Source organism: Cibotium barometz, chromosome 1, assembly GCF_041138505.1.
Source record: "Cibotium barometz isolate CiBa-2024 chromosome 1, ASM4113850v1, whole genome shotgun sequence".
NCBI lineage: Eukaryota > Viridiplantae > Streptophyta > Polypodiopsida > Cyatheales > Cibotiaceae > Cibotium > Cibotium barometz.
This window is the reverse complement of record NC_141046.1, coordinates 57,197,690-57,341,868: the sequence shown is the minus strand read 5'-3', so window position 1 is coordinate 57,341,868 and position 144,179 is coordinate 57,197,690. Positions and strand designations below refer to the sequence as shown.

Sequence of the window (144,179 nt, the reverse complement as noted above, 5' to 3'; positions counted from 1 at the left end):
CAAAAAAATGGAGAGGGTTACTATCACTCTAATGAACAGGGCCTTAGACACATCAATTACAAAAGATGATGCAAGATATTTCAGTGTTCAATCGCAGAATAACATATTGTCACTTGGATCTTTTGAGGTATCTTCTTTATCATTGAATATGACTGTGTATTACGTTGAAATAATTTAAACACGAAACTTGTATTAAACATGAGCTTCTTCCTAATGGCACAGGTGGATAAAGAAGACTTTGAAATTTTGCATTGGGTGTTTTATCAAACTACAATTCCATCACTGATTAGTGAGCTTTTTATGCTTTTATGCTAATAAAATTATGGTAGATTTATGATTTAATTCCATAAATTGGATTTAAGTCTAAGGATAGTATTCTATCATAATTGTATTACAAAGTCTTATTCTTTCTAGAAATATTCAAAATTATCAGCAATAGCAGAGCGAAGCTATGGCAAACTTTTTAGAAATTAATACATAACTCATTTTTATGCATAATGTGAAAAGAGGACTTCCTACCATATTCTAGGATTGGACATCCTATGCTAAAAGAATGATTTTCATCAAATTCATGGGAAACTAATGCTCAAAATTACACTTTTTCAATTCTACCATTATTTTGAGCATTATTGGAAAATATGGGTAGAATTGATTTTTGTAAATCCCATGAATCTTTTACTCAAAAGAAGAATATCGAATATATTTCCCTTGAGAAATTTGAGAAAGAATATGAAAATATCCATCGAGAAAAAGTGCCTTTAACTAGGCCAAGCAATTGGCATAAATTTAGAAAAAGTCCCATCGGTATCGAAAGTAGAAAATGTTACTAAATGTGGATAGATGTAGATAGATGTGAATACGATGTGAATAAGATGAGAATACGATTGATAAGATGAGAATACGATTGATAAGATGTGAGTGGATGCGACAAGATGTGAATGCGATTGATAAGATGTGAGTGGATGCGATAAGATGTGAGTGGATGTGATAAGATGTGAATGGATGTGATAAGATGTGAATGCAATGTGATAGGATGTGAGTGGATGTGATAAGATGTGAGTGGATGCGATAAGATGTGAATGTGATGTAAATGGATGTGGATGTGATGTGATGTAAATGGATGTGGATGTGGATGTGATGAGATGTGGATGAGATGTGATGTGATGTAAATGGATGTGGATGTGATGAGATGTGAGAAATGAAAGGGCCCTTCATATGCCTGGGTTCGGTGACTATAAAGTGGAATGGCACATGGTAGATGATTTGAAGACTCTAAAATGCATGTATAACATAAGCAAAGGTACAAATGCAAAGAGTCCATGTCCATATTGCATGTCGAGTGCCAAGACTTTAGATCGTGCACTATGGAACAAAGCTCTTGATAGGCATTTAAAAGATAAAGATTTCAAAGTAGTGCTTGATATTTCTCTATCCAGAGTGCACATATGCACATTGCATACACTATGTAGAATTATAGAGAAGCTGATGTATTTGTACATATGCTTTGCATGCACTATGTAGAATTATAGAGAAGCTGATGTATTTGTACATATGCTTTGCATGCACGCTAAAGCCTAATAAAGAATCTCTAAAAGCAATAAAAGCAAAATAAAAAGTGCTATCAGACATTGGCTTGCATTGGGGGCATGTTAAAATTGAGGAGGACGACAAGCGGTCACAAGGGGGTAGCAAAGTGCTGAAAGATCCCTGTCCCCACCGCACAATGAACTCAGGGGTGCTACCAGCAGCAGCGGAAGTAGCACTTCTTGCGCAGGGTAGGGTCCCTCACTCGGGGCCTCACCCACGTATATCCGGACAAGAGACTAATCCCTCGATTCTTCCAAAACCGAACCCGGAAAAAACTTCCCTCGCCCAAAAAGCACGTGCGATTCCACCGGGATATTTTTACTCTAACATAGTCAAGAGCCTTAACTAATTGAACTGATCTAACCGAACCCATAAGTCCCATAGTCAGATCAAGGAAAAGACTTGCACTTGGATCATAGAGACCAACGCTTTTTTCCTCATTGTTGAGAGGCACAACCGTTGATTCTTTTCCATAGAATAATTTCTATCCGGGATTTACTTCATCTATCATACCATAACAAAATTGAGTCTCATTTAGGGATCCATCAGTTCAGCCTAACCCCATCCAGTCCTGTGGGTTAGCCAACCACCCAACCACTATGGTGATTAGATCCATTTAAGAGTTTGGTTAGGTTCCGTACCAGGGAAAAGAGTTCCCAGGCCCCCTAGTCGGATATTCATGCAAACTTAAAACTAGTCACACCACTTATACACCCAATATGAAATTGCCTTTTTCACAGATTCAGCTGTGAAATTGCCTTTTTCACAGATTCAGCTGTGAAATTACCTTTTTCACAGATTCAGCTGTCTTTAAAAAAATCTTTTAATGAAACTTATAGTAACACTGATCATAATCCTCCAAAATATTCGGTTGAATCCTAATTTTCAAAATATCCGGTTGAATCCTAATTTCTAATTTTTCCTTCATCGGTGTACCTATGGCATCATTAGCAACCAGAACGCTCACCACACCTGTCCACTTAGGGGCCTTTTTGATAGTTCCTAGCTCATAATACCCGGCAATATATTCACTTAAAAAAATCAAAATGGAATCTGCGTTGAAGATCGGCAAGATCAACCAACATATCCATATAAAAAAGCCATGGACTCATCCGTTGAGGACCAGCAAGGTCGATCAACCAGATCCATGCCCGAATTCAGAAAACAACTCTTACTCCTTGATCCAAATATCTTCCCCGATGCACGTGTGGGTATCTTTGGCAACCCAAAGCCCGAGCACCGTATGGTCAGCACCCTTTAGGATCCTTCGCAGGTCACCTAGCGCTTCACTCATAGGCCGCTTCCTTGGTCCCTCATCCACCGTACCGAAAGCTCACCATTTAAATCGAACCGAGGCTGGTCAAGACCTCAACTGACCTTACTACGCGAGACGTCCTCCATTGACTCTCCGTCAGCTGTGTTGGAATTAGGGTTGCAGGAAAGCACACAAAGCTTGGAGAAGAAGAAGCAAGAATGCACACAACACAAAGTGTATTAGATTGTGTCAATGTACAAAAGATAAGTTAGCCCTAGAAGGATGGGCGTATATACAAACCGGGGGAAAAAACCTCCTAAAGAGGGAAAAAGTGCCCTTGCGGTCCTAAGTGTGTTCACACACATCACTGCCTATATATATATGACAACAAATCCCCCCTGGGAGTGATGGTATGAACGAGAGCTAGCACTCATGTATAGGGAAGTGCCATGCCCGAAGTAGATCAGTCCACACAGGGGAGCAAGCCCAAAGCTTTGCGGAAAGCTTCAAACTTCTCACGAGGAAGCGCCTTTGTGAAAAGATCGACGAGGTTGTCCTGTGTTGGCACATAGGTTAAGCTGATCTCTCCTGCTGAGAGTCTCTCCCTGACATAGTGATAATGCACCTCAATGTGCTTTGTGTGAGCATGAAAAACTGGGTTTCTCGCAACTGCCAATGCACTCTGACTGTCAGTGAAGATAGAGGTGGCAGACTCCTGTCCAACACCCAAGTCAGCCATAAGCCGTTTGAGCCACACACACTCAACCGTAGCTATGAAAGCTGCCCTGTACTTAGCTTCACAACTAGACGTGGCCACAGTAGGTTGCTTCTTGCTTAATCAAGATATGCATGAGCTACCGAGCATGAAACAAAAACCACTTGTGGACACTCTTGTGTCATAGCAACCAGCCCAATCTGAGTCCGAAAAAGCATGTAAATCTGGCGGCAACGATCCCCCCTTGGGATAAAACAACCCAAGATGTATGGTGCCACTCAAGTAGCGAAAGATGCGTTTAACTGCCTTCCAATGATGAGACCCTGGGCTATGCATAAACCTGCTCACTTGTTAGACTGCAAACTGAATGTCCGGCCTCGTAATGCATACATAAATGAGGCAACCAACAACTGTCTGATAGAGTGTGACATCAAAGTGATCTCGAGCATCATGAAGACTCAACTTCAAACCTGTCTCCATTGGGGTAGCAATAGGCTTGCAGTCTTCAAGGCCAAATCTCCGCAACAATGTCTCAATATACTTTGTCTGACACAAAGCAATACCTCCATCACACTGCTTAAATTGTATCCCCAAATAATGATGCAAATGCCCCAAATCTGACATCTCAAAAGAGGCATTCAAATCAGCCTTAAAATCAGCAATATGACTCTCATTTGGTCCTGTGAGCAGCATGTCATCGACATAGAGAGCAATAATTAGATGTACATCATCCACGCGTTTAACATACAAAGTGCTTTCTGTTGGACTATTCTGAAAACCATGTGCAGTCAAATATGCATGTATCTTTTCATACCAAGCTCGTGGAGCTTGCTTTAAACCATATAAAGCCTTTTTCAACCAGCACACTTTGTTTTCCTGCCCTCTTTGAACAAAACCATGAGGCTGCGATACATACACCTCCTCATGCAAATCTCCATTCAAGAATGCAGTCTTTATGTCCAACTGATGTACATTCCAACCATTATGAGCTGCCAATGCACAAATGCTACGAATGGTAGTCATACGACAAGTGGGAGCAAAGGTCTCATCAAAATCAATGCCCTTTTCTTGAGCATAACCCTTTGCAACAAGTCTAGCCTTATAGCGATCAACACTACCATCTAGCTTTCGTTTCAACTTAAAAACCCACTTACATCCAATGGCCTTTTTACCAATAGGCAAATCACACAAAGACCATGTACCATTCTTCATTATAGCATCATATTCACTTTGCATTGTAGCCAACCAATTTTCTGAATTTTGTGCCTCATCAAATGAAAGAGGTTCTTCCTCTTCACACATACTAGATACAGCCAAAGCATAACAATCTGATGCATAAGAGGCATGCTGAAAACCTGAACGAGTACGACTAGTCATAGGTGCATCAATCTTACTATCACACAAGGTTTGCACCAGCCATTTAGGCATACCTCTAGCCTGCTCATTTTCAGCCCTATCCTCAGAAATTATATCCTGTAAATCTGCATCAGAAATAGGCTGATCTATGATGTCGTTTGACATCTGCATAGGCTGAATATTTGCCTCATTAGGACTTACATTTGAATTCCCACCTGTAAACAGAGGCAACAATGTATCAAATACATCCCGTGAGCTCACACCTGTCTCTTTGATACATGATAACAAAGGCTGCACAGCATCTTCCACAAAAACAACATCTCGACTAATCAAGATACGCTTTGACTGCGGATGATACAATCTGTAACCCTTGCTCTCAGCACTGTAGCCAACAAAAATGCATTTGACAGCCTTATCATCCAATTTCCTGCATTGTTGCACAGGCACTAAAGCATAGGTGAAGCAACCAAAGACACGTAAGTGACCAATAGAAGGTTTCCTGCCATGCCAAGCTTCGTATGGAGTAATAGACTACAAGGCCCTTAGTGGGACACCTGTTGAGTACATATGCAGCACACATGACAGCCTCAAGCCAAAACGCATGTGGCAAAGCTTGGCTCTTGACCATACATCGTGCCATCTCCATAAGTGACCTATTTTTCCTCTCAGCAACACCATTTTGCTGAGGGGTATATGGCACTGTACATTGGTGTTTTATCCCACGACTAGCCAGAAATGCATCAAACTCTTTAGACATGTACTCCCCCCCTCGATCAGAACGGAGGGTGCCCACACTACAATTGGATACATTTTCAACCATAAGAAAAAACTGTTTGAAGCACAAAAACACTTCGGACTTTGCCTTCAGTGGATATACCAATGCATGCCTTGAGTAATCATCAATGAAAGTCACGAAGTACAAGTGTTTCCCAAATGACGGAGTTTGCATAGGCCCACATACATCACTATGTACAAGTTGCAATTTGCGAGTGGCCCGCACAGAACCATCCTTTGGAAACGCAGAACACTACATTTTGCCCAAAATACAGCCTTCACAAACATGTTTCAATGGTGCCTCAAGAGGGGGCAATGAAGCAACCATATCAAATTTTTGCAAACGCAGCAAACTAGCAAAGTTCAGATGACCAAAACGAGCATGCCATAGTTTTGCATCTGAAACTGCCTTTTCATCAAAAACTGCATTTGCTGAATCTTCCACACACTTGTCATAAGAATTGAGCCTATACAGCCCACGAAACAAGGTGCCAGATACAATAATCGTATCACCAGAAGTCAAATCATGAACAGTACATATGTCATCTACAAATTTGACTACAAATCCAAGTCTAGCAAGCGCAGAGACAGACAATAGATTCTTCTTTATCCCTGGCACATACAAAGCATCTGAAAGTGTGAAAGCGCTGCCATTTGCAGCAATAAGCATAATTTTACCAATGCCCTTCACTGGGTAAGAAGCATTATTGGCACATGTGACAGTATTCCCATTAGGGACAGCCTCAAGAGAAGTGAACATATCACGATGCGAGGTAATGTGCTTTGTAGCACCACTGTCAAAATACCAAACATGAGAGTCAACAGAAACTACCAAACATGCATCATGTACAGATGGGTCATACTGGCAATACACGCTAAACGCCCATTCTGTATCCTGCACAACATTTGCAAAATCTGCATTTGTAGAAGCATCCGCTATTGTGGCTGCATTTGACTCTTTCTTCTTTGCCTCTTTAGCCTTTAGCTTAGGGAAATTCTTAATGACATGATCATTTGCCTTACAATAGTTGCACCTGGTCTTTTTCTTGCCTTTATCAAGAGCCTTCTCAGACTTGTTGTTGCTACCTGTGGAAGGAGAAGAAGTTGCAGACCTACTAATAGGAGAAGAAACAGTGGAAGGGGCTACCTTACCACTTCTTCTCTGCTCTGCTGGGTAGCAATAAATGCTTGATCAACTGCACGCTGCCTAGCCCTGTTTTGCCTGGACTGCGCTTCTTGCAAGAGTTTGTTGACTAAAGTATCATACTTGACAGCATCAGGTCTGTCCTCATTAAGAAGTCTCCATGTGGAAGCAAAAGTCTGATATGTCTCAAGTAAAGCATCAAGAACAGTCTGCACAAGAGAATGATCAGGAATAATCTCACCTGCAGAAATCAACTGTTCTTTGAGATCTTTAATCTCAGCAAGAAAAACATTCATGTCATCATCTTCTTGCATATTCTTCAATTCTAGCTCTTTACGCAGGTAAGCGATTTTTGCCTCGTTACGACCTGCATACAAACCAGCTAGAATATCCCAAGCCTGTTTTGCTGTTTTAGCTGAACGAATATGTGGGGTGATGTTACGTTTGACAGAAAGTGCAATCAAGGCATGAGCCTGCACATCTTTACCATCCCAACGAGCTTGTTCAGCAGTGGGTAAAACAGCAGCAACAGTAGAGCTGCTATATCCTGCAACATCTTCAATAGATCCTACATCCACAGAACCTGGACGTACATCCATACCCTGCACAATGTTCCACACTCCTTTTGCAACCAAAACATGCTGCATCATGTATGCCCAAAGTGGGTAGTTCCTGTCTCCATCTAGTTTGTCTTGAGCAGACAACATGCGAAATACATCATTGCTGTTATCAGCCATGGCCACTGACTGAAACTGATGCAAAAGCTACCTGTAATGAAGCAAAGACTGAACAGAAAACAACTCGTGCTATGTAGCACGGTCCACAATAGAGTACGTATGCCTGTTTTGCAAAAAACTGCACTGTCGAAATTTCTACAGAAAATGACGAAAACACCTGTGCAGAACTTGAAATGCAAAAACGGAGCCCGAAACGACCTCAGATGCGATTTCTGAGAACGCAAAGTCCTACAGGTTTATTTGTAGAGTATAGGGACCTGGAAGCGCTCATGAAAGCTCACCTCAATCGGAGAACGTGAGTCGGAGGGTGCTGGCGACGTAACCCTGGGAGCCGATGCCTGCTCTGATACCAATTGTTAGAATTAGGGTTGCAGGAAAGCACACAAAGCTTGGAGAAGAAGAAGCAAGAATGCACACAACACAAAGTGTATTAGATTGTGTCAATGTACAAAAGATAAGTTAGTCCTAGAAGGATGGGTGTATATATAAGCCAGGGGAAAAAACCTCCTAAAGAGGGAAAAAGTGCCCCGGCGGTTCTAAGTGTGTTCACACACATCACTGCCTATATATATATGGCAACAAGCTGTTGCAACTTTAACAGTTAGGTCTCCACGACCTCATTCACAAGACGGTCAAAATGCTTCCCTCGTATTCTTGACATAAAACAGTCATTTAAAAACAGGTCATAAATACAGTTTCTATAATGAACTCTCGTCTTTCCACATTGTTCCACATCAATCCACATTATTTAATCCACATCTATTTCATATGTTTTCCCATTCTCATCCAATCACATCATTTTCATCTCATCACAACTTTCCTTATTTATCCTCATCAGATCTCATCCACTCGCATCTACCCATATCCACATCTCATCACATCACATTCATTCACATCTCATCCATTCATATCTACCCCGATCCACATCACATCACATCCATTTCACCTCACATCACATTTATTCACATCTATCCCGATTCACATCACATCCATTTCACATCACATCTCATTTATTCACATCCCGATTCACATCACATCATATCTCATTCATTCACATCCCGTATTATTCATTCACATCCCGATTCACATGACATCACATCTCATTCATTCACATCCCGATTTACATCACATCTCATTCACTCACATCTATCCATTTCACATCACATCACCTCCATCCATTCACATCCATCACATCACATTCATTCCTATCACCATCCTATCACATACATTCTATCCACATAACATCACATCACATCTATCTACATCATATCTCATTCATACACATCTCATATCATTCATCCACATCCATTCTTTCACATTCATACACATCTCATCTCATTCATCCACATCCATTCTTTCACATACATCACATCTCATCTCATTCATCCACATCCATTCTTTCACATACATATCCACATCCATTCTTCACATACACATCCACATCCATTCTTTCACATACATCCATATCCACATCCATTCTTTACATACACATCCACATCCATTCTTCACATACATCCATATCCACATCCATTCTTCACATACACATCCACATCCATTCTTCACATACACATCCATATCCATTCTTTCACATACATCCACATCCATTCTTTCACATACATATCCACATCCATTCTTCTCACATACACATCCACATCCATTCTCACATACATATCCACATCCATTCTTCACATACACATCCACATCCATTATTTTACATACATATCCACATCCATTCTTCACATACACATCCACATCCATTCTTTCACATACATCCACATCCATTCTTTCACATACATATCCACACCCATTCTTCACATACACATCCACATCCATTCTTTCACATACATCCACATCCATTCTTTCACATACATATCCACATCCATTCTTCACATACATATCCACATCCATTCTTTCACATACATCCACATCCATTCTTTCACATACATATCCACATCCATTCTTCACATACGCATCCATATCCATTCTTTCACATACATCCACATCCATTCTTTCACATACATCCATACCCATTCTTTTCTCGAAAGTGACGAAAGAGTTTGGTCTTGGTCATAGTTTGATTCAAGGTTCGAGTCGGATAAGATTTTTCCTGAGCTATCTTTCTCGAAAAGGTTTGATAATTCAGTTACTATTTTATTGAATTTCTTTCTTTGAATATTCACTTAACTGATTTCTAAATTAGTTACGAATTCCAATGAGGAATAAATTAATCATTTATCTGAATATTTCGATCTCGATAGATTTCTTGAATTTTCTTTTTACAATCCGTGGGAATATAAAATGATAGAAATTTCTCTCTTAGAGTATTTAATTACTCATTTATTAAATACTCATAGAATTTATACATAGGATTTAAGAGAATTCTAATTTTGATATAAAAATTCTTTATGCATCTATTTATGCATAAAAATCAACTTCAATGGGAATAACACTTTTATTTAAAAAATCCTTTTATGCATCTATTTATAGATAAAATCAAATTTAATAGGAATAACACTTTAAAATCAAAGGAATTTCTTTATGCATCTATTTATGCATAAAAATTAATTTTTATAAGAATAACACTTTTGTAATAAAAAATTTTCCTTTATGCATCTTTCTATGCATAAAAATCAAATTTAATAAGAATAACACTTTTGTAATTAAGAAAATTCCTTTATGCATCTTTCTATGCATAAAAATCAAATTTAATAAGAATAACACTTTTTTATTAAAAAAAATATCCTTTATGCATCTTTCTATGCATTAAAAATTAAATTTAATAAGAATAACACTTTTGTAATAAAAAAAATTTCCATTATGCATCTTTCTATGCATAGAATCAAATTTAATAACTAATATCAGTGATATCCATGCATATTCATAGGTGAATAAGTACATGGAGTAAGAATATTTCTTTTAGATGCAAAAATGGTGGGAATTACTCTTTTGGAATAACTTAAAAACAGACTTTCTTTTTCTCAAAATTCTAGAAAATTTTGCCATAGCCTCCTTTGTATGGCTGACCATTTTCCATTTTTATCTTTCTTCTCTTAACTTAATTAACCCAATTTAGAATTATAGAACTCTAATCTACATAATTTTCTAAATTCAAGAGAGTAAATAGTAAGAAGAGTTTAATTAATCACTTAATCTTTCTAAGATTAAGAAAGGTTGAAATGTAAAGAAGAGAAGGGGGTGGGTTTTCATCAAAGGCATAGCATTTGAATTTAATTCAATCATCTGCAAAAAGCATAAAAATCAAGAAAACCATAGATTTTTCATTAAAACAAAGTAAGAAAATTAGCTTACATGGAACTTGTAAGCTCTCCTTTGGCTTGAGGGATTGAGGGTTCTACTCTTGTTTGAAGCAAGAGTGGCCACCAATTCACTTTGGAGAGGATTAGGCCAAAAACAATTGAATTATTAAAAAATTCAATGTAGATGGCTCAGGACAGGAGTAGAGTAACAGTGCATAAACACCATTAAGATTTTACAAAGGGGGAGGCTTCTATTTATAGGAAAAATTGATCCTCTAACTAAGCAAACTGATTCTAGAATTTTCCAGATCAGTTTGGTCAATTTTTTACCATTTTTGGGTCAGTTCAGCTTACTTTTTGGATCTAGTTTTGAAACAGGAGAGAGAGGAGAGATGAAAATATCTCATTTTATTGATTAAAAATTAGGGGTTATGATGAGAAAAAAGGTGCCTACTTCATGAGGGGAGATCCCCACACTGAGGTGTCAAAAATGCATCATTTCCTCTAAATATCTCTTAATTTTTAACTAATAAACCTTGTACTCAGTCAACTCTTCATCTTATGTGAGCATTTACTCATTTTTGGGTATTTTCTTTTATTCTTTGGATTTATCTCATCCCAACACTTGGATTAATCCTATTGGCCCATAGGAACCTTAATTGGACCATAATCCAAAATTTTTTGAAAGTTTGGATCCTTAGGCTAAGGTCCTTTATACCTATTTTCAATTAATTCCAATTGCACATTGGAAAGTTCTTTTTGAATTTCTGTTTCAGGGGAAACCATTTTAGACACTAGGAGGATTTTTATATCCAAAAATATCTCAGTTTTAATTACCTCCCTCTAGACATTTTCTCTCTCCAGGCCAAAACAAGGTAAAACAAGGTCTTTCTTTTATTTCAGAGGGGAATAATTATAAGATCAGAAGGGAAGGTTCTTACACCTGTACACCTCAAAAGCTCGAGGGAGGAATCTTACATCCTACCCCACTTAAAAAACACGAGATGTCCTCATCTCGTAGCTGGAGGACAACTCTCGCAGCTGGAGGACAACTCTTTCCCTTAAGATCCAACTGATTCTGGGGTTCCTTATAGTCTGGTGAACCCAACAGAATCCTGGGATAAAGATTCCTTATATAGAACTCATCATCAAATAACAATTCTTTCAGATCATATCATTCATATCCTTAACACAATAATGGTCCGTTAGACCAAAATTTTCATCTGAACATTCCTCCATGGGAATTTCAATTATACAGGTTTTTAATTTGTCATCCCTTAACTTGATCCACTAGGTCAAGTGTTAATAGTAGCAATCTGTCAGCACAATCCACTAATCTCATAGTGATTTGCTGAAGTCATTATCGTCATTCCAGTTATATGAACATCATCACAGGGACTCGTCCCATTCATCCTCATTGTGTTTTTGCTCAGCTTATCGCTTTTCAACTAACCAAAATTTAAAAATCATCATTTTTTAATCAGAATCCAAATCAACTCATCAGTTCTTAACTAGAGTTTTAAATCATATCAACCATATTCGAATTCATCATCTGATAGCATTTTTGTTTATAATTTCAAGGTCTTAGATTTACTCGTATATACTGCCAATAAAGAGCTGCAGTTATACCCTCGGTATATACAGGTAGTCACGGTCCTTGGAATTATAAGGTAAATACCATCATGTCTAAGCCTCAAGCAAGTCAAGGGGATACCATACAATTGCGGTACTTCCATTTGAAGACCCAATTACCTATTTATGAATCTTCATTCTGAATATCAATTTGTATGAATTTCATCACACAATTACAACCTTTTACTGTTACTTCATAAATTTTTGACATTTTTGGTTTCTCGGTTGATCCACTTTAGTCAATTCGCTCTGATACTAGCTGAAAGATCCCTGTCCCCACCGCGCAATGAATTCAGGGGTGCTACTAGTAGCGAAAGTAGCACTTCTTATACGGGGCAGGGTCCTTCACTCGGGGCCTTGCCCACGTATATCTAGACAAGAGACTAATCCCTCGGTTCTTCCAAAACCGAACCCGGAAAAAACTTCCCTCGCCCAGAAAGCACGGGCGATTCCACCGGGATATTTTTACTCTGATGTAGTCAAGAGTCTTAACTAACTGAACTGGTCTGACGGAACCCGTTAGTCCCATAGTCAGATCAAGGAAAAGACTTGCACTTGGATCATAGAGACCAACGCTTTTTTCCTCATTAAGAGGCACAGCCGTTGATTCTTTTCCATAGAACAATTTTTATCTAGGATTTACTTCATCTATCGTACCGTAACAGAATTGAGTCTCATTTAGGGTTCCATCAGTCCAGCCTCAGTTGCGTGGGTTAGCCAACCAGGTGTGTAGATGTAAGTACCTCCCCTTCTGATCTTATAATTATTCCCCTCTCTCAAATAAAAGAAAGATCCTATTTTACCCAGTTTTAGCCTGGAAAGAGAAAATGTCTAGAGGGAGGTAATTCAAAATTGAGATATTTTTGGATATAAAAATCCTCCTAGTGTCTAAAATGATTCCCTTGAAATAGAAATTGAAAAAGAACATTCTAATGTGTAATTGGAATTAATTAAAAATAGGTATAAAGGATCTTAGCCTAAGGGTCTAGATTTTCATGAATTATGCTCCAATTAAGGTTCCTATGGACCTATAAAATTAATCTAAATATAGGGAGGAGATAAATTGAAGAATTAAAAAAAACCCCAAAAATGAGTAAATGCTCACATAAGATGAAGAGTTGACTAAGGACAAGGTTTATTAGTTAAAAAAGAAGAGATATTTAGAAGAAATGATACATTTTTGACACCTCAGCGTGGGGATCTCCCCTCATGAAGGAGGTGCCTATTTCACATGTGTGGAGGAGCTTTAACTTCAAAAATAATGAGATAGTTTCATCTCTCCTCTCTCCTGTTTCAACTAGATCCAAAAAGTAAGCTAAACTGACCCAAAAATGGTCAAAAATTGACCAAACTGATCTGAAAAATTCTAGAATCAGTTTGCTTGGTTAGAGGCTCACTTTTTCCTATAAATAAAAGCCTCCCCCTTTTTGTAAAAGGTTAATGGTGTTTATGCACTGTTACTCTACTCCTACCCAAAGCCAATTACATTGAATTTTCTTGATAATTCAATTATTTTTGGCTTAATTCTCTCCAAAGTAATTGGTGGCCACTCTTGTTTCAAACAAGTGTAGAACCCTCAATCCCTCAAGCCAAAGGAAAGCTTACAACTCTATGTAAGCTAAATTTTTCTTACTTTTTAATTTTAAATCTATGGTTTTCTTGATTTTCTTGTTTTATAGTTGATTAAAACAAATTCTAATGCTATGCCTTGATGAAAAGGCCTCCCCCTTCTCTTCTTTACAATTCAACCTTTCTTTATCCTAGAATGTTTAACAAAAAGATTAATTAAACTTTTCTTATTGTTTACTCTCTTGAAAATTAAAAATTATGTAGATTAGAGTCCTTTACATCTAATTAGGATTAATTTAAATTGAAAATAGAATGTTAAAAATGAGAAATGGTCAGCCGTACAAAGAAGGTTATGGAAAAATTTTCTAGAATTTTGTGGAAAAGAAAGTTCATTTTTATATTAATCCAAAAGAGTAATTTCCACCATTTGTGCATTCTAAAAGAAATATTCTAATTTACTCCATGTACATATTCACCTATGAATATGCATGGATATCATTGATATTAATTATTAAAATTAAATTCTATGCATAGAAAGATGCATAATGAAAATTTTTATTATAAAAGTGTTGTTTTCATTGAATTTAATTTCTATGCATAGAAAGATGCATAATGGAAATTTTTATTATAAAAGCGTTATTTTCATTGAATTTAATTTCTATGCATAGAAAGATGCATAATGGAAATTTTTATTATAAAAGTGTTGTTTTCATTGAAATTAATTTCTATGCATAGAAAGATGCATAATGTAATTTTTTTATTATAAAAGTGTTATTTTTATTAAAATTGATTGTATGCATAGAAAGGTGCATAAAGGATTTATTTTTATTTCAAAAGTGTTATTGATTTTATGCATAGAAAGATGCATAAAGGAATTATTTTTATTTCAAAAGTGTTATTCTCATTAAAATTGATTTTATGCATAGAAAGATGCATAAAGGATTTATTTTTATTTCAAAAGTGTTATTCTCATTAAAATTGATTTTATGCATAGAACGATGCATAAAGGATTTATTTTTATTTCAAAAGTGTTATTCTCATTAAAATTGATTTTATGCATAGAAAGATGCATAAAGGATGTATTTTATTTTCAAAAGTGTTATTCTCATTAAATTTGATTTTATGCATAGAAAGATGCATAAAGGATGTATTTTTATTTCAAAAGTGTTATTCTCATTAAAATTGATTTTATGCATAGAAAGATGCATAAAGAAATTATTTTTATTTCAAAAGTGTTATTCTCATTAAAGTTGATTTTTATGCATAATTAGATGCATAAAGAATTTTTATATCAAAATTAGAATTCTCTTAAAATCTATGTTTAAATTCTATGAATAGATGGGAATGAATGGATGGATGGGATGTGATGTGAATAGATGTGATGAGAATGTGATGTGAATAGATGTGATGAGATATGATGTGAATCAGATAGATGTGAATGAATGGATGGATGGATGTGATGTAAATAGAGGTGATGAGAATGTGAGGTGAATAGATGTGATGAGATGTGATGTGAATTAGATAGATGTTAATGAATGGATGGATGGATGTGATGTGAATATAGGTGATGAGAATGTGAGGTGAATAGATGTGATGAGATGTGATGTGATGTGAATCAGATAAATGTGAGGTGAATAGATGTGATGTGAATCAGATAAATGTGAATGAATGGATGAGATGTGATGTCATGTGAATCAAGATGTAAATGAATGATATGGGATGTGAGTGACTATATGTGATGATAATGGATATGGATGTGTATGTGAAGAATGGATGTGGATGTGTATGTGAAGAATGGATGTGAATGTGTATGTGAAGAATGGATATGGATGTGTATGTGAAGAATGGATGTGAATGTGTATATGAAGAATGGATATGAATGAGTATGTGAGAGAATGGATGTGGATGTATGTGAGAGAATGGATGTGGATGTATGTGAAAGAATGGATATAGATGTGTATGTGAAAGAATGTGATGTGATGTAAAGAGATGTGATGTGACATGAATATATGTGGATGTGAAGTGATAGATATGAATGTATGGATAGATGTGAGTAGTCATACATGTGAACGATTGGATGGATGTGGATGAATGAGATGAGATGTGTATGAATGAGATATGATGTGGATAGAAGTGATGTGATATAATGGTGATGAGAATGAATGTGATGGATATGAATGAATGTGAATGTGATGGATATGAATGAATGTGATGTGATGGGATGTGAATCGGGATAGATATGAAGAATGAATGATATGTGATGTGAGTGAATGTGATGTGGTCTGAATGGATGAGATGCGAATGAATGTGATGTGATGAGATGTAGATATGGTGGGTAGATGCGAGTGGATAAGATCTAATGAGGTTAAATTGAGGAAAGATGCGATGAGATGAAAATGATGTGATTGGATGAGAATAGGAATACTTAGAAAATGGTTGTGGAATTAAATAATGTGGATTGATGATGGAACAATGTGGAAAGGTGAGATTTCGTTATAGAAACTGTATGTATGACCTGTTTTTAAATGACTGTTTTATGTCAAGAATGCTGGGGAAGCATTTTGACCGTCTTGTGAATGAGATCGTGGAGACCTAACTCTTAAAGTTGCAACAGCTGATGCAGAGTCAATGGAGGACGTCTCGCGTAGCAAGGTCTCAGCCGAGGTCTCAATGGAGGACGTCTCGCGTAGCAAGGTCTCAGCCGAGGTCTTAAGACCTTGATTAAAATGGTGAGCTTCCGGTGTACGGTGGATAAGGGACCAAGGAAGCGGCCTATGAGTGAAGTGCTAGGTCACCTGTGAAGGATCCTAGAGGGTGCTGACCATACAGTGCTCGGGCTCTGGGTCGCCAATGATACCCACATGTGCGTCAAGGAAGATATTGGAACAAGGGGTAAGAGTTGTTTTCTGAATTCGGGCATGAATTTGGTTGATTGACCTTGCTGGTCCTCAACGGATGAGTCTATAGCTCTTTTATATGGATCTGTTGGTTGATCTTGCTGATCTTTAATGGAGATTCCATTTTGATAAGTGAATATATTGCCGAGTACTATGAGCTAGGAACCATCGAAAAAGCCCCTGAGTGGACAGGTGGTGAGAGTTCTGGTTGCCAATGATGCCATAGGTACACCGATGAAGGAATGATTGGAAATTAGGATTCAACCGGAGATTTTGAGGATTATGATCAATGACACTATGGCTTCATTAAATGATTGTTTTAAAGACAGTTGATTCTATGAAAAAGGCAATTTCATATTAGGTGTGTAAGTGGTGTGACTAGTTTTAAGTTTGCATGAATATCCGGTGAGGGGGCCTGGGAACTCTTTTCCCTGGTACCCAAGACAAAACCTAACCAAATTCTTAATTGGATCCCATCACTACAGTGGTTGGGTGGTTGGCTAACCCACGGGACTGGATGGGGTTAGGTTGGACTGATGGATCCCTAAATTGAGACTCAATTCTGTTATGGAACGATAGATGAAGTAAATCCCGGATAAAAATTGTTCTATGGAAAAGAATCAACGGCTGTGCCTCTCAATGAGGAAAAAAGCGTTGGTCTCTATGATCCAAGTGCAAGTCTTTTCCTTGATCTGACTATTCAGATACTTACGGGTTCGGTCAGATCAATTCAGTTAGTTAAGGCTCTTGACTACGTTAGAGTAAAATTATCCTGGAGGAATCGCCCGTGCTTTCCAGGCGAGGGAAGTTTTCTCAGGTTCGATTTTGGAAGAACCGAGGGATTAGTCTCTTGTCCATATATCTGTGGGCGAGGCCCCGAGTGAGGGACCCTACCCCGTGAAAGAAGTGCTACTTCTGCTGCTAGCACCCCTAAATTTATTGCACGGTGGGGACGGGGATCTCTCATATATATTGAGCGAGAGCAACATCCTTTCGATGACCTATTGACTTTGAAGTGGAAGCTCCGGATGATCTTGAGCCTCCTGCTCTCTTCTTAGGAAATCATCATCATATACAAAAACCTAGTACCAATGTTATATGTTTAATTCACACAATCGACGAAGTCCACGTAAATCAAATTCTTATAGTTTGAAAAATCTTCGGCTCTATTACCTATTGATTTTCATCACCCTCAAGCATGGATCTTGTCCACAAAGGGATCGTGGACTTATTGTCTTCATGCACACTCGGTGCCAAAAATTTGCCCATATTTGCCAAACCAAGACGGTCGGCAATTGCTGCAGCCTCCTCCTCGGAAGGCAATTGGGTTTCATATGTCCTAGCTTCATCGAACATCTTCTCAAGCAGGTACTCGGAGTCCTGGAGGACTGCAGAATCAGCTACTAGATAATTGTCAACTCCTTCCTCTATCCAGCCCATGTCTGCTTTATTAAAATTTGCTAAGGCAGCCAAGCAATAGTCTTCATGAATATTGAAATGTTGCATAATGTCTGTTAATAATACATAATCATCTTGGGTTGCCATAGTAAAATTGGGCAAGGAAGGTAGTGACAACTCCCCGTGTTCATTCTCATCAGAAGGTGCTACATCGAAGGGGATAAGGGGTGCCTCCCTCTTCATGACTTTGTCTATTGTGCAAAATCAGATGGATGAACATATCGTTCACCATCGGACATAACGATATTGGCAAAAACAGTGTCTTCATACTCCTGCTCCTCACGGTCACCGAGAACAACCCTACAAGATTTAATGACATTCTCAAGAGAAAGTTCCTTGTTGAACATTGAAGACAACTCCGGGATACATTCGTGGGCTTGTGTATTGTACAAGAACATAAACAGCTTTTATGCACAAGACTCTTCTGCCTCATCATCCGATTCGTAGGAGACAATGTCCAACTCTCTCGAAGACATGCCTAAAAAAACATTTCAGTCAATTAGAACATGCATGCTTATTATACATGGTGTCAGTACCTAGCGATAAGGAGATTTGGATATAGGTATACAAGCCCCCTACTGCTTGGTACTAGCACCAAAAAAGAGGGGTTGGTACCAAGCGGTAGAGGGCTCATGCGGAATTCACGAGCCCATCACCGCTTGGTGTACTGACCCCTAAATTTAAAGAAACTTAAAGGTCAATAAGTTTTATTGTTTTTTTAAAAAGATGAAGCCTTTATATATATTAAATAAAAAACATACAAGCAGCATATTTTGCATTTTAGTTATATTTTGTAAGCTGAAATAGTCTATCTTCCAGGCTTAAAAATTTAAGGCCTGCCCTAAGCTTCGACTTGAAGGCCTATAAACTTACTTAGCCTTCATGTTTACACATTTGCAAACCCACTACTACTCTAGAACATTTGATTTCAATTGAAACCTTAGGGAGGGAGAGAGGGAGGGAGAGATGGGCATACCTACAAAAAATATTGAAAGCTTTGGTGATGGCATTGGCGATGCAGAGGGATGGCGATGGCGATGGGCGAGCGATGGATGGCAATGTAGGTAACTCAACGCAAATGGGTGTCTCAGCTTATCACAGAGGCGGTTAGCTTTGAGGATTTCTTATAAGACTTAAACCTAGAAGGATTTTAGCATCATGCAAAGAAACTTTATGAAATAGATTTTTTCACCCTCAATTCTACATGATGCTAGAAAACATGTTGTATTAGTACCTCTGTCACATGCTTGCTAGATTCACATACCTTGAACTCTTTAACTTGTCCCTTGAATGGATCCACAAATTCATTAGCATTTCTCCTCTTCCTCTTTCTTCTCTGTAAAAGTACCCAGCTCTCGATTATAATTGTAGATGGTATCCATGTCCCATCATCCGTATTACAACCACTGAATACAGTAATAGCTGAAATGCTAGTACGAGGCTTTCTACAGGTTGCCATTTTGTGTAGCAAAAGACACACGGAAGAAGAAGATGAGAGCTTAATTTGGAGAAGACTTAGAAAAAGAAAGAACAACTATGTTGGAGACGAAGAAGATCAGAGCTAGTTTTGGGGGGAAACTTAGATTTTCTCTGTCATTAACTACCATTCTCTATCATTAACTACCACTATCTTTTAGCATACGTGCAAAAATTCGGTAGTATTATTTTAAGTTGAGTAAATGTTATTTTAAGATGAATTTTGAGCATAATTTTTCTCTATTTACTTGAATTCTTGCTTTAAAATGCCAAATTTCTCCGTTACAGAAGCCTCCTCCTCATTGGTTGAGTGCCACTCTCTCTCTAGAACTAAAAGGCCCAAAATTGAGTCCACATTTCTCCTAATGTCTCCTTCTTCTGGTGGAAGCATTAATTTTTCGATGAGTAGTGGAAATGAGTCAGGGAACCATAGATATATGGATTTTATAGAGGCACATGTCTTAACAGAAGATGCAAAGAAGTTTGAGGATGGAGGACCAGAGCTAGAGTTTGAAGATCAGGCTAAAAGCCAGAGATTGTTCGGTAGTGAATATAGAGAGAAAGAGGTTGGTCGGATGCTTGAGGTTACCTTGCTTCTTGATGCACCTCAGGAAGAGAACCATGAGGTGGCTTTTGAATTTCAAGTTGCACAAGCTAATAAGATTTTGTAGCCATATGTGATGGCAAATCATGTTGGGGCTACCAAGGTTCCAATAGAGGAAGTGGTAGATGCCCGAGTGGTAACATGGCAGCTTTGGCACAAGTGGAATCCTTTCATAACAAGGTTGCGATTTTCTTTTTTATTGGACGAATTTTATTCTTCAATAGGATTACAGATTGGTTACATGATTTATAAGATGGTAATTTTGTGGAGAAGATCTTTGACAATCCTAGAGGATTCTATGAGGTCCTATTCTCATCCAAAGAAGTTAGAGATTTGGTTATGCAGAAAGTCCCATTATTTCTAGATGGACAGTTGGTGCATGTTATACCCTAGTGCCCTATGGCAAAGTATAGAGATATGTTGTACCAGGCATGCCTTATTTGGGTGGAGGTTGTAGACTTTCCATGAACTATGTGGGAACTGTTACCATTGGCCATGCGTACTATTGGGGAGGTGTTGGTGGAGCCCAAAATATCGTCCAAGTATAAAAACAGGGTTGCATGTTGTGGGATATTGGGAAGCCCCGACCTCAACAATTGAGGTTATGTGTGGATGGATTTGACCCTTGGTATTTTGAATTAAAGTGCGGACCGTTTGCAAGCCATTGCTTCTGTTGGGGAGATGGGTCACTTCATTTCATTGTCTATCGAGGAGGTGAATGCTCAACCACAACCAAATGTGTCCCAAGGTCCAACTCATAAGGATAAATTAGCTCTTGTTTTGCCATCTGGTTTAAATATAGAGAAGGGCAATCAAGTAACAAAACAAAGTGAGCAAGTGGTAGATAAAGGTAAAGAAATTTTGGCAAATAAAGGTAAACAAGTTTTGGCAGATACACAAGATAGACCTTGGATTGTGGTGGCGAAGAGAGGCGCTCGCTAGTGGTAATCAAAATCTGGGTACTGGTCATGGTGCCTCTTCATCATTTTGTCCTAATGCTGCAAGATGAACTTGAGAGAAAGATAACCAAGGCAAGGTATCACACTCTTGGTATAATCTGAGACCTAGAGTACGAAAGAAAATCAATTAAATTTTCCTCTTCTATTTAATAAAAAAGGGGCTGTGAACCCCCCCCCCGAGCAGTACATGTTAACTCGGTCTCTATGGGTGCACTAATGTCTTTCTCAAGGTTCACAGTCACTAGTCGTAAGTAGCTACACTACTATGGGGCACGATTCAACAAGGCCTAAGGTGTCCCATTGACTATTGATGGGGTGGTGACCCATTCCTCCCTCTTCTAGGTGTCACCTAGAAGAGGGAGGAATGGGTCACACTTTGCATACATTGGAAATCCCCGCCTTTATCTTAATAGCAATTCACATTATTTATGGCCATGGGCCCGTTGAAGTAATAAATGCCTAGCCATAAGGCTTGTATGTATTAGTAGAGGTAGGCTATGGGAACCCACTTTATTTGGGTGGCCAAGAAAAGCCCCTTATATAACTTTTAATAATGTGAATGGGCTTTCTTCTTCTCTTGAGCTCTTACCCTCTTACACAAGATTAACTCTCTTTAGTGATATAAATTAGATGTACCTATGACAATTTTGTGATACCTTTCCTCTCTCACACACTTTCCACATGGTATCAGAGCAACCATCCTAGAGCTTGTGTCTTAAAATTCTTGTGTAAAAATCCCTAGTGCTTTATAGCAACCTGTCTCTTCTTCTTCAAATTCATGATGGCCCCCAATTGAGTAGCCTAAACTCAGAGGAAGCTAAAAATCTCAATAGCACTAGTTATGCTACGTGGAAGGTGAGATGAAATCACTCTTGTTCTTCCAAGATTGTTGGGAGATGATTTCACAAGATAGACCACAAACTCATGATACAGAAGCCTTGGCCAAATGGGATAAAAAGGCCATGTTTGTTGTTCACATGATGAAGCTGAATGTGAAGGATGACATCCTCAGCCACTTTGGAGATGTGGCTACTCCCAAGGTAGCTTGGGATAATTTGAAGAATATTTATAAGTCCAAGAGCACCTCAAGGTAGATTGCTTTGAGATCAGAGATTAATAATACATCAAGAAAGCTTAATGAGAATGCTACAAACTTCATCAAAGGGTGAAAGATCTACATCAACAATTGGTTGCTATGGGAAATAAGATGAATGATAATGAGCTTTCTATAGTCATTATCCAAGTCTTGAAGGAAGGATATGAAGGTCTTGTTCAAGGCCTCATTAGCCTTAGGAACAAGCCTTCACTTGAAGTCATGGAGAAAATCCTTAGAGATGAGGATCAAACACAAGTAGTAATGAAAAATCTTCACGAAGGTGGTGGCACTCCTACAACCAATGACAAATCTCTTCTTATAACAAGAGGAAGAGGAAGATTAAACTATCAATAAGGGAGAGGAAGATTCAACAAAAATCAACCCAATTTCAAGAATGATCTCAACAATCAAATGACGGTACACAATCCTCTTATGGAAGAGATTGCCATTCCTCTAGAGGTAGAGGTAGAGATAGAGGTAAAGGCAGAACGTCTCATAACTCAATTCAATGTAAAGTCTTCAAATTGAATGGTTCAAGTAGAAACACTTGCAACCATGCAAGGTGAAACATCAGCCCCTTTATCACCCTCAATTCAATGTAAAGTCTTCAAATTGAATGGTTCAAGTAGAAACACTTGCAACCATGCAAGGTGAAACATTAGCCCCTTTATCACCCTCAAAACTATGGCATAAGAGGTATGGATATTTAAACTTCAACAGTATGTGCATGTTGAGAACAAAAGGCATGCTGAATGGCACGCCCTCTTTACAAAGATGTGGAAAAGTTTTTGAAGCATGTTGCATTGGAAAGCAATCCCAAAGCAAGTTTTCCAAGAGAACTACTAAATCTATAGGTCTCCTTGACATCATTAACATTGATGTATGTGAATCAGCCCAAAATAGGTGGAGCTACTTACTATGTTTGAGAACAAATTATAGTTTGCTTATATAGCAAACTATCATAGGTATAGCCAATGTATCTCACTAAAGAGAGTTAATGTGGATCCCTTTGATATGTAATTGCTCCTCGGTGTGAGGAACATTTCTTTTTTAATCACCAACTTGTAGAAATGGTTGTATCTCCTTGTATCTACTTCCCAATGTAGGTAGGTGCAATCCAGGAACTCTACAGTTGATAACCTGCCATCTTGGCGGGTTAAATATCTTTAGCTACAAAATAGATCTAGAAAATACCAACGATTAAGTTGTTTTCCATATTAAGATAAACATTTCATCTTTTTACAACTCCAAAAGTTAATGGTTAGATTGAGAGAGATTAGATCTATAAAACTGCCTCATGTGAAGGCAACATCCTGAATTTTCTCCTTTGATGTAGTAGGTACACTTTTCCACCAAACATGCACGTGTCATGTGCTATCCAAACATGTATAGATGATCAAATATATGATCATTGGCATGTTCTAACATGCCATAGCACTACCATAGTGATCAACTCCTAGACCTTAGTCTAATGTGCCTTCTAGGTAAGGCATTTTTCACATGAGAGAAGAGATGGTGTGTACTTGCATATTTTAACTCCTTCCCTCAAGATTAACAACATCTCTAAGTAGATTTGCAAAATGAAAATAAAGTGAAAAATCCAAATGATGTTTTATTATGGGAGACTATGAAGCCTTCCCTTGCTCCTAATGTGGAGCCTCCCTTACACCTTCCCTTAAGGGAAGCTCCATCATGCTAAGACCCACTCTCTATTTGAAAAATAGCTCTTTTTCTAATGCTTTAGTGAAGATATTTGCAACATTTTCTTTGGTGTTAGAATGCTATAACATAATTCCTCCATCATGTACTTTTCTCGTGAGATAAAATGTTCTTCGACTTTAATGTGCTTTGTCCTTTAATGAGTGCTTCAGTTGAGGTGTTGTCACAAAGCATGGGAGTTGGATCAAAGTCACCATAGACTCCTAACTCCTACCACATAGCTAGCTAGTAGGGAGTCTAGCCTAGTATATATCGATTGTATGTCATGTTATATCAAAGTTGATCGAGCTCCACATCACTTAGATCTAGGTTTGGGGATTATCCCATCATTGGAGTTAGGATTTATTCATTCCTACTCGTACTGTACATAGTAACCAAAATAATGCAATACTACTTCATCCAAGCCTCTTCGGCCAATCCATAATAGAGTGAGGTGTAGAAGCATGCTCCAGCAAATCACATATATTAAAATCGCCCAACACAAAGCCAGGCTTAGTGTTGCACAAACACAATAAATCATCCCATAATTGACGACGTTGTGCAACACCATTAGGCACATACAGCCCCACAAGCCATAATGTTTCATCCATAAACTTGACTTCCACAACAATGAACTACCCTCGAACATCTTGCATAACCAATGATGGCTTAAATTGATATTTCACTGCAATCATGACCCTTGATTGTGTAGTGGGGTGCCCACTATAAAACACACGAAATTCCTTGTAATCGTACACTTGTCCAACCATGGAATATTGTTTATGCTCCACAGTACAAAACCATTAACCTTGAAACACAGTACACCACCTGCGGATAATTCTTGGACAATGAACACACACCTTTTACATTCCAAAGAGAAATCTTCATAATCCATCAAAATAGAAAGCCAATCAATGAGAGGTACCACCATCAGCCTCTCATTCCTTAAAATATTGCATAGGATCCCCAATGCCTTCTCTCTCCATCTGTTCCCATACTCTTCGCCGCAAAATGTCTCACCTAAAGTATGAGCATCATTAGGTGATGTATCCTGTCTCCACTTGACATCCGAATACTTCTTGTCCTAGGCTGAGACCATAGCCCCTTTTTTATCAAATAGAAGAGGAAAATTCACCTAATTTTCTTTCATAACTCAAGGTCCTAGATTATACTGAGAGTGTGCTACCCTGGCTTGGTTATCTCAAGTCCATCTTGTGACACCATGACGAAATGATAAAGAGGCACCATGACAAGCACCCACATTTTGATTACCACTAGAAGTAGCTATCTAGCAAGCATCTCTCTTTGCCACCACAAGCCAAGGTTTATCTTCCGTATCTACCAAAACTTGTTTACCTGTATCATCTACCAAAACTTGTTTACCTTTATCCACCACTTTCTCACTTTGTTTTGCTACTTGTTTGCCCTTCTCTATATTCAAACCAGATGCCAAACAGGAGCTAATGTATCCTTATGAGTCGGACCCTAGGACACAATCAGTTGTGGTTAAGCATTCACATCCTCTGGACAATCTGCAATGAAGTGACCCATCTCCTCATAATGGAAGCAATGGCCTACAAATGATCCCCACTTTAATTTGAAATACAAAGGGTCAAATCCATCCACGCATAACCTCAATTGTCAAGGTCGGGGATTCCCAGTATCCCATAGTATGCAAACCTTGTTTTTATTCTTGGACGACATTCAGGGCTCCACCAACACCTCCCCAATAGTATGCATGGCCAATGGTAACAATTCCCACATAGTTGATAGAAAGTCTATAACCTCAACCCAAATAGGGCATTCTTGGTGCAACAAATCTCTTTATACTCTACCATAGGGCGCCAAGGTACAACATGCACCAACTATCCATTTAGAAATAATGGGACTTTCTGCATAACCAAATCTCGAACTTCTTTGGATGAGAATAGGACCTCAGAGAATCCTCTAAGACCGTCCACAAAATTACCATCTAATAAATCATGTAACCAATCTATAATCCTGTCGAAGAATGGAATTCATTAAGTAAAAAAGAAAATTGCAGCCTTGTTATGAAAGGATTTCAATTGTGCCACAAACTGCCATGTTTCCACTCGGGCATCTACCACTTCCTCTACCTTGGTAGCCCTAGCATGATTTACCATCACATATGGCTGCAAAATCTGATTAGCTTGTGCAACTCAAAAGTCAAAAGCCACCTCATGGTTCTCTTCCTGAGGTGCATCAAGAAGCAAGGTATCTTGAAGCATCCGACCAGCCTCCTTCCCTCCATATTCACCTCCTTCCCTCCATAATTCACCTCCAATCAATCTCTACCTCCTTCCCTCCATATTCACCTCCAATCAATCTCTACCTTTTAGCCCGATCTTCAAGCTCAAGCTATGGCTCTGGCCCCCCACTCTCAAACGTCTCTGCATCTTTTGTTGAGACATGTGCCTCTACAAAATCCATATATATGGTTCCCTAACTCATTTCCACTACTCAACACACCGAAAATTAATGCTTTCACCAAAAGAAGGAGAAGAGTTATGTTTCAGCCCTACAAACAAAGAGGAGAAGATCCACTGCTCGGATGGAAAATTTGTCTGTAGTACAAATGGCTCCAAATGGGGGGTAAAACTCTAGCACATTTTGGTAGAACCGCTTTAGGATCCCCCACGGAGAAATTAGAGCAAACACAAACACTGTGCAGGCTGTAAATCTGCGAGCGACAGTCTGCGATCGCAAATTCTCCATTGCCCGAATGGAAAATCTGTCTGCACGAATGGCTCCAAAAGGGGGATAAAACTTTAGCACAGCTACTAGAACCACTTCTCTCTCACCCACTGAGAAATTAGGGCAAACACAAACACTTTGCAGGCTGAAAATTTGTATGCGTGACCGTGATCTCTCTCTCTCTCTCTCTCTCTCATCATTATTTTGTCGATTACCCCGTTTTTACTTCTTTTTTCTTGGTCATTAGTTTATTACTTATTACCCCATTTGTTACTCATTTCTTGCTCTTTTTGGTTTTTCTCTTCCTCCGCTTTCTTTTCCTTTTTCATATCATTTCTCTCGCTATGTTTTCCTTTCCCAAATTCATTTTTCTTGGTCATTAGTTTGTTGCTTATTACCCCTTTGTTCCTCATTTCTTGCTTATTACACCTTTGTTCCTCATTTCTTACTCTTTTTGGTTTTTCTCTTCCTCCTCTTTCTTTTCCTTTTTTGGTTCATCTCCTACTATGTTTTCCTTTCCCCACTTCATTTATCTTTCTACTTCCCTTGGTCTTTTCTTGTGTTGTATGTTTGTTGTGTGTGTGTGTGTGTGTGTGTGTGTGAAGGGTGGGCTTTGGGGTGTGTTAAGGATGGGAAGAGGGTGTAGAGGTTTTTAGGGCATAGGGGGCAGTGAGGAGCAGGTATAGTGGAGTGGTGAGGTGAGTGGGTAGTGAAAGAGCTTGGAGGAGAGCAAGTGGTGAGGTGAGATGAGTGGGGAGTCATAGGTAGTGACTGGGGAGGGATTAGAGGGGAGCAAGGGGTGGTGCAAGGATGGGAATGGATACAGGGGAGACCAGGGAAAAAGGAGAGGAAGGGGTGGAGGGTTTTGACAAGGTTCTCGAGGCATGGTGTTTAGGTAGTCAAGAGGGGGCATAAGGTAGATCAGAGCAAGCAAGAGGTGTGGAGGACACATGGAAATCTATGGGTGGATGTTAGGCAGCGCGATTCACATGGAATTTACCCAAGATCAAAGCAAGGGAGAGGTGTGGAGGACATATCCACATCTGTGGGTGGATCCTAGGTGGGATTCACATGGAATTTTCCCACAGGCACATGTGGTTTTCATGATGAACACTATCTGCTGGTGATGAACAAGTGACACACGTGGCAGAGTGAGGGCACATCAATAGCATAGTGGCAAAAAAGTGATGACTCCTGTAGCAGCTCGATGACAGCGTAATGACGGTGTAAAGTAGCAAAATGGTGGTGTAGAACTAGCATAATGGTAAAAAAATGATGACTCGTGTAGCAGTTTAATGATAACACAATGATGGTGTAGAACTAGCATAATGGTAAAAAAATGATGACTCGTGTAGCAGTTTAATGATAACACAATGATGGTGTAAAGTAGTGAATTGGTGGTGTAGAACGACCCAGAATAAGACCAACAGAATGGCAATTCTATGTGCAATAGCAGATATGGGCAGTGCCATGGTAGATTTGGCCAGTTGTTGGTTATCTCTATGTATGTGTGTGTGTGTGTGTGTGTGTGTGTGTGTGTGTGTGTGTGTGTGTGTGTGTGTGAGAGAGAGAGAGAGAGAGAGAGAGAGAGAGAGAGAGAGAGAGAGAGAGAGAGAGAAGGAGTTAGAGAGTTATAAATAAATGAGGAGGAATTCAAAAGAAAATAGAGAGGGAGGGAGGAGGAGAGGTTGAGAAGAGAGGGAGAAGGAGAATTATTTGAGGGTGAAGAGGACAAGAATTGAACATAGAGTTAAGAAGGGCATATTAGGGAGGAAAGGAGGAAGAGTAAAAATGTAGAGCACCATACCACAGTCCGCCAAACAACCAATTGCCCCATACTTGTATACCGCCAAATTAGGTGATAATGCCCTCAAAATTCCAACCATGCAAGAGAAGCAAGTCTGTGTATACATGAGCCCAAGAATGCCACGCAATAACTCTTGCTTATGTCGAGCAGTACCATTTATGTCAAAATTAGAGAAAAGTAGTCATCATGCTAGGCCTACGTGGTTTAAAGGCCCAAAACATTGATATCCAATCTACTAGGGTTATTTTAAATAAGGTCTAAATAAAATGTGTATATGAATTTGTGCATCTATAGTGTGTGTGTGTGTGTGTGTGTGTGTGAGAGAGAGAGAGAGAGAGGGGGGGGGGGGGGGGGGAAAGAGTTAGAGTAATAAAGGAGGAGGAATTCAAAAGAAAATAGAGAGGGAGGGAGGCAGGAGGAGGAGAGGTTGAGAAGAGAGGGAGAAGGAGAATTATTTGAGGTGAAGAGGACAAGAAGTGAACATAGAGTTAAGAAGGGCATATTAGGGAGGAAAGGAGGAAGAGTAAAAATAGTTTATGGCCCTATCTAATCCAATGTTTTTCTTTCTCTTTCTCTTCCTAACAAGGCCTTCCACATTATACCTAATTTTCCTCTAGACAAGGTGAATTATTTGAGGGTGAAGAGGACAAGAAGTGAACATAGAGTTTAAGAAGGGCATATTAGGGAGGAAACGAGGAAGAGTAAAACGGTTTGCAGCCATTATAATCCAATGGTTTTCTTTATCTTTCTCTTCCTAACAAAGCTCTAGGCAAGGGGTTTTGAGCACCTAGAACCACAATGTTGGGGTGTTAGTAGCTGAGGCACAATTGGGTGGAGGCATGGATAGTGCTAAGGGTTGTCTCAATGGAAGAAGCATTAGGAAGTTGTCCTTGGGATTTCTTTGGCTATAGCACTCAGAAGTGTCATGGTTCCAATAGCATTGGCAGTAGGCATAATAAGATAACCTTATTTTAATTGTATACATTCCATGCAGGGCCAATTTTGGTGGCATACCACACCTTGTCTCATCTTTGGTACAGGTGGGGTTGTCCTTGTTGATTCCGAGGTGGTCTACTCTACAATCTTATCATAGTTTATTCAACAGATTGTCTACAAATGGTCTACGCTCATGTGCTTAACTAGGGAAATCTTGTTCTTGTGTTACATCCCTTTTGATGTGGATGAGTTAAATGAAGTATCTGCATATGCCTAGTTAAGGTGGGTGACTTACATCCCTTTTGATGTGGATGCATTAGATGAAGTCTCTACAAACGCTTGGTTAGGGTGGGTGACTTACATCATATCCTTATTGTTAGGGTGGGTGACTTACATATCCTTATTGTTAGGATGGGTGACTTTCATCATATCCTTATCTTATAAGTTGTCTTCTTAGTAGTATCGAATGAATAGTGTTAGGATCTATAGAGATGGCCATGGAGCCTCTTGCTCTTGAGTGACTCTTCTCTTAAACATTACATCTTTGTGGAGATACTTAGAACATTGCATCTTATGTGGAGATACTTGGTCCAAGCAATGTAGTCTCTAATAGACCCACCATCCTCTTGTTTGAGGTTGTAAATATGAGCAATCAAACTCCATCTAGCTCCACACTAGCTGTGAAGGTGGACCTTAAGATTAGCTAGTTCCAATTTCTCCCTGTGATTTATTTATTTATCGTATTTTGTTATTTATATGTAAAATAAAGATAAAAAATAAGACTTACAAAATCCGATGCATGGCTAGTGGGGGTAGTTCGCCACCGTTAGATGGATTAGGGGGGTTTTCTCATATGTTGTCCTCCATGTTCAACATGTCCTAGACCGAGCTTGACTATATTCGCCAAGCAAACCGCTCGCCAAATTGAGATGACGTTATCTCCTTCAGGCTCGTAAAAAGGGATTGAGGATGTTCCCATTGACGTAGCTCTTGATGTTTCCATGTCTGTAGATGACCACGTAGGTCCGTCCACAATGATGGAAAACATGGAGTTAGTGGAGGAGCAACCCTTGCAGGCTAACGAACACTTATAAGAATTACTCCGAGGACGATCTTCTTGATAAGGATGCCTATGGAGATGATACTCGACCCATAGTAGATGTGGAGTTGAGGCCAAGATGGATACCTTGAGGGGGCCCATAACCAAGTTGTTTGCAAGGACCAGTGCATTGGAGAGAAATCAGATCAAGATTTTGACCTTGCTTAGGAGTATTCATGCCTATTTGGACACTAGTCGTCCTACTCCTATAAGGAGTGTTGTTGCATCGAGATTTGCACAAAGGAGGAGCATTTTCCTCCTACCAAGGACATAATGCTTTGAGTAGGATCACATGCCAGAGTGCCTGTGAAAAAATTATGCTAATGTCCTCAAGGACCTCAAGCCGCTGAGCTTTGGGGAGAGGAGAAAGAACGCAACAAAGACTCAGTAAACATCTTTCGCAGAAGTGGTCAGATATCCACATCCTGAGGCGGGTGCCAGAGAATGTGAGGCTCGTAGAGGCTAGCTTGTCACGTTGAGGCAAGGTGTACAAAGTGGATGAGTTTGGCTGAGAGTGCCAGACTTCCGAGTACCTGGGCAGAGTTTGAAATGATGTTTCGGAAAGAGTTTTTACCTATGAATGAGTTGTAGAGGTCCTAGCATGATTGGAATAAATGCTCGATGCAAGGCATCTCCCTCGCATAGTACATCTCCAACTACCGTGAGATTGTGTTGAAATTAAAGGGAATCGATGAGCTCCAGACTTTACATGGATTCATGAGAGGCTTACACCCAGACTATTGAGGCTTTTATAGAGCCTAGGCAGCCCCGACATATTTCAGTGAAGCCATAAAATATGGTAGATTTATGATGGCATTTAACGTCGCTCTAAATCCAATCTTAGCAAGACAACTGAGGGTAAAGTGGGCTCCAACTTTAAGAGGAAACTTTTTTAGGGCGACAGGGGGGCAAGGGGGCCAGAGTGAGCAACAGAGAGGGTAGGTGGGCACTGGGCAAAGAAACCGCACCGTTTTTTAGAGAAAAACCAATCTAAATCCACTAAGAAGGAACAACATAAGAAAGCTAGAAAAGAAAATCTATGCTTTCACTGTTTCGAGGCTAGACATAGCAAGGTAGCATGTCCAAAGCTGGGAGCTGGAGGTAGTTCAGCAAAGTCAAGAAGGATAGTAAATCCTCTTGGCAGCTACATAATGGCCAGCAATTACCTCTTAGTTTCATAGAGTTCAAAGAGGTGACTGTAGGACACATGGATAGTACCCATGCTTGCTACGTTACCCAGGCGATGTGGCAGCAGTGGGACCACATGATTTGGTCTGCTTGTATGGCAGGTTAGGTGGCCGTAGAGTCACCATCATGATTGATGATGGAGCCACTCACAACTTCCTTAACTACGTATTAGTTAAGAAGTTGCAATTACCAATGACCAAGAGTGGCCAAGTATACTATATCATTGGCTAATGGTCACGACGATAAAACTCTTTGGGACACAATGGTCTTGGGGGTACCTTTAGCTATTCAAGGCTATGAGGCTAGTTTGGATTTCCAGGTCATGTACTTGGCGCGCTAGAGCCGATATTTTTCTATGCAGGGAATGGTTGTATAACCTCGGTCCTACCCTGAGTCATAGCTACCAAGACAATAGCCTAGAGTTTATGTATGAGGGGAGAGTGGTGAGGCTACAAGGTGAGCGGGAGGTTCTAGCTGCACCCATGATTTCATCCCTAGAGTTGTGTCATGCCATTGACGTCAACGATATATATACAGCAAGTATATATTTGTACTCTCTTACATCAATTTATTTTTGTAGATGAAATAAATGTTGATCGATAAAGTTTCCATGGTTGAAACTAATTTAAGTTGTGTGATAACTTAAATGGCCTTGGTCGAGACCAGTGTTTTTCAAAACATGTTTTGTCTTCTTGTGAACAAAACATAATACCAAGGCTAAAACTAAGATAATAAAACAAAAGTACATAGCTGCTTTGAGGGATTTATTGCAAGAGTTTACGGATGTGTTTCTCGATGAGGTTCCACCGTCTAGGAAGCTTGACCATGGCATTGATGTACTTCCAGGGTTAAAACCTATAAGCAACATGCTTACATGTTAAGCCACTCCGAAGTAAAGGAAGTGGAACGATAGCTAGCCGAGTATATGAAGAAAGCGTTTATACACTCAAGTTCTTCACCATGGACATCACCCATTATTTTGGTAAAAAAGAAAGATGGGTCTATGCAGATGTCATGCTCTTAATTAAATTATGATTAAGAACAAATACCCAATGCCATGCATTAATGAGTTGTTTGACCAACTTAATGGTGCAAAATACTTTTCTAAGATTGATCTTAGATCGGGGTATCACCAAGTTAAGATAAGTAAATAAGGTATTCCCAAGATTGCATTTAGGGCTCATTTTTGGACACTATGAGTTCCTAGTCATGCCGTTCAGCTTGAGGAATGCTCCAACGACATACACTGATGTACATGGTTTTACGTCCATATTTGGAAAAATTTGTAGTAGTTTTCCTTGATGACATACTTATATATAGTAAGTTGAAAGAAGAACACTTGCTTAGTGTTCAAACTCCTTAAGGAAAATAAGCTATTTGGGAAGGAATCCAAGTGCGAAAATTTTGCTAAGGAGATCCACTATTTAGACCATATTGTCTCAACGGGATGGTATGTGGATGGATCCTAACAAGGCGGATGCCATTATCAGATGGCATGAACCTAGAAATATGGAGGAACTACAGATTTTTCTAGGTATGTTAGGGTTATACCGATAGTATGTAAAGGACTACGTGAAGATCATAGTCCCCTTAACTGATGAGTTGAGGACAAAGGATAAAACTATTCGTTAGGGGGATCATGAAACGAAGAAGTTTTGAGAAGCTGAAGGTGGCCATCGCGAGCGACGACATTAGTATTGAGCATTGTGGACCCCAATCAGCCATTTGTTTTGGAGAGACAGACACTAGTGGGGAGGCCATTGGGGTGGTTTTATTGCAAAGGGGATGCCCTGTTGCATTTGAAAGCAAGAAGCTTAATCATGCCCAGCATAACTACTTGCCTTACAAGCGAGACAATTACTTGCTATTTTGATCAGCCATTTGTTTTGGAGACAGACACTAGTGGGGAGGCCATTGGGGTGGTTTTATTGCAAAGGGGATGCCCTGTTGCATTTGAAAGCAAGAAGCTTGATCATGCCCAACATAACTACTTGGCTTACAAGCGAGACAGTTACTTGCTATTATTTATGCTCTAAAAAAGTGGTGACATTATTTGTATGGTGCTACATTTGAGGTCCGAACAGATCATGAAAGTCTCAAATGGTTTTCAAGTCAGAGTGAGTTAAAGTGTAGAAAAGCTCAATGTGGGTGGGAACTTCTTATCTTTATCAGAGACTATATCTGTGGGAAGGCCATATAGCTTGTAGAGATGTCCAATGAACAACCTAGCTAACTCAGGAGTTTTCATCATTTTTTTAGTAGGTATATACTTGACCATCTTGGTCAATCGATCAACCACTACCCAAACCAAATCATTCCCTGGATTCGTTCTAGGTAAACTGGTGATGAAATCCATGGAAATACTTTCCCATTTCCTTTTGCAAATATCCAATGAATACAGCAAACCTCCAACCTTGAGGTGCTCGTGTTTATTAGCCTAACACTTCTTGCATTTCAGCACGAAGTCCTAGATGTCTTTAAACAAACTAGGCCAATAAAATTATCTTTTGACTAGTTCATCATTCTTGTGTATCTCGGGACGATCAGCTTTTGGACTATTGTGACTTTCCATAATAATTTGCGCCCAAAAATCATCACTAGCTTAGTACGCAAACTCTACCTTTGTAGAGTAGGTACTCATCATCAAATGGAATAGTGTCTATACTTTCTCCCCCTGATGAAGTTTATCACCCCCAAGTTCACTAGTGTGAAATGGTTGTGAAGGGTCCACCCCTAAGCTCTCTGTCTCAATACATAACCTAAGAGACTAATCTAGTCACTCCGGACTAGCACTCGCTCCTCTTCCTATAAAAAACCTCTACTAATCTCTCCGAACTAGTACTCCTTTCTGAGACGAGGGAGGTGGCAGCCTGCTGTCTATAAGTGTAGCTACATACAACACGTCATACCTCTAGAAAAGATGAATCATGCTCACATAAACCACGTAGTGACTCCAAGAGTTCACTCTTGAAGGTAGTGAAACTCAACTAATTCACCATCGATCTGCAGTTTAGTGCATTCGCTATACTACGTTAAATTCACCTCTCTGGTAACAGTGTAAGGTCAAACTCCTGTACCTTCCGCATTTGAAGCTTTCTTATAATAGTTTGAAACATTTTGCGGCTAGCCCATTCGTGTTGATGTATGGCTTCGAGCCGAGATCTCCTATAGCCATAGGGCTAGAGAAGGAGAAGTTGTAGTCTGGAGTTTCTTGAAGATATGCAAGATATGCTGTAGAGCAGGTAGTAAAAGATAGCATACGTAGTGCACACGATCGTGCGTAGACGTATGCAGACAAGGGTCATAGAGAAGTAGCTTTGAAGAAGGTGACTTCATATATTTGAAAGTCCCTGCAAAGTCAAAGACTTTAAAGATGAGAAAGTGTGAAAAACTCTTGCCTAGATACTGAGGTCCCTTTAAAATCCTTAAGAAGGTTGGTGGATTAGCATGCAAACTTGAGTTACCGGGAGAGCTCTTGAGTTCATCCTATTTTTCATATCAGTAGACTATGAAAAACCGTTGATTATAAGAAGAACATAGTCTCTTGAGTTCATCCTGTTTTTCATATCAGTAGACTATGAAAAACCGTTGACTATAAGAAGAACATAGTGTTTTGGTGGAGTTGGTAGAACCACCATCTATTCCACATGAGCCCGAGAGGATTCTTGGATTTAGAGATCGGAACACAAGGCACACTGTGTACCGAGAGACATTTGTTAAGTGGAAAGATCATGAGGATGATGTGTCCTCATGGGAGCGCTTGAGTAAGCTAACCAAGAACTTTTCGGAGTTCGTTTTCATGGATGAAAACTCTTCTTAAGGAGGGTAAAGTAATATTATGTAGTGCATAGTGGCTACAGGGAGCTTAACCAGCGTCGAGGCTGTCCACCAGAGCGTGGCGGGGGAGCAAGCCGGGGCTCAAGAGAGAGGGCGCTCAGGCGTAGTACCATGGGCGGCCAGGTATGTGTGGGCAAGCAAGCCACCATATATACCCGATAGTGGGGGACCTTATCCCCATTCTCTCTATGGTTGAGTGGTGATCTAGAGCTCTTCTCCTTTGTCGTCCATGCATTGTTACTATAGGTGCATAACACATAATGAGTAATGATTTGTGTATTTCTTAATGTCAAAATTAAGTTATACACAAGGAGCTTGTGTTCACATTTGCTTGGCCAAGACATGAAATAGCCCTTGATAACTAATATAGCTCCCAAAAAGGTGTACCCATGGAGTCACTTCTCCATATTTATCTATTAAGCACAAGGTAAGGCCACTTTATGTATATGAGTGCAATATTACAAAAGGCAAGGCAATGTGAACCAAAGTGGTAAAAACAGTCATTTTGATGCATTCACATTTATATAAAAAAGTGGGTTTGCAACACGTCACATAGTATGACCTTCTCTAAATGAAGCCCATAACTCGTAATCTTAATAAGGCATCATGTTTTTCCTTATAGTGTTACGAGCCATGGTTAACTACATTATTAGCGTATCCTCTAAGCTCTCTATGATCTTCTTGGGTCATGGACATAAATCCACAAACTTTAGGTCCATAAGATGGCACAGTCTCCAAGACGTCTCCTTGTAGTGATCCTCAATCTAAGCTTTGATTAGATATCTTTATTAGTGTCATATGTCTCCATTTGTCGAGGTTGAAGAACACCTCAAGAGAAAAAAGAAAGGAGTGTTTCGTTAGTTTTGTTGTACACACAAGTGTGCTTTGTCAAGATACACTCTCCATGCTTACAAACCTTATGGAAGTAAATTTTGAAGCTCTCTTTAGTACCAGCTTAAAGCTTGCATTTATATCATTTCTAAAGTATGAAGATGTACCATACTTTTTCTTTGCATTCTAAGAACAACCCAAATCATGTAGTTTTTCACAAAATCTTTTTACAATAATGACTTTATCATAGCCTAGAAACACACTATTCTAGAATTGTTAAGATGTTGGCTAAATTCTAGCACTAAACACATTATTGGTAGAATTGTTAAGATGTTGATGTGTAATGAAGAGATTTGAAGAGCCTTTATTTTAGTGGCCATTTCTTTAATATGCAACAAGAAGATAGTATTGTGTAACACCAAACACAAAATCATAATCAAACTCAACAAGAATATCACTATAATTTGTGAAGGAAATGCATAAGTAAAAAGCATGTGATGAATAAAATATAGAGCTTATGCAAGGTGTCAAATAAAGTGTGAATACAACTGTTCATGTTCTTTTATTACGAGTTATGTATTGGAAACAATGAAACAACCTATTCATGTCCATTGTGATGGACTTGTCTCAACTACCAAATGAATATTGATGTTGCTATTTGGATTTCATTGTAAGGTAAAACAACCTTAAGTTATATTTTTTCACCTACATTTATTTTATAGTGATTTGCACTTGCTACAATCTTTGAGATTGTCGCTTAGTTTTACATAAATCCTATGTTAAATACCAATTTTAAACTGGTGCAATAGATACTTGAATACATTAGTGGTTATTTTCTTGACAATGCATGGAGTTTGAGGATGATTGATGAATGATTTTCATAATCTAGATATCAACAACTTCTTAAATATTTATAGAAGTGGTCAAAAACTTCTATTGTTTTTCTTGCTTATATTAGACAAGTAGCTTTAGAGTGTAGTAGCTTAAAAAAAGTGGATATCTAGATATTAACTACTTCTTAAACATTTGTAGGAGTGGCCGATAACTTCCATTGTTTTTCTTGCTTATATTAGACAACTAGCTTTAGATTGTAGTAGCTTAAAAAGTGGATGTCTACGTAAATGTTAAGAAGGTAGCACTAACTTTAATGCAAGATTTTCTCATGCATATTTCAAACATGCTTACAATGGCCAATTGTAAAGGTTCTAGTCCAAGTTTGGCTCTTCCCCCTTTACGTAGGAGCCCATGTCATGCTTTTCATGTGTATGCAATTGAAGAAGCTTGAGCAACTTTAGTAAGCATCATCCCTTTTCCATGACAATTGCAAACACAAACACCACATCTCTCTCTCTCTCTCTCTCTCTCTCTCTCTCTCTCTCTCTCTCTCTCTCCTTTCCTTTCCTTTCAAGCTAGGTGTAGTGCACTTGGCATTAACTAGGAATTGCAAGATTTGTTCATGTAGTGCTACCTTGCAAGGCCTAGAGAGAGTTGGTATGGATCAAGGTGGGTGGAGTGCACATGACATTGACTAGGAATTGCAAGATTTGTGCATGTAGTGCTACTTTCAAGGCCTAGAGAGTGTTGGTATGGATCAAACTAGGTGTAGTGCACATGACATTGACTAGGAATTGCAAGGTTTGTGCATGTGGTGCTACCTTGCAAGGCCTAGAGGGAGTTGGTATGGACATGGGGAGAGAGAGAGAGAGAGAGAGCTGGTGAGGGTGATTGTGTTTGCATTTGTCAGGGTGGTGTGCAGTGAACTTGACATCGACGCAAGAGTTGTCATAGAGGGAGTTGGTATGGACATGCATGAGAGAGAGTGAATGGACCTTTTTATAGACATGAGGGGTGCACCATAAGTAAGAGAAACCATCCCACAAAAGGTTAGTTTAACTGTCAAGGTCAGGTTGGTTAAGTTGGTCAAAAATAATTACAGGGATAAATACGGCCTTGAAATTTGTAGGTGGGATGTCTTCACAAAAATCGGACGGTAGATGCGAGAGCCAGATCTAGATCGACGGCGCCAATGCAGCCGGTCAGAAAGGCAAGATGCTTTGGCGGGGTCACCGACAGGTGGCGGGGGCCATTAGCCGGTACGACGTCGCAGCCGGTGAAAAAAATCTTTGGACGTATTCTAAGCCAGAGAATACAATTGGATTGAATTGAGGGGATGGAGTCCGAAAGAGAGGAATACTCTTGCTCCTCCCGTCTCTCTCTCTCTAACCGGTAGTCTCTCTCTTTCTCATCAGGCCTGTCTTGCATACACGTCTTCTCATTCCTAAAGCTTTATTCCTTTTTGGGCCCTCTTTATTAGTCTTTGGTCCTCAAATTCACGATCAAGTCACATTTTGCACTCTTGATCGTCATTTGGGTCATCATTTGGGTCTGATTAGGGCCATTTTTATCGCAATGGGTCCTTGAATCTGCTGTGTATTTGTGATGTTGAGCTGAATTGTGGCCGTTTGGGCAAGGCGAAGAAGGTGTGCAAGGATGAGTAAAGGGGGTTTTGTGAAGGGAGGAAATGCTGAAAATGCCGGTGGCTCTGCTGCAGAGTGGGAGCTTAGGCCAGGAGGAATGCTGGTTCAGAAGAGGGACCCAGATGCAGATCCTGCACAGGCAGGGCCATTGATCAGAGTGAAGATCTCCTATGGGCGCTCATCTCACCATGTTTCAGTCACAGCACACTCTACCTTTGGTATGTTCCTCAGCTTCCATGAGGTCTCTCATGTTCCCTATATGGCAATGCCAGAAACCTGTGTTTTTTTTTTCATTCGAAGAACATGAGGTTTTACTTTGCCCTTCCAGGGACATGAGATTTGGCTGTTTTTCTCCACTCTGTTTAAGTTTTGATGTGTACAGCTTTTGCATTTTCAGTTCCTCTATAAGATGGGGCTTACACTCTGTATAATTTTTACTGTAGACTCTTGTATCATGTAGCATAGGACCGGCCTCTCAACCCATTTTTGCGTGGTAACCACCCATTGCTTTCCTATTTATTTACTTGGGCAATAGCTTTGGGATTATTTTAGTGTTGACGAGATGGTTGCTCAAGGATACATAAATCCAAGTTTAGATGTTGTGGAGTAAACCCTGTGATGGTGAATTGGGGATAGATTTTGATTTGGATTGGGATTCTTTACCAGAGAAGTGATGGGATGCCCTTCTTTTTTTAAATTCAGCTTCATAATTATGAACTAATTTCACCTCAACTGGTTGGAGCAAATGTGGAAATACAGTTTTTTTTTTGGTGATCTTCCACTCAATGCGGCAACGCAGTCATTGAGGATTTTACATTTTGTCGGCAAATTCTGGTGCTGAAGGGCTTGGATGTGTTTTGGCAGGCAAAGATAGGTTTTCCTTTCATACTGCATTCTGTACTTATGGTTCCGTTAAAGACAGATAAGGGATTACAAAGGTGTTAGAGCCTTCCTTCAGAGTTGTTAGAGTTGTTTATGTAGATTCAAGAGTAAGGGGTGGGTTGGTAAGCCCTGGCTTCAAGGTAATAGCCCAAGGCTTGTAAGGAAGGCTAGTACACATGTGCTATGTATCTAGATGGGGGGTATTTTAGAGTAGATACCAAAAGAGTGGGCTAGTCCCTTCCGTTTAGATTTGGATTGGTCCTCCTCTCCTGGGCAGCAGCAATGTCTTTTTCAAGCTAAATGTACTTGTTCAAAATTATCAGAACAGGCATTTGGACCACATTGAAATGCTTTTGTAAACAATCTACATAAAATCTCCCAACAGCACAGAGCAGTGTAAAATCTTAGGTTCAAGTTCAAGTACAAGGATATGTTCACCTTTAGATGATGGTAGACTCTCAGATGTTAAAGCTGCAGTTTTTGTTTTTTTGTTGTGTCCCCAAAAGGCATAACTAATTTTTGCTCACATGATGAGGTTAGTCTAATGCTGGGGTTTTAACAGTAACTAAATGAGTATTATTAGGGTATAGGTTAATGACACCGTGTAGAGACAATCCATAATATTAATTTAATTTATTGTCCTTGTATATATTGGTGAGGCGACATTTCTTTAATAATACAGTGTGATCATGGTTGCGCTCTACAGGCGACCTGAAGAAGGCTTTGGTTCAGGATACTGGATTGCAGCCAAAACAGCAGCGCCTCCTTTATAAAGGAAAGGAAAAGAACAATGGTGATTATCTACACGAGGCTGGTGTGAAAGATAAGTCTAAGATTGTATTGGTTGAAGACACGGCCAGCTGGGAGAAGAGGCTTATCGAGTTGAGGAAAAACGAGGCTGCTGCCAAAGCATGTAAAGCAGTTGCTGATGTGCAGCAACTAGTAGATAAACTTTCAGGGCAGGTTAGTTGTTGTGGCTTTGATCATCAAAGGTTCCTTTCTAATTTATGCAGTGATATTGAAACATGTGTGAGCACTAACAGTGCAAGAAATCAAAATCCATGCACGAGGGCACAAAGATACGTGCACATACCATTAGCACTTGTTGCATGCCACATAGTGCAAAGTGGCAAATATATACATGGCAGCTAAAGATTTGTGCACGTGGATCATGGATGTGAAATTCTATAGCATGTGCATGCCATTATAATGCTAAACTGTGTATGTATATATGGGGCAAAAAGATTTTTGCACACGTGTATCATGGATGTGAACTCCTATAACATGTGCATGCCATTATAACTGTATGTATATATGGGGCAAGAAATATGGGCACATATCGTCAACATGCACATGCCACTTCAGTGCAAAAGAGCAAGTGTGTGGGGGAAAATGAAATGTGAAACACATAAATTTTACCATGTACATATGAGCAACGTTTTTACGATTTTGTAGATTGCCACCATTGAAGCAGCAGTTGTGAGTGGAACGAAGCTGTCGGATAGTGAATTCACGGGTCCAAGTGATTTGCTAATGTGCCAGTTGCTCAAACTGGATGCAAGCAAGGTTGATGGAGATGCCAAAGTACAGAAAAGGATTCTGGTTTGTATTACATTTCCTTTGGAGTTTATGAATTTGTGTTGAAATTCCTTTGAATGTGCTGTATGTAGTATCTTTACAGAGGGTCCCTGCCCATGGGATGGGTGGGGATTCGATGGGGGAGCTCCCCCTTCCATGAGGTATGGGTAGGTGAGATTCCTTGCTTTACCATGTGTTTTGTTTTGTTTTGTTTTGTTTTTTTTTTGGGGGGAGGGGGGAGAGAGAGAGAGAGAGAGAGACTGGGCCGGAGTATTTTGTGTGCGCTATTACTTATGTGGCCTCTTGCATGGCCACTCATAAGGTTCTACCTTAGGTTTAAATGAGATTTCAATGCAAGACAAAAGAACTTTTGGTGCTGATTATGTTTGTCGAAGTATCAGGTACGTTCTACACACTTCGGTATGTTTGCTGACTGGGACCCTGTGTCATGTCCTAAGCAGCTCAGACTTGCATGGGCAACCCCTGTTGTATATGTTTGGGGGGGGGCGAGGGGGGCTTGTTGCCATTGAAACTAGTTAAAAATAAGATTCAAGTGCTGAGACCTTCAACTTGATGCCCAGATTGCAGAGCTTCTTTGAATGCCAGCAAAGGCCCACCTGTTTGTTTGGCTTCACAATGGCTGGACACCCAATGCCAGCTTTTTGGTGCAGTGTCCAGGCATGGATGTCTCTTCACAGTGCACACTGACTGACTGCCCAAGCTATGCAACAACTGGCAGCTGTTGGGGCCTTTATTTTGATGAGCAGCTACAATTGGATGGACTGGATAATCGGTGATACTTGGTTGTCCATGGAAACCTGGACGTGATTGGATCCAGGAACTCTTGCCATCACCTACTGCAAATATCATTTAAAGTCAAATTACTTCCGAAGGAGGGCTTGTAGTTACTGATTTCATCATCTATCAAGACAACTTAGGTTGGATACTCATAAATCCCTGCAGGTGGGATGGGCGGGGGATTGGATGGGCGGTCGTGACATCCCCGACACCCACCCCCCAACAACGTGTATCCAGCCTTAGTATTTTAACGTAGTAATCTAATGGAAGTTGGCTGACCTGCACATTTTATTTGTATAATGTATCATTATGCTTGTCATTAAGCTGTTAGGAAGCTATGCATTTGTGCACTTATCTCAATTCAATGTGGAATGTGTTCTGGAATTGTATCTGTGTAACTAACAGGAGGAAGTTATTTTGCAGATTAGAAGGGTGCAAAAGTATGTGGAGACCCTAGATGCATTGAAAGCACGGAATGATACCCGGAAAGCACAAAATGATGCCATTAAGGCACGGAACGATATCGCAAAAGTGCGAAGTGATGCCGTGAAAGTACAAAATGAGACACCCAATGCTGTCAGCAACACAGTAGTAACAACTACATGGGAGACTTTTGGTACCAGCTCAAGCAGCCACAATCTGAAACCGGCTGTGCCTGTAACTGAGCCTCTACTGATTGAGTGGGACTAGTTGGATCAAGTATTCAAGTGATATAGTTTACACCGTTCTCTGTTTGGTGGCTCCACAACTGTATGGAAGTTAGTTACACACTACCACCCAGTTGGGCTTCACTGTAGTGGCTGTTCTACAAAATAATGGCAGCACAAGGTCTTGGGGCTGCCGCTCATGTGTACAATTCTGCAGATTGATTTTTTGGGCAGAAGTATCTACCTACTCTACCCCTGATCTCTGTCCTTCTGAGCTTCCCTCTCTTTCAAGCATTTGTCCACCATTGAATTTAAACCATTGCAGATGCTTCCATCAGCTCAGTAGCTTTTTTTGAGAGAATAAATCTTTGGTTCAGTTGTACAAGCTGTTACCAGTGCTATCCACTTAGTGTGTGTGGGTGTGCGCGCGCGCTCGTGTGCGCACATTCATTATGTTCTATGCCAGGGCGGCCACAGCACTACACTGTCTACATGTAGTATGTATTTTGGATGCGGACAGTGCATTCAGCATGCCTCTGAAAGAACTGGGTAATTATTTGCCGCTCTGAATTGGGATCGTTTGAAAACCAGAAAGGTCTTGTTGTAAATCAAATTTGTAACTGTTAGATAAGGATGTGTATGTTTGGCTACAAGTTCCCTTTTTAACATTTTGCTTGCCATTAAGGTAGATTGGAACCCAGTATCTTCTTTTTGGAAGGCATGGGTACTACCACTGGGCTATAGCCCAGGAGGTAATGCATGCCTTCTTGTTGAAATTGCCACCAAGGAACATTCAGAATTGTCTCAGCACATTTGGTTATAGACCTTATGTAGTGAACTGAATGGGACTTTCTTGTGTAACTACCATATATTAATCCTCTGTATAGTGTCACAGTGTTCTTTATAGTGTATGCTCTTCTGGCATTCAGTAGCACATTAATGTACACATTATTTAGTGACTTTTGTATGCCATGCCTCACAAACACTTTGCACATATTCTGAGAATGTTTGTTGCACATAAAACACCAATCGTGAGCACTCGGATTTTCTTATTTCATTATGATTAAGTAATATGGGAATAGTGGCACCTCTATTGTTTTGCTCGTTCATGCATGAGCTTGTTGGTATCATTCAAATGAATGTGGAATTGAAAGATGTGTATGCTGTTTTCCCTAAAGAGAAAGTTAATGAAGTGTGATATTCTTCATAGCATGTACCCTCATATAATGTCTGCATTTCATCTATCTATATGGGCTTGGCTTGCATGCAATGTTACATGAATGTATGTCATAGAACTGCAAGTAATAGCACCGGATGTTTGCAATATAATTCTTGCAGCATTGTTACACCCCTTGCATCTCTTGTTATGGCTGAGATATGGGTGAGCACCATTTTACATATGATACTAATGGCTCCTACAGGGTAAATATGTGAAGCTGCATCACTTGTGGTAGTGGGAGATGTGGCATGCTTTACGAGAACACTTCTCAATGAGATTTTTACGAAGGTCGTCAATTATTATCAAATTGTGTTGGAAAAGAATGTGATTCCATACATAGCCATGATGAGCACATATTTCATCTCGTTCAGTTTTTCAATTTAGTAGTGGTTGGAGGTTGACCCCTTTACATGTGTGTCTAGATGCATGTAATCGGCACCTTTTTGTGGTCAGATGATGAGCAATGTTGTTATAGGTTATGGCACCTTCTCATGGTCAAAGGGTGAGTGAGGATGACTTCACCTTGTTGTTAGGGTTTTGATAAGTTCTCTTAGCAAGAAAATTGTGCCATGTATTGGTTGCCAAAGGGATTTGGAATGTTGTTATTGGCTTTGAGGCACACCTTGTCTCGTTGTTGCAGAACAATATAGTATAGGTACTGCGGATGGTAATACAAGTTTTTATGAAATCGTGACATCCATTTTTGCACCTCCCATAGCAAAACAAGGCAAGTGGGATGGCATGGTTCCATAGGCACATGCATTAGTGGCACTTTTAGTGAAAAGGAGCATTATTCTTCATATTCGCTATTGTAAAACTACGAAACATGCTTGAAATGTGCTTATTGCGTTTTTTTACCAAGTACGTAATAAGGCATGAGTAGTTTACTTATGCAAACAGTTGGTGATTGAGTGTATGAATGAGGAAGATTCAATGGATGAGTTCCTCACAAGGATTAAATATCTGAGAGAACATTTAGCATGTATTGACGAGGTCTATCTAAGAAGTTCTTTTGTATATATTGTTCTTACAGCTCTATCGGATTCATACCAGGGTTTTAAATCTACACATCGGCTCATAATAAAGGGTAATTCCAATGCCTTTACTTTTGATGAGTTGGTTATAGTACTCTTGCAACAAGAAGAGCAATCTCGACAAAAGTGAATGCATGTGGGAGATCAGGCATTTGTTGCTAGTCAAAGATAGCTTACCTACCACCTCTTGCAAGAGAACCATCGTGAAGGCTATCTCCTCTTTCCTTCCATCTAGATATAAAAGGAATCTCTACCTTTATCCCTTTAGTAAAGGAAGCATTCCAATGTGATAATGAAGTGTGAATGCGATAAACAGACTAGCACACCCACATCGGGAAGTTGCGTTTGCGACTCTAAGGTAAGAACACATTAGGAAGTCCAACATGTTTGGTGCCGAGGCTTAGCTCTGTTTTTTGTCCCTTCCGAGCTATTAGGATCACCCAATATTTCTCGGTGTTGATTACGAGGTCATAATATATGGTTTGGAGCTTTGGATGTGTTAGATTTGTTGTGTTTTATTTTGTTTTGAGGATTGTTTGCATTAAGTCATTCTAGTTTCATACCTTGAAGGACATAACCATAGTGATTTTTGCATGTTTTTGAAGTCCACAAGACTTTGATTTTCTTGCATTGAATCAAGAAATGGCTTAGCATTTATGATTAAGAGTGTAGTCCACTTGAAAAATAAGCTACAAGCTCCATTGGGTGTTTATTAGAGTGAGAAACTTGAATTTTGTTCACGTATTTTATATTTTTTCATGCATTATTGGAATCATTGAATCATTAGCTTAGAAGCTCTAAAATCAACAAAAACAATTAAAAAACACTCAATCACATGCATAAATACTATTAAGAAACCTTAATCACCTACAAGCTCCATTGGGTGTATAGAAACTTGATTTTTGTTCATGCATTTCATAAATTTTTATGCATTATTGGAATCATTAGATTAGAAGCATCTAAAATCAACAAAAACAATTTTAAAACACTCAATCACATGTACAAACACTAGTAAGAAACCTTAATTACCTCTATCAAGTGCAAAAAAAAAAAGTAAAAAAATAACTCCAAAAACCAGGCCAAACCATCTCTCCGATTGGGAGCCATGAGTCCATAGTCTCATGACAAAAAAACATGAGTCTAGCATACGCAAGTCTGGAGACATGAGTCATGAGTCTAGGTAATCTTATATTACTAGCTAATTAAAACTATTTTATATTATACCAGCTAATTAGCTACCTTAAAAGGCTTGTAGATAATTCTACCATACAATCTAGATCAATAATTAGCTACCTTAAAAGGCTTGTAGCCCATACAATCTAGATCAATAATTAGCTACCTTAAAAGGCTTGTAGCCCATACAATCTAGATCAATAAGTAAATTCCAAGGAAAAATCTTATCCTTTACAAATATTGGAGAATTAAATACCATTATTATCCAATAATTGCTTATCTTATCACATGAATCCACAACCCCATGTACTACTTGCAAATATGTTTAAGTAGGTCTATTTCAATTGTGAGCCTATTTTATTAAAAATACATGAGCCCACAAAACATGAGCCTAGAAGATGTGAGATAATAGGCATGAGCCGATTAACATGAGCTAACAAACATGAGTCTAAAAGACGTGAGCCTATCATGCAAGACTTGAGTCTAGCTTACCAAACTTGTGTGAGCCTATATCATATGAAAAAGGTGTGAGTCACTAAACATGAGCCTAACTAGGCATAAGACTATGTATAAGACTATAAAAAGTATGAGCTATGAGCCAACATACGTGATGTGAGCTTATTTTAAAAAAAAAGGTTCTAAAAAAAATCCCTCTTTTTTTCACAAAAATGTAACTTAGCCTAAATTATCTCTTTCTTTCATCTTCTTGCGTTTTGAAGGTTATCTCTTCTTTTGTCTGTGTTTGCTTCAATGGCAACCACGTCCTAGGTGCCCTATGCTCCTTTGTTAGAGCTATTACGATAGCTTTGATATGGATAATCAAAGGTGGATTTCTATCACCATCTATATTAGTAGTTGGGTTATGTTGCAGATGAGGAAGAGAAAAAATGCAACGAATGTGTTCATTGTTTGATACTTACAAAGGCAGAGTTAAAGATTTTGAGCTATCTGACACAGGTAGGAGCATTAAGGAAGTCCTTATACAGCATGCCTACATGCACTCAGAACTACATTCGCAATGTTTACCTAATGGCATCCCACTCCATAGAGCAAACTATAAGCGATTTTTTTTTGAAGGGTTTTACATTATGTTTATATAATGTGTTTCATTTTTATACTTACACTTATCTTGTATTACTCTGTATAAATATTTATCCTTCAAATGTGGTAGACTCGCAGCATGTAGACAGTATAGTGGAAATCTTTGATGCATTTCATGCTTCTATTGGTGAGCAGCTATACAAAGAAAGCTCAAGCAGGTCTTTGGCAAAGAGGGGAGTTTTCTTTTATGACAAATTTTACACGGCACATCATAGTGTTATAAGTTATGGATCTTTGAAAGTATTACCACTGCCTTCGTTTAAAAGTCCAAAATGGCCAATACCCACTACAGAAACAAGTGAGTGCTTTATATTAAAGATATACCAAGACCTACAAATATGTATGAGACCAAATGTAGCAAATTGCCAGGTGAAAACTGTTCTTTATGCCATTGCATGTTTTTGTTGAGTTTTTTTATAACGAGGAGGTAAGAAAAACATTGTCAATGTTTATTTGTAAATCAGAGAAATGCTTAAATTTTCTTAGATCAACACTAGGATGTGAAAGAATTAAATGGGGTTACTTGCGAAATCCAACAGAAGCCTATTGTCTGTAAATTTATGATTGGCTATCAGAATTTTATTTTAACCTTTTATTATATGAGATGGCATTATGTCAATGGAAATCTTGTAGCAATTGATCAGGACTTGGAGGATGATATTGAAAATCCATTGATCTTATTAGAGGTATGGTTTGAACACGAGTTCTTGATAATACTCAATATTAGGTCAAACGTCTCCTTGCGTCAAGTGAGAACAGACTTGGTAAACGAGAAACACCGACAAGTTCCTGACGATTATGTGTTCGAATACAACGACCATCAAAAAGTTCTGATTTCAACAATTACCCATATTCATTATTATTTACATACAACTATAATTTTTGGAAATAGGTACCAAGGAAAAAAGAAAGGAGTGTTTCATGTAAAGACATTACTAGGAAGCAAGTTTTCTTGGTACAGTTGACTATGTCATAAGAATCATTACAACATGGAGATACATATGTGACAAACATCTTGGAGACATTCAAAAAGAGCCTCTTGTTTTCTTGATGGCAAATAGTTACAAAGGATCAATGCATTATTTGCGTCAATCATGAAACCATTTTGTATTTCTAAGAGTAATACAAGCAAAATCAATACGTTTTTACATTGTCAAATATTTTACATTTTGACATTAGATCACAACTTTGTTCAAAAAATTAGGAGTATGCTATTTGGCTTGGGAAGTGGGATGGAAATCTTACTATCCTTGGGAAGCAAAAGCTTGCATTTGTCGGGGAGAAGAAGATTGGTTTTGTTGTGTTTCTTCCATTTGTTGTGTTTCTTCCATTTGTTGTTGTGTTTCTTCCATTTGTTGTGTTTCTTTGGTTTGCACAGTTTGCTCTTTAGATCCTTCAACATCCAAAAGATTGATTACTACCCTATTAGTCAGTGGTGGTTACCGATTCTTTGATGGCTGTGGATGTGGCCATGGTGGAGGCGAGACGAACGCAACTGGGACATGAGAAGGCCGATCCTGAATATTGTTTATAAAGTTCTCAATCGTTTGGGCCTTGAACAAGCATAAATCCAAATTCGTGTAGCATGACAATGATGGATTCTACACGAATGAAGAAGAATCAGATACGTATCATTATCTCCAAGAAGAAGAAATGAAGAAGGAAGGAAACTAAGATATCATTTCCAAAAAAGGGTGTGTGCTTACCGTTCCTGAGGACAATACAAAAATAGAGTATAATGACAACATTGCGTTGTACCACACTCTCCACCCACAATTATGGCCATCACATTGCTTAGGGAATTTGCATTTCATGAATAATGTTTCGTCTAACAGCTCGGGGTCCTAGGTGATGGCCTCAAGACTGCTTATAAACTTTCTAATTGATCTGCACATAACTTCATAGTTATAAATACTGAAAGCTTCTCTCTCTCTCTCTCTCTCTCTCTCTCTCTCTCTCTCTCTCTCTCTCTCTCTCTCTCTCTCTCTCTCTCTCATATATATATATATATAACAATTGTGTAGACTTACTGTTTAACGGTGCCATGATAGCCTTCGACTGAATTGGCCAACTAACCCTGGTTCGATTCCATATCGTAAGCGATTAAACACGAGTGCAAACTACAAAAAGTATACAAAGACATAAAATATGAGAAGTAAGGGAAGGGAAAAAGACATAAAATATACAAAGTAAATCAATATCGCTATACAAAGATTGCACATCACTTATTGTTGATGATATGGCGTAAGGAGGAGCTAAGCTACGTTAAAATTAATGTAGCTAAACCACATGCATATATCCATGAGCGAAGTCTGTTGTTGCAAAGTCAAAACATCCAAAAGGAGCGAATCAACAATATAAACTTTCTCTTGAACTTGTGATGGAAGATTTAATAAAACCAGGTTGCATAGCAAAATAACATTATATCAGTCACTTTAAGCAAGCAAAATACTTTAGAATCAAGATGATGACAAGGGTTTAGTAAACCTTAGAGAAGCCAACAAAACTTTATCGTTGACCTCCCTGTGCAGATCCGATAGAATCCGAATCTCCTCTATGTCAAAAGAAAATAATTGCGGATTGTTTCGTATTGAAAGTCTGACATAAAAGGAGGGGCCCAAGATACGTAGTGATTCAACATTATTATGATGAATCACCTGATAGACATCTTCAATAGCAACATCCCTCCTCCGCCTCTCTTCTAGCTCATGATCCTTGATTTTGTTACCTCTAGCTTATGAATTGAGTCGTGTGTCATGAGAATGAGTGACATCTGTCACATCTGTGACCTTAACTTTTCCCCTCAAAGGAGGGATTTCAAGAATGTCTTTCATCTTTGTGTCAAAAAGAAGCACAAGCTCGAGAGTCTTGTCATATCAAATTCCAACAAGCCGAAGGGAGTTAATATTCCTGGGCATCATTGTGTCTCTGTGCACATGGGCAGCGAGTACATAACTATTCTAAAAGAACTTGATAAGAAAGTCCTCCGTAGTCTCTTGCAAGCAACCTTTGGCAGAAGCCTGCCAACGCATATTGATATTGAATGTGTCACAAATGGATCTTACGAGGGGTTGAAAAAGAACATTCGGGATGGCGCTTTTCATATGTCTTTTCACCCTTCTCAGCTCACAGCGGACGGATCTATGATGCTCATACCTCCATTTCCGCATTGCCGAGAGTGCGGACATACTCTTCCTAGGACCAACCTTCTTAACTTTTGAAGCTTTTTTCCCTACTTTAGGATCATCGTTCGATGAGCACCTTGCGGTATGCGCCATCTAAAAATTAAAATGAGAATTTATATTACAAGTCCTCTTAGAAAATATCAAAAACAAGAAAGTAACACCAAATCACTATACACTGCGAATTGGGGACATCAGACACAATGTTGATCCCCTACATTCAAAAAAATTGTAAGGCCTTATCTCGCGTTATAGTGACTTGTCATGTAGCACTGATTTTTGACATGGAGATGTCAGAAATTACCACCATGCAATCCTAACCACCATTTCTCATGCAAAGGAGTTCAAAAAAATTAAGGCAAATGCAAGAAATAAAAATGTAATTGGTAATATAAGATAAAAACAATGCGAGAACTTCACACTAGTCACTTTGCGCTGTTGTGATCGGCACTTAAGGATATATTACAAATGTATTAAAAGTATCACAAATGTATCACAAGTGTATGACAAGTGTATCACAAATGTATAAAAGGAATCATAAATGTGTCGGAATGCATAAAATGAACGGACACACTATAACGTGAAAAGGAAATTCAAAAAACATTCAAAATCTTATCTCGCGTTATGGCGATTTGTGTGTGCTGAGGATGAATGCGAAGCGTAGATACAAGATTGAAGTAAGTGATAAGGATGAAGAGGTGGAGCTCGCAAAAATCATATATAGAGCATAGATGAGCAAAAAAAATTGTTGTGCTCATCACTGTTGCAAATGGGGACGCATTTACTCTTTCTAAAGTTTTATATGTACCAGAAATCAAGAAGAACTTGCTGCCGGTTTCAACCTTAGCCTTGTCAAGCTTGATGGTGGTTAAATTTATGGATGACAGATATACAGTTCAGGATAGAAGTGACGCTTGATGACAACGCAGTTAAATGCACATTTGTGGAATACATTTCAAAAAGCAAGGAATATAGACTCAACCATCTAGCCTCAAAGCGGATTTTGGTTAAGTAGAGATGTGGTTTTGTCAAAAACTCAATTTAGCCCATGCTTTCATGGAAAAAACAGCAGAATGTATACTCACAGGACATGTTTGATTCGCTCCTACCTTTGTTTAATGGAGGGCACCCATATGTAGAGCAATTGAATGCTCAACCAAGTGCTGAAAATCAGCCTTTGCAGGTGCAAATCAGCCTTTTGATGAGGCAATTATTGAGGATGTAGTGGATGAGGAGAGAGCAACCATATAAGAATCTAGGCATATGCCAAAATGGCTTGTGCAAATATTGAGGGATAGCAAGTTGGTAGCTCCTTTACGTAGCAAAACTCGCGCAGGTTCTCATCATGCGGATTATTCTCATGTGGATCATATTCTCATCTCTACTTTATGTAATGCAGAGGAACTTGTTTTCTTTAAGGAAACACATGATGATGATCATTGTTGGATGCATGCTATGCAGGATGAGTATAACTCTATACTCAAGAATGACACCTAGTATTTGACAGATCTACCTTATGGCAAGAAGGCCATTGGTACTAAGTGGGTTTACAAGTTAAAACGCAAAGAAAATGGTAGCATTGATTGCTACAAGGCTAGACTTGTTGCAAAGGGATATGCCCAGCAAAAGGGCATTGATTATGATGAGACCTTTGCACCCACATCTCGTATGATTATCATTAGGTGTCACATTGCTTTGGCAGCACATCATGGGTGGAATGTACATCAGTTGGACATTAAGACTGCATTTTTGAATGGTGATTTACATGAGGAGGTGTATGTATCCCAACCTCTTGGTTTTGTTGTGAAAGGAGAAGAGTCTAAAGTTGAAAAGGCTCTTTATGGCCTTAAGCAAGCTCCTAGAGTATGGTATAAGAAGATTCATGCATACTTGGTTGCAAATGATTTTTGCAGCAGTCCAACAGAGAGTACCCTCTATGTGAAGAGAAGTAAGGACACATTTTTGGTCATCATCCTATACGTTGATGACATGCTGCTCACGGGACTCGATATAGATCAGATTTCAGCCTTTAAGGCTAAGTTGAAGTCACCATTTGAGATGTCAGATTTGGGGCCCTTGTATTACTATTTGGGGATTTAGTTTATGCAGTGCAAGGATGGCATTGTTATGCTACAGTCTAAATATATACAGAAGCCATTGAAGAGGTTTAATCTTGACGACTGTAAACCTGTGGCTACACCTATGGAGACAGGTACTCGACTTAGTCTTCAAGATGCAGGAGAATCTTTTGATGCTAGTTTGTATCAGGCTGTTGGATCCCTTCTTTATGTGTGAAACGCGAGGCCAGATATATAGTATATGCAGTCTCATAGTTGGTACAAAGCATTGGCAGGCTGTTAAGCGGGTTTTCCACTATTTACAGGGCACTCAATAATTTGGAGTTTTTTATCCAAAGGGGGGTGAGTCACAATTGCATGCTTTTAGTGATTCAGATTGGGCTGGATGTTATGACACACGAGTGTCCACTAGTGGGTTTTGCTTTCGCCTTTTCATGTATATCATGCCTCAACAAGAAGTAGCCTACAATGGCCACTTCTAGCTGCTATGAGCTGAGTACAGGGCGGCTTTTACAGCTACAGTTGAGTGTGTGTGGCTCAGACGGCTTATGGCTGATTTAGGTGTTGGACAGTCGTCTAGCACTATAATTTTCACTGGACAGACAGAGTGCATTAGCAGTTGTGAGGAACCCAGTGTTTCATGCTCGCACTAAGCACATTGAGGTGCATTAGATTGGTATCTATACATTAGCATAAATGCATTGTAACCAATAGCCACTTAGCACTATTATAGGCAAACTCAACCATTGGGATGTACTTTGCTACATGCACTGAGCTTGATCATGATAACGCTCAACATGGCCTTCTTTATACCTTTATGTGGTGAGAAACTTTAGCATCAACTTAAGATAGTAGAGAGAGAGAGAGAGAGAAGAGGATGAGAACGTAGAAGACGACATAGTATTGGGTCCCAATACCCACTAAAGGACCCCCCCTGCACAAGCAGGGAGTATTTGCTTATATTATTCTTTGGAGAAATGATGTACAATGCTGAGTACATCATTCTTTGGAGAAATGATGTACAATGCTGAGTACAAGTGAAATGAATGCCCAACGCAAGGACAAGGAAGACCGTACGTCGGCTTAGTATCCACCTAGTCCGAGGCTCCGCTGAAGACTCTCCTTGGCCAATGATGCAAGTCCAGATAGCTGTAGGACTGCACATATGCTGGCTGAATGTGAAGAGAAGCTTCCTTCCTTAGCCTGGAGTTGACTGGATGCTACAAACTATGTACTTTGCTGAATACCTGAATGACTAACTGATGACTGAAGCGTTTGCTTATATATGCCTTAAATGCACTGGTCATCCAGAAGGAGGCTGTCAGCCTGACAAAAGCTTCTGAGCATTAAATGCGGCACATGCTTTTCCCATGATCCTGGCCGACTGTGAATGCTCCCCAACTTGCTGTTATTTACTGGCCGACTGTGGCAAAGGGTTAATTACCCCCTTGCAAGGCTAGCCCATGTTGGGCTGGCCCCCTTCCATGTGAAATGATCTGACAATGCAACTACGAGTATGGTTGACAACTACATGCTTCTGAATGATGCTTTCTCCAAGTGGGTTAGGAGGACTAACACTTGACTGACCTCTAAGGCTCAGAGACTGATTGTCCCTAGACCGAGGGCTCATAATGGGGTCACAGCATACGACAAATATTCCTAGAAAAGGTTCTACTTCTATACAAATGCTACACTAATGATCATGCCAATGTGTTAGTGTACCCCAGTGCAGGGTGCACGTGACATTCCCTCCTGCTTAACTTGGCAACAAGTTCACGACTTCCAAGTAGTCTGCCAACAACTAGGGGTACTCTTGGAAGAACTCTTCGTCCAGCCAAACTGCTTCATGGGTTCTGCGATCTTTAAACTTCGTGTAGAACTGTCGTATTCTTCGACCGGATCCATGCTTCCATCTGTGGAGGAGAATCTATTATGGCTCTATAACTTCAGCTATCTAGTTGTTGCTCTTCTGATATATGCTGCAATTTTGGACCTACATATGGCTTCAACCAAGAAACAGGAAAGACATTGTGCATAGTCTAACTTTCTCGCGCCGTTAACTTTATGGGGACATCACTTAACTTCTAAATGACTGGAAACGGGCCGAAACTTTGAAATGATAGTTTGGGACAACACTTGCCCACTTGCTTTAGCCATTGTTTCATACTGTAGAGATAAACCCAATCCCCTTCCTTAAACTTGACATCTCGACTGGATTTTTTGGCTTGCCAGGTATATGCTTCCTTGGCAATGCACTCCTTAACTGACTCCATGATTTTTTACAATATCTCGGTGGTTTTATTGGCCTCAAGAGATGGTGACACTTGTCTCATCAAAGGAGATGAGAACCGGCGGCCAGATGCTGCCTCATATGGCGTCCAACCAATACTCAATGAGTGAGTATTTTGAGGATTTCCTGAACCAAAGGAAGATATTGTTCCCATTTCAACTGTTGGTCATGGCAGTATGATTTGAGAACTTCAAAGGCCAATTGATTGTATATTTCTGTTTGGCCATCTGTTTGAGGATAGACAACTGCAACTTTGTTGGGACTCACACACTCACACACAAATCAAGGTTTCCTACAGATTAGGGTTAGCTGCAGAAATAGGAAGCTCACACAAAGAGAGAGAGGGAGAGAGCAAGACACAAAGTGTGTGGTGATCACAAATGTAAGTCAACCCTTACATGTGAGTCACATCCATATAATGTAGTGTGAACAGATCTGTAACATTATCCTGTGTGAAGAGCAGTAAGATAAACTGATCTCCCCTGCATGTAACCTCTCTCTGACATAGTAATAATGAATCTCTATGTGCTTTTGGTACGTGCATGAAATACGGGATTTCGAACCACGGCCATAGCACTCTGGCCATCAGTGCGAATGGTGGTGGATGTTTGCTGACACTCATGAAGATCAGCCAATAATCTCCTCAACCATACACAATCTACTGTAGCTGTGACTGCCCTATACTTAGCCTCGCAAGTAGATGTAGCAACGATGAGTTGCTTTTTGCTCAACCAAGATATGCATGAACTGCCAAGAAAAAAACAATTCCCACTAGTGGATTGTCTGGTATCATAATCACCAACCCAATCTGAATCATTGTATGCATAAAGCTGCAAGTTGCCCCTCCTTGGGATAGAACAAACAAAGATCCAAGGTACCCTAAAGATAATGGAAAGTGCGTTTGACTGCTTGCCAATGCTTTGTGCCTGGGCTGTGCATGAATTTGCTCAATAGAGACACCCCAAAAGATATGTCAGGCCTCGTGTTAACACAAGTAAATGAGGCATCCCACTGCCTGGTTTTTGTAAATGCTGCTAACAGCTCCATCCCTGGGGAATGATTTTTGATGCATCTTTCCCAAAAAACACCCCTCACATACATGTCTTGTTGGTGACTCAAGAGGCGGCATATTATCAACCATATGATACTTCTGCAAAAGCATCAAACTCCAAAAATTTACATGCCCAAAACGGGCATGCCAAAGCTCTGCATCATGCATAACAGGAGTGTGGGCAGCCACTATATGTGCATCATAAGTCACTTATCATAGTTGTCCAGCTTATACAAGCCTTTGTATCATGTTCCGAAAGTGACTATTTCATAACTCTTTGATGGGTCTTTCACCAAACACTTCCCATCTTCAAATTCAACCTTTAAACCTTCGTTTATGGCTGCTGAGACAGAGAGCAAATTTTTCTTTATCCTTGGAACATACAACACTTTTTTCATACATATATTGACACCATTGGCTGCAACAAGTATGACATTGCCAATTCCCTTTTACTGGATAAGTGTATGATCTGCACATGATACAGTGTGGCCATTTGAAGCATAAACCAAGTGCTGAAATACATCTTTGCATGAAGTGATGTGGATCAAAGCACCACTATCAAAATACCATGATACATCCTATCTATTAGATGACGCAATGCAAGACATATCATTGTCTGAAGCACTTTGAGTGTCACTAGCGCATGTGACCAAAAAAGTGTACTCTTCCTGAATTACATTAGCCGATTGCTTTGCTTTGTCATTAGAAGAGTCTACTACTGCATTGCCTGCATCTTTCTTTTTCTCTTTTGCAATCCGCTTTCTACATTCATTGATGTAGTGGCCAACCTTATGGCAGTAGTAGTGACATTTGCCGTTCTTTTTAGGCGCATCCCCTTTGTCACACTTTTCACCACTAGAAGAAGACTGTCCATGACCAGCCTTTCTAGACTGGTATCCCCATGCTTAAAGCTCTTTGCTTTACCCTTATCCTTGGCTATAAATGCCTTGTCTCCACCACGGTTGCTAGATAGGTTTTCTCTTGTTTACTCTTCCTGCAAGAGTAAACCCACTAGCTCTTCAAAAGTGACGGGATTAGAACCTCCTCTCATAGAGAGGTTGAGAGAGGTGTGAAAGCCCAAGTAGGAAGGTGGTAAAGAATGAAGAGTGTTGGTGACGAGCTATCTGTCTGGGATAACCTCATCAATGTTGAGCAATTGTTCCTGCAAATTTTTCACTTTGGTGAGATGATCTGGCATGGAGTCACCCTCATCCATAAAAAGAAGATCCAATTGCCTCTTCAAGTAGGCAACTCTTGCCTCATTGCGTACCTGATACATTGCTTCCAATGTGTCCCATGCAAGCTTCAATGTCTTGCAAGACCGAATGTGTGGAATAATAGACCTTTTCACTGAAAGGGCTATCAAAGGACATGGCATGTGCATCCCTGAAGTCCCATCTCTTCTGCTCAGTGTGTGGGAGCAAGTTCTACTTCAAGAGCTCTTTGAGCACCTCCCCTTTAAGGCATTGCTGGCTATATGGTAAATGGGCGTGTGTCGTCACCACGCATGATGCCCCAAAGCCCTTTGGCTACCAACAAATTGCGGATCGTGAAACTCCATAGGGATTAATTTGATCCATCCAACTTGTCCTCCTAGGTAAGCACATAAAATACATCTGTTGCATTTTGAGCCATGTAGACAAAATACACCTGCAAAGTAAACCAAGCACTAATGTACACTGCCAGGTAACCAAATGTCCTATGTAAACTTTTGCCTCTACAACTTCAAGCAAGTATAAACCTGCACCAAATTGTCCAAGTACACTCAATGTGTATACATATGTGACAAATCACAGCTGTAATCCCTTGTTACATGCTCTAAACTGAAAAGCCCAAATTTTTATGCACTGCAATTGCTTCAATGTGCAATCAATTGCCCAATTTTCACAAAAGCCCCAAATTTTTGCAACCGAAAGAGACTCAATTGATTGATTTTGGCCTCAATTTGAAAAACCCCCAAATTCCAAGCAAGGCAATATTTTCAATTTTGCATCAAATTGAGGAATCCCCCAAATTCCATAGAGCAGCTCACAGAAATCTCCAAATGCTTGCACCTGTGAGTATCTGAATTGTAAAATCAAAAGATTTAATTTAAAAAAAAAACCTGCAAGTGACCTGGAGGTGGAGCTGTACTTCTACTGGGAGCAGAGGGGAAGCTGCAAGTGGTGAGACGGACTGAAGGGCACCCAAGTACAGAAGGCAACGAGTACAGAAGGCGTCAGAGCTGTAGGGCGCCGGATGGCGAGGCTGCAGCGGCAAGATCGATGGCGGCTACTCTAGGTAAGGCGACGACGTCCAACAAGGGAACACACGGTGCAGGGTGACGGCATCCAGTAGGGGAACAGACAGCGAATGGCGTCCAGCAGGAGAACAGACGGTGATGCTGGATGGAATCTGCACAGCGATGCTAGATGGAAATATTAAAATTAGGGCAATGTGATGAGCTATGGTGGATCAAATACTAGAATCAACATCATTAACAACTGATTAGCAAATAATTAAGACGTAATTAGTGAGTAATTAATAAATAATTAAGACGTAATTAACAAATCGCTTAATGTAAGCATGGATAATTAGTGAGTAATTAGCAAATAGCTTAATGTAGGTATGGATAATTAGTGAGTAATTAGCAAATAGCTTAATGTAGGCATGGATAATCAAAAACCAACAAATTCTCATTAGGCCAATGCCTCAATTTATAGTGTTTACATCCAAGCATCAAATCCCACTGATTTCTCCTTGATTCACTCCACCTCTCTTGCTTGATTCTCTCCACCTCTTCACTTTTTCGAGAATATCTCCACACTTCCTAAATCTTCTCATGCTACCCTTTATTCTCTCCCAGTAGATTCTTCTCACCTTTTCACAGGTTCTTTCACATTTACACATTCTCTTTTACAGCCTCTAACCAAGGGCTTGTTCCCGCACACACCCTATTCACTTGTATATTTCAACACCTCCCCTCAAGTGAATACTCTCTAGCACACCTGGACCCTATACCAAGTTTCCCTCTTACTTGATAGCCCGCGAGACCAATGCCTCAAGTCCCTAAACTCATAGTCCTTGACACTCTCTCTCTCTCTCTATGTGTCCAAGGCTACTACAAGTGCCCACGACCTTGACTAAAGTGCTCACACATACATCTACCACGTGGCCTACATCATCGGTGGCTCAAAGGTGGTTTTACTTTGTTGGGGCAAGTTACATTGGGTTGTGGGGTCTCTCTCTCTCTCTCTCTCTCTCTCTCTCTCTCTCTCTCTCTCTCTCAGAAAAGATGATCCGACTCCACTTCCTTTGGAGCCTCCACATGAAGTTTGCCGATGTCGTTCCTTCTCCACTCTGGGTTTGCTGTAGCAATCTCTTGCCATGTGTCCTAGCTTTTCACAGTTGTGGCAAGTGAAGGTCCTTCCTCCTACTCTGCCTCTTCCTCGTCCTCGTCCTCGAGAGAATCCTCCTCGGGTGAAGAATGCTTTTTCTTCTCCTGCTGTTGAGTCGAGCCATTTCTTCTCTTTGCCTCTGCTCTCTTGCTCTAGTAGAGCTGTTTCTATCTCGTGTAGCTTCAATTCAGGTACATTCTTTAGTGTTGCTACAATATTTTCATATTAACCTTTGTCCACACTCTTCAGAAGCACTGTTAGTGCCTCATCATCTTCTACCTTTTTGCCAATAGCTGCCAGCTGTTGCTTAATGCTTTTATATTTGTTCAAGTGTGTGATTAAAGGTTCACTTTTCTTCATATCCAATTTGTAGAATTGCATTAACAGATTTATCTCTGCTTGCATGGAATAAGCATGCAAAACTTACTAAATCTGTGAACAGTTGTCATACACTATGTGTTTATAGATCCAGCTGAGGAGGCGGGAAGAGGGTCTACGAAGTCGATACTTATGTCATGAAAGGGTCCCTCAGGAATAGGCAAAGGTTGAAGTAACCTTGCCTATTTGGTATGAGGAACTTTCACTTTTTGACATATCTGACATGATTGGACATGTTGGTAGACATCTCGTCACATCTTAGGCCAATAGAATGACCTCTCTAACTTCTCCAAGGTACTACTGATACCCCTATGACCACCAACAACCAGAGAATCATGAATTTGTGCAGCGTAGGTGTGAGCATGGTGGACAGTGTGTAGGACATTGGCTATATGTTCACACTTGGGGACACTTATTAAAGGTTCTTTTTACTACCCCATGCGAAGGGGAATAAATGTTTTGAGAGGACAAAGGTTTTAAAACCTTTAAAACAAAAGAAAACCCTTTGAAGGGAATCATGGCCCTTTTTAGGGGAGCCCACGCTATTTTTGAAGGAGGACACCTTTTGGAGAAAATCGGGCTACAGCTGCATGTGTGGGGCTTTTTCGCTCTTGGAAAAACAGGCGACTGGATTGCACCTGCATGTGGGCTCTCTCTCTAAGCAACTTACGGGCCGGTCGGGCAGCAGCAACAAAGGAGTCGGGCAGCATACATCATAGGTGGATGAGGCTGGTCGTGGGGAGAGTGCTGACACACAGGCGACTACAAGAAAAAGGTGCTTTTTGATTGGGAAGGGCTGCTCGGCTGGGTACACAAGAGGCCGCACTGATCCCTTTCTCTCCCACATTTCTGTGAAGGGTGGAGCAGGAGACACAAAGGCATACAAGCTGCTCGACTGGTTTTCTCCATAGTGGCACAGTCGAGTTGCAGAATCAACAAAGCTTCTTCTTTTCGTAAGGTACAGGCTGCAAGTCCTTTTGTGTGCTCGCACACACAGGGCTGCAGGAGGCGAACAAAGCTGGCGCAGGACTTTCTCACGCCTTCTCTCTCTTGGAAGGAGGCACAGGGCTGAAGCCTCTCTCTCTCTCTCTCTCTCTCTCTCTCTCTCTCTCTCTATCGGTCTTGGTGAAGATGGAGATTGAGGCAAGGATGATGGCTACTCAGGTCACACGCTTGCGAGCCTAAGGAGTACATAGCTTCTCTTTCTTCCAGTTCTTCATAGGGTTGTTCGGGGGTTCTTCTCTCGGTTCCCTGTGAGAGGAGGAATTTGCAGCCCAACAGGGCAGAAAAAGGAGCAACAATTGAATGTTTCAGGAAGGGTTCATGGGCTATTTCATGGCTGAGTTTTTGGCTACATGCATGGGCAAATTGATTGTGTTTACAAGGCCTCATGGATGTACTATCTTGGCTGATTAGAGGTGAATAACAGTGTGGTGTTTTGAGGCACAGGGCTGTGTGAAACCTCTATGCCAAGAGGTCCAGAGGACTGGCATTTAGGACATACATATGGATGGCCATGATGTATTCAGTTGAACTCTTCCATTGAATTTGAATAAAGAAATACCGAAAGGGGTGCCAAGCTTTGGGGCCAACAGGTGTCGTTCTTTTTGTGTAGGAGCACTCTAGCTCCCTTTTGTCTGTCTTATTTGCTGGACTACAACTGTGTTTGTGTGACTGCTAGTCTACCACACTTTGGTTTCCACAAATCTCATGGAAGTCGGGACTTCCCTTGCATATGGGATAAATGTCTACTTGCCATATGGCATTTCTCACTCCATACCTCTTGTCTAGTGCACTTTGGCACCACAATTCTCAACACCCCCCCTTGGTGCCAAATCTTTGGGCTACTTCAAGGTGGTTGGATGCGAGTCATACAAATAAGCTTTCACTCTTCCTGTGCCAAATCTTTGGGCTACTTCAAGGTGGTTGGATGCGAGTCATACAAATAAGCTTTCACTCTTCCTGACTCCCTCTATGTGCTAGGGTTGCTTTGACCCAAGATACAAATGTGCTACTTTGGCACTAACCCTCCCCTTGATGCCGACATGGCAAATCACAGACAAGGGTGACTGGCCATTTCTCAGCATGAGTACATCATCTGTCTCAGAGGCTGTTTTACAAAATCTTAAGCACTTTTTGTAGAGAGAAGGGGTGAAGCATACATGTTTTCCTTTTTCTTTAAAAGAGTGTTTCTCAAGCATCTATGGCTTCGGTGAAGTTGGCTTGGTTCTTTTTCCCATAGCAATTTTCTTCTAGGTGGCCAATTTTATCCTCTTACCTCCCGATTTTCATGTTGCAAACCGGCGGGCTACTATCCACGTTTTTTGATTCATTCTTTCTCTCTACTCACAATTGGGCTAATTCCTCTTAGTTTAAGTTTAGCAATGTTTTGAGCTACCCACAGCCCAAATCTCATGCCATTTGGTCCATTGGGTGAGTTGGAGCAAGCCAAAAAAACCAAATGCCAACAAGGAGGCTGTAGTTGCTGCAAATTGCCTGAAATTTGGACTTTAGGAAAGTGCACCCCAGTAGCATCTGAGAGATGATTTTGGAAATCCCAATAGTGAAAGTGTAGATCATGAGGTAACAAACAACTTTCATTTTACATGAAGTCGATCCAACGGTTGGATCTTCTTAGATCTTCTCTGCAACGTAGACATGTCAAAACTGTCCAGTTTTCAAGTTTTTGCAAAGCTTGCATTAACCTTGAATTGACACCAAAAGCACTCATATTGCATCGGGGCTTCTCTCAAGAGCTCCAGAATCAAAAATCAAAAGTGGGAAGTGAAAATTTCTTATTTGTATTGCACCAACTCTTTGCATTAATCTTGCTTGTATTGCTGCACATGCCCAACTTGTAATCAAGAGATAGACACTGCTGAGTAGTACTCAGTTAGACCCCTTTAACATGGAACAAGACCCTTCAAACATGGAACAAGAGATTAATAAATTCAATGGTGATGGATTTTTATACATGGCAAATGAAGACCATGTACATGCTTATGCGAAAGGGTCTTTGGCAGCTCATTGACTGTGAAGAAGAAGGAGCCTCTACATCAACGAATCCTCAAAACAATCACAAGGCCTTGGGTATAATCGCTCAAAATCTTGGCGATGAAGTGATTCATCACATTCCAGGCATCAAAGAAGCAAAGGTGGCATGGGAGGATCTGAACAAGATCTTTGGCACCGAATCAAAGCACTCCAAAATCAACTTGCTGCTGCAATTTTACAAGCTCGACAAAGCAAACAATGAAAGCATGGCCTCACACATGAACAAATTCAAGGTGGTAAAACAACAACTCCATACAATTAAGAAGAAAATTGATGAAGACGAAGCTATTGCTGTATTGCTTAATAGTGTGGATAAAAAGCCATATGACACCATTGTTTCAACACTTCAAAATGTGGATAAAACTCTATCGAAAGTAGAGTCTTCTTTGTTTTACTTCATACTATATCAGAAGTAGAGTCTTCTTTGTTAGAAGCAAAACAAAGAAGATCTACAAAGATGCACCAGCATAAATCTAGATGTAATAAGGCTAAGAAAATAAGTTTAGCTAGGTTTTTTTTTCCCTTAAAAAAAACTATTAATAGTTCCTTCTCTCACTTCATTTTCATTTCACTTTTTTAGAGAGCTTGAGCTCAAGATCTACGTAGACACCCACGTAAGGACACCAACACATCACCACGTTAGCATAGTCGTACATGGATATGGCACGCACCAAGAACACCGCACGTGTTACCATGCCTTCACAAAACACAGTGCAAGGCACCCAACAACCACATACTGGGGCGACACCACGGAAGAGAGTGACCCCTTGGATTCTAGGACACGCCCAATGGGATCACCAGAGTCCAACCCTCCTCCCACAGCAACACCAGCGCACACACATGCAGGCGCTTCTAGTGGGAGCAAGCATGTAAAGAAGATCCCACAATGCAGCCACCCCAGAGATCAAGATAGAGAGGCCAATGATGAGCAGTTCGACTGGGTTGGTGAAAACATTCCTACATTACACAGCACCGTAGGTGGCAAGACCCTACTACCAGGACAGAGTCCACTACCTACCCGGGAGGAGGAACTTGATACAAGTACCGCAGCAATAAGAGGAGGAGGATTCAGACTATGAGAGAGACCAAGAGGAGGTTCTTGTAAGTGCGCGCAAGCGTAGAAAGGTCAAGCTCTTCAAGCCAAGGAAGTCCCAACCTTGCCAACGCACTAACACAACACAGAGAGCTCCAAAGGAGAAGGATGCGCCAATGGCATAGGGCTCTACAAGAAATCAAGTTTTATCAGAGGAACACTGAGTTGCTGATAAGAAGAGCCCCTTTCGCTCGCACAGTGAAGGAGATTCTCCAACGATATAGAACAGAGTTCCGTGTGTGCAGGGGATTGTCCTTAAAGCATTGCAAGAAGCCTCCGAGGCTTACCTTGTTGGGCTTTTGAAGACACCAACCTCCTTGCAATACATGCAAAGAGGATTACCATATCTGCCAAGGACATGCAACTAGCTCGGCGCATTCGAGAGGCGAGCGAGACATGATCTAGAGATCTTAGATGTTAACCTTTTTTTTGAAGCAACTCTTTTGTTTCAAACCCCCCTTTGTAACAAGCCTATCTGGCTTTCATTTGTAACCTTCTGATGATTAAAATGTTAAGTTTCTCTTACAATGTCTCGGTGTCATCATGTTTGTTTAACATGGAGTATCTATCATGTGCCAATTTGTCACCCAAGGCATCAGAAATGCTCCTAGAGGACTGAGGAAGCTGTGCCAGAACAGTGCGAATTTGGCCTCTACAAAACAGCGGCGATGTAGGCTCAAAATTTGCACTGTTCTAGCACTTCTCCCCTAGCCACTCAGGATCATTTCTGATGCAGTTGAGCACACTAATTGTGAGAAACAGTAATTTATAAGATAAAAACACCTTTAATCATGTGTAAAAATATAGTGTTTATCATCCAATGCATCAGAATTGCTCCTGGAGGACTGGGAAAGCTATGCCAGAACAATGCAAATTTAAGCTCTGCAGCGACGGTGCAGGCTCAAAATTCGCACTGTTCTGGCACTGCTCCCCCAACCACTCAGGATCATTTCTGATGCATTTATAATGAAGTTGAGTACAGTAATTGTGAGAAACAATAGTTTATAAGATAAAAACAGCTTTAATCATGTGTAAAATTACATTGTTTGTCATTCAATGCATCAGAATTGCTCCTAGAGGCCTGGGAAAGCTATGTCAGAACAGTGCGAATTCAGGATCTGCAGCGACGGTGCAGGCTCAAAATTCGCATTGTTCTGGCACTGCTCCCCCAGCCACTCATGATAATTTCTGATGCAATGAAGTTGAGTACACTAATTGTGAGAAACAATAGTTTATAAGATAAAAATAGCTTTAATCATGTGTAAAATTACATTGTTTATCATCCAATGCATCAGAATTGCTCCTGGAGGACTGAGGAAGCTATGCCAGAACAGTGTGAATTCAGGCTCTGCAGCGAGACGGTGCAGGCTCAAAATTCGCGCTGTTCTGGCACTGCTCCCCCAACCACTCAGGATCATTTCTGATGCATTTATAATGAAGTTGAGTACATTAATTATAAAAATAGTAATTTATAAAATAAAAATACCTTTAATCATGTATAAAAATACATTATTTGTCATCCAATGCATCAGAATTGCTCCTGGAGAGCTGGGAAGATATACCACAACAGTGCGAATTTAGGCTCTACAGCAACGGTGCAGGCTCAAAATTCGCACTGTTCTGGCATTGCTTCCCCAGCCACTCAGAATCATTTTTTATGCACATTAATTTACAAGATAAAAATACCTTTAATTATGTGTAAAAATACATTATTTGTCATCCAATACATCAGAATTGCTCTTGAAGGACTGGGGAAGCTGTGACAAAACAGTGCAAATTTGGGCTCTACAGAGCAGCGGTGCAGGCTCAAAATTCGCACTGTTCTGGCACTGCTCCCCCAAGCTCCCAGGGTCATTTCTGATGCATTCACAAAAACATTGATAGTACAAACTAGAAAAAACAATGATATACTTGATGAAAATAAGTTTACAAAAATTGTATTGTATTCATAATAAGAAGTGATACATCATCGTTACAAAAGCTTTCTTACAATATTGAGCTTCCTTCTCTTGTTATTGGGCAGAGTGTGCTCAAGGAGTGATTGGGCTATTTCTTGAGGATCCTCTATGCCTATGCTTTTGGCTATACCTATACGAGCAAGAAGCTTACCCCTAAATCTAAAACCTAAAACATCAAAGACAAGGGATTTTTTAATCAGAACTATACATTTGGTGCTCTGTGCCATAGAGGCTACACAGAGCACCTTAGAGAGGGCTTTCAAAAAGAAGAGAGTGAAAGTAGATTGAGGGGTGTAGTCCCTATGGATAATGGCGATGCCATCCACCACAGGAAGTCGACCAAGATAGTGCGCCAATGCAGCATCATGTCCATGGACCTTGGCCTGGTCTCTCTGCTGCCGCTGTCTCTCCCACAACAAATGCGTCAATTTCAACCACCCTCTACAATCAAAGGAAAATCAAAATATTTTCCTATACATAATTACAAATGTTTCTAGGTTGCAAAAGGTCGATTATTACCTCTTGCTCAATGTCTTCTTTTGCCAAAGTGCTGGTGGGGACGAAGAGATCAATCGAGGACTTAGCCTCATCCTTTTTTGGTGCTTTGGTCTCCTCCATCACTCCAGCAGAGCAAGGGTATCCTTTTCAGCCTCTAGCTTGTCTTGTAAGGTTGTGAATTCCTCCTTTGGAACTAGGGCTTGCACTGCGGTCTCAACCACAGTTTCCTTGACCAAAGCAACTGTCTCTACGATAGATTCTCTAAGGGGTAATATAGCACTATCTAGGTGAGGACCGAGATTCAAGGTCCACCTCACATCGCGTGCATATAATGCCCAAGCATTCATCCATTCTCAAGCCAGCTGTCTTTTCAAGGTCATGAAGAAATAAGTATTCTTCACCTTCCACCACAATGGTGCTTAAGAGATTGATCTCAAGCTCTAGCAGCACCTTGCTCTCCTTGTGTGGGAAAGATGGCCCCGCATCTTCTACTACAATGGGCTGTTCAGCTCTGCAGATTGTGCACCCTCTGGAAAGTGCTCTGATGCAAGCTGCTCTTCTACACCAGCACTCGTTCTCCTACTGCCTTCACTTCCTTGTCATCCCTCAAATACCCTGCCAACTGCAATGCAAGCATCTCTACCTCCTCATCCGAATCCTCATCGCTCACTGATGAGGAACGCAAAAGTGGCGAGCCACGAGAGAAACCTAGTTCCTAAATTGTCCTTCCCCAACCTCTTCACCTCCTGCTTATTGAAGGTACAATAAGCTCCTGCGGGGATGCAGATGTCGATGAAGCGTTCAAGGTGCTGGATGTAGGAGCGGGCATATTGTTGAATGTACTTAAACAGCTCAACAGGCACCCATCGATCATTGGGGCAATGGGAAAAGGAGATGGAGTGGGGAGCCAAGTATTGCTTCATGTATGCAATCTGCGTCTCATAATGTTGGGACGCAAGGGCGAGTGACTTTTCAAAGTCGACTTCACGAGAGAACATGACAAAGAGCTCGCTCATGCCCGCCCACTGGGTGGTGGAGAGGAACTCACAGAAGTTGTCAAAGTGGATAGCCATGTGAATGCAAAGAGATAGTGTGAGCTCGTGCTTGGTTTCTATCGTATGAAAATGAGAAAGAAGGCACCTTTGGCTATTTATAGTTAAAATTTAAAGTTTGGCCTTTCACACTAAACCGCTGGACAAAAAAAATTACAGTTTGTAAAAATATTAAGATTTTATTTAAATAAAGATTGGTTAAAAAAGAGCCTGCTACAAAATTACAAGCATGTCATCTAATCTAAAATTATTATAATGTCTTCATTTTTTGCCTCTCTTGTGACATTTACTTCATGTTGATCTCCATCTCCTTGTTGACTTGAAAGCTTATCATTGCCTTCACCTCGATCCTAAAACTCTTACCCCTCACGTGCATCAAAACAGAGGCTATTTTCCCATATACTCAGTTCATCTTCAAGCTCTTCCACATGCCTACTATGTGTTGGTAGGGTTATGCACCTTGCTGCTGAAAATTCAAGGTTCCCCATTTGCCATGATTCTGAGACCATGGTTTTTCCCTCCTTACGCTTCCCAATCTGTAAAAATATAAAAAGTGGCACAATAACCAGAAAGTGTAAGGGTTAATTCTAGACATGTAGTGGAATCAGATATACCTTTCTTCTCATTAACTTGAAACTTGACTCTTCCACATTGTCAAAGCCCATGATGCTAAAGTGTTGACACAGGTCTGCTAGGCTCCAATGCTTGCTTACTGCCACTCGCTCAATCCATCCATTTTACATCATCACAGCTACCTCAATAGACATAATTTCTTCTTCTGAGGCTTGAAATGGGATCCATGTCCCGTACTTTTGCATCCATCTTTGGTAGTGCAGACGCATGTACAAAATAGAGCGTGCCTTCAAGAACCTGAAAGACACTGTAAAATCTACTACATTGCACTTTGTACACATCACCTTGAAGTGACCCCTCATTAACCTCCCAACCCTCTCCTAGTAATCCTTGAATGAGGTCAGACCGTACCTCCTTACAAATATACATTGTTTTTGTTTGGTGCATTGGCATGGAATTGAACATGTGCACAAAAACATGTAAAGGATAAAACCAATTTAGCCCTACTGACCTAGATGCCTTTGAAAACTTGAGTGATGTCTTGATATCACTTACCATCTTAAACTTTAAGCATAAGATGGTCCAAGCATCAGGTTTGGGCCATTCGGGATTGTTAAGAAGGGGGGTTGGGGATCTCTTCTAGCTTGCCAAATAAACTTGGTTTTTTATCTACAAAATATGAGTGAGAAAAGAAAAAGATATTGTTCTGTACAAGATCACTTGGGCTTTGAGATACAAACATTGCCTCTCCAATGGATGCATGCATAGCATAGAAAACTCCAGTGAGGCTTTGGAGTGGTTGTTCCTAAACATAATTAGAGGGAAAAATATCTGCAGAGAGACATAAGAAAATGGAGAATCATAAGAAAATTTGAAACAAAAAATCCAATATTAGCATGTTGTTAAAGCTGTGTTTATGTTACACTGACAATTTGAAGGAAACCTTGGTCATTGGCCTTGAATGTACAGGTCTCCAAGGGTATACACATGTTGCACTATGGCAGCCAGTCCTTCCTTCTTAGTATGCTTGAAGCCTTGTAGCCGCCCCTTCCAATGATGTAGCATATTCCCCAGTTAACGCACTCAATGTGGACCCTTAGAGCTTGGCTGCATGTAGACCCAAGCCCCAACCCTGAATCTTGTCGGAGCCCAAACTCCATTCTCATCTCTTGTGTTATGCAGCACAAGCTCTTCCACCTTCTCCCTAGGTCTTCTCACATTATTGGAAGAGGCCATGGTGGTAAGAAAAGAGAAGAAGGAAAAAGAAAGCTTGTTTTACAACAAAGGAGTGGAAAGGAGAGAAAGTTCAGGGTTTTCAGTGCAGCAATGGAAAGCTTAAAAGAGGGTTAGAGTTTGAGAATAGACTTCCTGAACCTAGAGTAGACTAAAGAGGGATAGAGTTTCTGCAGCAATGGAGAGGGAGGGAGCTTGAGAGAGAGAGAGAGAGAGAGAGAGAGAGGGAAGAAGCTTGAGAAGGAGGGAGAGCTTGAGAGGGATGGAGTTTCTGCAGGAATGGAGAGCTTAGAAAAGGAAGAAAGAGGGAGAGGGAGCTTGAGACTGAGGGAGCTTGACAAGGAGGGAGAGCTTGAGAGGTATGGAGTTTCTGCAGCAATGGAGAGCTTAGAAGAGGAAGAAAGAGGTTCAAAATGAGCTTTCCAAACCTAGAGTATGTTGGGGGGAAGTTTGAGAGGGAAAACACACTTTTGAAAAAAAAATAAAAATTTGTAATTTTTAGGGTTTTTAATCTGCACAATTCTAGGTGGGGGGACCTCTAAGTTTGGGCCCACGAGATAGGGGGACAAGAGTAGTAATTAGGCCCCATTAGCAAACCAAAGCCTGAGTCCCCTAGGATCAAAGAAGTCAAAAATGTACACCCAGCCCTCTTCCTATTAGTCCATTCCTAATCAAAAGTTAATCCAAGAGGCCCTCTTTGGGTCCAAAAAATTCCTAATGATCTGAGATGCCTTCTTTGGGCTTCTCTTTTTCGGCGGCAAGCTGCATGTTCAGAGAATTTAATTGCTCCATGATTATTCTCAGGAGCTCTTTTGTGCTTGGCGCAAGTATTTTTTCTGTTTGTAAGCTTTGTGCCTCCATCTCTTCTTGTTGGCTTTCTTCTTGATGTGATGTCTCTCCGCTAGTCCATGGAAATACTCTCCCATTGACCCCCTGTGATAAAGAAGGCGGACTCTACCAAAGGGCTGGCCGATTGGTACTGCTGCCTAACTGGCCGACCGGATGTCAAACCCGCCAAAGAGCTGCCGATTGACCTATGTACATAAAGGTATAAAGAAGGCCGGATAGCATCATGTCCTCCACTAGTCCATGGAAATACTCTCCCATTTACCCCTTGGGATCTCTAGAGGATGTAACATACCTCTAGCCCTAAGGCGTTCAGCCTTATTCACTTGACATTGATGACACTTTACCACATGGTCCTGAACATACGCCTTCATCTTAGGCCATTAAAACGTCCGTTTTACTAAATCATAGGTTCGCTGTACCCCTAGATGAGCCGTTGTAGAAGCATCATGACATTCATACAAGATCCTCTTTCTAATCTCAACATTATCCAGTGGACCAATACACAAACCTTCTCATTTCAGAACTATGAATAAGAAACTACCCACTTGCCACGGCCCACACTCATCGGATGGCATGACTCCTGAGTCTCGATCTATATCTATGGAGCTCCCTAACTAGACCTGAATGCTTGTTGGTCTCACATAGCCTTCTCAGAGAGTCATAAAGGTCAACCCTAATCTCGGTGTGAAGCTCAAAGAGTTCACCTCCCCCATTCGACTCAAGGCATCTGCCACTCTATTCAAACTACCCTTCCAATACTTTTTTCCATATCAAAATCTTGCATCAACTCAACCCATGGTATACCAATGCTAACTCGCATGGTTCGTGGTATTGGAGCCTTAGCCTCCAATTCGGGGGCGATTCCGGATGGAATCTACGGTTAAGAGGTGATCTGGTTGTTTGTGTTTAGGGAGATCTTGGTGAATCTTACAATTGGTGTCAGAGCAAGCTTGAACACGGAAGCAAGTATAAGGTTTGCATGTCTTTCTACTGCTTTTCAAGACGTTGGACTCACGTATTTCTCTCGGCCGTCATTTCTATGTTTGAGCTGTAAGAAAGAAGTAGGTATTTTTTCATGGTTGCTTGCATGACGAAACCTTGAGGATTCTAGGCGAGAGAGAGAGAGAGAGAGAGAGAGAGAGAGAGAGAGTAATATGTATACGTATGTGCAAGAAGAGGGGGGGGAGTGGGGGTTGTCCCAGACACCCTAAACCCACAAACAATAATTGGAGCACGTTTTCTTCTTGTCGAAGTGTTGTAGCAACAGGTTGCGCACGTTTTATGCATATGTTGTAGTGTGCTTTTGTAGTTATGGGTCATGCACATAGGAGTTGCCTATGGGAACACATACATGGACTGCATGGGGTGGCAAGCAAGGTGGCTGTGGATGCATGGAAGGGCTGCAAGCAAGAGGCCAAGGCCGAGCATAGATCTTTGTAGGCCATATAGGCTCGTACAGCTGCCATACAGGGTGCCACGTAGACAGCCCAACCAACCAACAGGCCTTGGGATGTAGGCACGTATGGGAACGAGACAGGAGGAGGTAGACATGGGTCTTAGCAAGGCGGGTAATAGAAAAAAAGCAACCGCACGAAGATGATGCAAATTTAGGGCCACGTTTTTTTAAGGAAAACGCATGTTGCTATTTTTATAATTTTAAAAAAACAAGGTCATGCTTTTTTTTGGAAAAAGCATGAGTTCGGGGTATTTTTATCCTTGTGCACATGGGAAAGGCTTTGGAAAGCATGTGTATTTTTCTTAAAAAGCAAGACTAAAGCAAACTTACCTAACTCGGTGCGTCATGAAATTTGTAAACGGTCTTCGCATGGATACACAAAAAGGTTTCAAATTCTCGTGCATAGAGTACAAATAGGCAATGCTTTTCTTTGCATATTCTCTCGTCTTTTCTCTCATGAATGCATCAGTTTCTCCCTTTACACGCGGAATGTCAGAATCAATCACATAGGTCATCTTGCGGTAGCAACCTTCATTCTCCAGTTTTTATCTCTTGCCCCCATGGCAGAACGGCTCCATTTTGGTGAAATTTCTACGACCATGAGGAACGCTATCCTCACGAGTGTGGGGCAACAGGCTCATATCGAGGTTCAGTGGGACAAGATAAGACGGGGTGTTGGAGAAAACTTACTTCGAGGGGCAAATAGTCAAACTACGGGCTCAGTTCCATGCTGATATTCAGCTTTTGTGTGAACTGGTGATAATCCTTCAAAGGACAATGGTTGGTTCAGCCCATACTCCACGGAACGTTTTCTGAGGGGTCTCCTTATGGGAGCAACCCTTACAAGGTGGAGAAAGCATGTACACAAACCCAAACCCACTGTGGGTGGATTTCGAGACGCACTTTCAAGATGAGTTCAATGCGTTGTTGACTTAGATATGGAGAGCACGTCTTTGACACATGTTATAGGGTTTTTAGAGACTTGGTGTTGAGCATGCGATGCAGGATGTGTGGTATCTTCTGATACACATTTTGTGCCCTGTGTAGTACGAGGGCTACCTAGTGGATACCAAGGGATTATGAGAGGGATGTTTCATAGCATGGCACTGGGGTTATCTAGATTTTGCCCGGCATAGTTGTCATGTTTATTATGGTTGTCAAGATCGACATCCAATGTTTTGCTGCTGCGATTAATTTTGATCTCAAGTTGATATCCATCCACAAAGAATCCCAAAATAGTGATGGGGTCCATGTGGGTTACTCGAGCCTGCAACTCTCTAAATTTTTGCAAATGTGTCGAAAGGCATATTCTTCATTTCCAAAATTCTAAACTTGGACAAATGTCATACTCATCCTTGGTTTGCAAGAACTCTTCCCAGAAAACACTCTCAAAATCTACCCACATCGTGGGCTTCAATCATAACTCTTTTCATCAGGAACGGGCTTTCCTATCACGAATCCCTCTACCACCTTCCTCGGAGAAAGGATGGAACTCAAAGTGCATACCCCATGTGTAGTGCCAGGAGTCCACTGTCTCTTGAGTCTTATGTTTCTACTCCCCCGCCAGTTTCTAACCGTTTGAGATTTGCCCGTTTCTGCCCATTTGAGTATCTAGATGGGGGACTATAAGGGCCCCTCTAAGCTCTCAAGACTCACACACTCTCTCTCTCGAGTCTCTCCCTCTCTCATACACACTCTCTCTCCCTCCTTAAGGCTTAAACCTTGCTCAAGGCAACCCCTCTCACACACACTCTCTCACTCTCACACACACTCTTTCCCTCTCTCATACACACCCAGGTGACACCCTCTCTCTCTCTCTCTCTCTCTCTCTCTCTCTCTCTCTCTCTATATATATATATATATATATATATATATATATATATATAATAGATAATATAACAGACGCCTCTAACACGCCTCTAACGTCTCTAAAAAATACGGGTCTTTCGAGGCACGTACCATACCCGCCTCGTACCAAACGCCTCTGACGCCGCCTCTAACAACCCTGCTCCAGGTCATCAACCATCACATCGTCATCTTGATGGCTATCGTCGGGTTGAACATTGTTGTCCATCCCACGATCGTGTTGTACTTCATCAGTCATGACAAACCCAAGATAATTTGCTACGGCTCAAGGAAAACTCACGTGTCAAGATGAAGTGTCACAAAAATCCTACTCATCCATGAAAAGGACCAATCCCGCTCTTGGAAGCTGGCCGTGTACTTTCAGCCCTCTTAGCCAAGGAGATTGTCCTTTGAATGTGGAGGACTCATAAGCAACCCCCCCCCCCCCCCCCCCCCTCCTTTTATACTAACACCAAGGAGTTTACTTGGTTTTGAGTTTTTTTTCTCAAAAAACTGAAGTACTTTTCAGTTTTAATTTAAAAAACCCATGTGCTTTTATAGCTTTCCCCCTTTTCTAGCAAAAAAGCCATCACTTAGTTAAATAAGAAAAAAACATCTGCTTTTTTTCTTTTTTTTAAAGGATGCTGCTTTTTCTGTAAAACTGCTTACCTGCCCCCCCCCCCCCCCCCCCTCCCCTTTCGCCCTCCCCCCACCCATGTGCGCCAGCTTTTCTGGCCTTGCTTGCACAAGCCTGCTTTTCTGCGTGTTCTGCCTGCTGGCCACCCCTCTGCTGCACAGGGCACCATGCTGGTGGCTGCCCAGGCTGAGCTGCCTCAGGCTGGCTGGCCTGGTTGTGCTGACCTGGCTGGCTGTGCTGGCCTGGCTGGCTGCGCACAGTAGCCACCTAGGGTGGCCCTCCTTGGCTGCCCTAAGGCTGGCCATCATACCATCAAAACACCAGCCACCTACAGGCCTTCAACGGGTAGTCGCTACAGTCCTAACGCACATCAGCGATCCACTTCCCTCTGACACATGACTTCATATGCAAACCTTGACGCCAACAAAAACCTTGTACAACCTTGACACCAACAAATCCTTGTACAACTTCAGCAGAGCCGTTCGTTTTTTTTGAGAGAGAGAAAATGATGAGCACCCACACAAGTTGCCATTGCTGCTGTGAAGAGTTTCAATGCAGTGTTTTGATATGGAAACAAGGAGAAGGTTATCTTGACTATGCTCCCAAGCGATGTGTAAGCACAAGGCAGCATTCCTTTACATCAAAAGCATTGGTCAATTCTGGACAGGTCCCCCAGCTGAGCCATCTAGGTGGATGATGCTAATCTCTCACAACCTAGCACATCTGGCATGTCTACTACCAAGGAGACCATTAAGAAACAACTACCCTGCACAAGGCAGCATTCCTTCACATCAAAAGCATGAGTTGCATCTTGATGGCCCCCCCTCCTGAGCCAAATTGATAAACCCCGTACCCCACAAAAAAATATATATATATCCCAGGTTCCTTCTTGATGGGCCCTGTGCTGAGCCCTTAAGGTGAGTACCAAGTTACTAGAACACCCCCCTCCCCCCCTTTTGTACTGTTTCTTCCTCCTAGTTTTCATGATTACATATAATGAAAACGTAAACAATGACAATAGCTTAAAGCTAGGAAACGTAAAGGACCTAGAAATGGCACGACTTCAGGAATAGGTGTCACCATTTGGTCCATCTCCATTTCTGGAGCCACTTCTATGGGACTGTCACTCCATAGAGCGGCCAGATTTGTGTCGTGTTCACATGGGACCGGGCCAATGTCCCATGTGAAAGGGCCAATCTTTTGGTGTCACATGGATGGGAGCCAGATTAGTGCCACTCGTGTGTGAGTACTGCGTCACATGGACGGGAACCAGTTTCGTACCACCCGTATGTGACCTGCTTCATGTTGTATGGACGGGAGCCTATTGGTGCCACCCGTGTACGGCCAGGATGGCATCTTACCTATGGGATTGTCACTTCATAAGACGACCAAGACATATTTATATTCATATTTCTGTCGCGCCAGTTTTGTGCCTGAAAGAAACTTTTTGTACAAGTTTCATGAAAGGGAGATTTCGTCCATTACATGTGCACATGCATTTATAACTGCATGCATAAACTTGTTTTCGCATGAATCGTTTGCGTGTGGTTGCCTGTTTTGCCATGCCAGTACACTGAACGAGGACGCCCCCAATGTACTGTGGCGTGCTGCTTGCTAACACATTAGTATGGATTTTGAACAAGTGATAAGTATTACCATTTTGGCCCTTTTAAAATGTAAAATCCATAAGTTATGGTTAACTTTAATATTTATAAGTTAATGTGTTCACACACATTTAAAAGAAGGGATGGACATTTTCTAGTGTGGGTGCCCATACTATTAAACATGTATTAAGGTTTTATAACCTTTGAAAAAGGTTTTGCATGAGAAATTTTAGTATTATTTCCCACGTGGGTGGTTGGCTGCACTTTCTCTCCATCGCCTGCTGGCTGCACTCTCTCCATCGCCTATTTCCCCAAAGGCTGAATTCTGTTCTGTACCCGCCTCCCAGCTGCTCCCACCTATTGTACTTGCCCGTTACCTGCTGCTACTACTGATTCCACATGTGCTGAATCTACTGTACCTGCTGCAAGTATTGTACCTGCTGTATCTTGTACTTGGCTGATTGTACCTCTTGCAAGTATTGTACCTACTGTACCTTGTACTTAGCTGACTGTACCTGTTGCAAGTATTGTACCTGAATTGTACCTGTTGTACCAGATTGTACCTGATGTACCAGATTGTACTTGCTATACCAAGTGCTTCATGTTTCTTATTTGTGTAAATCTAAAATTTGTTAAATTAAGTTCAAAGATTTCTTTAAGTTTTGTGCAGGGCAAGAACAAAGCATATTTATGCTTACCACGCGCCCTCGGAACTTCTGAGAGCCACAATAGGGAATCTAGGAGCAAAGCTTATCTGGGATAACCACGCAAAGTTCCCTCCGCGGTGTACCCCTTTGCATGTGTTAGTACAAGCGTGCCTGAAACCGGCCTCTGGTAAAAACCAAAGTGCGGTAGACTAGCAGTCACCCTTCCACTTGTAGTCCAGATATAAAAACAAATGTGATTGGAGCTAGAGTGCCCCAAATCTGAAATAAAACCGACACCTGTTGGTCCCAAAGCTTGGCGCCCCTTGCGGTATTTCTTTATTCAATTTCAAAAATATGTAAGGCTGAGTACAACAAAACCAACCAAGAGAATACACCTGTATGTCCAATTTGGCAGCCCACAATACCTCTTAGCACAGAGGATTCACACACACAGATCTGTCTCAAAGCAACACTTTGTGCTTCCCTCTGATCAGCCAAGACCATTCAACAGGACAGCCTTGAGCATACATCTGGCATATCTCATGCACATGATTCCACAACTCAGCACAAACATACATTCACTGTCCAATCTCTGTTTCCACCCTTTTCAATCTGCCATACCCCTCCTCTCACAAGGGGCCAAATAGCACAACTCTGCAGCAGACATAAGCCAATGGAAAGAAAGATAGATGAACAAGTTCAGAGCTTACCAAGTCAGCACGTGGTTCTGCACCGGTGGAACAGTTCGTACCAGTTTGCACTTGACAACGACTGTCTGTACTCTTTCCCTTGCAACCACCTGACTATTGCACCAACCAAGCTCTGGAAAAGCCCTGCTTGCAACAGAAGATGCTGTACCTGTCCGTACAGGTCAGTAATTCAGCACTGTACCTGTCCGTACAGCCTCTGCACACCTGACTGAATCTGTCCGTACAGAACTGTACGGACTGTGCTACTGTCGCCTGAGTCTCCTTATGTGCCTGTTGTACCCGACTGTACCTGACGGTACAGTTCTGTACTGCAACCAGCCGCCTGTCAGCAGTCGTACAGCTACCTGTACCTGCTGTCCGTACAACTGTACCTGCAACACAGCCTCTGTCAATACCCACAGCACCGTCTGTACCTGCTCAGCCTCTGTCAGCGCTGCCTATACCAGCAGAGCCTGCAGCAGAGAAAACAACCGCCTGACCTGCAGCAGCCGTACACAGTACCTGCTGTCCGTACAGAGCTGTACGGCCTGACTGTACGGCCTGTTTTGCACAGAAAACTCCAAAAAACACAGCAAACAGCAATCGACGTTGCTTCCTCTCCCCTCCACGCTTGTTTCTTGCACGTAGGTTACACGCCTCCCAAAAAGCTAGAGAGAGAGAGAGAGAGATGAGAGAGGCATGCAACTCCAAAAGTGGAGTGGCCTCTCCAAAAATGTCCTAGGGCCCCAACTTTAATAAACATTAAAGTTCCCTAGGGGCCACTAAGGCCTAGGGGCAACCATAAGTAAAACATTAAAATATTAATGTTCTAGTTCCCCCCTTCACACCTGGAAATGTCCATACATCATTATCTCTGTCCGGGCACCCCAAATGTGAATCATTTAATATTTTTGCTCAGCAACCACCATGCCCACACTTGTGCTATTCCATTTTCACAGGGCCATGACATACCCCCCTCTTGAAAAAATAGCAAGCGTCCTCGATTGCATTCTGGTGATACAGCAAAATATTCAGAGTGAAATATACAATATGGCAAGATCAGCATCCCAATCTCTCTAAGCCATGCACATGTAACATCATTCACTGCAAACCAATGGCGTAGTAGTAGTCCAAGTTGTATACCACTGTGAACCATACACAACCACAATATCCCATGTGACTAGTACACATATATCATAGAAGTCCCATAAACAGATGTACTATCAGCCATCAGTACCTTCGGGTGAGACAAAAATTGCACCAAGCGACCTCTAGATGTCATCTGAGCCTGTCTGTATCAAGGGAGTGGAGGTGCTACCCCCCTCTTGAGCATCAGGCAATGCTCCAGACCCATGCTCTGCTGAACCTGAATGAGCCACAACAAGAGGCGGCTCTAACTCAAAAGCATCGAGATAAAGCTGCAAAACCTGAGGTGAATCTGTTAAGTCACCTTCCTCCATCCACTTCGCATCCATCGGTGAATAGTTCTTGAACTTCACAAGATAGCGACGGGAAACTTTACCTCGTACCTTTCTTTCCTTATGTGCCAGTATCTGCTCTGGAATAAGAACCTCATCAAGTTCCTCAACTTTCGGCTAAGCCTCATCTGATACATCCTCAGGCACATCCCCAAGGAAAGGTCTAAGGAGACTCACATGAAAAGCATTGTGAATCTTCCAGTGATCTGGTAGCTTCAAACGATAGGCTACCTCGCCAATCTTTTCCAATACCTGAAAAGGCCCATAATAACGCATGCTCAACTTAGGGAATAAGCGCTCTTTACCCTTCATCTTCTTGAGTCTAGCCTTTTCAAAGCGCAAAAGAACCCAATCACCCAATGCAAACTTTAAAGCACGTCTGTGACGGTCTGCGGCTTTCTTTTGCTTCTGCTGAGTTTTCTGGAGTGCCAACTTAACTCTCCGATAAGCTTCATCCATGTTTTCCACATACTGATTAGCCTCAAAGATCTTATCCTTTGTATGCAAAATGGGTGGTACCTTCTTCCCTCCTTCCACAATCTCAAAAGGCGCCTTGCCTGTCGAGGTATGGACAGTGTTGTTATATGCAAACTCCACCAAAGGAAGATACTTTTCCCATTGTTGCTTGTGCTCTCACACATAACACTTGAGAAGATCTAACACTGTAGAGTTACCCTCTTCCGACTGACCATCTGTTTGTGGATGAAATGATGATGAAAACTTCAGAGTTGTACCCATGTTGTCAAACAACCCTCTCCAGAACAAACTCGTCATCCGTGGATCACAGTCACTAATGATAGACGTAGGCAAGCCATGATACTTGAAGATGTTCACCATGAACAACTTCACCATATGATCCACTTTGATCGTCTTACGTACGGGAATGAAATGAGCCTGCTTACTGAACCTGCATATGATAGTCCAAATGCCATCATTGCCCGTTTGTGTCCGTGGAAGATCAAATAGAAAATCCATGGCAATGCTCTCCCAAGGTCTATCTGGAATAGGTAAAGGCTGTAGTAACCCTAGTGTCTTTTGACGGTCAAACTTTACCTTCTGACATACGATGCATTGCCTAACAAAGGCATCAATATCTCTTCTCAAGGTTGGCCAATAAAAGAAAGTCTCCACTGCTTTTACCGTGGTGTCAATACCTCTATGACCTGCATAGGTGGAGCATGACTTTCAATCATAACCTTGAGTCGCAATGGCCTGGTAACACACAGTCTACCATGCATCAATAAAAACCCATCTCTGAGAGTACAGTGCTCATGCCGCTGACCTTCAGACATTTGATCATACAACCTTTCAAAGTCCTCATCATGGGCATACCGCTCTTTCATTTCATCAAGCTCATGATGATAAGCAAGTGAAACTGCTGAGACCTGTGGCTTGCGTGACAAAGCATCTACCACTACATTCTTTTTGCCTTCCACATGCACAATCTAGAAGTGAAACATAGACAAAAAGTTTGCCCAACGCATATGCTTCTCTGAAAGCTTAGTTTGCGTGAGGAAATAACGCAAGGTCTGATGATCTGTCTGCACAGTGAAATCAGCCCCAAGTAAATAATGTTTCCAGGTAGAAAGAGCATGAATTACAGCTAACATCTCTTTCTCATAAACCTGTAAATGCTTCTCGGCATCTTGCAATATTCTACTCTCATAGGCTATCACATGTCCCTCCTGCATGAGAACTGCCCCAATGCTACTTCCACATGCATCACACTGGACAACAAAAGCCTTTCGGAGGTCCGGTAACACCAAGACTGGATCCGAAGTAAGCTTTTCTTTGAGCTTTTTGAAAGCTGTAATTTCCCGATCAGCCCATCTAAACGGAGTTGCCTTCTTTGTCAAGGCATGAAGGGGCGAAGCAATTTCACCAAAATACCGTATGTACCGCCTGCTGTAATAGGAACACAATCCTAGAAAGCTGCGTACATCATGCACGGTCCTCAAATCTAGCCAATTAAGAATTGCTTCCACCTTTGCTGGATCCATACGGACTCCTTGCTTAGACACTATATGCCCCAAGAAATGTATCTCGTGCAAAAAGAACTCACTCTTCTTGCCATTAATAACCAGCCTATGGTTCCTGAGTTCTGCAAACACAATGGCCAAATGCCTTCTATGCTCTTCCTCAGTTTGTGAATGCACAATCATATCATCAAAGAATGTGCCCACAAACGCTCTATGAGGCTGGAAAATCCTGTCCATCATTCTGTTAAATGTGGCAGGTGCATTTGTCAAACCAAAGGGCATAACCAAAAACTCATACAACCCAAACGTGACTCGAAATGCTGTCTTATGCACATCCTCGGGTCTAATACGTATCTGATGATACCCGCTTTTCAAGTCAATGCGACTAAAGACTGTGGAGCCCTGTAAGCGGTCCAAAATGTCATCGATCCTCGGAATGGGGAATCGATTCTTGATGGTATTCTTGTTCAGCGCCCTGTAGTCAATACACATGCGCCAAGAACCATCCTTCTTTTGCACTAAGAGTACAGGTGAGCAAAAGGGTGATGAGCTAGGCTGTATCAACCCTTTATTCAAAAGCTCCTGTACTTGACTCATAATTTCTTCCTGTTGGGCTGTACTAACACGGTACGGCGGTCTATTTGGTGGAGTACTACCAGGAATTAGATCAATGGCATGATCTTCTGGCCTCTCCGGAGGAAGTTCCCCTGGCAATGACTCGGAAAAACAATCTTGGAACCCACATAAGAAATCAGTCCTATCCTTATCTAACATAGACAAATTAGACTTAGACTCATCATCTTGTGCATCCTTTACATAAATCAAGTACGCGGAAAGATGCTTTTTCATTACTGATGAAATTGCCGAAGCTGACACAATAGGAACAGATTCCCCTTTAAGTTTTACATCCAAAACATGTTCTTTCCCTCTATGAGTCAGAGTGATTTTCCTATTGTATGTGTCCACCACCGCATGTACTCTGTGGCACCATGGCATACCCAACAAAACATCACAGCCATCGAGTGGCATGATGAAAAACTCTTCGCTATCCACATAACCCTGCAAATGAAGCCTAAGCTTCCCAATGATAGGAGTAACGGGTTCTGCATACCCTGGACAAGCCATGTTAGCCTCATATAACGGCCCCATCTCCTCTGCACAAATCCCCAATCGGCCAGCCAAATCTGGTGAAATAAAGTTAGCTCTAGCACTTGTGTCAAAGAATATCAAGGCATTTTGATCTCTCACTTTGCCCCATGCCCTGCACAACTCTGTCTCTTCACCACCTGGCTGTTCCCCAACAAGATCAGGAACTAATCCTACAGAAGGTTTTGGTTTCTTTGACGTGGGCTCTCCTTTATTGTCAGAGTCCTTTTGGGACTTTCTCTTGGGACAATTAAATGACATATGTCCCTCTTCAGTACAGTAAAAACATTTCCGAGCATCTCTCAAAGCCTGTCTCTCCTCAGAAGTTCTCTTGGGCATTGGCAACTTCTTATACCGCGTCTCTGAAGACCCTTTAGCATCACGTGAAGTATGCCCAGATTTTTCAGCTTTCTTACTCGAGTTCTTACTGCCTTTAAACCCAGATGATCCTCTAGTGAGTAACGCATTAGCTGTCATAGCATTCTCTATCATCTGTGACATGTTCGTTACTCAAGTCTTGATACAATAATCACGCACCTCTTTGGGCAGCCCACAACAATACTTCTCTACCTGCTCAGCCAAAGGCACTGCACGGTAAGAAGTCGCTGGGAGTAAAGCTTCCCAAAACTTCTTGTTATAATCTTCCAAATTTTCACACTTTGAAGCATCCAATTTGTGCCATGCAGTCATAACATCCACCTCAAATGTAGATGTGAGCCATACGGAAGAGAACACCTGTTTAAATTGTACCCAAGTAGTGGGTGCTATGCATTGCAGAAGAAGAGTAGACTGCCTTTGAGAAAAGTGGCAGCTTTCCTCACCTTAGAGGACTCCGTGTAATTACCACCAGAAAAAGCAGCATCAAACTGCTGTAAAAAGGTGAGTGCTTTTAATTTATCTTTGGCTCCACTAAATGTATCAAATTTCACAGCAGCTCCCCCTTCCTTATAATCCTTCGCCTTTCCCATAGGCGTTAGATTATCGTATGGAAGTGGCTTCCCAAGATTGCTGCCCCCAACATTCATGCCCATCATAGGGTCAACATTACCCATTCCCATACCTGGCATGCCATACATTCCAGCTCTAACACGCGGGAGCTCTGGGAGTCTTCTTTCAGCCCTAAACACTCTTGGAAACCTTCTGATGCAAAAACGCACCATCTGATGCAAAAAACACAGGTATAGAGAGAGAGTAGAGAGAGAGAGAGAGAGGTGCTGGAAATTCAATATATTCTTCTATGATACAAAAAGGCATCTGAATCTGCAGCCATGGGCTGCCTTACATAAAAGGTGATGACACCTAAATCTGTCCCCTATGGGACCTCTAATGATCCAATCCCCTAGTGGGAGAGAATGAATATAATCCATGAGCACCCTTGCCTTTTATATGGGTCTTTGGGGACTCTTTATGCTGGCCGATTGCTGGTCGGCCAGTTCCACAATCATAAAATACTTTCAGTGCTGCCCGACTTCTTGTAAACGCTGCCCGACTGGATCTACTCCTTGCTCATGATGCGCCTGCTGCCCACACTTTGCTGACATCAGCCGACAGCTCTTCTGGCAGCCAGCATCCTCTATCCTGCAGTCGACAGCCATCTGATCCATGCTTTGCTTCAATCTACACTGCAAAAAGGTGCTCTGTGTTCTGTGCTCTATCATCCTGGTTTGTCTACCTGGTTCATACTCTTTATCTGGTTGCCTTTTCTGGATCTAGTCCTGAGAATGTCCATGGCATCTATGATGCACATGACATCCCCCTCTGCTAAACTTGATGACGGGAATCCAACCTACTCTTGGATGACTGTCATCATCCCAATCCTGTCCTGAAGTCCCTCTGTCATCATCCATCCCTGGCAACCGTTTTCTCTGAAAACCCGGCCTGTTCTCCAAACCACTCTGTCTCTGATGAAGATCTATGCATCTGGTCTTCCTCTAGTCCACAATCTATTCCCGCCCTGACTCTGAACACCGTCTTGGTCTTCATTCCTGGAACTGAGTCTGGCACTCACATCACCCTTGGAGGATCAACCTCCCTTGGGAACGTTACCTGAGAACCTATCTGGCTCCGGAACTGCCATCCCCATCTGGCACTGTGGAACACCACCAACAAACCTCCTGGGAGTTCTTCCCGATCTGTGTTCCCGCCTTGGGCTTCGAATCCGTGTACTTTCCTGTACCTTGGACCTGTACACCATCATCTGGGACTGAATCAGTGTTTAGCTTTGCTGAGCCTGATGCTTTGATACCAATGTAACACGCGGAAGCTCTGGGAGTCTTCTTTCAGCCCTAAACACTCTTGGAAACCATCTGATGCAAAAACGCAGGTATAGAGAGAGAGTAGAGAGAGAGAGAGGTGCTGGAAATTCAGTATATTCTTCTATGATACAAAAAGGTATCTGAATCTGCAGCCATGGGCTGCCTTACATAAAAGGTGATGACACCTAAATCTATCCCCTATGGGACCTCTAATGATCCAATCCCCTAGTGGGAGAGAATGAATATAGTCCATGAGCACCCTTGCCTTTTATATGGGTCTTTGGGCACTCTTTATGCTGGCCGACTGCTGGTCGGCCAGTTCCACAATCATAAAATACTTTCAGTGCTGCCCGACTTGTTGTAAACGCTGCCCGACTGGATCTACTCCTTGCTCATGATGCGCCTGCTGCCCACACTTTGCTGACGTCAGCCGACAGCTCTTCTGGCAGCCAGCATCCTCTGTCCTGCAGCCGACAGCGATCTGATCCATGCTTTGCTTCAATCTACACTGCAAAACGGTGCTCTGTGTTCTGTGCTCTATCATCCTGGTTTGTCTACCTGGTTCATACTCTTTATCTGGTTGCCTTTTCTAGATCTAGTCCTGAGAATGTCCATGGCATCTATGATGCACATGACACCAGCCATGTTTCCAAACATCCCATTATGCATACCGGGCTGCATGCCACCATACATATTTGCTTGCATTCCAGGTTGCATGCTCCCAAACATATTTCCTTGCATTCTGGATTGCATACCACCATACATATTCCCCTGCATACCAGGCTGAAAATTAGCTCCAAAAGTCCCTGGCATACCCATGCCTCCCTGAGGATAACCCCCAGTCATAGATTGGAACACCGAGCCACCACCAAAATAACCTAGATGCATAGTGTGCTGAGGAATAGATGGCTGTCCAAAGAAGGAACTCTGAGAGTTAGCACCATAAGCATGCTGGATGTTCGAAAACTGTCCAAAAGATGGATCCTGTGGGGTGGCACCACTATGACCCTGAGGAAGGTTCTTAGAACGCACCTTCTTCTTCTTCTTTTCGGGCTCTATACGGGATCCCATAAATTCAGCAAACTCCTCACTTTGTGTGAGCTGCATAAACACATCCATAACACCAGCCAAACGATTTTTAAATTGAGCATCATCTTCCTCTTTACCAATCATATCTTCTGGCTGTGTTACATTCTCATAATGCTCATCATCTGCAGCCTGTTCTCCTGCAAGAATATCCTCAGATTCATTTCTCTCAGGAGAGGTCTCTTGCTCTTCCTCTTCATGATAAAAGTACTCGTCTTCTGTATCAGACATGTTGCTGAATTTTTCAGCGATGACTTTCCTCGAGGCAACCACGAGCTCACCCCCTTAAGAAAGTTGATGATAGGTCCCAGCAACGGAACCTTGAAACCGGCCTCTGGTAAAAACCAAAGTGCGGTAGACTAGCAGTCACCCTTCCACTTGTAGTCCAGATATAAAAACAAATGTGATTGGAGCTAGAGTGCCCCAAGTCTGAAATAAAACCGACACCTGTTGGCCCCAAAGCTTGGCGCCCCTTGCGGTATTTCTTTATTCAATTTCAAAAATATGTAAGGCTGAGTACAACAAAACCAGCCAAGAGAATACACCTGTATGTCCAATCTGGCAGCCCACAATACCTCTTAGCACAAAGAATTCACACACACAGATCTGTGTCTCAAAGCAACACTCTGTGCTTCCCTCTGATCAGCCAAGACCATTCAGCAGGACAGCCTTGAGCATACATCTGGCATATCTCATGCACATGATTCCACAACTCAACACAAACATACATTCACTCTCCAATCTCTGTTTCCACCCTTTTCAATCTGCCATACCCCTCCTCTCACAAGGGGCCAGATAGCACAACTCTGCAACAGACATAAGCCAATGGAAAGAAAGATAGATGAACAAGTTCAGAGCTTACCAAGTCAGCACGTGGTTCTGCACCCGTAGAACAGTTCGTACCAGTCTGCACTTGACAACGACTGTTTGTACACTTTCCCCTGCAACCACTTGACTATTGCACCAACCAAGCTCTGGAAAAACCCTGCTTGCAACAGAAGATACTGCACCTGTCCGTACAGGTCAGTAATTCAGCACTGTACCTGTCCGTACAGCCTCTGCACACCTGACTGAATCTATCCGTACAGAACTGTACGGACTGTGCTACTGTCGCCTGAGTCTACTTATGTGCCTGTTGTACCCGACTGTACCTGATGGTACAGTTCTGTACCTGCAACCAACCGCCTGTCACCAATCGTACAGTTGCCTGTACCTGCTGTCCGTATGACTGTACCTGCAGCACAGCCTCTGTCAGTACCCACAGCACCGTCTGTACCTGCTCAGCCTCTGTCAGCGCCGCCTGTACAAGCAGAGCCTGCAGCAGAGAAAACAGCCGCCTGACCTGCAGCAACCGTACACAGTACCTGCTGTTCGTACAGAGCTGTACGGCTTGACTGTACGGCCTGTTTTGCACAGAAAACTCCAAAAAACACAGCAAACAGCAATCGACATTGCTTCCTCTCCCCTCCACGCTTGTTTCTTGCATGTAGGTTACACGCCTCCCAAAAAGCTAGAGAGAGAGAGAGATGAGAGAGGCATGCAACTCCAAAAGTGGAGTCGTCTCTCTCCAAAAATGTCCTAGGGCCCCAACTTTAATCAACATTAAAGTTCCCTAGGGGCCACAAAGGCCTAGGAGCAACCATAAGTAAAACAAAATAATATATTTTTTCTAGTTTCCCCCTTCACACCTGGAAATGTCCATACATCATTATCTCTGTCCGGGCACCCCAAATGTGAATCATTTAATATTTTTGCTCAGCAATCACCATGCCCACACTTGTGCTGTTCCATTTTCACAGGGCCATGACAGTGCCTGTTGGTGCATGGTCCCGAAAGACTAATGAAAGGCAGGTGTGCACTCGGGTGTGCTTGTGATTTGGAACTTCTTCGACTGTCCAGACTTCATCGACAAGAACCCAATTTGTTTGAGATGTATTCACTCCATGTGAAGAGAAATCTGGCCTATTGACCCGTGACACTTGTACATATAAATACTTCAAGAAGTACAAATATATTGAGGGAGGGCCGGCCCTTTCCGGTCGAAGTACTGGTGTCAAGTGTTATTGGTCATTTTCAGTTTTAATGTTGCTAATAATGTCCAGTGTTGATGTTAGTTAAGTGTTCTAAAAATGTGTATTTTGTCTTCCGATTTGTAGGCCTCCAGTAAGGAGCGGTTACATTAAGGAGAGAAGGGAGGAGGGAGAAGAGGGAGTGAGAGTTCCGGGGAGTTCTTGGGGGGGGGGGGGTGCAAAATATAGTATACTTCACATTCAATATGGGGATTGTGTGATGGCTTGTACTCAAAAGACTCCAAGATTGTATTCCTTAGATAGCAAGATGATTTAGTTCGTTGTTTAATTGGGAACACTAATGGCATAGCTCCTACAAGGAACTTGGGTAAGAACATGGGAAGGGACCTATATGAGCATGAATTATTTGCATTAAAGTTTATTTAAAACCTCACATAAAAGGAGAGGTACCTCATCAACACCACCAGAACCCCAACCAAGTCTGCACATTTCAAACAGCAGCAGCTGGTAGTGCACGGTCAGGATATTTTGATTTGAAACCCTTTACTACGTTTGCAACGTAGCTGACCAGGCCGTTAGGACCCAAACAAAGAGAAGGCCATCGCTCACATTTCAAAGTCACGAGTAAATCAATAAGGCCCCCTTTACAATTACCTTCTTAGCTTCCAACACAATTCCCTCTCCAAGAAGAACCACCTCTGTGTGGACAGGGCACAGCATTACATTGGAGAAGATAACCACTCCATATGCCATGAGGGGTGGTGACAGATTCTAGAATCTTTTAACAGGTCTCAAGATTCCAACGACAATGCACAAACTCTTGAATTTAATCACCCTCAATCGCATCATTCCCAGCTGCATCACGATTCACAAGTCAAACTTGTACTGCGAAGGCAGTCGAAATCCATCTCACCTTTTTTTAACATGATAAAAGTAGGTTAACTTTAAATAATGTTTATGGTTGAAATAATCATGATTAATCCTCACAAAAAGTCATTAAAAAGGACTGCACGATAAAGCTAAAAAGACAAGAGCATGCATTGAATCACTTACTTGCAACAAACCCTCACCATTAAAGAGTCACAACTTTCTCCTCTTTACCGCTCAGTGACCCTGAATGACAAGGACATGTTTGATGGTAATATATGTATAGCAAAGAGAACTAGAGGACATCGATGAACAAAAAAAATATCATTGCTCATGCCAATGGCAGCCCCAGAAGTTCACAAGCCATAATGGGAGAGTAGAAAGGCAAACTTGACCATAAGCATGACATGAGATTCTAACACAATAAAAATATCAGACAACAAAGGCTTCTCGCCTACAACCTGATCATAGCTTCTCGCCTACAACCTGATCATAGTTAAAGGACATGCCTGAAGAATAATAGCCAGTTTCTGAGTCAATCACCTTAACAATCATGTCTCTGGCTTAGGCTTCTTTGGTAAAGGAGGTCTCATGCTTCCACCTTCTGGCTTCCGCTTGATCCCAAGGAAATGCTCCACCTTCTTATCACCAAGCATTGGAGTCAAGCTGCCAACAGACTCCTTCTCCACTGTAGCAAAACCACTTCTGGGGTCACTGGTTTGGCCAGGTTTGATATGTCCACTAATCACAATATACGGAGTGTGCATCTTAGCCTGAGCTTCTCTCATTTTTTCCATAGACAGCAGCGGAGTGTCTCCAGAATTCATTTGCTTCAACTTCATCTCTTCTTCATACTGCTTCATCCTTTTCTCCTGTTTTGTTTTGCCAGGCCCTTTACCATGAAACTTATGTGACAGTTTCCTAAAAGCTTCTTTAGGGGTCATTGTCCTGCCAAATTCATCCACTCTATCAAGTAAGATTTCCCTGTTCCTAAACTTCTCTTCTTGATCCACAATCCCAACAAGTTTGCTTTTCTTCTTGTCCATGTTCCTTCCACCCCACTCCACAGTCTCCTTCAAAGTCCCCCTCTCTTTGAGTAGTTGCAATGCACCAGACAAACCTTTACCTACAGCTACTTCCACCACAGTCTCCTCTGTGTCAGAATCCTCTTTGACTTTCTGTTCTTGCATTTCCTGATCCTCGATTTCTTCTTTAACTTCCATCCACCCTCCAACTGATCCAGGAGGCTTTGCATGAGGCTTCTCCTCCTCAACAGGTTCATCATCTTCTCCAAATGCATCTTTTGCTCCCGGCCTCCTCATAAGAACTTCATCAAGCTGCAGACTGCGGCAAAACTCTTCGGTGTCAGTGAACACAACGGTGGCCTTGTCCTTGTCTGTGATGTCGTCTGCAGGCCCCATTTCAATGTCCGTCTCGCTTGATTCTTGCATAGCACTGGCAACAGCCTGTGGACCTGCACTAATGCCTCCATTCTCAGCTTGCTTTTTCAGAGCTGCCTGCCTTGCTCTTTGCAAAGACCTGTCCAGCTCATCATCCTCTTCACCTCCAAACACAACAGCTTCATCACGTCCTGTGTCCATTATGTTTCCCATGCTTAACTTTTGGGACGCATCCACAGCTTTCGCATAAGCATTCATGTAGGCAGATTTGCGAGACTCTCTGGCTGCTTTTTCTTTCTCCAGCTTCATAGCTTGCCTTGCACCTGATGATCTGCTTCCAAGATCAGCATCACCCAAACCTTCGGCCTTTGCCTCAGCTTCCAGGGCATCAAGGTCAAGCACCTCCTTCTTGCGAAGCTTCTTTTTCTTCTTGGGTTTGTTGAACTGCAACATTTCATCCTGTGTGTAGAAGTCTGAAGCTACACTGGCAGCTCCAAAGAGAGATTCGTGAGCTTTTTCTCCCACGCCCTGCAGTTTCTTCTTGAACTCCTCCAACTTCTTGCGACCCTCCTCATTAAGGCCTCCAGTCTCATCCAAGGTCATGCCTGCATCCTTTATTTCTTCATCATACTGTGGAAGTATGGTTCGAACGACGTTGATGTCATTCTGAAATTTATCTTCGTACGTCCCTGGCTTCTTTTTTGCAGCTTTGTAGGCTTCATCTCGAACTTTCTGTTGTGCAATTTCAAGGTTCTCGAGCTCATCAGTCTCATCATTCAAGTCATCCCCATCAAGAATCCCCCTGTCTTTCAATGTAAGAACAACTGCACCCCCCTCCATCACTTTATCAATCCCATGCAGAACTTTTAGGCCAGCCAAATTTTTCCCGGTGTAAGCTGGCCTGTCCTCATCCTCACTATCTTCTCCACTATCCTGTTCCGACAAGAGCCTTGCCATGCGTGCAGCTTTGATCCTCTCTTCAATCTTCTTTTGCTCTTCCAAATTCCTACTCTTATTAACCCAGGCAGAAATTTCACCTCCAACGTCACTCTTACCTTTTCTACCATCCTGTGGAGGCTTTTTCTGCTGCACTTCGACTTCGCCAACTTCCTGCACAGCAGATTCCGCTTGGACATCAAGGCTTCTTTCCTGCTCTCTGCGCTTCTCATGCTCCCTCTCTTTGTCATGGTCTCTTTCCCTACCTCTACTCTCTCTATTTCTGTCCTTAAGCCTTTCTCTCTCTCTCTCTTTGTCCTTCTCCTTCTCCTTGTCTTTCTCTTTCTCTCTGTCCCTATCCTTTTCCCTTTCTCTATCCTTGTCCTTCTCCTTTTCTCTATCCCTGTCCTTCTCTTTCTCCTTGTCAGCATCCCTGTCTCTCTTATCCTTGTCCTTCTTTCTCTCCTTCACTAAATCAGCATCTCTTCCTCTATCTCCATCTCTGCCTCTGTCTGCATCTCTGACTCTATCTGCATCTCTGCCTCTGTCTGCATCTCCCCTATCTTTGCCTCTGTCTTTCTTCTTCTCGTCCTTATCTTTGTCCTTATGCTTTGACAGATCCCTAGCCTTCTCATCCTTCTCTCTAATTTTCTCTCTGTCTCGCTCTTTCTCCTTCTCCAAGTCCTTGGAGCTTTCACGGACTTTATCTCTTTCTGTCTCTCTTGCACGGTCCCGCTCCTTCTCTCTGTCTCGCTCTCTTTCCCTTTCTTTTTCTCTATCTCTGTCTCGAACCCTCTCTTTCTCTCTGTCTCTGACCTTGTCCTTCTCTCTGTGTCTGTCTTTCGCCTTCTCTTTCTCTCTGTCTCTCTCCTTCTCGCGATCCCTCGCCTTCTCCCGCTCTCTGTTATACTCACGGTCTCTCTCATCGTCACGATCTGTCAGACGATCCCTGTCTTTGCTGCGGCCTCTGCTATGACCTTCCAATTCCAGCTCGGAGCGGACCATGGCAACTGTGCAGCAGCGAAAAGAAGCCGAAGGTTAAGCTCAAGGTTTAGACGCTAAAGGTTGAAACGGGCTCCTTCTCATACCGTGATCACAAAGGTTAAGAAAGGCACCGTGGTTTGATGCCATCCTTCTCGTATCACAAAGGTTAAGAAGGGCTCCTTTTCACTCTTTTTAATTAATTAATTGTCTGAGGTATTTATTCTAAGCTTTAATGTTTTTCTAAGGTATTAAACCTTAGACTCTTCACGTCCTCCTCCTTGCCCTCCTTTTCGTCACCCTTCTCCTCCTCCTCCTCCCACTCCCTCCTATCCTCTCCCACTCCTCACTCACAGAACCCTACTCCTCTTCCTGCTCGTGCGCTTATGCATGACAACCCCACAAAGCGAGAGCAGATATGAGCACCCTATGTACCCACCCTGCTCGAACCAGAGACAGACAGAGATTCGAATTATATTGCGCCCTCTGTACCTCTACTCCTGCTGGCATGCTCTCCTCACCGCCATCACTAAGAAAAATAGGCTACCCTTCCCCAGTCCCTCCTATGTGTTGAAGACCGCCCCCTTCCTTCCTGATTCATAGACACGAAAAGGCTTCATAGAGAGGGCCCCCTCCTCTACCTTTGTGAGAGATGGAGCTTTGAGCGAATGAGAGAGAGAGAGGACGAACGCCAAAAAAAAAAAAAAAAAAAATCACAGCACATATTGCTTTAATTAGACACACCCACACTACCACATGTCAAAACCACACATTCCACTAAAGAGAGATTACATATAACCAAAAAAATTATCATTAAAATCTATTCATTATTTAAAAAGTAACATCCCAAAAATCCAATCATTACAAAAATCTTTAAGACACCTAAGGTTTTAAACTTTAATAAGAAAATTAAATCGCACTTCCCTATATTATAGTAGCCTAAGGTCTCCCCACACACAAAAATCTTTAAGACACCTAAGGTTTTAAACTTTAATAAAAAATTAAATCGCACTTCCCTATACTATGGTAGCCTTAGGTCTCCCCACACACAAAATAAGGAAACGTAAGAAATTAATGCAAAAAAAAAAGGATATTAGGTGCCTATTGAGTAGGTACTATAGCTTGATGATATTACAAAGGTTAAGAAGGGCTCCGTTTGAGTAGGTATCGTGGTTTGATGCCTTTCTATAAGAAACATTCTCACAACAATGAGATGGTTACTTTTATAACTCAAGATGATATTACAAACTTTTTTTTTAATACAGGGACTATATTGAATGCCACTAGGGTAGATTCAAACTCTTGTTAGAGAGACACAAGTGCTATTATTGGGCTATCGCATCATTGGAGAGATGATGTATGATGCCTCAATGACTTGAATGAAGTGTTGGTATTATCTCCCCCCCCCTTCCTTCCCTTTTCTTGTTGAGTGTCCTATCCCATCACCAACATCAATTTCTACCACTAGCTTCTCTCAATCAATCCACACTCTTTGCTCCAGTACTAAGCTCACCAAAGGGTTTGGCAATGCATAAGGGTGATTGTGTTAATGCATATTACAGAGATTGTTGGATTTGCCCTTCTTCATGGATGAGCTTGAATAAGGTGAGGATGGGCTTCCAGTCTCCTTCTTCTTGTGATATTGGGATCTCTTGATAGTTGGCCTACATGCAACCTTCAATAAGGCCATGAGGATAAAACCTCACCGAGAGGGCCTCGTCCATTGGTAGAGGGGTGACCTACTCAAGGTGCCTCAATGGCAACTCATCACCCTCCTAGGTAGACTATAAAATCCTCGACAAGGTGGCGGCTCTAGCCTCACCTCCCTGATCTTATCCATGGCATGCAAAACAAGTTTTATCTTATATCGGAGCATTTTAGAGGTAACAACCTTAGCACTCATTCAACAAGAGGACTTGGCGGTTCTCCTTAGCTTCAAGAAGGCCAATGGTAGAGTTGATTAGGCATTCCATGGTATGGATTAGGCAAGGCCTCTGCCCTCTAATTCCCGTGTTGGCTAAGGGGCATATCGTGCAGCCTCTCTTGTGGTTGGCTGACACGTGGTTGGCTGACACATCAGGCAATGCTTCAAAGCTTTGGGCTCTTGTGGAATAGTTATTCAGACCAGTAGAAAATGTGAATATATGTGGATTTATTATTAAGACAAGTGAGAAATGTGAAACTTATTCTTCATGTTTTAGGGCCTTTAGTTATTCATCACTTCAACATAAAGAGAGCTTTTAGGATACTCTTTTCACTCAAATGTGAACTCTTATGGGCACCCAACCACACGGCAGCTCACAAAGGATGTAAGCAAGTTAATCATGAAATTATAGAAAATACGAAAACCAAAGAAATACAAAAAATACTCATGGAAATATGTAAAGGCTCCATAGCCATGACATGAGCATTCATCAAGAAACATGAAGATGATAGAAACAAATGAAATGAGCCTAAGCCATACTCAAAGGAGCCATGTGATATTTCACACATGAAGGATTATGAGCTAGCTCCCATGAAATCCCATATGGTAGTACCAATGTACTCTAAGAAATGACAATGTCCAAAAAATACAAATGATCCAAAAAGTTCTCTTCTATGAGCCCTTAGCCCTGTTTATATGTGCTACCTAATATTGCCTATTATTCTAATTTTTATAGCTTTGGGTATTAAAATAACCCTTCAGTACAACCCATCTCTTCCCACAAAGATAGTGTCCCCAAAATCACCATATATACCATCAATGAAGTACTAACCACCACCAATGTAGTAGTCGACCACCTCATTTCAAAATCCATGAGCATGTCTTTCCAAGCTTTATATGTAACCATCCATAAACTCTTTACTAGTTGTAATTTATTGCACATAATGCCAAAACAACACCTAAGTAAGCCATAGAACATACTCATGATATCCATATGTAAAAACCCAAAAACATGGCTGAAAATCTACATATAAACAGTCAATATAAGCATGTGGAGGGCTGAAAATTTCATATGTACTGACTATCCATCATACCCAACCATCTCACCATGATAAGCATCCCGAATATGAGTGTGAAAACCACTGAGAATTGAAATCTCGGTAGTTCTAGCATCCCATAATTTTTTTGTAAATGCCCAAAAATCACCCAAGATCATCAAGAATAAGTCCATTTTCTTGCACATAAGCTAAAGGCTTCCATGTAGATTTGTCTTCAAGTAATCCTTTCCACTATTAGGGATTCCTCAATGGTATGGTTCCTCAAAACCTTATGCCTTATCCCCTTTACCTTTTCTAGTACGTATTGGAGCTCTCCCTCCTCATTCATATAGGAGGCAACTCATCCACCACTTAAAGATATTATCCCACATATCTTTTGAGATTTGATACATGACACATGTTATGCATCCTTCGGTGTTGTGCAATTGAGGTTGATAAGCTACCTGTCCCACTCTCTTGAGCACCATGAAAGGCCCATAAAATATGTGTGCCAATTTGTTGTAGAGTCCACCTTTGACAGAAGAAGGTCTTGACCTCAAAAAGACATAATCTCCCTCTTTGAACTCCTCATTCCTACTATGTACATTGACATGAGACTTCATCTTCTCTTGTGCCTTCTTCATGTTGTCCTTACGTTGTTGCATCAAACATTACATCCTCTCTAACTCTTGCTTTACATGGGGGTTGACACATGGACTCTATATCCATAAAGAGCCTCAAAAAGTGACATGCCAATCCTTGAGTGAGAGCTATTATTATGTTAAAACAACCAAATAATGCCATTTATCCCAAGTGTATTACGGCAATAATGCCTCAAGTATGTCTCCAACCATGCATTAACCCTCTCCATTTGCCCATTGATTTCAGGGTGATGAGGGTGGTAAGAAGTCCTTGGGATAAAATTGGTACCTCTAAACAAACTCTTCCAAAACGAACCCATGAATTTAGGATCTTTATCACTTACAATTTGTTAAGGCATCCCATGTAGCTTGGATACATGCTCCATAATTTGAGTGGCTATTCGATAAGCTGAAAATTAAGTCTTTGTTGGAATGAAATGAGAACCTTTAGTAAGCCTATCCACCACTACATAAATGGAATTCCACAAGGCAAGCCAATGATAAAGTCCATAAATATGTATAAATATGTGAGTCCATTTGCCTTGTGGAATAGGCAAGGGCTGAAGTAAACCACTTGGCTCATGAGTGAAATCCTTGTTTTGTTGACAAGGTAGTGGAATGAAATGAGTGCCTTTAGTAGGCCTATCCCACCACTACATAAATGGAATTCCACATATGCTTTGTAAGAGGCAAGCCAGTGTGATGAAGTTATTAAGGCTCACCCTAACCCTACATGTTGTATTATGAGAGAAATTCACTTATATGCATGGCCATAAGTGTTCACACTCACTTAAACTGTGGCCGATCGGGCACTTTAGGCTCATAAGAGGCCTAATGCTATTACAATGACTACTCTCATAATATATCCATGAAGTACATCAATTAGGACTTCATCCTATCTTGCTACCACTAACTCTTGAAGCGGGAAACGCCATAAATACTCTGACACACCATTACGAGCGCCTGTCCAAGTTGTAGCTTCAGACACTATTGCTGCTTCATATCTTGAATGTATGACCCTTTGGTGTATCTATCGTGACTCCTTGATGTAAGATAATGGCGATAGCTCTTGCTAACCCTAGAATTGGGTTAACATCCCCCCCCTTCCTAATGGCGATCGCGTCCTCGTGATCACGTTGAAGACCTTTGTGTGGGGAGAATGAACAAGCTTTGTCGATGGCTTTGACGTTGAGCGATGTTCAATGGTCTTTGTTCCTCTGGAAAGGAATAAGAAAATCTAGTTAGTGAATGAAGAGGTTAGTGGTTTATTGGGAATTCCTAACGGGGTGGAGGTTGGGGTTTTTTTACAAATGATTGCATTTTTATATTTGTGTGAGCTCCTTTCTTTTTTGGCTCAGTCTGTTTTTGGCAATCATCAACAAGATTACATTGATTTTTGTTAGTGGGGACACTAAGAGATGTTAATAATGGGATATAAGAGAGGGAAGAATCCGGAGGAATGTAGACTTAATTATCAAAATGAGATGGTGATTCTCAGTTCCTCATTTGATTCATTGAAGTGACATTCATCATTTGAAGAAATTGGCCTTCGATGATGTTCCTTTGTGTGGTAGGATTCCTGTCAAATATTGTCGAGTAGGACCTGTTCTTGCTTTTTTCTACCCATGTGCTTTTTATTTTTTAATGTATATTTAAGTGCTCTTATGCTAGATATACATGGAGTACAAGAAGTGAGTCATATAGACTCTTATTGAACTGCTCTGTGGTTGAAGTAGCCACTTGTTGGCGAGGATTGAAAAAATTACGTCGACTTGCGAGGCTAATATAGATATCTTCACTAAGGAGGATTGAAGATCATTGATTTGTGAAGATGGTACCGACGTTTGGAGAGGTTTGTGAATTCCATGTAGCGATGGGTTGTACCATTGACCAGGCTTTTGCCCACCATGGCCCCCCCATCAAGAGATGTACCTAGAAGTTGTCGATGGTGAGGCTTTGGTGCAAATGTTCTCCTATGCATGAGTATGGATATGTACTCATGGAGAAACTGCTACATTAATATAGCCAAAAGAATAGTAAGCAATAAGTTCAACAAATATATAATGGCTATTAAAGATTGTTGGGAAAGTGTTAATGTGTGAGATGGCTTAATCCATGATGAGGCTTAAATCGTGAAAGTGTAGGTTCTTAAGTCGTGAGACTGTAATTCATGAGAAACCTGAACTCGTGAGAAACCTAAACTCGTGAGATTGCAGGTGTTTTGGCCGTGAAGGGGTATTCTGTGAAACGGTCTAATCCCGTGAGAGTGCAGGTTTTTGGCCATGAAGGGATATTCCGTGAAATGGCCTAAACTTGTGAAAGTTAATGCAGTGAAATGGTGTTTCCGTGTGAAAGTGTAGGCTGTTAACTGGATTCCATGAAAATGCAGTCCATGGAGATGAAATTCCATGAAAGTGTAGGCCGTGAACTGGAATTCCGTGAAAGTGCAGGCCGTGAACTGGAATTCCGTGAAATGTAATTCCAAGAGATGGATTTCCGTGAAAGTGTAGGCCGTGAACTAGAGTTTCGTGAGATGGAATTCCGTGAAGTTTTTGACCTCGATGGTTTTTTTATTCTAATTGATTTTATGGGTCAGCTAGGTCATGACTTGCGAGCAACAGGTTTTTGTGTACTTATTTCTCATATCCAGAGGAGTGACACGAGCATTGTTATTTTGTCCTTGATGCGCTCATAAGTCTTTGTTGGCAGACGTGGGTATTGATTCTTGAATTTGTTGCTCAAATGTTATCGAGGTAATAGGTAAGACTGTTGATTGTTTGCTTGAACACACAAGCTCTTGTGTTGGTGCTGAATGCACGGGAGTGGTTGAGTGATTTGCTTGTTGTTGCTTGGGCCTCCATTCTTGTCTAACTTTAGGTAAAGCTGTTGCTTGGGCCTCCATTCTTGTCTAACTTTAGGTAAAGCTGTTGGGGTTGAAGTCGGTGGTGGTGAGGCTTTCTTCACATTGTTCGATTTTGGCAACCATTTGATGGAATTACCATCATAGTATCCTTGTTGTTGAAGCACATGCATAGGCACCTATCTTTGATGAACATTATAAATAGGTGGCAGATGTGCTTGGTATTGAGGCTTCCTTCTTTGTGCAAGCTTAGGGGACTGTGATACGCTTGGGGATCCAAGCTTTGGTATTTCTTTAGTAGTACGCTTGTGCTTGTTGCAGTAGTGTTTTTGGTACCCACACTTGTTGACTTGGTGGAGTTCTTTAAGGAACTCGCATAGGCTTTTGTGGACGATGTTGTGGAGTACTTTTCTTTTTCTTTGGCCTCTGAGTGCTGTGTTGAGGAAGAGGCTTTGACTATCAAGGCACCCAAATTTGATTGGCATCTTCATAGTAGCCTTGAGCTATAAGTACCTGCTTCCTTCGAGTTCCTTGTTAGAGATAGAAGGTTGAGCTATAGGAACTTCTTCAGGAATAGCTGTTGATTGCGAGGTTTTGGCATCAAACTTCATTGATGAGGATGGGGTTGAAGGAGTAGATGCTCTAACGGAGTCGGTTGTAGGTATAGATGGTAGGTCATTGTGTGGAGGGGCGTATGCGGAAGAGGCTTGTAACTTTTTGCATTCAACATAGAAATCAATTAAAGTTGGATCCTCTTCCTTGCAATATGGTATTGTCAACTTTTTGCATTCAACATAGAAATCAATTAAAGTTGGATCCTCTTCCTTGCAATATGGTATTATCAACTTTTTGTCATTGACCATCATGATGACTCTATTGCTAGCAAAGCACAGTAGTTCTTGGGCAATAATAGTCCATTTATGACTTTATTGCTAGCAAAGCACAGTAGTTCTTGGGCAATAATAGTCCATTTATGCCCCAAGATCAAATCCGCTTCCAACACATACTGAACCACAAAAAACTTGCAAGTAAGGGGGTTAGTTTCAATATACGTTGTATGTTCAAAGTATCCCAAACATGGCATGTTCAAGTCTTGTGTAAAGGGAATTCTTTCAGGATGTGTCGTGAGTGTTGGTTGACCTAACAAATCCCATAGCTCGAGGGTCATGAGATTGTGTTCTCGTGTTGGATAAAGCTGTGCTTGGGCTATGGTGAATTTATTTGAAATTTCTAATCCAATCAGAATCCTAAGGATCTTTTCAGTAAGATATGTTAGAAGTTTCAGCTCCTCTATGGTCTTGTTCTCCCATAATAGCAGCTGTATAATGTCTGCATGAGTGTTCAAGGTGACTATTTGCATAGATTCATCTATTGAATACAACGATTCACCTATCCAAGTTCCACCAAGGACGACATCATACTCAAGAGAATCTAGGGTAACATGGAATGTAAATTCCATATCTCCACCGATTGTTTGAGTAGTGTAGCTAAAGTAACATGGAATTTTACTCCCATTCACTTTCATCCTCATTTTGGCTCTCAGCTTTTTCAAGAGTACCCAATGTGTACATTGGCACACTTGGCCCTCTGAAAATTCTTAATGAGGTTTTTTTGGAAACTTGCCAATTCTCACAGTCTTGTTCTATGGAGTTCTTTATGTCTTGGTATAACTCAGGTTGAGCCCTTAAAGGTGCAAGTGTGGATGTTATGCTGGCTTCACCCATGAGAGAAGAGCATTCCTCCAAATGAGGTTTCAAGAGACTGTTTTAATCTTGTAAGGGAATTATCGAATACCTCACGTGCTTTCTCAAGTGTATAGCTCCTGCAATCTGTCTCAAATGACTCTTCTATAGAGTATGATTTCCTCTTGAAAGGGGAAGTGACCTATGGGCTTTGTTTTTTGGTTGTTTTTTTAGGATTGGCATTATGAGGCTCAATCACAACCGGTGATCCTGTAAGACATTCAACCAAGCTAAGCATGCTCTCCTAAGCTTGCTTTTTGCGATCCACATGTTATATAATCATTATTATCAATTTGGGGTGGTTGGGTGGGTTCTAGTGTCTTGATTGGTCTATGTGGTGCACTTAGTAAAGAGTCAGAACTTGTTTCATCCTCACTTAGTAACATACTAGAACTTGTTTCATTTTTTGGGTTTGTCAGTTTTTCATTATGTTTACCCATACGACGAGATCGAATTTTCTTTTGGGCTTTTGTACCTGTGTCACACCTATGGGGTTTGAGGTTTGTGTGGTTGTCTTTGAGGTGGATGCTTCTACATCCTGTATAGCTTTTGGCTCTTTTGGGTTTATGTCCTTTACAGGCTCCCTTTCCCCGTCTTTTAATTCAACTTTGGTTTCGATAGTTTGTTGTCCCTTGTCTTTCTTGGTTTTAGAAGGTTTTGCTTTTTCTTTTGGGTTCTGCTTTAAAGCATGTTCTTCTACCCATGTTGAGGTATTGAAACGTGCCTTAGCTTGTAAACGTGCAAACACATTCAAGGGTACCGTGGTTGTCCATTTTGTACACTTAAGATGTTAAGAGTTATATTTTGTGAGGTAAGTTACATTGAAGCAACTCGTCTTGGGCAATCTTGGAACATGTGATCAATGCCACATTGTTCACACATGGGTCCCAAAGTGTCAGTGACTATGGGCATAGAAGTATTCCAAACTATGCAGTCTACCACTTTGTGAGGTCCATGACAATAGAAACACTGAAGTGTTCGATTGCTTCCTGAGCAGTTTCTACCCTTTGGACTGTTTTTGTTTGGTGCATGGGAGATGGAGGTTTTAAGTCAATTGTGGATGAAGCGAGACACTTTTTAGTATCATGGTCAAAGGTTTTACAATATACTTAGTATAGAAGAACAGGTGCCTTGTATACGCAATGGGGATTGGGATGGTTGTAGTGATTGCACTCAACACAAGGCATTTCGTTCCTCACTTATAGAGGCATTAAGGATGTCTGGTTTTAAAGGAGTTCATCCTCTCTTAGAGATGTTGGTTGCAAGGTTTTAAGCAAGGCTGCATAGAATTCGGGGAATGTCAATTCGGAGATCGATCTTTGTTTTGCCATTGCTTCACTTGGTTTAGATGAGGAACACCTCGTAGCATGATCATCTTCTAGCATGTTGTCATCTAAACGTATTGCTTCTTTACAACATTGATCGAATGTTTCCGGATTGGATACAATGATCAAGTTGTGTAAGCTGTTATTCTTCAAGCCCATCATGAAACATCTCTTTAATTGAATATCGTTTAATTTTTCCCATGACTCACATCGTGAGTCCAAGAGTTTTATCCGAAGGATAAAATCTCTAATGGATTCATTTGGTTGATGCTCAATTGAATAGAGTTCTTTTGCTGCACTTCACCGATTACCTTGTCTGGAAAAGCCATGTATAAAGGCTGATTTCAAGGTTTTGAAGTAGGTCTTGATCGCCAGTATCAATGTGATGAACCATCGACTAGCTTTTCCCTCTAAGCATAGGTTCAATGCATGTACCTTAGTGGGGCAGTTGGGATTTCCAAAGGCTTCACATCTCTGTTTAAACATTTGAATGAATTGAACAGGGTATGTTGTTCTATCGTATTTGCCCATAAGTTTGAAAATTTGTACGGCTGTATTTCTGTATGAGTCACTGAGGCAATATGTTGGGAGAGACTTATCAGTATGTCCAAGGTGTGGGCATCCAGGAAAGGGTTGGTACCTATAGAATTTGGGGAATGTTAGGTAAGGGACCAAAGCCCCCAGTGGGATCGAAGTGACAAGGGGGGTGTAAACCTCGATGACACGCTTGTTATAGGCATGGCCAATGGTATTGGGAGGTGCATTTGCGGCGTAGATCTCAATGGCTTGAAGATGTTAGCCATTAGGTTCAGTCCTTGTGCGATCCCTGGCAAACCCTCTATTGTTGCCATGTCTGATTGCGTAAATGCTCCTTAATGAGCACACAGTTTTTTTTTTTTGCTTTTTATATTTTCTCAAGAGACTGGCGTTCTCTTCGTTGGGTCAAACGGGTGTCTATTTGCCCTAATTAGCTTAGGCACTATACACACGCAAATGATCTTAGAGATAATTTTTTGAGATAATTTTTCGAAAAAAGCATGTGCTAGTAACTTCCCAAATAGAAGAGGTCCTAAAACCTATTTTCCGAAAAAAGCATGTGCTAGTAACTTCCCAAATAAAAGAGAAGGTCCTAAAACCTATTTTCCATCATTGTCTCAAGACGGAAAAAAATTAAGAATTTTTTCTCTATTTCGCAACACGTTTTTTAGGGTATTTCAAAAGGAATTTTGAAAAACTCTGTATGAGGGAGTTGTAGTACTTCTGGAGTACTACAACTTTGTTTCCTTGAACCGTCCATGATTTTGTCGTTTAGACCCTCAAAAAGTACTCCAAAATATGGTTCGTTGTCGTTTTTGTGTTGTTTTTTATGATTTTTCGTGGTTTTTGGGTTGTTTTTTTCCTCGATTTTTGGGTCAAAATTTGAGACTGCTAGTCGAAGGCTAAAATGATCGATTTGACTTCAGACGACCAAGTCCAAAGTCGAAGAGCTCGATGTCAGCTTTCCGATGAGTCCTAGAGCGCCTTCACATCGGATATATGGTTTAGGAGATACATGCCTTAAAACAAGGGTGTTTTCCAGAGTGTTTTTTTTTTTGCCAACGATTTCCTTTTCATGCTGTGAAGCACGGACTTCACGGATTTTATAAATTTTGATTTTTTTTTTTGGCGCGGGTTCCGAGGGCGTGAACCCTTAGGCCGTGAAGTTGCAGAAATGGTTTACATGTGAACCGAAAATTCATTTTTTTGGGTCGTGTGAACGAAGGATCTCATGCAGTGAACCCTTATCAGTTCATGTCGTGAACCGGACTTCATGAAAAAATTAAATTCATTTTTTTTACGCAAGTGCCGAGGGCGTGAACCCTTAGGCCGCTGAAGTTGCAAAAATGGTTCATACATGAACCGGATCCACTTTACAGAAAAATTAAATTCGATTTTTTTGGGTGTGGGTTTCGAGGGCGTGAAGTTGCAAAAATGGTACATGTTGTGTGAACTGGACTTCATGGAAAAATTAAATTCATTTTTTTTGCGCGAGTTCCGAGGGTGTGAACCCTTAGGCTGTGAAGTTGTAGAAATGGTTCACGCTTGAACCGGACTTCACAAAAAAATTAAATTCGATTTTTTTTGGGAGAGTCTAGTGGGTAATACAAATTTTTCTTTTGGGGGGGGGATATTTTTTGAATTTAAAATAAAAGATATATGGGTATTTTTCCAATAAGGTAAGTGACTAAAAAAAGTGAACCTTTTTATGACACCCCTTACACCCTTCATAAATTACCCCCAAAATGAACAATTTGATAGCTCATGAGTATCTACTCATTGAATGCTCATTAGCCTTAATGAGTTATGTAAAAAAGTGATTAAGAATTAATCCAAGATTAATTCTTCTACTAATCTCTCTCTTTTACACTAATCAAGGACTCTAATTAATCACTAATCCCTAATTAATTCACTCAATTGAGTCCATCATTGGATAGAGCAAGGGAATGCTAATCTTTATACATTAACAAATGTGTAAATAAATCTAAAATAGGAGATTAATTAGACTCTTAATTGTGGTCTCCTCTTTTAAGGTAAAATTCAACAACAAAGAGAGTCAAATTTCTCCAATTAATGAAAAATTTGACGTAATTAGGTGTTTTGATGTATCTAGATGCTCTCAAAACACTCAAAAACACCAATTTCGACTACTCATATAATCAATTTAGACCTCAATTAACACATTTTCTTATTTTTTGCCTCTTGAACAAGATTAATCACCTTTAATGATAAAAACTAGTCCATTAAGAGAAATTAGTCAAATTCAAGGATTTTAATTAAGCTAAAGTTAATGATTATAATTCTATTTTTAACACTACAGAGAGCTAACATTCACTAAAAATTACAATCTATTACATTGTTTGATGCAATGGATGCAAACTAGGCCTAATACAAACTATGTGCAAGCCCTAAGAACATGAAAAACTATAAAAACAATAACAAAAACAACAAATTAAGCAAAAGGCATTCTTTTCCAAAACAAAAAAGAGAGTTATTTTACACTAAATCACACACAAATCACCATCAAATCCAGCTCTTCTTCATGGGAAAACCATTAATAAAGGTAATGGGCAATGGGTAATGTGTAGATTAGAGAAAAAAGGATGAAAAAAGCCAAGGGATGGCTCCCCGGCGCAGCGGCGCCAAAAATGTTAAGGCTCACCCCCTAACCCTCCTTGAAACACACCCAAAAAGAGATTACCTGGTGAACTGCAACTATCGTGAGGGTATTCCAATGGCTGAACTCGTAACCCTTGAGGTCTCCAAGCTCTACAACTCCTTAAAAGAAGCAATTCCACCGTGCCTCCCGCGAGTGCGTTGTCACACCGCCGCATTACACTACGGGCACTCGTTTCTCCTTTCACCTCGCTTCACTCATACACACGCACTAGCATGAATTAGGGAGATAGATTAGCAAGAGCAAGACTTAATTGCACAATGGGAAAGTATGTTGTATTATGAGACAAATTCACTTATATATATGGCCATAAGTGTTTACACTCACTTAAACTGTGGGCCGACCAGGCACTTTAGGCTCATAAGAGGCCTAATGCTATTACAATGACTGCTCTCATAATATATCCATGAAGTACATCACTTAGGACTTCATTCTATCTTGCTACCACACACTCTTGAAGTTGGAATCGCCATAAATACTCTGTTACACGAGCGCCTGTCCAAGTTGTAACTTCGCACACTATTGCTTCGTATCTTGAATGTATGACCCTTTGGTGTATGTATCGTGACTCCAAGTTGTAACTTTGCACACTATTGCTTCATATCTTGAATGTATGACCCTTTGGTGTATGTATCGTGACTCCAAGTTGTAACTTCGCACACTATTGCTTCATATCTTGAATGTATGATCCTTTGGTGTATGTATTGTGACTCCTTGACATAAGATAATAGTGGTAGCTCTTGTTAACCCTAGAATTGGGTTAATAAAAGTCCATAATGTATAGATAAGTGAGTCCATTTGCCTTGTGGAATAGGCAAGGGTTGAAGTAAACCACTTGGCTTATGAGTGGAATCCTTGTTTTGTTGACAAGGTAGACATTGAGAAACCTAATCGTACACATCCCTCCATAAGCCCTTCCAAAGAAATGCTTTAACTCACCTTACCGTAGGTTTTTAATTAACCCAAATATTGTAAAATTGGAGAAGAATGCATATCTTGCAACACTTTCTCCTTGTATGAGGAAGTGTGCTCACTCATGCATGGGGAGAGATTGAGCCCACTATCTTTGTCGTGCATAGTTGCTATATTTATCTCCTTCTTGTTTATTTGCAAAGCTTTAAGCTATGGTTATGGAGGTCTATCGATAGCATTGGTATCACGGACCAAAGTAAGAGAGAAGGGAGAAGGACAGGGTACTGCATCGTGTCAAGAGCTTTAGGATTTGAAAAGGCTCAAGAATATATATATATATATATATCTTTTCAAGCAGCTTATGGTCTTGAAAAAAACGTTGGGGTAATCAAAGTAGCAATACTGCTAGTTAACGCCACGTTGCATTGGCAGGACCACACCCAAAGCCCAAATAGTTTAGTTGCTTGAGAAATTCACACTCTCGCAGGACAAGTCCATGTACTTAATAGCACAACAAGCTCTCTCTCTCTCTCTCTCTCTCTCTCTTCTCTCAAAAAAGAAGAGGCAACGTATGTAAGAGAATACAAAATGGCGATGTAGCCCACAGTTGTGAAGAGCGTAAAATTCTCTCTCCCTCTCTCTCCCTCTCTCTCTCAAGGGTCTAGCAGCAAACAAAGAGGGGCTTCACGCGTTCAACAACGCGCCAGAGAGCGAGCTAACACAATAGCAGACAGCACAATAGTCATGAGACCAGCGCATACAGGAAGTTGTAAGGAGAGAAACACACATTTTCTCTCTCATTTCATTTGAAACACACAACCACAATTGCGGTGTGGCTCGGTGACACATAGCTGGCTGCCAGTCAGTCAGCGTAGCATATAGATTTTGGACAAAAGCTCACTGCTTTGCTCTCTCAGATAATCGCGTGTGCTTCTTGCATGGATTTTTTCTTGCAACCTTGCTCCTCATCTGTTGCACCATACAATCATAAGGGTTTTGTCTTGAATCCAGCGCTTCTATAATGGTCGGTTGGGATTTAATCCAGAGAATCAAGGGCTTTTCTCCATAGTCACAAGAGGCTTTTCCCACCGCCTTTCCTCTTTGGATCTTTCCTCTTCCAAAGAAGGCTCGTCAAGGCTTACGCGTGACATCTTTAGCCTTTAATTAAAAAGCATTTTGCTTTCAATTTTCTTTACTTCATCATGCCGTCATCGACAACTTCGACATGGATACTCCTTTGCCTAAAGATACATTGGAACAACACATTTATTTATTGCAACAAAAACATCAAGATGCGAAACGCCAATTACAAGACCACGACAAACGATTGCGGGACTCGGATGCTGAGGATGACCGAATTGCTAAATTTTTACGAGCTGCATTAGACGCTTAACAAACCCACAAAGAACAAAAGATAAGTCGTCACTCCTTTACTTTTTCTCGCTTTGATGGTCGCAAAGATAGAAAATTTGTTTTATATGGTTGAGTCAATTTGATGACTCCTTTGTCGAAGAAAATTTTTCTGAGCGTAACAAAATCAAGTGTGCCACCAACCACATGAATGATAAAGTTACTTTATGGTGGAACGTGCTTCGCAATAGCATTGATCGCCCTACCACTTGGGCCTTGTTCCAAGAGAAGGTAAAAGAATCATTCTTATCACCTCAGTTTTATCTTCACGCATGTCGCACATGGTCAAATTTTTCATAAGAAGGTAAAAATGTGAGTCAATATACTGAGTGTTTTTAGCAACGCTTTTTACTCCTTTGCATGTTTGAAGATGTGCTTGAGGATTCACTTCAGCGCAAATATGAAGATGGTCTTCAACGTGGTATACAAGCAAATACGAAGATGGTCTTCAACGTGGTATACAAGCAAAAATCAATACTTTGAAACCCTCTTCACTCTACCACTTGGGACTCGTTCCAAGAGAAGGTCAAAGAATCATTCTTACCTTAATTTCATCTTCACGCATGTTCATGGATTGAAGGTGAAAATGTGAGTCAATATACTGAGCATTTTTGGCAATGCCTCTTACTCCTTCCCATTCTTGAAGAAGTGCCTGAGGATTCTTGAAGAAGTGCCTGAGGATTCACTTCAACACAAATATGAAGATGGTCTTCAACATGGTATACAAGCAAAAAGCAATACTTTAAAACCCTCTTCATTCTACGAAACAATTTCTTTCGCTCATCATGCAGAGAAAGAGTTTCAATCTATTGCCTAGATGGTTTGCTCTTCTCAAAAGGCTACTCAAATTCGCCAACCACAAGTGGCAACTCAAAATCGACAATTGTCTAGGGTACAAACAATCGTAACTTTCATAAACCTTTTGTTACTCCACGTATTGGCACTTTTAACAACACTCGTGCACCCACTTTTCCAAATAAAAATGTATCTAATGTGGCTAAATCCAAGCCAAATGATGTAAATTCAAAGCCCCAGCTTAGCCACAATAGCGTGCACGCACCATGTGCTGCTTCGCAGCATAAATATCCCATCTTTTGTTATAAATGCCATAAGCCGGGCTGTAAATAATCTCAGTGCCCTCCTAAGCTTCCAAAGGACAAGCCTTCATCGGCAAAACTCCACTATATTGAAGAGGATAGCTTTATTGATGATCTCAATTTTGCTCTAGATTGGAGTGAAGACGCTCTTCAATCCGAGGTGTGAACAACATAGAACCTATTGATCCATGTATGCCTTCCTTCACTACATGCTTTATTACGAATAAAAGGTCGTATAAATAATTCTGAAGTATGTGTTTTACACGATGATGGTAGTTCACATGACTTCATCTCAGAAAGACTTGTTAGGAAACTCCAACTTGAAACTTTTCCTTCTACTTATAAAGTTAAATTTGTTTTTCAAGGCACTAGGTACAATGGCACACATGAGATAAAAGATCTTGAACTTTCTATTGGTCCTTATTCATTCTTCTCTTGAAATGTTTCCACTCATTTCTCACACACAAGCATGTCGTGCATGAAGGAAACATGAGAAAGCGTACATGATTTATGTTAATGAAGTGGAAACAAAAGAATCTTCTCTTTCACCACAACAACAAAAATTTCTTGCTTCATTTAATGATTGTTTTGCAGATGACTATCCTCCCCATCTACCTCCTTCTTGTGGTGACTTAGACCATAAGGTAGAACTTCCTCTAAGCATTCAACCCCTGCACGAAGTACCATATAGACACAACCCTTTGCACCAACAAGAAGTGCAACGTCAAGTAGTTGAATTGCTTGACAAAGGTCTTATTCACCCTAGTAGTTCCCCGTTTGGTGCGCCCATCTTGCTTGTGCAAAAAAAGAATAAAACCTTTAGGATGTGTATAGACTATAGAGCACTAAATAAAGTGATTGTTAAGAATTGTTACCCAATCCCTAGAATTGATGATCTATTAGATAAATTGAAAGGTGCAAGTATATTTAGTAAAATTGACTTAAAGTCTGGGTATCATCAAATCCGTATAGATCCTGCTGATATCTTAAAGACTGCTTTTCGAACATAATCAGGACATAATGAGTTCGTTGTCATGCCCTTCGGTCTCACTAATGCTCCTGCCACATTTGCACGCATGATGAATAATTTTTTTATAGATTATCAAAACTTTGTAATTGTTTTGTTTAATGATATTCTTGTTTATAGTCACTCTAAAGAAGAACACAAGGATCACTTAAGCATTGTCTTTGATTTGTTTACGAAAAAATCAATTATATGCTAACCCTGACAAATGTTCTTTCTTTCAAATTGAGATGGAATATCTAGGCCATATTGTATATCGGCTCTGATGGTATTCAAGTAGACCCTAACAAAGTCCAGACCATTCGAGACTGGACCACTCCTAAAAATGCCCATGAAGCTAGATCTTTTCTATGTCTAGTAGGTTTTTACCGCAAGTTCATAAAGAATTTCTTGCTCATTGCTCTCCCATTGACTATCTTGCTTTGCAAGAAGACAGTATTTTGATGGGGTGACAGTCAGCGAAAGTCCTTCAAAACTTTGAAGTATTTATTGACACATGCACCTGTCTTACAACTACCAGACTTTGACTGTCCTTTCTTTTTAGTTATCATAGATGCTAGTGGGTCTGGCATAGGCACAATCCTCATGCAAGATGACCATTCCATAGCTTATGAGAGCCGCAAGCTCAAATCCAATGAAGCTAAGTATAGTACCTATGATAAGGAACTTTTGGCTGTTGTCCATGCCCTCAAAATATGGAAGCATTATCTCATGGGATCTGAGGTACTAATAAAGACGGATCAACATGCTATCAAGCACTTGTTGACCCAATCTTTAATATCGGATCGCCACATCCAATGGACTTCTTTTATCCAAACGTTTCACCTTATGATTCAATATCAACCAGGCCACGTTAATGTAATTGCAAATGCTCTTAGTCACAGATCTCTTGATGATGAACTTAAACATGCTTATTTGAATAATATGTCTACTATTCAAGTGTAATCTTTTGATGCCATGATTGACTCATATGTTGATGATCCTGATTTTTCACCTGCATAGAATGCCATACATGTTTACAATTCTTTGGAACTAAATAATTATTCTTATGCAAATGGATTTTTGTTCTTTCAAAAGAGACTTTACATCATTGCACCGTTTAGAGAACTAGCAATAACTGAGATGCATGCTCTTGCATATATGGGACATAAAGGAATTCAATCCACATTAGCTGCATATAAAGAATATTTCTTTTGGCTTGATATGAAACACGACATTGTAAAATTTGTGTCTAAATGTATTGTTTGTCAATGAATCAAATGCCATCATGGTAAATCGTTTGGTCTTCTAATACCCCCAAAGGTCCATGGGAAAATATTTCAATGAAATTTATTACTAGCTTGCCGACTACCTCCTCTCATAATGACATGATATGAACCATAGTTGATAGATTTAGCAAGCAAGCATACTTTATACCTTGCAAGAAGACCTTGTCTGCCCCTCAAGCTGCTAAGCTATTCATTAAGACTATCTTTCCTCACCATGGCTTTTCCGGGGTCATTCTCTCTGACCGAGATAGCCGCTTTTGCAATCATTTTTGGGTTGCTTTATTCAAGAACTTAGGTTCTAAAATGGACTTTATATCCGCTTTCCGTCTAGAAAGCAATGGCGAGACTGAAGCTACCAACAGCACTATTATGGATCTTCTTAGATCCTATACCCTCTAATTGGGATCAACATTTGCCTCTACTTCAATTTGCATACAACAAATACCCCCGATTCGGCTACTGGTCAAGTTTCCTTTGCAATTATCTATGGCAAGAAACTTCCCATTCCTGTCTCTACCATAATTAGTGATGTTCCAGCTCCTGACACTTTTGCTCTTATGACCATACTACTATTCTAGCTGAAGCTACTGAATCTGTTAAGCGAGCACAATTGAAATCCACCGCTCAAGCCAATAAGAAACGACAACCAATGAAATTCAAAGAAAATGTTTTAGTTTGGCTTTGCATAGAGAAAAGACGCTTAAAGAATATTGCCAAGCATACTAAGATCAAGTTGGCTCCTAGATTTTATGGACCATTCATAATTATCCAATAAATCAATGAAAATGCATTCGGCTTCGGCATTCCCACTCATTAGAAGATACATAACTCATTTCACATTAGTTTATGGAGACCCTTTAAAGGCCCAACTCTTGTTAACCTTGTTATTGATGACCCTCCTCTCCTCGAGGATGATTATGAAGTTCTAGTACCTGAAAGTATTGTTGACCATGACCAAACAACTACCCGTACTGGCATTGTGTATCATCGTTACTTGGTGAAGTATAAGAATCATTCTATTGAGGAATCACAGTGGATTCCTAAAACATCGATTACCCCGCACTACCGACGCTTGATTTTGGCATACCACTCACATTCACATTGATTCTTTTATGAACACCGATTCACCAAATGAGGCAGTGTCATAGTTCCTCCACATGTTTTGGTGTTGATTCGCCGATTTGAGGCATCACATTCATTTAGTGCCGATTCGCCGGACTGAGGCAACACATTCATTTAGTGTCGATTTGCTGACTGAGGAAGCACATTGATTTAGTGCCGATTTGTCGACTGAGGCAGCAGGTTGATTTAGTGCCGATTCACCGACTGAGACAGCACATTGATTTAGTGCTGATTTGCCGAGACGACTGAGGCAGCACATTAGCATGATGTTGGCCACCCTTGCTTTTGTTTATTTCACAACACAACTGAGGACAGTTGCTTTTTAATCTCGTGGTATGTTATGGAAATGAGAATTGTGGAATTATTTGATATTTTATGTGATATGTATGGTACACTCATTTGCCACATGGTCATGACTGGCTACACGCAAGAGTGTGGAGTAGTGGTCACATCGCGTTGGGCGGATAAGCAAGATTTAATGTATTTTCTATTTTTGGGGAGCAAATCAGTGCATGGAGTAGTGTGGCTGCGATGGATTTTTGCCGATGCACGTTCATGGTCCCTTGAGGCCTCCAAGCTCAGTTGAGAAGCTCTAATTATCCAAGCTCCACCTCCACATTGTCACCGTAGAGTCGCTCGCACCACCACATAAGGCAATAACTCTCTCTCACTCTTCAACACAAGCATGCAACATACAAGTATAGAAGAGACACAAGTGCTAGAATGCTCTCTCTCAAGACACAAACAAGAGCTCTCAATAGCACAAAGGGGGATTGTGTCCATTCATTTATGAGAAAATGCCTTATATACAATTGGCCCTTATTCACACTTGGGCACCCAAAACTTACTTAACTAAGGCCTTGGGTGGCAAATATCTCATAATGTATAACTTTTATAATGCCTTTACATGACACTTATTAAACACCCCCTACCTAATGTAGGTTACCGAGGTTGAAAGACCTGGTTGTTGAACTCGTGAGATGGTAGAAGCTACGGTGTAATTGAAGCTTTTTTAAGGTTCTTCGGAATGCCGAGTGTGATCTCTAGAACCTGGTGTCAACCATGTCTTTGAATGTGACATGCATATAGGTAGGAAGACACCTTAGGCAATGATAATACAACATCATGTCTCTGTCAAAGGGTCCTTGAATCATGTCAAACTACAGCTGTCAGCATCATACCCATTATACTGCTCCTTGGATTGATCAATTAGGACCACGAGCAATTTTAAGAATCAAACGCTGGCCACTATTGTCGGGTCTGGGATATGGCATCATGCAGGTATCCAATTTAGCATCTACTTCCTTTGTTCTCTTATTTCTGTAAATGTGGCTGGCATGAAGATGGGGAAGTTATAACAGACATGTGAATCCCGTTACTTGGCCTCTTGAAACTCCAAAGGTGTCCATCTTCTCTTCAGTGGCATGTACAAGGGATCCACTCTTTGAGTTGGTGGCGTTGTTGCATGACGAATGAAGATCAATACAAGGATGCAACAAAAAAGACACTTAGGGCTCTTGAAAAGAGTTCCAAGTTGTAGATGAATGTGGGAGAGGGCTTGACAATAATCCCACATGGGAACTTTTGGGAGTTCTAGAGTTTTTGTATAAAAGGTGGCCCATTTGAGAGCTAGAGGGACTCTTTGGTCATTTGGTTGAGAGGCTCATAGAGAGAGCTTGCTCCATAGCTCCTTCTCATGTGCTCTCCCAAGGCTCTCCATCTCCATTCTTGCTTCAATCTTGTACTCTCTATTCTCTACATTTTCAATGATATGAGGTTATGGTCTACACACTTGCTAATCTAGATTTCTTAATGATGTTTTGATGCTAAAATCTGATTTGTAGAGTGCATGTGATGAAGCTTGTGCATGAAATGATGTGTAGTTGAGGCTTGTGTGATAGCTCTTTGCATGTTAGGTTCTTTGCATAAGTTGTATTTTTATGCTTAAGTGTAGCCTAATCTTGATGCTTTGATTATGTAAGATTGATTGCTTGAGTGATGAAGAAGGATTGAGTAGGACTAGAAGTCATTAGTGTGTGGTTAACTAATCTTCTCCCATTCGGGATAGCCTCTATGTGCTAACCGGGTTGCATTCACGGATTGACAAAGTGTGTGGGTTGGAGTGTAGCCTCCGCTATGCTATGATGTCCCAAACACATATATTCATGGCTGTATTCTAGAATTGTGAGGAACTCTTTTCTCCAGTCTAGCTATATGCCAAAATATTCCAGCTTGGGGTTTGCATATTATTTGTGATAATTGTTGTATAACCCCCTCTTGTATGGACTGGTGGATGAGCCTTCCTGCATCTATGCGGAAGCAATAACTGATTATAAATGTCACCATTATTATTTCCAAAAGATTGGCCAATTGTGGGTTTGCTAACTTGGTGTGCCATGCCACATTAGACCATAAAGTGCCCTCTCCAGCCAAAGGTAGGAGTTCTTCTAATTCCGAGCGAGGTGCTCAGAGAGGGTACGGTACAGGGTTTTTTTGTCGGTGTGACATCTGAGTATGATTTTGGTAAAATCCATCGAGTTGGGTCAAATGGTGTTATTTGCATTAACACCTTGAACATAAGTTCGGCTTTAGCAGTGGATTACCAAATCTTATGAATCCTTTATACTCTGCACACCAGACAAGGACTCCAGAATAGTATCATTAGTAAAAGATTCAATGGTGTCTTGTGGGAGACTGTGATGTACCTCCTGAGTTTGTCATGGTGGAGACGGTTCAGGTGCCGGTACCTCCTCGGCGGGGGCGAGAGTGTTAGTGGGAAATTCTAAGGGTTGAGAAGGGAGAGTAGAAAAAATGCAGTCTGTTTGAGACTTGTCAATATGCGGAGCATTAGGCCATCACACCGGTCGAATTCGTGGTTCCCAATTTGTGCCTTGCGGTTACGGACAGATTGTTGCCAGAAGATTCATTGGCATACAGACTGGAGGTCATTCAGGAATTAGATGAAGAGAGGATGAAAAGCTTTTATTGGGTGCAGGAAATTCAAAGTCGCAGAAAGTGGCAAGTGGATTGGCATTTGAAGAAGAAATTTTTCCAAAGAGCACAATTAGTGCTGGTGTTTTCTTCACGCATGTTCAAGAAACCCGCAAAATTGAAGGTGCGATGGACCGGGCCATTTTGGGTGTATGCTTCTTGCGGTCCCACTTCTTATTTCCTCGCAAATCTTGATGGGGAAGTCCTTTCTTCTCCGGTTAATAAGTTTTGGATGTGTCATTACTTTCTGGCGGTTCCTCTTCAATGCCCTTTTTTGGTTTCTGAGGAGAATACACTTTCTTTCATGATGGTTTCAGTCATTCCACATCAAGGGCGGCTTTCGTCAATTCATTTTTCTTGGTTTTTTCCAGGTGTCATACATTAGAATATACGGGGTAAGTAGGGTTAGATGATGAACTTGAAGTCTCTTCCCGACCATGGCTTGAACTTGGGGGTGGGTGGCTAGGTTTGTGGAGTTTCATAAAATCTTGGAGCTCAATTATATCCTCAGGATTTATGTTAGGATATTCAATATGTGTTTTATCAAAAGTGTAAAGGACGTTTGTTAACATTACCTCTAGATGCTTGTAGATGTTATGATATAGTTTTAGAATACCAAAAGGGTGATATAAAGAAGATTCACACAAGTTTAAGTGCTGGTGAGTATTGTATACCTCTAGCCACCCATGGCTTATGATCCATTAATAACTTTGGGCTACAACCTCGTAGTTGGCCAGTGTGTCAGGAATATCATCTAGAACAAATAGGTCTAATTTATCGAGGCATGTTGTTGTCCATGATTTCAGAGTTTTGGAGCACCCGACACCAAGTATAAAGGTTAAGCACAATTAGGTGCAAGGGATTAAAGTAAATATCCTGAGGATCAGTTAATACTATGTCCCCCCGAAAATTCCCATGATGATAGTGGGATCAGCATCACGTTCAGTATTTTGTTTAATGAGTGTTAGTTCTCCTAGGCTTAGGTCCTTAGATAGGTTTATATAATATTGAAGCAATGAGAGGGTTAGTGTAGACAAAAAGAGAGTAAGAGTTTGAGAAGGGGCCCGAGGAGTTACTAGCAAGCACTGACCTATCTCTAAGGCTCGCTCATCAAGGAGTAGGCGCATCTCATCTGTTGGTTCTTGTCGTCGTTGACTTCATTCTTAGATGGCCAATTGACGTTCCAATTCTTGGATGTGTGAATCCTTGGTGCTAAAAATGTTTGAAATCGTTGTTTCCCTGACCATCTTGGCAGCATCTAGCTCCTCAAAGCACCTTGTTGCTTCTTCTTGCACTCGTCTAGCGGTAGCCTCTCTTCCTCCCTGAGCGTCAGTGATTCTTTGAAGTCTTTCTTTGCAGCCAATTGTTGACTATCTTCTAGCTATTGTGTGACTTGCACTATCGCCTCTTGGTGTGTAATCATCATTCTTTGTATCTCATCCTGATTCGTGCTGATGGTGTCATTAAGCGCTCTAATCTTCTCCGCATTTGCTTTGTTGTTCTGTTCTCTTTCTTGTTGCAAGTGGGTCACTCTGTTTTCTGCTTCCTTTAGAGTTAAGGATAGTGTTTGGATTTAGCCTTGTAGTTCTTCTTCCTTGGCTAGGGAAGTGTGCTTGACCTCTTGTTCCTTTTGAAGTTGCTCTTTGGCTTGCTCCAGCTGCGCTTTCAAATCTATATTCTCTTTAAATATTTATACAATAGTTTGGCTTAGAACCATATTATTGTTTTCCAGTGCTTGGTAACTAGCTTCTTGCTCCTCGGTTGCATTTAAACTCTTTAGAATCACATCCCTATGGGTTGCCTTTGCTGGTGTTAGGTGTTCTTGCAATGTCTGGACTTGGTTGTTTGCCTCTTGAACCTGCTTCCAGAGTGAAGCACTTGTGGTGATCATGAAGCATATGGGTCGTGAGTAGATGACACCGCCATACCCGTTGTTCTTGCTCCCACAGTGAAGCACTTATGGCCATGGCCCCTTCTAGTCTTGCATCTGGCAGATTCAGGACCTCATCCAATCCTTCCACGGTTTCCTGAAAGCATTTTTCATAATCCAGATTATGTAAGAATGAAGTTTCTGGTCTCACCTCCTCGTCCTCCAAATGTCTTCTTTTGCTTGGACTCGGTGTATCTTCAGCCTGTGGCCTTTTGCCTATATCCAATGGCTCTTTTGTGACTTGCACTGAGAACGATGTAGCTTCTTCAAGTCCTTGGGGTTCTACTATTGGAATTGCTTCTACTTTAGGCTCTGGCTGCAACCCCCCAAGTGTGTCTGACATCGTGGAATTCTTCAAGGAAGAGAGATTTTTGAAGATTAATTGGGTCGGGCTTTGAGGAGGAGTCATGTGCTGTGTTGCAGTCCTCTCTTCTTGTGTTGCCTCGCTGACATTGGCTTCTTGCTGCCCTAGTACTTCTTGGTACAACTGTATTTCTTGTGCGAGTTCAGCCTCATTTCTCTGTGTTTCTTCAGCAACATCTAGTATGAAGCCTCTCATCTTTCTTTCAATCTTTTTTTTCTTCCTCTCTTTTTCTCCTTCATTATCGCTTTGGTTTCCATGATTACAACTTTCCCTTCTTGCATTTCCGCAGCAGCAGTCAGTGCTCATTGCTCTGTTAGGAGTGGCAATTGCATTCTCTCTTCTGGTTCTGGTTCTAGGAGAGGCCCACTGAGCCACATGGTTTAGTACATGTGTCATTAGGTACGAGTTGCAAATCTTCGACTGATGGGACTTAAGGTAATTCTCCATCTCCATGTGGATGTAATAGGCCCAATCCTCCTCCTTTTCTTCATGCACCTTTGCTATTGGGTTTAGTGGCACCCTGTTTTACCCGTCCACTAGCTTCACTTGCATGATTAGTGACATAGCCCTGCATGCCTTTTCTGTGACTTCATCCCTGATATTCTTGTATTCGGCTCCATTAGAGTTGTAAGAGCTCTTCTTCAGCATTGCATTTAGGGGCATCTTGTCAAAGGCATGTGTATGTATCTTTACTAGTGGTGGGAGCTACAGAGCCTCACGTATTAAGTCTTTTGTGATCAATACTTGCTCCATGGTGCCGTCTGCTTTTGTTAATGTCCCCCTCTTGGTGGCTTTGTCGTACGTCTTTATATACTCTACTACACATAGTTTTGTGTCTATGTTCCGGGCAAGAATCTGTGCCATCCTCCTGAGGACCACCTTCTCCAGCTTGTCTTTAACTTCTGTCTCTTCCTGAATCTAGAGACACTTCGGGTTGTGGTATTGTAAAGACACCTTTCCATCCGCTATGTGGATCTCTGTGGTGCTGAATATGGCACCATGGAAAGCCTAGGCGTATGGACCCAGGTAGTTCATCTTTGGGCCCCGTGTTGGTCTTTTCTTTTGGCTCACCGGGGATCCCGTCCCACTGGCTTGTGTCACTGCGGGGGTCTCTGCGGCTTCGGGGTCTGAGGTTGACATCTGTACATGGAGAAAATGATCATTCCATAGATTGGTGGGGCATGTGCCACGCCTTGTTGTTGTTGTTTTTCTTAATGGTAATAAGAAGGTTAACTGTGATGCAAAGTGTGTTAGTGGTGTGAGAAATTAATGGGGTACATTAACTGTGATATGACCAGGTCCAATTAAGTGCCGTTTGAAAGTGCAGGCCATGAGGGGTAATCCCGTGAAATGGGGTAAACCATGAGTTGGAATTCCGTGAGTTTTAGTTACGTGAGTTGGAATTTTGTGAGCTTCAGGTTTTTTGGCTGTAGTAGCCGTGAGTTTGTAGGTTTTTGGCCATAGGCCGTGAGTTTGCAGGTTTTTGGCCATAGCCGTGAGTTTGCAGGTTTTTGGCCATAGCCGTATTTAGGTTTTGTTTTTTATAAATTTGATGAATGCATTATTTGATCGGATCGTAGAGCGAGGTTTTGTGCAAGGATGATTACGAGGGAAATCAACGATGATGACATTGTTTGACAATCAAAGACATTATTCGAAATACAAAGACATTGTTCGTCCAAGGCATTCAATGATTGCAATCAATGATTTAAATACATGAAAGAAAAGAAAACACAAGGAAAGGCCCAAGCTCCCACCTCAACCTGTATGTGTCGATTGAACTCGAAGAAGTGAGGAGGAAGGTGATGCAAGGAAAGCTCAATTGCTGCATTGTGCACAGGATGACTGACGAATGTAAAATGATAAAAAAAGGAAAGAATTTCAAATTTATGGCACATCTGTTGGACTAGGCGGCCTTAATGAAGAATCCCATGTGTCTTCCTGATTGGTTCAGAAAAAGTAACCGTTTCAAGGCATGAAGCATTTTGGACCAGTTCACGGCGTAAGCTATTTTATACTAGTTCACAGTATGAAGCATTTTGGATCAGTTCACGACATGAACCTTTTTATACCAGTTCATAGCGTGAAGCATTTAAGATCAGTTCATGGCGTGAACCTTTTTGGATCATGTGTGTGCAAGATTGATACCCTATATTTCTCTTTATACTCAGATACTCAACCATGCATTCAAAGAAGTGAATGATACCCAGTTTTACCTTGTATCCATTTTATGACTAATGGATACCTTCATCTTTTTATTGCCATGGAAACCAAGGTGGTGCTTTGGCACTTCTAGGTAGGTGTTGTTGTAGGCGTTTTAACTTCATGTGAGAGTGCTTGATTCTTCCCTCCACCCAACTGAACAGTGTTTCTACTGAGTCTTGTGGATTGCGGCTTGTATCAATGTCCATTTGTTGCACCTTCTTTTTCCTCCTTTCAATGTCCTTGTTGTCCAACTCCTTGATCGAGGTGGTTACAAGTATGGGTTTTGTAATATTTAACCCATCTTGTTGGGTTGGCTTCTTCCTCCACACCAGTGTTTGTGCACTTCTAGCATTGGTTGTAGTTGGGAGTTGGTTCTGAATGTCTTTATTGCCCCTTTTTTTATATTTGGAGGTGTTTGCAAATGGTGGCCATTGGGTACCCATACTATTGTATTGCCTTGGTAATAACGTTGTGCCATTAGCAAGTCCTTTCGAACCTATTGCCTACGAATGCTTTGTGGAGTGTTGTTTTGTTTGGAGTACCGCCAACTTACCTGTGAAAACCATTTATGTCCCTTGTCTCCATTATGAACCTTTCTTGCTGTTTCCTTATTGATGCCCTTCTTATCCTTATAGAGCTAGTTTTTTCAAGTTGATAGGCACCCACTGCATGTACCTTGTGACTTAGGCTGCTTTTTGCATAGGGATTGCAAAATTGATGCCTTTTTTGCTTCCTCAGATGATGTCACTAGGCTTGGTGTTTCTATATCCTCAATCATGGTCTGTTTCCCTATGATTATCGGGCTCCATAAGGGTACAGAAATGACATTGTTGCCCTCGTTCAGCAGTGTTGTCCTCTTCTCCCATTGGATATTACAATTGCTGGTGCAAATCCAGGATCATTTCCTCCTCCATACAACCTGCAGGCATGACAAACACCTTCCCAACCAAGGAATTATTTTTGATGGAAACATTAACACTTAAAAATCCCTCAGCTTTCGTAGTTGTCAAGTGCACATTGCGTACTTGTGTATTGGTGGTTTCAAGGTGCAGTTTATCTAAGGTTACCCATGTCTCATATGACATCAGGTAATGACTTGATCTTGTATCTATCAATGCAATGCTCGTTGCCTAAAATTTAGCCATAGAGAGTCCCACCCTGAGTCGTGTTGGCTCAATGTTTAGTTTCTGTTCGTCTAGGAGAGTTAGCGAAGCCATGTTCACGTGCAACATTCTTTTCTAGAGTATCTGTTTGGCTTTGGCCTCCCTTCTTAGCCTCTCCTTGAGCTTGCTAGATTTTTTCTTTTGCGAGCTCCTTCCGTTGTTTTAAAAGATGTTCTTTTGTAAGAGCATCTCTTAGGTCAACGGTCCAAAATATTTTTTACATTTTCTCCCATTGATGTAACCCTCCATTTGTACGCCCTCAATTATCTCAATTCTAACCAACCCCTGAGGTTTTATCTTGGAAATTCGGAAGGGTCCTAGGCCTCTGTACTTGAGTTTCTTTTTTCTGGTGCTCCCTACACCATACATGAGGACAAGGTCCCCCGTTTCTAGTTCTTTTTATTTTAAGTTATGTCAAACCAATGTTTTCTTCATAGTTTTTCAACCATAAGTCCATGCAATGCAATTAATCTGGTTTCATCAAGCTTCTCTAAATCTATTAGCATTTCAGTTAATACACTTTTTGTCAGATGTTCTTGCACTACAATTCTTAGGCTTGGAACTAGGTATTCCATAGGCATTACTACCTCAACACCATAAGCTAGACAGAAGGGAGTGTATCGCGTCGCTACCTTATATGATGTTCGATATGCCCATAAGGCTGCTGTTAGCTTATCCTCCCAATCCGTTCGGCTTGCTTCCAATGTTTTCATCAAGATAGTACACAAAATCTTGTTTGGACTCTCTGCGTGACCATTAGCCTATGGATAATAAGGTGATAACTTTCGGTGGACTGCTAGGAATCCAGCAAGTAAGTGATTACTCACCTCATTAATGAAATGTAAACCGAGATCATGACTAACTCTAATGGGCAGCTGAATCTCGAGATGATTTGCTCATATAAGAATTTTGTTATTGTTCGTGCATCAGCTCGCTTTAGAGGCTCTGGCTTCTGCCCATTTTGTGAAATAGTCCATGGCCACAATTACATATCGGGCTTGTGATGGATGTGCCGCTGGACTAATAGGTCCAACAAAATCAATCCCCCATTTCTCGAAAGGTTGTCTTACAATAATAGGGGTGAGTGGCATCCTGTCCCTTTGTTGCGAGATAGCAAATCGTTGATATTCCTCGCACCTTTTGACAAACTCTATGGCATCCCCAAATAATGTAGGCCACCATAGTTTGACTTGAAACAATCTCTCAGCAAAATGTCCTTCAACTATCCCTGAATGTGCTTCATCCAATATTGTGAGACGAACTCATCTTCTCTCATGCATCTTCTTAGGACATTGTCCTTTCCTAGCTTATATAGTTCTCCCACTAAATTAATTGATAAGGTGAAGCAAGCTTGATAAGGCATCGCATTTTATCTTTGTTCAAGGGTCATTCCTGCGGAAAACCATAAGCTAGATAATTAGATATTTCCTCGCTCCATTCGGGCACTAGGTCCAGTTTAAACAAACAAGAATCAGCAGGGAGGTCATCACATTAACACCCGTTGGTTCCCCATTTGGAATTCTCGACATATGATTGGCCAACACATGCTATGTCCCCTTTCTCATTGTAACTGTAAAGTCAAATTCCAATAGTAATAGCAACTAGTGTGTGATTCTTCCCATGGTGCAAGGCTTGTTCACCAAATATAATAAGGTCTGATGGTCCACGAAGAACATGAATTTGTCCAATAGGTAATGTTGGTACTTCTGGACTGCATAAACCATGGCCAACCCTTCTCGCTCTATGGTAGTGTAATTCACCTCTGCATCATTCAATTGATGCGACTAGTGAAGCAAACTAGGTAGTCCAATTTGAACTCACCAGGCTGTGCCAATACGCATCCAATAGCAAAGTTCAATGCATCGATATGCACATGAAATATAAGGTCCCAATTAGGTGGTCTTAGAATTGGCATGCTAGCCAATGCCTACTTCAATCAATCATATGCTTCGATAATGAGTAGCTTGTATAATGGCTTGGCGATTTCAGCATCATAGAAGATTATGAAGCGGTGGTAATACCCAATGTGGCCCATAAATCGATATGCACATGAAATATAAGGTCCCAATTAGGTGGTCTTAGAATTGGCACGCTAGCCAATGCCTACTTCAATCAATCATATGCTTCGATAATGAGTAGCTTGTATAATGGCTTGGCGATTTCAGCATCATAGAAGATTATGAAGCGGTGGTAATACCCAATGTGGCCCATAAATCTTTGCACACCTTTGTAATTAGTGGGTGGTGGCAGTTCCAAGATCAACTTGACCTTGCTAATCATCTGTGGATATACTATTCTTAGACACAATGTGTCCCAATATCACACCGTGTTTAACCCAAAATTGGCACTTTAAAGGGTTTAGAGATATACAATATAATCGACATCGCTCAAACACCTTTCTTAAGCAAGCCAGATGGTTTGTCCATCATTGAGAGTGTGCACACAGATCATCAATGATGAATACCTCCAACCACTTCTGCAAGTAGTCTTTGAAGGCTATGCACATTAATCGTTTGGAATGTTGGTGGGGCATTGGTAAGACCGAAAGGCATGACTTTGTAAGCAAACATCCCCCATATTGTATTGAAGGTTGTCTTATGCTGGTCATCTGGTGCTATAGACACTTGATTTTAGCCTGAAAATCCATCCAAGAAGCTGTAAGCTCCCCTGGCCTCGTAATATCAACTTCTTTTGCTTCAACTGGGCCATTGTATGATGTGGACAACCCATCTTCCTTTACTCTTTTTGCCATGAGTCAGATCACCTTTTGTTACCTGTGTAGGTTTTAAAACAGTGTGGTATTGAAAGCAAGTCTGGTTTATCCTCATTCTTACATTTTGTTTTAGCCATAACTTTCCTGGCCTCTCGCTCAGCTTTTGCCAAAGCTTTGCTACGTTTTCGGCACCCAGCTTTTGTAAGCTTAGGCGTTTCTGGTTCTTGAAGGATGACTTCTTAGTTATGTTTCCCTTCAACAAGTGATATCTTACTCAATTCCACACCCCAATCCTTAGAAAACTCGTCATGTACCTTAGTGGCTTCGAGGTATCTCACCCACTGGACATTTGTGGGTTTTCTTCATAGTAGGGCATTTCGTCGAGCAATATATCATTTCTGCTTTTTCCATATTCTAAGGCGTTGGGTGCTGGTACGGCCTTGTGATCCAGTCTAGAGACCTCCTCTTCTTATTCCTCATCAATAGTTTGCCAATTGACCATATAGACAGAGGTAGTGGGAACAGTTCCAAATTCCACATATTGGGTTCCTCTCGGGGTTGCATCACATCTATGGTAGCTAGCACATGCATCCAGTTTTCATTGAAATCCGGAGGAGGAAGTGGTGCATATGTTTCCGTTTCCTCTTCCTCTTTGGAATTTTCCATCGTGGGCCGGCATATTTGTACGGGTGTGGTCCGTTCAGTTTGTGACCGAATCATTACCGAATAGTTGTCTGGCCCTATGAGTAGCCTCCTCTGGAAAAGAAGCCCGATGTTGCTTTCCTTGAGCACAAGAAGAACAAATATGATGGCGAGGTTTCTGAAGCTTTGGTAGACCTGTAACCATGTCATGTGAGACATGATGTTGCAAAGTAGCAAGAGGAACATGGCCAAAGCGGAAATGCCATAGATCACTATCTTCATTAGAAACAAGTGCTTTAGGAGAAGCAAATATTGATGAAGATGAGACTCATGTGGTGGCAACTGTGCTGTAAAAGAGCTTATATGATAAAGCCCAGCATTTTGATAACCATGTGCCACACAAGAAAGTGACCGTCTATCAATGATTTCAATCACTGCATCATCAAAGTAAACCCCAAGACCTTTAGAAGTAGCCTTAGAGATAGAAAATAAGTTGGCAGACATCTTAGGCACATGTAAAACATCATGTAAGATAGCATCTCCAAAAGAAACATCACCAATACCAATCACAGGGAGAGACGAAGCATCACCAATGTGTACTGATGAAGAGATAGACTTATAGTTTTCCAATAAGGAAGAACTATTCGTCATGTGAGAGGTAGCACCACTATCGGCAATCCACTCATCCGCAGTATGCGTATCAAGATCTTTGATTACCACAAGTGATGTGTCATATGAAGAAGTAGAAGACATAGCAACATATGCAATCTTGGCGTTACCGTCTTCCTTCTTATCTTTGTTTTTGTCGTGAGAAGATGTTGATGTAGAAGAACCCTTAGATTTGGATTCAAGTTTAGCTTTTACCTTCTTGGATGCCGCCTTCTTAGCAAAACAACGATCCTCCGTATGGCCACTACGACCACCGAAAGTGCACTCCTTGGAAGAATCCTTTGATTTATCCTTGTCGCCTTTGGTTGAAGAATCTTTAGCATTGGAATTAGAGCCTTTGCATTGATCATTCCCCTTGCCTTTGCCTTTGCCCTTGCCTTGGCTTACAAAAGCTGAGTCCTTTTTGTTTTGCTTGCGAGTAAGATACTTATCATGAAGAAGACCCATAGTCTCTTCAAAGGAAGGGAAAGAAACTCGAAGAAAGATGTTATCTTTGAACGATTCAAAAGAAGAAGGCAATTTACCAAGTAGCTCTTGTGGACCGGATTGCTTACCAATGTACCAAACTCTTCAAGTTGCCGCTTGATTCGATTAAATTCTCCAAGATTCTCCACTATGTTATCGGATTCAGAGATAGAAAGCTTATCCAAATCTTCTTCCAACTTAGCCATCTTAACCGTTGAAAGTCTTCCATATTGCATTTGTATAGCGTGCCATAATTGTTGAGTCGTACTCCTTGTAGAGAGAAATTGAGACACAACCGATGTAGACATGCCATGCACAAGTAAAGCTTTGGCCCGTGCATCCATATAGGTTTGATATTGAGAAGGCACCATATGAGGAGAAGTGATTATAAACCACACCCCGACGCTTTCCAAAAGAAGTTGCATAAACAAGGACCAAGTGTGGTAGTTGTTTGGGGTAAGCTTTTGTGAATCGGAAAGACTTGGAAGGCTCAAAGATTGAGTGAATGGGTTAAAGGGATGATATGATTGAGTGGGGAGAGGAGTAGTAGTAGTGGAAGTAGTAGAAGAAGGAATCATAGTAGATGAAGTTGCCATAAAAGGCATAGATGATGTAGGGGGATATACCATAGAGAACATAGAAGTATGTGGATAGGAAGGCATAAAGGACAAAGAAGAAAGAGTGTATGGATCCGTAGAAGGTAATGGATACGACGGAAAAGAGAAAGTAGAAGCACCTACCGAAGAAGGAATTGCACCAACTTCCGTTGTAGTAGTTGCCGGTCCAACCGTCGTAGGAGATGTAGGATCCATAGTATCTTCAAGGTTGCCTTTGTCTTTTGGAGTAGAGGACTTCCGAGATCCCATAGTGAGTGGAGGGTGGGAAAACACAAGGGAAGAAGTGTCGTACCTCCAAAAAACGCAGCCAATAGATAGGCTGTCCACCAAGGAAGTATCTCCAAAATGTGCACAAAGATAGTGCAAAAACGCAGCCACAAAACGCAGCCGATATATGAACCAATAGACTCCGTAGAAACCACCAAAAGAGGGCTGAGAATGTAGCCTTAGGTAGAAGGAGTATGGAGGAGTTGATTGTCCACAAAAACGCAAACACCAAGTGTGTAGCAAAGTGGAATTTTCAGCCGGTAGAAAGGTGTAGCAAAGAGGATGAATATGTACCTCAAAACACCATGAAGAGGTGTAGAAAGGTGTAGAAAAGAGGATGAATATGTACCTCAAAACACCATGAAGAGGGCTGAAGTTGACGATGAAAACGCAGCCAAGAAATCTCTCCACAAGAAGCCTCCAAAAAAACGCTACCGCATGTAGGGAAAACTAATTGGCAATGTTTTCACCCGCAAGTAGAGTTGTAGGACTCGGATTGAAGTGCTTTAAAAACACACTTGTAGAGAGGATGGTAAGGGGCTGGTTTGAAGCCTCTTGCCTTCAGTTGAGATGTTGGCTATGTATTTTCTCAAAGGGTTGAGAAAGGAAATCAAAGGGGTTGTAGAAAATGTGGATATTGTTGGTTGTTTGGATGCATTAGTTAGGGTAGCCCCCCACTAGAGTAGAGAAGAGGTTGGGAACAAGAAAGTCAAAAGAAAAGAAGAAGAAGCATCACTCTGATTCAGATTTGGAGTCTAATTCAGATGAGGATTGAGAGGTGAAATTTTAAGCATCATTGAATGAGTGCAAGGATGATGAGTAAGGGCTTCTGCAAAAAACGCAAGCAGAAATTCTGCATGCAGGCAGGCAGTCTACGAAGAATAACTCAAAAACGGTGAGGATTTTGCGAAAACTTTCTTCTGCAAAGTTATAGACCACGATGACTCCAGTAGGTCTAGCAGGCACAATCCTAAAAAACGCATCCGTTTAGCAGATAACCAAGCATGTAAGAGCTTCTGCAAAAAACGCAAGCAGAAATTCTGCATGCAAGCAGTCTGCGAAGAATAACTCAAAAACGGTGAGGAATTTGCGAAAACTTTCTTCTGCAAAGTTGTAGACCACGATGATTCCAGTAGGGTAAGTGGGCACAATCCTAAAAAATACATCCGTTTAGCAGATAATCAAGAATGAAAAAACGTAATTGAAAGCGGGGTTGTTGAAGAGGACTAGAGGTAGAGAGGAAGAAGGATAAGGAGGCTCAATGTGTGCCACCACCTTGCTCTTGATACCATGTGAGAAAGAAGAGATGAGAGAAGAGACAATGTACTCAAGAACTCATCAATGAACCACTAGCCAACTTCATTAGAAATGAACTACAATGCCTCATATATATAGGAAAGTTCCTCCACCCTTTCCTCCACCCAAAAATGTGTGTAAATAGGAAAAAATGGAAATGAATGCTATAAATCCCAAAAATGCCTAGAGGCTAAAGAGTGTGCCACTAGCGTGACACCATCTGGAGATGACACCTATCCAACACTTCCATGGGGTGTGCTCTCCACGTTCTCAGATCTATCTTTAAAATTTACAAATCCCTACGCACATACACATGATCTAATGCCCAATTGTGCACCAATTTGGATTCCCTCATGAAGGGTCTCCCCAATATTATGTCATATGAGTCTGGTTGGCGTAGAAAGTCCATTACTACAAATGTATGATGGTAGAAAAACATAAAGAGTTTGAGTCTCACATTCTCCAAAAGCCCAATGGGCCTTGAAGATGTTCTGTCTGCCATTTTAAAACGATAAGACACACTCTTTTTAGATCCGGTTTTCCCCAATTTTTCCAACACCATTTTTTGATGATGCTAACCCTCGCTCCACCATCTAGGATAGCCAGTGCCTCTGGTACCCATTCTGATGAATTGGGATTGTAGTATTAGTGTCGTCACTTTTGTAATAACGCCCCAATTGATTAACCGGTATCTTGACGACTCTGGTTGTTCTTTCCCTTGTGTGTTTTAAGGTTCTTTCTACCCCAGAGGTGACAGAACATCCTCTGTAGTGTCGGTTGGCCTTAGTCCCACCTTCTACCCATTCCTTTATGATCCGCCTTCTACCCATTCCTTTATGTCTGTCCATAATGTTGGTGAACTGTGTAGCAGTTGTCCCAATGGCATTAGCACAGAAGTGGACAGTACAAGTGCGAGGCTACCTATCTCTGGGTTCTCTGGCAATTGAGGGTTCCTTCCATGTGTGTGTCTCATATCCTTCCCTAGGGAATGAATGGATGGACTCATTCTATGCTATTCCTCAAACAATCTTGACATCACGTTTCCTTGAGATTCCTCTTCCGTCTCTTCTAGAATTGGAGTAGATACGCCCAATTATCTTTCCCTTGTTGGTTCGTTTCTTGGATACATTGTATCCTTGACCCGGTTAGCCCTTAACTTGGCTTCGTGAAGTCGTTAGCATTCTTCTACTAGGGCCCTGGCTTCTTCGAGCTTTTTTATCTCCTCGTCGTTCGGCATTTGGGGTTGATGGTCTTTCCCCTTGCATCTCTAGGTCAGGCTCTTTTTGTTTGACTGCTTGATCCCCTTCTTCTCTTGATTAGGTGGATCCGGTGTTAATCGTATCTTCTTCGAATCCATCTTGGATTATGACCTTGGTGTCATCCTCATCCACTTTTTTCACTCTCCTTCTCTAGCCAGTTCTGAAAGTGGTTGCATTTGCTCGGTTCTTCCCTTTGTCCCCCAATTGGGCCTGGGCTTGTATCAAGACAATGAGTGGCGTGATATTTCCAGGCTGCACACTAATGGTCCGGTGGCCTGGCTAGAAGTGGAAGTTGAACCACTTGCATGGTATGGACAATCCTTGATCAAATGATCAATCCCACATTTAGTACAAGTAAGTACTGGCATGTCATTGGGTGGAGCAGTCAATTGTTGGGGTTGGTGCGTATGAACCACATTCTTGTTTTTGGACATTCAGTGATTCGATGCGGTCCACCACAAACAAAACATTGTAGCGGTCCTCTCCTCATGTTTGAGTTTATGTCCTTACCCTTCCACTGTACCGTGGTTTGAAACAGAGGTACTGGTGTGTTATTCTATAGGACATAGAATTTTGGTGCAATCTTCGCAGCTTCCTCATAGTACTCTCCACTAAGTTCTACTTTACACATCATATCCATATCTTATGATGGCTCTTCAATCAATACTTGGTTGATTTTCACCTGCGGTGGTTGTGGTGGTAGAACAGGTGGCAGCAGAGGTGAAGTGTCATGTACCCGAAACATCCCCCTAGGTAAATACGAAGAGTTTGCCTGCAGAGCTGTAGTGATTTGCACAGGTGGTGATGGTAAGGCCAATGGAGCTCTAGGTGCCAGTAGCTATGTTAGTGTTTGGAACCTTGGATATCTGCACATGGAGGTGTCATGATTCCCTAATTTTACATAGTGTGCATAATAGAGAAGTGGCCTTGCTCTTAACTGTGGGCATTCGGTGGTAGTGTGATTCAATCTACTCATAGAGCACCACACCAATTCTCGACGGGGATAAAGATGGGTATGCCCATGCCCAAATGTTTCCCTTCCATCCTTTACCTTCAATTTTTCCATTATTGCATTACAGAGTTCGTCCACAGGCATGTTTCTGACTTGCTTGCTCCGAGTTCCAATATCTTGGTGACTCGAAATACACGAAGTCGTTGCTGCCGAAGATACTCTGACATCTTCCGATTGTGGCGATTCTAGCATATTATCTTCATATTCAATTGCAGTTTACAACATGCATCCAGAGTAACTGGTTGGGCTAATACCAAATAATCATGCATCTCGTGGTCTCTAACTCCTCTCTAGATGCAAGGTAATAATTGATCATCAGTTAGCCTCCTTTCCCGTAGTTTACACCTTGAATTTAAGTGCTTTAGCCAAGGCACATAGTCTCCCTTCGACTCCATATCCTTTTGTTTGATGTTGTGCAGCTGTGCCAGAGGACTCCATCTATCGCCACTTCTGGCAAAGCTGGGCACAAACACATTCTTGAGCCTGTGAAATTAACCTTATCTTTGGGTTTGAGGGTTCGAAACCATTGATGTGCTTTTCCTTCTAGGGTCAGTGAGAAATCATGAATCATTGTTACATCACTGACTGGCCTGCAGGTTCCGTATGTGGACTCGAAGATCTCTACATGTTGAATAGGATCCCCATCCCCAAAGAATTTTTGAAAGAGCTTTAAAATGATGTGTGGCTTCATTTGGGAGGGTCGAGATTTTAGAGCAGTGCCTAGTTCCTTGACCATTCCTCGGCCCATTTTTGCAGCCATATTCAACAGATCCGTCCTTGTGACTACATTAATATCTATGGTTGGATCCGCCCTTAATCTTTAAGGAACTGCTCCCCCCTACCTAGACATCGTCCTTTTCCTATGTTGGCTCTTTTAGGTATTTTCGGTCTATGGGACGGTCCGGCCACTTCATTCTAGAATGGCTATCATTAGTCGCCTCTGTATGCCTTTGCAAAATTAAGAGTTCCATGTCCTATAGGAACGTGAAATGATTGATCATCTGCTCGATATCCTTTTTTGGTGTACAGGCGATCTTCCACTTCACTCGCTTCTCTTGGTAGATTATCCCCTTCATCTAGGGTTACAAACCCTTTCTCCGCTCTGGGATCTTCCTTAATGGGTTCTAAGTTTAGAAATCCTCCCTCACTTCTGCCCATGACTATTTCTGGCTCTTTACCCCGTGATTGAGGTAAGTTTACACTTCCCATCTCCTTTTGTTCGGCTCTAGCCCTTTGAGTATCGAGCTCTTGTTTCCTTAAGCTCAATTCTTGTAACTACCGTTCTACCTCAATTCTTTTCAGATCTAATTCTACTTCCTCTAAGGTTGGGAAGAATACTTGACTAGTCCTGGCTGCGCTTTCCATGTCTCTTCTCATTCGGGGGGTGCCAGTGTGTTTGACAGCCTCGAATTTGAAGTTTGGATAGGTACTTCTTGCCTTGGACCAAGTCCGGCGCTGGTTGCTCTTCATCATTGCTGGTTTGGAGACCAAAAAATCCCGGGCTATAGCAATGATACCGCTGGATTTGGTAGGGGAGAGTGGTTTCTCCTCTTCCCCAAACCCAGGGTATCGCAGCCCTTCTTCCATGAATTCTTCACTACTAGTTTCGATGGTGGTCAGATTCCTTAAGACACTCAATTGACTGCTTACTGAGTGGCTTGAACCCACACTCTTTTTTATAGGAAGATCCTGGGTGATTTGATGCACTATCGTCACCTCAGGAGTGAGGTCATCTCCGATGAGCTTTCCAGACCTCAAGTGCATGTGAATATGATTTGATAAGCTGTTTTGCTGTCCCAATTAAATTTTGGCTAGATACTGTCAACTTATTTCTGAGGCCGTGAGATTACAGAGAACAGTTTACCGCATGAAGTGTCAGAAAATTGTTCACGTCATGTGAACAATTTTCTACACTTTCACGTGTTTTAAATTTTTTGCTTTCGACTCATAATTCCATGTTACCTTGTTATGATTTTCAATGTTCTCAAGACTTCCTTAGCCTTAATCCGACAATACCAGGTTCGTGAGTTGGATTTGATTAAGGCGTGAAATTGCAAAAATAGTTCACGCCGTGAAGGGAAAAGGTTTCATGTCGTGAAAAGCAATTGGTTCATGTCGTAAACTAAAAATGATTCACGCCGTGAAGGGCTCTAAAATGGTTCACATCGTAAAATGAAAATGTTTCACGCCGTGAAGTGCTCTGAAATAGTTCACGTCATGAACGATTTTTTGCACTTTTACGATTCTTAATTTTGTTAGACCTCGTGGTGTCAGAGGTGTCAGGATAAGGCTACCTCTTTTTGGCAAGGTAATCCCGTAAATTGCGACCCTAATCGTAACGTTGATGCTGGAAGCGTTTCATGGCGTGAAGTTGTAGAAAATGGTTCACGTCGTGAACTATTTTCCTGCAGTTTCACATGGGAACTTCTTGAGTCGATTGAGGTGGTTTTGGGTACAAAATCCTTATCCAACTTCCAAAATGATTGTGCAACGCCTAAGGAATGTAGTACAAGCTTAAGGCACAGTTAATGGTTTTTTATTTTTTTTTATTTTTATAGATTTTTTAAAAGAAAGAAAAAAAAGAACACCACCTTGCTCGTTCATGTCGTGGATGATTCCGGTGATGCAAACATTAAATTAACTAGAAAAAATAGTGGAGCTCTCTTCCAAGACTACTCCACCAACAACAAATACACAACAAACACAACCAATTTCTCACAATTTTTCACTTCCACTCAAATCTTATCCATTCATTTCCTACACAATGCACTACTAGAATGCAAAGGCAATGATGAATCTTATGTAATGGGAGCTAAAACTCAAAGAGGATGGAAGAAACAAAGGTGTTTCCTCGGCCAGCATATCAGCACCAAAAATGTTATGGGCTACCACACCTCCAAGAGGGAACTCAATGCATTCACCTAAGGGAAGAGCAATAGAACACAACTGTCGTAGGGCACTTACCAATGCTTCGAACTTCCAAGCTCACTTGAGAAGCTCCAATCCTCCAAGCTCCACCTCCACACTGTCACCGTAGAGTCGTTCGCACCACCACATAAGGCAATCACTCTCTCTCACTCTTCAACACAAGTATGCAACATACAAGTATAGAAGAGGCACAAGTGCTAGAATGCTCTCTCTCAAGACACAAACAAGAGCTCTCAATAGCACAAAGGGGGATTGTGTCCATTCATTATGAGAAAATGCCTTATATACAATTGGCCCTTATTCACACTTGGGCGCCCAAAACTTACTTAACTAAGGCCTTGCGTGGCCAATATCTCATAATGTACAACTTTTATAGTGCCTTTACATGACACTTATTAATGTCCTCAAATGGAGGATCATATTTGTTAATCCAAAATGGGATTAACAGCCCCACCCCACAACCCTCTCCCCTTGCCATTAGTGGCCAGCCTAGTGGGAGCCTTCTGCACAGCATTGCCATGGCATAATGTGGATCTTGATTAGGGCTATGTGTTCTGCACTAGAAATTAGTGCCATTTGCTTGTTTGAGTCAAAAAACACATTTGTGTAAATTAATAATATGGGAACTATTAGGAATTTCTAAAAGATTCTTTCTAAAAATATGGGAACTATTAGGAATTTCTAAAAGATTCTTTCTAAAAATATTAATTTTTCTATGGTTTTAGAAGACCTATGATTTAAGAGTAAAGAGTTCTCTAGAACCAATCCAAGATGTGAGAGTTGCCAAATACTTGACTTTTCTTGGCTCACAAAAATGGTAAAAATAAACAAGCAACATAGAATATCAAACTTCTTAGCTTTTACTAAGCAAGTGAGTGTATGCTCATCAAAAAGCACCCCAAAAACTCTACTTTTTGACACATAAAAATCTCTAAATTTAGTAAGAAAATAATCATATATATTTAGTAAGAAAATAATCATATATATTTTACATTTTTTATAGTTATATAGGTATTCAAGAAATCAAAAAATATGATATGCAAAAAAGTACTAAAGTATACTATTCATCAAAATGTCACATTTCTCGGTGACAATTTTGTACCACAAATTAGTCAATCATTCTTGAATTTTGTATAGTCACTATATATATCATCATCCCATGTCCTAGTAAGACAAATTGGAGCAAGTATCTTTCTTTGAGTTCTCTTCAGGGCGTCTATAAACTACACGTGTTTAGATATAGGCCTAGGCATGACAATCTTTGAGTGTGTCTCTCAATCACAACCCTATGTAGCATGTTCTCTAGAAACCTTGTCCCTTAGAATGTTTAAACTTTTCAAGATGATAGTGATAGGCCTATGTGAGAGTGAAATCATAGTTATTATCTTAACATCATTTAGGAGTAAAATATCGTACTTTTACTATTCCTAGCTTGTAATCTTTATGTACCTCATGTACTTCAAAAGACCATGAATGCATCCTCAAGTTGATAATATGAATGTATCCTCACGTTAATAGTATAAAATACAATCAATCCTCCAAAATATTGCTATTGTTGGCTTTCAATCTTTATGAACATCATGTACTTCAAAAGACCATGAATCCTTAAGTTGATAATATGAATGTATCCTCAAGTTGATAATATAAATGTATCCTCATGTTGATAATATAAAATACAAGAAATACTCCAAAATATTGCTATTTGTTGGCTTTCAATCTTTATGAACATCATGTACTTCAAAAGACCATGAATCCTTAAGTTTATAAAACACAAACACTGTAAAAATATGCTTTATATAATAAACAATACATATTTATCCACTATAATGTATATTAAATCCTCACCTAGAGCTTACAACTTCCTGAGAGTGTATGGCTAAGCTTGTTTATAAGTTTTCATGATGTCATAATGCTACATGATCTTTTTCAAAGAGTAATAAATCATTGCTAAATTTACAATATTAAACAAAAGGGTACTTCATGTCAAATTTTCAAAGAAAAAATAACCCGTAGATGCTCACATGAAGAGTTTTTCAATCAATATTGGTTTAAAATTTAATACACAACATGATCCAAATATTATATTACTATCCTATAATAATGACCTAATGAAATAATATATAAGTATTAACAAAGCCACCTATAATGTGAACCAAAAAATACTTGTGTACTCAATTTACATCACCTTAGATTGAATTCAATATAATAAAAATAAGAACTGCTACCCACATTAAGAATCTTTCAAGAAATGGCCTCAAACATTGTCACACTTTTTTTAACAAAAAGTTAATTTTGTTATTAGCTTTTATTATCATTATTAATCTATTAAAGACTTGTACAAGTGCATGCACTCAAACACGTGTGCAAGTGTGTGTGCGCATACGTGTTTGTGCGTGTGTACGTACATGTGCACGTACATGTGCATGCATACATGCGTGAAAATGTGCGCGCGCGTGCACGCGCGCGCGCGCGCGCACACACACACACACACACACACACACACACAACTCTTCTTCATCTCTTTCACATAAAAAAACTCATCTCACATAGATAAGGACATCATAGTAAAAATTTATTAGTTAGGGACACACATCAAAAAATTATTATTGCACACATCATTATGCTAGCTTCTCATTGCATGCTTTGTTTATGAACCTCCAGTTTGGTAAGTCGGAGAGAGAGAGAGAGAGAGAGAGAGAGAGAGAGAGAGAGAGAGAGAGAGAGAGAGAGAGAGAGAGAGAGAGAGAGAGAGAGAGATGGAACTTGATTGTTCATAGTCAAAATGAGCACTCGTTGGTCTTTTAAAGGAAGAAAATATGAGCTCTTACAATGGAACATAGAATTTATCCCTCATCGTATAGTTGTGGTTAGGGGGTAGAATTCTTAAGTGTGAAGAAAAACACTCTTGAGAAAACATTGAATTTTATTGTTTATTTGTTAAAATTTGAGAAAATAAAATTTACATGCAAAAATATGAGGCTTACAAGTCCATGGCATAGACTTTGTAGGTTTTTTGTGAACACCAAGGTAGACACATAGTTCACTTATGAACTAAATGGAGGACGTCCCTATGGATCATACCCGCTTTCCATAGAAAGGGGATATCACCTACATGCATGAAACTCATAAAAATCCCCTAATTCAGTTTCTCTTTAAAAAAAAAAAACTATATCCCTTTCTAAGGATACGAGTCCTAATTATAAAATTCAAGTACCCTCTATTTAAGGTTTAATAATCAAATAACAGATATTGATGTTATACATGTGACAAGTTGCAGCCCATGTAAGTAGCATGGATGTAAGTGCTAGAAGCACAAAGACCTACATGTACTCTCCAAAAATAGTTCCATGTGTGGTTAGCTCTTAAAAGAGTAGTAAACTAATCAAGTTTTCAAACTATACCACTAAATTACATATTGTAAACTTCAAGAAGAAACGAAACCCCTACTTTCATTCTCCCTTTCTCCCTTGTCTCCCCCTCTCTCTCACGCCACCATAAATCCCCCTCACCCCCTAGCTTATAAGCTTAAGCCCCCCCCTCCCCCCCCTTTCCAAAAACCCCCCTTCCTTACACTCACGTGATACCATAAGATATGGCTTGTGAATCTCTCGAGGGATCATAAGTGGAAGTTTGTAAATGTTGTAATTTTTGTTTGTTTTTTTGCAAAGAGAGATTTTAGCATTGATGAATGTGTTAGGGTTTGAACCCAAGACCTGCACGTAGGTAACCTAGGTGTGAAACCACTCGGGCGGCTAGGGCCGAGTGGGCGAGACACCGTAATTTTTGCCAAACTTAAGACCTGCATGTTGCAAACCTAGGTGCAACCACTCGAGCAGCCCAGGGGATTCAATTCTTATACAAAGGAGATGTCATGTGCGTGCATGAGACTCATAAAAACCCCCTATTTAAGTTTCTCTTAAAAATAAACTATACCCCTTTTTAAGCTTATGAGTCCTACTTATGAAACTAAAGTATCCCCTATTTAAGGTGTCATACATCTAGCAAGCTACAACCATTTTAGTAGCATAGATGTACATTAGAAGCACATATTCTACTTAAGCAAAAAGGCTTATATGTATTCTCCTAAAATTGTATATATGGGTGGTTAGCTTATAAGATTACTAAACAAATCAAATTTTGAACCTTTACCATTATATCACATAAACTATAATTAGAAATTATTCTCTTGCTTCCATTCTCCCCTTTAGCAAAAAACCCCCCACCCCGATCTCTAAAACCCCCTAAACCCCTAACTTATAAGCTTAAGCCCCACCCTTAACTTATAAGCTTATAAGCTTAAGCCCCACCCCCCTTACACTCACGTGGTACCATAAGATATGACTTGTGGATCCCCAGTGTAACTTTTGTGTGAGTATGTGTGGGTGAAAGAGAAGGGAGAGTGGAGTCTCACTTTTTATTTATTTTTTTGGGGGGATGTTCGAGAGTGTAAACGGTCTTTTATTAGAACGTTAGGGGGTCAGGGGACATTCATATGCCCTTAAGAAAAACAAAAGGAAAAGCACAGGCTTTTCATCAGCTTGAGACCGTTACGTGTGTGGGTGTGTGGGTGTGTGTGTTATTGCGTCGCCCGTCTCCACCACCTGCGCCAAAAACAAAGACAGACAGAAAGAAAGAAGGACAAAAACCACCACGAACTAAAAAGCTTCATGATTGCCCTTTGACCAGCCCTTCGAGACAATATAATTAATTGCTCATACTATGCTTATATGTAGCATAACCCTCCTTGGATTGCTAGTAATTGTAGCAAGCTTTACCCATGGCTTCTCCTCTGCAGGACCTTAGTGCAATTGCATCATTTTCTTCTCAAATTGGCCTCCAATTCATTGCCCTTTCCACAAAATGCTAGATATATTGATTTCAATGACACATTTTGCTGCTGCATTAGGCTATGGAGGCTCAGCTGCAATTGAAGCAAACGGTGCAAAAAGTAAGCTTATTTGTCTTCCACAAAACATATGATTTGCCCCTGTTTTCTTGTGTTAATGTGTGTGTGTGTGTGTGTGTGTGTATGTGCGTGTGTGTGTTTCACTTTCAGCTGGACCATGCGCTTGGAAGGCTTCAAGGGATCCAAGACACCCTCAGAGGCCATAGCTCATTGCATGGTACTGCAGTGCCCCACGTTAGTGCCAGCCAAAATCGGAAATCAGGGCCCAAATTGAGGAGGTAGGACTCTGAATGGTGCCAAACAATTGAGCAAAATTTGGAAATTTTGTAGCCCCAAACTGAATATTATAGCCTGAAGTTGGAGCTTTCCCTTCAAATTTCTGCAGATTTCATGACCTGGACGAGAAACCTGCGGACCAGTCAGGTAATTGCCCTGTTTTTTTTTTCCCCAGAATTGACAGTAATCCGCGAATTTATGGATTGACGATCGTTCCATTAATTTACTGAAATTTTCACCCCATTTTAATTCTTGTGAATCCTATTATGCATTCACAATCCGTGTTTACATTTTGTTTTTGCAATTATCTGGTTTTTCGTTGGAATATTGCATTTTGGGAATCTCTGCATTGATAGCAATTAGGTCGTGGGTTGAACACGTTCTTTTGGGTGGTAATCAATTATGGGTTACTAGACTTAATTTGTGAATTGATTAAACTTTGCTATTAATTAGCATAATTGTGTGGCATTTGATTATTTTGTTTTTTCTTTAATTAGCAGAGGACTGGAGGAGATGGTCCACTCCAGCACCTTTTATGCACAATGCAGTGTCAGAGGTGGTTGAGGCCAGCAAGTTTGCTAAGAAGACAGTTGATATGATGAAGGTTCAAAAAAAGCAAGCTATAAAAAGCACTAATCATCCACACTATCTGCAAGAGAAGCAAACCACCACCATCACTCTGCTGCATTCTTCCAACAGGGTAAACTTGCCACATCCTGTGATGGCGGCGGCAACCGACGAAACAGGTGGTAAACCAAAGACTGCAAATGCAATGGGCAACCCTGCACTTGTAAGCAAAGAAAATAGAAGGGCTAATCATCAGAAGAGCAGGCTTGATTTGAATGATGATACCAAATTACAAACAAAGAGGGGCTTAAGGAGCTCAACACATGTGAGCAAGCACAGGCTTGAGAAGGGCAGAGATGGAGCTTCATCATCTTCTCATAACAAGATTGCTACTGCAAAAGACGCAGCCTCCAAAATCATTCAACTGAGGACATTGTTTCATGCAGAAGAAGCCAGTGGTCACCACAGTCATGGCTATGACCATGACACCATTGAGCACCATAACCCTAGCCATGGTCATGAAGCCATAAATGACCGACAAACGCATGGCAATAAAGCTATTGATGAAGGCTTCGATCACCACGTCCATAGCCATGGCCATGAAGCCTTCGATCACCACGACAGCGGGCACCATAACCATAGCCATTGCCAGCCTCCCCCCCCTGCAGTGAAAAGAAGCTCCTTGTCAATGAAGGCATTGATGCAAGTAGAAGACAAAGCAAAAGCCTTTGATTGCCCTAGCCAGGCGCCTTGTGCAGAACCAACTGTTACAAAGGATGAAGGGGATGCTGATCTATTCAGCTCAGCTATGGTGCCTACAAGCTTCAGTGTGCAAGTGGAAGAGATCAAATCTTCTAGAAGGAAATCATGGAGCTTTTCTCAGGGCAAGGCATCGAATAAGGCGGTTGTCATGTTCCCGAATCCGACTTTTGATGAAACAAGCACAGCAGCAGATGTGAAGGGGACCACCAACACTATTATCACCATGAAACCTTCTCTTAATGATAAAGCTTCTGCTTTACATTCATCAGCATCAGTGGCTAACAAAGCCAGCTTTCAGAAGAGAGACAAGATGGTGAGGCTGTCCTCTTGCTCTACTAGCAGTAATGCACAGAAAGCCAGGCTCAAATTAGCCCCTACTAGAAGCAGTAGTAGCCAGAAGGCGCAAAAGTGGCTGTGTACTCTAACACACCCTCCTTCTCCCACACTCATAAGGAGGCTTCCAGAAGTTCATGAGATGAAGGGAGTGTCATCACAGGAGTGCACTTCTATAGTTGAGAATGAGGGAAGGCACCCCACCATTTCTAATGATGATGCTGCTGCTGCTGCTGCTAATGATCAAAAAGACCTCAGAAGGAGCTGGTCTTTTGGGCATCCTTCTGTCATTGCCAATGCTCCTGCTGCTTCCCTGGCAAGAAGGTCCTCTCTTGGTCCTTCAGGTAAACTTTCTCTCTCACACACACACAGAGAGAGAGAGAGAGAGAGAGATTGTTGCATTCATGTATTTTGGAGATCCAAATCATGCGTTGTGTGTCAGTGAGCACTCATCTTAATGAAATCTCTCTCTCTCTCTCTCTCTCTCTCTCTCTTTCTCACACACACACTCCATCTAAATGAAAATCTCTCTCTCTCTCTCTCTCTCTCTCTCTCTCACACACACACACACACACACACACACACACACACACACATCCTCCTTCAGCGCATTTGCTAGTGAATCCTCTCTCTCTCTCTCTCTCTCTCTCTCTCTCTCTCTCTCCACCGTTGTTTGCTCACGCTCATTTTGGTCTTGCTTGATCCCACAGGTCACTCTTTCTCCTTCTTGTCGAAGCATTTCCATGCATGGAAACTTGCGTCAAAACAAGATAAAGCTTGATCTAAGCTTCCAAGTTCAAAGACGTCAACAATCATTTGAAATTTGAATTATTTGTATAGTTAATTGAGATCAATAATAATATTGTCTACAATTTGCAATCAAATAATATATTGTTTACAATTTGCAAAATTAGGTGAAAGAGGGCAAGGCCACCCCCCCCACACACACACCCCACACACACACATCTATGTACGTACCATACACACACATCTCTGTACGTATGTAATCCCATACACACACACCCCCCCCACACCCACACACACATCTATGTACGCATGTAATCCCATACACACACACACATCTCTGTACGTATGTAATCCCATACACACACCCCCCCCACACCCACACACACATCTCTGTACGTATGTAATCCCATACACACACACACCCCCCCCCACACCCACACACACATCTATGTACGCATGTAATCCCATACACACACACCCCCCCACACCCACACACATCTATGTACGTATGTACCCCCCCCCCCACACACACATCTATGTACGTATGTAATCCCATACGCACACACACACATTTATGTACGAATCTAACCCCATACACACACATGTATGTATGTGTCAACTCATACATATGTTTCCATACACACACATGTATGTACGTATGTAACCCCCATATACACACAAATTATGTACGTATGTAACCCCCATAATACACACACAAATTATGTATGTGTCAACTCATACATATGTTTCCATACACACACATGTATGTATGCGTCAACTCATATGTTTGTAACCCCATACACACACATGTATGTATGTGTCAACTCATGCATTGTTTCCAAAAATCATTGTGAATGGTTTAACATTATTCTGTTGAAGACTTTATTTAGAATCGATATGGATTAAGTGGGGGGGGGGAGGATCTGAAGTGCATGTAGGCATCATCACATTGCCCAAAGCATCAAATGCGAGTGCCTGCATGCAAATCAACCCCCATACACACACATGTATGTATGTGTCAACTCATACATATGTTTCCATACACACACATGTATGTACGTATGTAACCCCCATATACACACAAATTATGTACGTATGTAACCCCCATAATACACACACAAATTATGTATGTGTCAACTCATACATATGTTTCCATACACACACATGTATGTATGCGTCAACTCATATGTTTGTAACCCCATACACACACATGTATGTATGTGTCAACTCATGCATTGTTTCCAAAAATCATTGTGAATGGTTTAACATTATTCTGTTGAAGACTTTATTTAGAATCGATATGGATTAAGTGGGGGGGGGGAGGATCTGAAGTGCATGTAGGCATCATCACATTGCCCAAAGCATCAAATGCGAGTGCCTGCATGCAAATCAACCCAATCGGCACAAAAGCCCTTTTGCGTCAACTCATACGTATGTAACCCCATACACACACATGTATGTATGTGTCAACTCATGCATTGTTTCCAAAAATCATTGAATGGTTTAACATTATTCTGTTGAAGACTTTATGTAGAATCGATATGGATCAAGTCGGGGGTGGGGGGGATCCAAAGTGCAAGTACGAACTCTATGATATAGAATAAATTACTCTCTCAGAAAAATAAAAGAGAAAGATTCAGAAAATTAAATTGGATACACACTCTCTCTCCCTCTCTCTCTCTCTCTCTCTCTCTCTCTCACACACACACACACACACACACCCCGAAAGCTTATTTGCTTTCACACGTTCAAAATATGACAAGCCATGTAGTAGTGGCAATTACAATATTAGTTACATATTTTATTTAGGTGTAGCTGTTTTAAGCGTATGGGGGAGTGAAGAATGTGAAAGGTTTGATTTCCTCAACCTTGACTAAGGCACCACTTGCTTGTTAGCAACATCAATTGAGATTCAACATTTAAAACGCGTTTCTAAATACTAAACATGCAACTCTTTAACTTAGTAGCTTTATACCAACTCTTGCCTTTGGAGGTTTCCTAGAGCAACGATCCTCTCCTTAACATAGAAGGGTTACACCTGTGCATGGATACTCCAACTTCAATATAACTGTTTTAGGCATGATTGAGTTACAAACATGTAACCCATCATCAGACCATATGAAGTTTTCACTAAATATCACCCTTTAATTAATGATATGATGCAGTCTTTGGACATAGGACTTTACAAGATTTGAGTGGTTTGAACCATAAATGAAATAATCAACAAGGTAACAAAGGAAGAAGAGGAAGTAATGGATCTTGAGAGATAATAGAGGGAGCAATGGATCTTGGCCAACATGTTACCTTTGAGGGGGGGGGTAATCCGAAGTGCAAGTACGAACACTTTGAGGGGGGGGGGGGGTAATCCGAAGTGCAAGTACGAACACTTTGATATAGAATAAATTACTCTCTCAAAAAAATAAAAGAGAAAGATTCAGAAAATTAAATTAGATACACACACACACTCTCTCTCTCTCTCTCTCTCTCTCTCTCTCTCACACACACACACACACACGCACACACACGTACACACACACACCGAAAGCTTATTTGCTTTCACACTTTCAAAATAGGACAAGCCATGTAGTAGTGGCAATTACAATATTAGTTACATATTTTATTTAGGTGTAGCTATTTTAAGCGAGGGATTTTGGTGATGAGGTAAGAGAGGGTAGAGGTAGTGATAGGCTCCATTAAAAATATGTTGTACTAGAGAAGGTTGAGCCAGAGGGCCTGGAAATTGAGCTCGAGGATGTTGGCGGGGTTTTGGCGTAGGTAGAGGGTGGAAGTTTGGTGGTAGCATCCATTAATGTGTTAACCTTTCATTCAGTTTTGATAGATGCTTGTCCCAAAGCTATTGGCTGCACGTTGTTGCTTATCTTTCCATGCCATCGCCTTTTTGGTGGCATGCAGGTAGGCTTCAAAAGAGGCGTGGAGGTTGTCTCGGCCGTCTTGAGCGATGCAATGCAGCTCTTGGGACTCCTGCCAAGCTAGGGAGCAGTCGGCGTGAGCGGACTTGGCTTCCTCCTAAGTTGTGCATAGTACATTAAAAGCTTTGTCGAGGCTATTTTCTCTGTCCATGAGCGAGGCCTGTAGTTGGGTGTTGGCGTGTAAAACGGCTTGGACGTCCTGCTGGCTTTGGATGAGATCGGCCTTGGCTAGGAGCATGGACGACTGTGAGGCCGTGACCTGCTTGTGTTAGCACTGCATATAATCTGTCATAGAGGTGAGGAGATCCCCAGCTAGATTGGAGAAGGCGACGGCAAAGTCTGGGAGTATGCCCTGGGAGGAACGGATGCCTCTAGAGAAAGCCAGTTGCGACAAAAACACCCAGCCTGCACCTAACAAAGTGTGTACATGGTATGTCGGTGGGATGTGGAAGGGGATACAAAGGGGCCTTCATCAAGGCAAGCTGGGCGAGGGCGAGGGGAGAGGTTGGCCACCAGGGGTGTTGGGTGAGGAATGTACTAGGGTTTCCTCTAGGAACTAGGAGGTCTTGCGAAGCTTCTCCTCTTTTGTAGCTTTTCATCTTTGGTCTTCTTCCTGGTTGTCGAGATGTTGGTGCTTGGAAGGGGTAGTGGTGGGGGAAGGTTGAGGCTCGGGGATGGGGTGAGGTATGGTGGTGTCTCCCTACTATAAGCGGATGGGTTTGGGCAAGTCTTCCTAGCCTTCTACATGATACAAGACTTTTGTAAGGAGGGATGATGTTGCCAGCTCGCGCCCTGTGGGTTAGTGTAGACTACATGTAGCTCCTTGAGCAGGTATTTCACCTAGTTGACTGGCACGCCTTAATGAAATCTGGCGAGGGTGGAGAGGTTGAAGTGGAAGCGATTTGCCCGGCCGTCGTGTGGTGAGGAGGAAGGAGAACTCCCGTGCTGGCGCATCACCAACTCATAGCAGATGATATTGTGCCATTCCATGCCATCCTTGGTCGTGGGGCCCTGGAAGGTGTCATGCGCACATGCCGCATGACATAGCATTGGCGGAAATAAGGTTGCTCCAGCCAGAGGAGTTGGAGGGCTTCTTTGACTACATCCAAGCTGAGGTGCATAGTGAGGGGAGCACCTTCAAAACTAGATATCTGCCCTATGGCGGCTTGGCTGGCATTGTAGGTTTCAATGAAATATAGGTGGTTGACGACATTGAGTTCCCAAGGCTCCATAGTGGGTAGCCTGCCGAGCTTGATTTTCTCCAAGCGCACGACTATTGTGGGCTCGATGATGGCTCGGTAGCACTGCTCAGTGTAGTAGAGCAGCTTGCGCTCCACCTTTTGTGTGTTCTTCATTAGGCTATGGATGGCATAGCCATCAACCCACTTCATGAGTGCTTTACCCAGATGAGAGAGCTGGGTCGGGTGTTTGCCATATTCTTCGAAGCGATGACCAACCTGTCGTCTTTTCTTCTGGAAGTGTGGGCGACAACCTCAAGAGAGGAGGTTGAGTGCTCTGCACTTACCATGGCAGTGAGTAGGAGGGGATGGGAGGGCAAGATTCTGCTAAGATTCGGGAGAAAAAAGGACAACAGTTTGGCTAAAGAGTAAGAAAAAAAGTGGGAAAATGGTGTGCCCTTATATAGATTTTCGGGGGAGGTATGCCTTTGGCTCTGCAAAGGAATGCCCATGGCTTTGAAGTGGTACGGCCATGGCTATGTAGAAGGGGGAGGAACACCCATGGCTACATAGAAGGAGGAGGTACGCCCTTGGCTTTGTAAAGGAACGCCCATGGCTTTGAAGTGGTATGGTCATGGGGGGCTATGTAGAAGGGGGAGGAACACCCATGGCTCTGCAAATGAACGATCGTGGATACAAGAGACTGAATGGCTGTGTCTAGAATAAGTGAACAGTCATGTCTAGAATGAGTCAATGGTCGTGGATAAGAGAGACTGAATGGCCATGTCTAGAATGAGTGAACGGCCATGTCTACAGTGAGTGAACGACGATGTCTAAATAGGACTTAAGCAATCCATACAAGTCCTCTTTAAGGTTGTCCCCTAATTTGGCACTTACTTGTACTTTCCCGATGGGGTCTTTTTGAAAATTGTTCAAGGAGGTACCGACTGGTAGTTAGTAGTGTAGCAGAGTTAGCGAGGTCATCAAGCAGCATTGGCAAGGCTTGGTGTGATGTGGAGTTTGCCGTTGCTTACTAGAAAGGGGTTCATGATAAAGTATCGGCCTCTTTTTTAGTGGTACAATCTTACCTTTTTCAATCATTGTGGGGGTTGGGATCGCTGAAGGGGATGATATGCCTTGTTGCG

The 144,179-nt window shown here is 41.2% G+C and overlaps 3 protein-coding genes and 1 long non-coding RNA gene across 9 annotated transcripts; 2 read left to right on the top strand and 2 right to left on the bottom strand.

The window, feature by feature from the left end:
- Positions 1–38,786: 38,786 nt before the first annotated feature.
- Positions 38,787–43,662, top strand: LOC147642224 (BAG family molecular chaperone regulator 1-like). Its single transcript, XM_086804100.1, has 4 exons — positions 38,787–39,322; positions 40,693–40,949; positions 41,442–41,588; positions 42,786–43,662. Exons 1-4 carry the CDS (start codon positions 39,118–39,120, stop codon positions 43,050–43,052), a joined length of 876 nt encoding a protein of 291 aa, XP_086660226.1. The 5' UTR covers positions 38,787–39,117; the 3' UTR covers positions 43,053–43,662.
- LOC147642223 (uncharacterized) lies at positions 43,136–43,958 on the bottom strand. Its single transcript, XR_015266813.1, has 2 exons — positions 43,773–43,958; positions 43,136–43,713 (listed from the first exon to the last, which is right to left on the bottom strand). It is a non-coding gene; the product is annotated as an uncharacterized LOC147642223 (long non-coding RNA).
- Positions 43,959–49,641: 5,683 nt separating this feature from the next.
- DOT2 (SART-1 family) lies at positions 49,642–91,532 on the bottom strand. Of its 6 annotated transcripts, none has more exons than XM_086804079.1 (3): positions 88,465–91,532; positions 88,108–88,167; positions 49,642–49,656 (listed from the first exon to the last, which is right to left on the bottom strand). In XM_086804079.1, exon 1 carries the CDS (start codon positions 91,260–91,262, stop codon positions 88,473–88,475), a length of 2,790 nt encoding a protein of 929 aa, XP_086660205.1. In that variant the 5' UTR covers positions 91,263–91,532; the 3' UTR covers positions 49,642–49,656; positions 88,108–88,167; positions 88,465–88,472. The 6 variants fall into 6 exon arrangements, with proteins under 6 accessions (XP_086660205.1, XP_086660186.1, XP_086660196.1 ...); XM_086804060.1 differs by lacking the exon at positions 49,642–49,656 and adding an exon at positions 87,437–87,967 and having other exon boundaries at positions 88,431–91,532; XM_086804070.1 differs by lacking the exon at positions 49,642–49,656 and adding an exon at positions 87,437–87,939 and having other exon boundaries at positions 88,431–91,532.
- A 44,488-nt stretch (positions 91,533–136,020) lies between these two features.
- On the top strand, positions 136,021–139,058 carry LOC147642221 (uncharacterized). The gene is made up of 5 exons (XM_086804018.1): positions 136,021–136,283; positions 136,392–136,519; positions 136,627–136,664; positions 137,018–138,523; positions 138,890–139,058. Exons 1-5 carry the CDS (start codon positions 136,245–136,247, stop codon positions 138,958–138,960), a joined length of 1,782 nt encoding a protein of 593 aa, XP_086660144.1. The 5' UTR covers positions 136,021–136,244; the 3' UTR covers positions 138,961–139,058.
- The last annotated feature ends 5,121 nt before the right edge of the window (positions 139,059–144,179 follow it).

Excerpts from the sequence above, each read along its gene's own strand:
- LOC147642224 (XM_086804100.1), top strand. The coding sequence starts at position 39,118 with ATGAGTAAAGGGGGTTTTGTGAAGGGAGGAAATGCTGAAAATGCCGGT. Across the intron at positions 39,323-40,692 it reads CACAGCACACTCTACCTTTG|GCGACCTGAAGAAGGCTTTG; the intron begins GTATGTTCCTCA and ends TGCGCTCTACAG. Across the intron at positions 40,950-41,441 it reads TAGATAAACTTTCAGGGCAG|ATTGCCACCATTGAAGCAGC; the intron begins GTTAGTTGTTGT and ends ACGATTTTGTAG.
- DOT2 (XM_086804079.1), bottom strand. The coding sequence starts at position 91,262 with ATGGTCCGCTCCGAGCTGGAATTGGAAGGTCATAGCAGAGGCCGCAGC.
- LOC147642221 (XM_086804018.1), top strand. The coding sequence starts at position 136,245 with ATGGAGGCTCAGCTGCAATTGAAGCAAACGGTGCAAAAA. Across the intron at positions 136,520-136,626 it reads TCAGGGCCCAAATTGAGGAG|ATTTCATGACCTGGACGAGA; the intron begins GTAGGACTCTGA and ends AAATTTCTGCAG. Across the intron at positions 138,524-138,889 it reads GTCCTCTCTTGGTCCTTCAG|GTCACTCTTTCTCCTTCTTG; the intron begins GTAAACTTTCTC and ends TTGATCCCACAG.